The sequence below is a fragment of the Helicoverpa armigera genome, chromosome 14 (genome assembly GCF_030705265.1).
Source record: "Helicoverpa armigera isolate CAAS_96S chromosome 14, ASM3070526v1, whole genome shotgun sequence".
Lineage (NCBI taxonomy): Eukaryota > Metazoa > Arthropoda > Insecta > Lepidoptera > Noctuidae > Helicoverpa > Helicoverpa armigera.
In genome coordinates this window covers 6,645,871-6,773,993 of record NC_087133.1, presented here as the reverse complement: position 1 = coordinate 6,773,993, position 128,123 = coordinate 6,645,871, and the positions used below count along the sequence as shown (strand labels likewise).

Here is a 128,123-nt window from a genome sequence, read left to right as displayed (position 1 = left end):
GCTGCAAAGAAGTTTGGTGTCTAACGATTTTTTGACACTACTGAAATACAAATATTACGTAAAATATTTTTCTGGTTAAAACATATACTTCATTATTTTTTATTGGAATACATCTTCACGAAGAAAAGTTATTTAATAAATATTACGGTCAATTCAATCACTGCTCAATCAGATTTCGTAGCAAAGTCGTAAATCGCAAAGATTTTTCAAGGAAACCGAAACGCCGATCTGATGGATTGTTCATTTAATGCCTTACTCACTTTATTGGCTTCGGTTATTGTCAATTAAAGGAAACGATTTTTAATTGAACCTATAGTATCTCGTTGCAAAGTAAATCAATTAGTGCAAGGGGTGTAGGCGGTGGCTCGCAAATTGATTCAGTTTGCCCAACCTCTATGGGCTCGTGTCACACTCATTTAGACGTTGTGTAGCTAAACATTTTTTCCAATTACGGTGTGAAAATTTAAGCCGGGACCCTTCCCACCCACACCATTTTGTACCGGGCTTTTAATAGGACGAACGCTAATGTCAGGTACAAATAGGTATAGTTATTCAGTTGATTTTGTTAATGAACTTGGGAGCGAGCCTCGTATATTTTACTAGGAAATTAATGAAAAATAAATAGAGAACCTGAAAGTACAGTGGGTTAAAATGTTTCCCTTTTTTTGCTTTTACCTAAATCGATTTGTATTAAAATGTGTTCATGATACAATGTTTGTTTATCCGCTCCCTTGCTCCACTTCAAAATGTTAAAACACGGACCGAAACAAAATGACGAAAAGCAAAATGTTAACACAATATTGGTTGATATATTTTTCCGTAAATAACGTACACCAGTATTTATTCATATTAAAGGCCTACATTAATAAACAGAATGATTACCACAGCTTCATTTCAGTTTCAGCCGAGGTGTGCAACGGTTGTGTCACTGCCATCATTTATGTAAAACTGTGGTCCCTTTAATAAATTAATCAACGGTGCATTTATGGGCGTGTGCGACAAATTGCTCAATAATGATTTCATTGCACAGCTTGTGCAAATTTATAATTTCCTCACATACAATATAACCTAATTACGCACAGTTGAGTGTTGGACGGAAAATTATTGGTATCAGCAACTTGCGCTCGTGGATCACGCGTTTAATTTTACTTAATTGAATGACAATCCAATGTTTAATTGCGTGTAAGATCATCGTAAATTAATATGTATAACCAGTTGGCATTTTGAATGGTTATAATAAACATATTTTCCAGGACTTGTATGAACAAATGATACCACTTTCGGTTAATGTAATGAAATCCTTATTATGAGATTGTATAAACTTAGATAAGGATTTTACAATTTCTGTTCTCGCTAGAAGACAATAGTCTAAAACTTCTTTGTATCTACTTTAAAACATTTGCATGAAACAACAGTATCGGTGGCATCGGGTTGATAAAACAAACTAAGAGTGCCGATATCGCAACCGCACACTTTAAAAGGCCATGACGAAGGTAGCCAAACAGACATTAAGTATTCGAACTTGGTATATTGCTATCATTGTTTTGCGGTCTAAGGGCGCTATACCCTTGTAACGCGAAACACGTATTTGTGGTTATCAAAATGTTTGGGGTCGCTTCGTCGTCAAAGTGCTCGGGATGTGACAATACAATTCGTGGGTTAAGAACTAGAGTAGCGTAAGGCCAAAATGACAACTTCTCAGGAGAGCCCGAAAACAACTCAAATTCACCTACTGTTATCTTATAGCCCTTTTTGTGGCATATCTATAGTAGTTAGATATCTGATTTTTACTAATAATAAAACTTTATTTATCGGCTACAGAATAATGTAACTTTTTGGTCAATCAAAATACGGTTTCATTTTAATAAAATTTATTTTTCAAAAACTGGTTGACATACGTCATTTTGGCTGTTACATAAATTAGTGCCATAGTAGCGTATCCCACCCTTACGTTTTTTTGGCAGGAAGAAAAATTACGGAAGCTTACGAAACAAGGCAGTAGCGGTACTTTACTTTTATTTGGCACGAAACAAACTAAGCCTACATAATCAAACTTTCTGCGTTAATAACGTATAACAAGATACGTTATTTAAGCGATTACATTGAAGGCATATTTTGGTGTCTTATTCGCTCTGTAAATCGAGTTACGATCGTTGTGCTCGTAATTTTTTTGAGAAAATATTGTCAAGATTATTGTAAGTAGAAATACTTCATTTTAGCAATAAACAAATATATTTTTTTGTTATACGTTATTGTTGTACTAAGCAATCAACTCGCTACATCGTTCCAGTTTTTTGGCACATAAAAATATGGGGATTAAATAAACGAATGGTGTAAAAAAAATTTTTTTGTATTTTTGCCCTTACGCTACTCTAGTTCTTAACCCTCGAATTGCTTTTATAGAATAAGCCGGGGCTGGCCACAGCTTTGTCCGCGCTGACCGGAATCGGGGAGAATCGAGAAAATTAAGCCTTGAGATATGAACTCAAGGCGTCTGTGCATTGATATTTATTGTGTGATTTTATGAGTGTGCCAATATAATGTGCTGTCAATGTGTGAACCCTTTTATTTAATTGAATACTGTTGAGACTTAAATATTTCTCAAGAGATACATTGTAAAAAGTAGAGACTTATATTTTAAGAGTAAGAGAGAATTTTAAGAGGTAATCTATGGTAGTTGTCCTATTTTCTTATAAGTAAATAAAGTAGTAATAAGTAAGTAAAGTAGTAGTAGTTACAGTTATAAGTACACATGTGTACTTACATTGATTGAAAATTATAAAGTGCTTTATTAATTAAAATTAATAACAAATTGTCTGTTTGACAAACTGTAGTAACCCTCCACAGTAACAGTTTAAATTTTCCCGGAATAAGTTAGTGTACTACATTGTTCCAGGAACTTATTTCCGAATGTAGTTAATATTGTGTACATTCGAAATATTCCATTTTGTACACCTTTCAGCTGTAGTTAATATAAAGTATATAGTAAAGCATGTAGGAAACAGTGGTGTTTAAACATAGATATAAAATTGATCATTTAGACAATTGTAAATTATTACTATGTATGAGCAAAGGTCTTCGTTATTAGGAACCACTCATAGTTAATAATAAGTTAGAATAGAATATAATGTAAGGTATAAAACCGCTTTTATAAATTCCTCAATAACTAGCTAACAATATAAGCTCTACAAAACAAAGCAATTTATAGTATTGCCAAACACATATAGGTACATTCGATTTGCGGCATTTATAACTAAATAGTGTCAGATAGTGTCAGAAACGCATTTTGATATATTCTACACGAAAATAAAACAGGTATTATTATTCGGGAATCAATAGAAACAATATTGGTACAACCAGCATTATGTTGGTATTATTGAAATGATTAGTCTCTAATGTTATGTAAACTGGCCACATGCAGTATTGAACGGAACTGTAATTATTAATATTCTAATTATTCATGTAGTGAAACATCAATTAGCATTAATATTATGCCTTTGTAATACGACCAGGGTAAATATGGTTTTATTTTAATTTGAAATACTTTATGGAAACTTAAGAGTAAGGAAACAGGTACCTACCTAGCAGTCTATTAAGACGTATGTACATGGTAGGTACCTAGCAAAAAAAGAAACAAAATCGTTCTAATTAAAAAAAACGCATCAAAGATAGGAGGTAAAGTTACATGAACATTTGAAAATAGAATAGAACACAAAGCTGGAGACCATAAAATAAAAGATTACACAGATAAAACTACACCAAACTAGTTTCTTCCTCATAATATAATAAAGGTATTAAAACTCATTTCGTTCATCCACTCCATACACAATAATATCAGTGCTACCTATCTTTTGTCAATGGTCATTTTCCGTCGAATAAACGACAAAAGATTCTGAATACAATGTGACGAAAAGAATTACTGTTGAATCAAGCGTTATTATGGTAACAATAATAGTTACGTAAACTGCCTATAATATCTCGGTGTTATTGTTCCCTTTCAGTAGAGGCTTCTCTTTCAGAACTCGAATGAAATAGACTAGATACTTAAAGGTTTTCCCACGATGTCCTCTATAAGTCAGTCAGTATAATGCAACAGTGACTGTTTGGTTATCGAATGAGTTTGAGTTCCATTCTCTGCTTTAACTTTTTGTTAATAAAGGTGGTTTCAACTTATGCATCACCTATAGCGGTCAGGAAAACCACATCAAATAATATAATCAGTGAGGCTGACAGTTGCATATACATTTTGACCTATTAACGAGGAATAGAAACCGTTCCTTCAGTCCAGTATTCTCCTCAGGTTTCAGTAGAAGTCCATCCACCATAAGTCTTTTCGAAGCTGGTTAATGATATTTTCTTAGAAAGGAGATATTGCACTAAAAGTCTAGATAACTTTCCTATTTAGCAGCATTTGAATTCCATATAAATTTTGGCTGTTTAATATTATTATAGATCCTTATAAATAGGTACGCATGTAGCTATAGTAACGTTAGATTAATGACCTCGTTACTCTATTTCGTTCAGTCTCTATTCTTTGGCTAATTGGCTATTATTAGGGCATGCAATTTCGGTAAAACGAAAATTACCGGTAAAAATTCGGTAATAAAAATATTTTTACCGGTAAACCGGTAAAACGGTAATTTTTGTAATTTTTTTAAATGTAATATTATAAAATATATATTTTTCATTGAAGGGAAAGCCCTTTTTTATGGTAAATCATCAAATGACAGACTCTTTCTGTCTAAAACCCATGTTTTTAACTCTTTCGAACAATTTCGCGGCCGCGGCAGGCCTTGGCCCGTGCTGGGCCCCACTGGGTTTGCTGACATCTCCCTGAGGAGCCCGCGGAACAACGCGCGCCGCTGACACGGGTCTGTTGTCTATGCAGACGGTGGAACGATGAGCCACCCGAACTCACCGCCCACAGACCGACGCCTACGGTGGCCGGGAGTTGTCTCTCGACCCTTGGCGCCCGTGGTGTCTTCCTGGTCCACTACAGCGACTGGGATGAGAGGTGCTACTCGCAGTCGCTCCGCCGTCTCCTTCTCGAGCATGACTGCTTCGCAGAAGGAGGTGACGGCTTCCCATTCCCTCTAGCTCCGGACCATGGCTTGAACCAGGGAAGGACGCGAAAGGTCGCAGCTGCCTATTGCCTCGACGACAACACGGCGGTACCCTTCCCAGGCAGTGCACACCTGGACTGTGTGGTCCACCGTGTCCTCAGAGCTGTCCGCATGGTGGTGAAGTAAAAGCCCTTGCTCAGTAAGGTCATAGAGTAGGTAAAATAAGCATTAGCTACATTTGTACCTAGTACGAGCTGACAGCTATGAGGAAAAACAGAATAACCGAATGAATACAATTTGTTTAGATTTTATAAATTAAGATGAGAAAGAAGATTTGTATCTAACCTAGAGATAGTTAAGGACACACAAGTTTACTTTCCTAAAAAACAGCAACTTTAACACTCTTACAATACGTAATGTATGCAACATTACATTATATTCAGGCTACATAACAAAGATTTGACGTTAAATGAATAATTGCTATATATTATCAGAAAAACGTAAAAACCGGTAAATTACCGGTTTCATATTATTTTTACCGGTAATTTAAAACTCGCAAAAATGGGCGATTTACCGGTAAAAACGAAACCGGTTAACCGGTATTGCATGCCCTAGCTATTATGAACACCACTTTCTTCCTTTCGCGATAATCCTTTGTGTGAGGATGCGTAGTTGCTAATAAACGCTTGTCTTATCGATCGCTTTAGTACCAGCTTTTTCTTAGTTTCTATTATAAAAGCTACGTAACTACTGTTTAGATACAAAGAAATGCTTATTTATTTGAAAGGAATATGCTCAGCAAAGGAGAAAGTTTTCTTTGCCTTTCCAAACAAGACTAACTGATGTCTATGTGATATAATATGAGAACATAAATCCACATATTATAAGCTAACAACCTTCCAGTATGAAAAAAAGCCACCCCATTTTCACCAAAACACAAACTAAAATCCGCCCAAAAGTTTTCAAGATAACTCCAAACATAGGTACCTACACCCCGAGAAACAGACGCGAACTTTGTCCAACAAAACACAGCATCTAGTTGCTACAATCAGCTACAGAGATAGCTAATTCCTCCAATTAGTTGTAACAGTCGCACTGATTACCTTATATAATGGTGCAAGTGTACGCTGGTAATTTGCAATGCTTATTTGCAATGACACATGCGGACATTACATTGGCACTCCGCCTTCGAATCAATACCGTCTTCAATACAACTCGAACATAATCGTACCGTAAACTTCAATTAGGTATCGATAGAATTACGTAGTTGATACTTGGAAAAGCTCATCAAAAAGTTCTTGGAATAAAAATATTTGAAACTAGCTATTAAAGTAATAAAATTGTGTTTAATGGAGCAAGTTTTACTGTTATCTAGTTGGTAATTACAATTAATATGCGTCATTTTGTGGTTTAAACGTCTTCGAGTTATTTAATGTCGATGTTAGGTTAAAAATAACAATATGACTAAAGTATTTTTCGTGGATCATAGGTATCGCCTTAGGAGGCAAGAGTCTTGGACGCTTGCTAAAAATGATGTTTGACAGTTTTATTTTTCAAGTTCCGATATCCTCATAATGTTATATCCCTACATCATTATTCAGTGATGTTTAAGCTTTTAGTCTAATCCTCAACATTCATTAATTAACATTAACATAAACACAAAAATAATAACCCTCTTCGCATCAAATAATAATCGCGCTGTGTAAATACCCGGGTGCGGGCGGGCGATATCGATAGCATGTCCAAACGATGGCATTTTGCTCACGGATAATCCTTGCCAGCTATCCGATGACGCGTACCGCGGTGACCATATCATCGCGATCGTGATTGAGACTTGACAGTTTCGTGATTAGTAAATAGTGATGAGTGTTTGTGATTGGGTGTCACTCAGAAAATGTGTGTTATTTCGTTTGGTTGGTAGTGAATGTACCTATGTAAAACTGTGAATCGTTTTGCAGAACAAAAATCAGACACACAGATCAGGTCTACTCTACTAAGATTTTTTATACTTGTAACCGGACTAGCCTTTATGTCACTAATAGAAAGTGATTTGCAATAAAAATAAATATTGTTGTAGCTTACTTCAGGCTAAGTTACATAAGACCTAGATATATAAGAGAGATGCTAGACTTAATTGTATACGATTAGGTTGACGACATGACTCTTGTAAGTTAGTTAATCCCACTGTAATTCACTTACAACTTATTCTTGTCCACTTTTATTACATTAACACTTCTTTGGAACTTTGCATCTGGGACGCTAACTAAATTATAGTATTTCGCTATTACACAAATTATTTCCTAACTTGGTTGATTGCTATCACTAAGTTTATGAATATTTTAGGCAGGCTTAAAAAATGCTTTTTGATAAACTTATTTAACAAACCTTTTTTGCTAGTAATTTTTGCGTGTACTTAATATTAGTGAAATATCCATAGATAAAAATGTGAGCTTGTCATATTGTTCTGATTTGCAACAAAATGCATGCAATAAGCCAAATATGTCAACGTCATCCAAAAATGCCAATGAAGTGGCATTACTCAGGGTCCACGTTAACCTATTATTAGCCTTGGTTAACCCAATATTGACATCACTCACAGTATATCACTTTGACAACAAAATAAAGCAAAACCTCTGCACCTCGAAACATTTATTCCCGTTCCGTGCAGTCATTTGCTTGTCCTTCAATATTTTGTAGTCACATAGGAAAACCATCGCTCTTTCATCCCGCTTCGAGTATCGGCACCGTGATCTATTTGTTGGGCCCGAAACCCAGGCACTTGGAAAATGGTATGTAGTCACGACACATCTTGACGTTTGACTGATGGTGAATCGCGTCGGTTCCTTTCACGCTTCGATTGTAGCGAAACTCGTATACAATTGTAGCTATTTATTGCAGGGCTGGGAAATGATTTGCGGGAATCGACGTCCGCTTCATCTAGCAGACGAAAGAATTTAACATATGAAATATATTGTGCGAATGTATTTGCTGGACTTATGGTGGCTTTCTGTTCAATCATCAGGACTGCTGGCATGGATCAAGGTTAAGCTCTTCAGAAAATGTTCTTGGTTTTTTGCCCTTGAACTCATATTTGTTTTCTTACAGATATTGAAATAATTTTCTTGCTATAAATAAGCAAGTTTGTGTATAGTGCACCTCAAGTTGTTCTCCAATAACACACTAAGCATATTGCTTAGTGTGTTATTGGTGTGTGTGTGTGTGTTGTGTTAGTGTGTGTATATCATTAGGGAATTCTCAGAAGTTCAACCGCCCCGGTACGTGATAGGTCGGAATTGAATATCTATGATTGAATAACGCTTTACCATACAGAGAAACTATACGTTAGATCTCAATAATGGATAAATTATATCGAATCGTGAACTGTATATTTTATTACACACAATTTACACATTTACACACAATAACAATTATAAATCTGGATCATAATTTTAAAATGGCTTTATTCAAAATTTACAAAATGATTTCTTGGTACCCCTCACCCAACCAATGCAGAACAATGCCATTTAAAATTAAAATATTAATTTCAATTTGCAGAATAACAAGGGAAGTCCCTACTAATAATGTCATTTTAATCTGGCACCGTAAATACGACCACGTGAAAATTCATCCATCCATAATTTGTATTGACACAAGTTGATTGAAATTGATTGAATGCGGCTCCAGTACGGTTGCATGATATTTGTATGAGTTTGCGGTTTCCCCTTTTCGGACGACAACTGTTAGTGAAATCAGTATTGCTTTTGAGAGATATTGCAGTCGCTGATGCGTGAAGAGTACTTGTATGGAAAGCCGTTTTTATTTGTTACCGAGGAAATCAAAATTGTGTAATATTTTTCTTGTATGTGGCGACCAAACAAATGAATTCCAGTTCGTAGAAATTTTAATAATTTCATGTCTATTGTTTACTATGAAAACATATTTTCATATTTATTTTGCGATAAAAACAATCGCAAAATATTTTTGGAACAGGTACACATTACATACATATAACAAATATTTGGAAAACCAATTTTCAGCGAGTAAACTTCCTTTTTAAAATCCCACATCACTTTACAACTTACGCTAAAGATCATGTAAAATTAGTCAAATAAAAATCTTGTGAAATTCTGACAGACCCACCTCAACAGGTTAAAACCAATTTAGCGTCATAAAGATTGGACGTTCCAACAAGCGGATCATTTTCTGCTCCATCATTCTGGAGCATCAAAGGCTCTCAAATTAAGCTCGGCGGGAACATAAGTGCCTACTTTGGCACGAAGAAGTTTTAATATTTTTCAACGATCCGATAACTAGGCAATGATGAGGACCACCGATTGGATAAACATTTGTAAAATACAATTTCAAGTTGTGATTTATGTCAACAATCTCGGTAAATAACTATGAAGACATTCTCTATACCGTTAATAGCAAAGACTTAATTAAACTAATCAGGTTGCAGACAGCACACATTGTAAAAACAAAAAGATAGTGTCACTGATCCCACGAGCCAAGAATGTTAATACAATGCAAGAACAAAGTAGCAAACAGCACCAGACAGAATAGGTTTTCCGAAACACGATGCTGTGAAAAACAAAACGGCCAAACACGATTGAGAGCACAAAGCGAATCACACGTCGCTTCACAAGGACCGAACGAGAAAAGATAAACTTTATATGAGACAAGTCAATCTCAGACGCCCAAATATGTATAATAAGTTGAAGATACGCTATACTGAACACCAGCAATAAATCTACTTGTATACTCCGCATAAATAACCAGATGTTCTTAATAAATCGCGTTTGATATTTCTGTATATACGACATTCTGTAATAGGGGCTAGTAAAGGGAAAAGAAAAACAAAATTTGCTTGGCCCAAGAGTGATGGACAAATTTCCTGGTAAACGGCTTCTTCCGCGCCGGGACTATTTGTCTGAATTTGAATCGTATTTGTTTTCAGGGAAATTTGTCTCCTAAGCTTCGGGAGTATATCCTGGGACGGTTGCGGTACTTCGTCTCTTTTAATTGAATAAAGACCTCTTTATTCGTTCCTTATTGTGTAATTATCTACATACACTGTATCCGCATCTCCGCGAGACGCTCCGACTTGATTTTATTTTTCCCATAAAGCTTTACTGTAAAATCACAGTGTAGGAAGTCAGTGTTTACTTTCTAATTTTCCGGTTGTCTTCACGAGGTCTGAAGGCAGACGGGGCGATGCCTGGCATGTTATATGTGACAGGAGTATTACAAAGCCTTGCTGATAGATGGTATTTGTTTGAACGCGGGAAACATAATGCAGATTACTATACCTTTTGTTCTACACCCTGTTCTTATTAGGTAAGCAAGTACTTAAGAGAATTTCCTCAAGTTTATCTTAACGACTCGCTGATCCTATAATGGGTCATATAAATTGCTTATTATCGGTACGAGTGGTCATTAAGAGGAGATACCAAATCCTCTATTTATTGGTGGAATAGCAGTTGATATTACGGTTCATAGATTCATTGTGGATAGATTCACGCATATCCTTAATTTTTATTATATTTTAGTATACCAGTAGTCAAGTATACTCAAAATTTCTCCTACAGTATCTCTTAAAATTGTGATCCGTAAATAATGTAAATATTATATTTTTTTCATTTAATTAAACGTCAAGGCGATCTCTTCAATAAACTGTTCTTCAATTAAAATCAAGGGTTTAAAAAAAACTTGAACGGGTCCATTCGGAAATAAATTACTGCAGAGAAAAGGATTACTCGCCAATTTTAGATGTCTTTCAAAAAGCTCGGATAGCGCGAAGCGATGATTAAGTTCCAAAAGTTTGCCTAATTTCTTGAATTTATTATCATTTTATTCTTTTACAGACTCTTTACTGTGTTCAATGAGTATGAAAATGTTTGAATCGTAATAATCAGAGTACTTCCACGAATTCGAAATAAGAGGCACTAAGAGAAATATTTCAAGGGGCTCTGTGGAATTATGTTTATTAGGTGTTTCATAATATTTAAAGTAGGTACTCACCGGCCTCTGCTCGAATAGTTCTTAATCATTCTACATATTTTTTCCGCATTGTAATACCCGATCAACATGCAACATGCACACACAGCTACCCTCATACTGGCACTCATGTAACGAAGCGTAACAAGTTTAAAAATGAAAATAAAATCAAGAAAACTTGCTTTGCTCCGAGCAACTTATAAAAGCCAACGAGAACTATTACAATCTTCAAACGGAACGCACGCAAGCGTATTCTCATAAGCAGTGCAAAGTAAACAATATTATACATATTATTAAAAGTAAAATAAACATCGTTTTATAAAAAGTATTTTTGTTTAATATGTTTAATAATGAGTTATTCCCAATTTGTCATTAGTACCGATTGGTCACCAACTATTTTTTCCATACACCAAATCCCAATTGGTCATTCGAGCAAAATAAATAATTTAATATTTAAATTTTGAGTGCCGATTCGTCACCCGCATAAAATTTCACGTATCAGAGTACCGTCAGAAATAAAAGTGTTAGAAGAAATTTTAAATGAAAAACTTCGATGTAGGTAAAGGTATAGCTCTCATATAAATATAATAAAATTTACATTAAAACACAGGTGAAGACAACTTGGGTATTTTATAAACCCGAAAATGTGACTCAATACTTTTTGTGCCGGTAACAAAAGTACCAGGGGCCCATAACTAGCAAAGAGATTGTATACATAAAAATGATGAATGATGGTGTAAATTGGTATGTTTATCTACAATTAGGAAAAAAACGTAAAATCCTGACACTCTTGACTGCTATACTCCTGTAAGTTATGCGGTCCTAGTACACGGTGGGCAGTTCCATGGACACTCGTTGATTGGTATATTACTCATCTGATTTATGCGATCCTGGTATTTTAGTTTTGGCCGTGCGGTGTGTGACGCCGTTGAAATCGCGATTTTATTAATAGCGTCTTGCCATATTCGGAAAAAACATAACCAAAATAAATATAAAAAAAAACATATTACAATATTGTAAAGCTTATCTTGTTGACAGTACTTTTTACAAAATAAAGTACGGATGACCAATTGGGACTAAGCAAAATAAAATATTTTATTGAATGACCAACTGGGACACGTTTTTTATGGATGCCAAATCACTAAAATGACGAATCGGGCATAACTCTTAATAATAAACGATCTCATTTAATAGATAAAATAGTAATATTCTCTTAAATAAGGAAGTGATTTCCAGAATTATTATTCTCATTCCGCAATAGAGAACTTTTAACAAGAAAACTTTTCAATGTTCTTCGGCAACAATGTTCCCGGGAAGTTATTGTCGGTACCAGGGAATAAATTTTGATCACTCTATTAAATCGATCAGAAGACACCGTTTAAGAAGGTATTTCACCTGTTATCTACCTGCTCTTTAATTCTTTTATAATTCTTTATTTAAATATAATGTTAGTTAGATACCTATTATATTAGTTCCATGGTTTGTTCTAATGGCCTTCTGAAGCATAAATATGCGGGTCTGAAACTTTTTCAGTTTTGAACCTGACAATATCGACGTTACTTTTTAAAGTCGCGATTATGTATTTTCTTTATTTATGGTTAGTAACGCTGATAAGTATGAATGGTAGTGAGAAAACGGGACTAATAAATACAAAAAAATTGTGAACAAAAAAAATAACCCTTTTCTTCATTTATGTTTGAAAAATCACTTTGTTCAGTGCAGACTAAACAAAACCTACAAAATGTTTGCGCTAGAACTAGTTTTACATCAGCATTATCTAGTACTACGTACCTACCTACACAAAACTTCTGCAGTTATACTAAAGAAAACTCCATTCGCAAAATCGAAGCTACTTAAGTCGTTTCAACTATACGTGACCTAAAATTGTGCACAATTAGATATACAGAATTCATTGAAACTACCAGCACAGAACATCGTAAGGTGCAAAGTTGGTCAATATAAGTTAGCCTGCGCGCACACTGCAAACTATTTAGTCGGCTCTTGGTAGAAAAATATTTTTTTTATTTAGAGAATCGTGATTTCAATCAAAGATATCTTATCGTTGTTACGTGTGTTCTTCCATTCGTTCGTTATTATTATTCATTATTCTCTTCCCGGTCGTGTCAGATTGCCGTCCCACCGGGCTATGAGAGTGAAGGAATAGTGAGTGCACCTGTGTCTGCGCAAATACTTGTGCACTATAATGTCTTGCGCAGTAGGCTAATCTCCTTACATGAGAACAGCCGCCGTAGCCGATAATCGGTTAGGAGCACATCATCATCATCATCACTTCCATTCATCTTCATACCGATGTATTTATGAGCGTAAATCAACTATTGGCCGACTAAATGTTTGTAGTGTGCGCGCGCTCTTAGTTGTGACTTCCTTTGTTTCGTTTGGCTTGTTTTAGTGAGAATTTCCGAATGTAGGTAAATTGCAAAGTTGCTCTGCGGTACCGAATGATATAGGTGTACGTTTGATAGTCATAAAACAAACTACATTTGCTCAACTGTGGAGGTAAACTTGTGAGTGCTGGATGCGATGTAGGCTAGGTAAATATGTATATTTTTAATATATAGAAGCAATTTATTTTATTATTTGTTGATAGTCCATACTTACCCACCGGACCAAAGGAAGTAGGCTACTGTGTTTAAAAAATACTTTAAAACTTGGATTTGATAGTTCGAATATTTATCTCATAACCTACTAGGTAGGTATGTACTTAAAATCCTCAGATGTAAAGAGCCTTTCTGTACTAAGATAATTTAAAAACTGCTAAAGAACCGTATTGTACAAGATCTTGAATAAAATATAAATCAGTTATTCCTATCCATCTCCTAATAATATTCCACACACACATATACCCACAGTTTAAATTATAATATTACTAGAGGTAATATGCCAATACATTGGGTCACAATTACAGATAACAAATACCTGCGTGTATTGTGTCTACGGATCTTTATCTAGAGAACAGTTAATTAGGTGATCCGTAACTGCTATAAGTCGGTAAATGAACGACCTTTATTAACAATTCCCCAATGGTATAGTAACAAATATGCTGATCAAATTCCATAACTTTTGGTGTTATTTAAATAGTGTTTCAACTAGTCAAAAAACATGCATCGTACTTTTTTCTACAGCTTAAACAACATAATATAGTAATATACATTCTTGTCTTAAAACATAGTCTTTTGTTGTCTTTTATTGGTGAATTAATTAACTGTCACTTTGTGTGGTAGCTTTTTCTTATCTGTGTACTTGAGAAAGATGATAGTCATCTCACCTGCTTTGAAAGATTCTAGCGACCTTTTCTAACCAGTCCAATCCCCCTTAGTAAACCATCTCCGATCTCGATACACTTAAGTGCACACAAAGAGGTATCTGTTTACAAAAGACAGTGGACATTGACGAAACACGGTGTTCCACTATCGAAAACCCGGCCGACGCCACAAGACGTCGGCTTGCTAGCAGCCACTAGGAAATGACTAGGAAATTGCCCCATTATGCTTGCAAGTCGTGAGCTGCATTCGAATTACTTCTTCGCTTGTAATTTTGCATAGTATGAACGACGATTGTGCTTAAAAGCATCTACGCACGATGGGGAGGAGACATAATGGTATGCAATTGCGGATTATGACAGTATTTTAGTTTGTAGATATGTAAAAGGATTTTTATGTGTGATATTTGTAGTCTGGACATTTGCATTGCATTGTGTTGTCAAGCTTATATTAAATTCTTCAAACTCAAACTCAAAACTCAAACTCAAAATTTTTTATTTCAAATAGGCCTATGAAAGCTCTTTCGAAACGTCAAAGTTAGGTGCACGGTTCCAAAGAGTTGGTCTCATGGAGAAGAACCGGCAAGAAACTCCATGGACCCTCTTTTTAAAAGAAAATAAAAATAATTACAGACATACAGTTTTCTATCTAGTCCTGAGAATGTTATACAATCCAAATTGAGCTAAAAATGTATTAATAAATTATACAAAATAATTTTAATGCAATCTTTACTGGAAAAATAATTTATACAATTCGAAGAAAAAATATATTGGGTAACCAAGTTATTATACAATGCAATTTGGGGTCTTGCTGGCTTGGGCTTGGCTGGTCTGGGCGGAGGCACTCCCGTGCCCGTGGTCGCCGGGGAAGCCACATGTGCAGAGAAAAAGAAAAAACAATATTAATTTAGCGCCAGGCATCACTGTCATTAATGTAATCCTGAATTTTATAATACGCCTTTTTAATCAAAATGTTTTTAACTACATTCTTAAACTTTTTATCCGTGAGATCAAGGATACATTTAGGTAGCTTGTTATAAAAACGTACACAATTCCCTAAGAACGACTTATTTGTTTTTGTTAGCCTAAACTTGGGAACCACTAATTTATGTTTGTTACGTGTATTTATCTGGTGAATGTCACTTTTAACTGTGAATTTATGGATGTTTTTGCGAACAAACATAATATTTTCAAAAATATACAAGGAAGGTAATGTAAGTATATTAATTTCCTTAAAGAATTCTCTAAGAGATTCGCGAGAGCCCATGCCATAGATCGCTCGGATCGCCCTTTTTTGCAAAACGAAAATTGATTGGACATCAGCCGCTGCCCCCCATAGCAGAATGCCATATGACATCACGCAATGGAAATAGGCGAAGTATACAAGCCTGGCCGTAGCTACATCGGTCAGTTGTCTGATTTTTCTGACTGCAAAAGCAGCAGAACCAAGTCGCCCTGATAGGGAGGATATATGGGGACCCCATTGCAATTTACTGTCAATGGTAATGCCCAGAAATACTGTGCTGTTAATTAACTCTAATTTGCTGTTATCGAGCATTATATTTGTTTCAACCGCAGTGACGTTAGGCAAACAGAACTTAAGACATTTAGTCTTGGAAGCGTTTAATAATAAATTGTTGGCTGCGAACCATTTGGAGAGAATTTCTAGGCTTTCATTAATGTGACTAACATTGGGGTTCTTACGCTTAACTTTAAAACAAGGGAAGTGTCATCCGCAAACAAAATAACATCCGAAATATCAGACAACACAAATGGAAGGTCATTTATATAAGCTAGAAACAGAAATGGACCCAGTATAGAGCCTTGAGGCACGCCCATTTTTACAACTGTCCCCGAAGATGTTGAGCCGCAGACATCCACTTTTTGCTGTCTGTTGGATAGATAAGACCGGACAAGTTCAAGAGATTTTCCACGAATGCCGTAGTGTCTCAGCTTAGAAATGAGTGTATCGTGGTCCACACAATCAAACGCCTTGGAGAGATCACAGAATATACCGACGGCATCCTGCGAACTCTCCCAGGCTTCCAAAATCTGAGTGACTAACCGCGCACTTGCGTCCGTAGTGGACCTACCCTTTGTAAAGCCGAATTGACGGTCGTGCAGTATATCGTTTAAGTTGAAATGGTTTAACATCTGATCAAGCATGATCCTTTCGAATATTTTACTTAGAGCCGGGAGAATAGAAATGGGTCTGTAGTTTGACGGATTTTTCTTACAACCTGACTTAAATATTGGAATGACCTTACTGTGTTTCATCAAATCAGGAAAGGTGCCTTCATCTATACACGAGTTAAATATTTGACTGAGTATTGGTGCAATATTGTCAATCACGGAGCTCAGGGCTTTAACAGAGATTCCCCATAAGTCTTCCGTTTTTTTTAAATTAAGGTTTTTGAAAGCTTTTTTTACTGTATTAAAAGTTATGTAATGGAATCCGAAATCCGGTACTTCTTTAGTAAAATTTTGTTTTAGTAATGACTCTGCAAGTGTAGAGGACGAGTTAAGTGATTTAGTAACCTCTACTGGTACATTAGAGAAAAAATTATCAAACGCGTTAGCAACCTGCACATTATCCGACACAGTTGCATCATTAATCGTTAACGATAGTTCAGTATCCCGGACTTTAATTTGACCCGTTTCCGCATTTATTATTTTCCAAACGGTTTTTATTTTATTATCCGATTTAGTTATTCTGTCACTAATTGATTTAGACTTTGCAAGAATACATACACTTTTGAATACCTTAGAGTAGTTCCGTACATGATCATGAAAAGATTTATCAGATGTCATTGATTTTTCTCGATACAGGTTATACAATACATCTCTGCTTATCCTAATCCCTTTTGTACACCATTCGTTGAATTTTAATTTATTGTCGATTTTTAGTTTCTTAATAGGACATGATTTATTAAATTCTAGACAAAGTGTGTTAAATAACTTATTAAATTTAGTATTCGAGTCCTCTGATTTAAAACTACTGCATAATTTATTGACAACATTATTTTTAAAGGTTTCTAAGGTTCTGTCTGTTAATTGTCTGTATTTTATTACTATGTTTGACGGAGTGTTTCTATTAGCAGGAAAGCTAACAAGCTGCCCCAAGTGATCCGATCTCACACCAGCAATAATGGAAGAATGCTGAACCACACAATTTGTAAAAATATTGTCTAAACATGAACTTGAAGATGGTGTAATTCTAGTGGGTTCATTAAACAAATGTTTTAAATTAAAAGATTGAAATAGCGATAACAGTTGATATTTATCAGAAGATTCAGAAGATATATCTATGTTAAAGTCACCGCAAATGAAAACTAGTTTATTTGACTTAAAAATCTTCCTAAGTATTTCCTCCATATTTGTAATAAATAATGAAAAGTTACTTGCTGGTGGTCTATATACACTAGGGTGTCCCAAAAAAATCAAAGTCATTTTTTTTTAACGCATACCCTCCTATTTTTTTCCTTTTGGTCCAAAACTATTATAAATAAAATTTTATGGTGGTAGGACCACGGTAACCCGTGCCGACTTACATTTGAATGTATGTCATACTTGCTCTCTAAGACTAACGCGATCTAACTCGTCGATGTGCTTGTGATTTCTTGTTATTTAGTGATCGAATCATTGTTTTCAAACAGCCAACATGTCACTAGACTTAAGCAGTTATAAAAAGAGTATATTTTTAATTAGGGGACCTAAAGCATCAAATGACGGGCTCAAAACTTCCGTCTAATGGACAAGTTCTGGCAGTTTCATAGTACAACTAGCGACCCGCTCCGGCTTCGCACGGAATAACAGTATTTCTGCACTATTTAATGTGTGTTATTATACATGTAAACCTTCCTCTTTAATCACTCTATCTATTAGAGAAAACCGCATGAAAATCGGTTGCGTAGTTTTGAAGAATTAGGCAAGCTTACAACGGGACACGGGGACAGAAAAAGTGACTTTGTTGTATACTATGTTGTGATATTCGGGAAATTAATTTAATTGTGAATGAAAACGTAAATCTTACTAGTCGCGAATGCATTATATTATCTACTGGGAAAAGGCGCGTATTCCAACTAAATCTTTGCCTAATTGTGTGACGAAACTCGTCACCTTGTATCAAGTTTGGAGGGACAAAAGACACAAGACGTTTTTAAACAACGCTATCACGACTTTTTCAGCAACTTAGATATGTAATTTATTTGATTTTGATTAATAAGAATAAATCATCATGTCCCGAGCCTTATCCCAACTATGTTGGGGTCGGCTTTCAGTCTTGCCGGATTCAGCTGAGTACTAGAGTTGTACAAGGAGCGACTGCCTATCTGACTTCTCAACCCAGTTACCCAGCAATCCAATATCCCTTTGATAAGACTAGTGTCAGACTTATTGGCTTCTGACTACCCGAAACGACTGTCCAAGATGTCAAATGACAGCCAGGAGAGCAGCCGGCCTACAGTTAGTTACAGAAAGCGCCTGCCTCAGAGGAGCAAAGGAAAATAACTCTTGAAAAACGATTGGATGTATCGTTTTTCAGGGGTTATTTTGTCTTTGGTTAAATTTTTTTTTCAAAAGAAGATCTTTACGGTACGTTGTATGACAAAATCACCTCTAACTTCATTTCAGCAAAAAACGAGTTCTTTGATCGATCGCCTTAAAATATAATGACAGTTTTCTACATGAATGTGTCCTACCTTCTAGTCAAATAATGCTTCGTATCAAAAAGCCAAAGTTTCAGCACTGAGAGTTAATGAACGATGTGGCCGAAAGATCGGTGAAGTTCATGCAAGACTTTTATTGATTAATCACAGAAGATGAGGAACAAAAAAATATTGTTAGGTACAGTCCTAGAACATCGGAAAATTTATCCTGACTGTAAAAAAAAAACTACTTTAAAATGAAAATTTTAACAATCATATTATTTTTCAATGTATATGAGAAGATAAAACATTATTTGGATGTATTCAAGGTTTATTTTTAGTAATAATAATTAAGATCTAAATTTCTCCATAGTAAGTCAGTACAAATTTTCATGTGAAACTTTGGCATTAAGTCGGCACGGGTTACCACTGTCTGATCGAGATAATATTTATTATAGGAGATAATGAGGTCAAACCGAAAAAAATTAGAGGGTATGCGTATTTGAATTCGAGAAAAAAAAATTCCCCCTTATGTCTTGGGACACCCTAATATACACATAAGAATAAATGACTTCCTATTTCTGCACATGCTACCTCGCACAGGCGATTAACAGAGCTCGAAGTGATGTCGCTTCTATCCTTAAATTTTAAGTTATTTTTACACAATATCAATGTACCCCCACCCTCTGCAGTTACCCTATTAAATACACTAGCAACCTTGAAATTATTGATATTAAATAACATTTTCTCAGGCTTGAGCCATGTCTCACAAAGACATAATATATCTATAGAAAACTTATCAGTTAAAAGTTCAATATCTAATATTTTGCCAGAAAAACGGTTTACATTCTGATGAAATAGGATGAGGTTATCGCTACGCTTTTCTATTGTCTTAGAACCTAGTTTAAACAATCAATCACAGTATTGTTAGAATAACTAGTCAATACTGGCTCGTCGCTTATCCTACATTTTGTCATATTGTTGGCTATGACAATGTTAATATTATATGCTATCAATGTAGCTATATTATCTTTATATTTATTAGGGAAAAACATGCTTTCCCTACTCAAATGAAATTCACTAACAAACTTGTTAGTGTCAAAGAATAATAGTTTGTCCCTATGACAACATGTCAATGTGTATATGAAATTGTTCAGAGTATGAACATAACTATTTTGAGTGTCAGAAAAACAGTCAGAATATGGGAGTGCACAAATCATTATGTTTTTTAAATTTAGTTTTAATAAGGTGTTGATACCATAAGCAATGTCACTTTTAATTACATCAAGACTGTTGCCTATCAAAAGAACTAGTGTAGTGTTAGCATCAAACTGTGTATTTACTATCTTGTTTATTATGTTGTTGAAGTGTAGGTTTGGGTAGCAGTAACTAGTTACATTATGTTCTTGTGGGAGTGAGTGTTGAATATATGAGCCTAAACCTTTACCAAATTTATCTGTAAATAAGACTGACTTGTGTTGCTTATTGTTGTGAATGATTGGAACAGTATGAGGAGGGTCTAGTAATGTAGTAACAGGCCGGGGTTCAGGGATTGGGATTGGGTGAGCACGGGTACAGGAAAGATTATTAGTTAGTGACTCATATCTCTCTGCACTGTATTTCACCAGATCCACTAGCTTACCAGCCTGCAACAAGCGCATACTCAGTTCATGTTGAGATTCCTCATATTTCCTGAAAATATCAGATAGTAAATTTTCTTTCACAATTAATTGTTCATGCAACTGTTTTATGTCTAAGTCATGAGAAACTTGGCAATGTTCTAGCTCAAGAGAACAGGTTTTTAATTGTTGGACTAGCTTTACCCTATCTCTTCTAAGATTAACACAGTGTTTTACCCTACTCTGTTTTTTTAATGCTAAACGGCACTTCCTAATAATTTTGTTATACTTCAAGTTTCTATAATGATGAATTTTTACGCATACAAAATTAAGCCTGCACAGGACCACATCCATATTTTGACCAAGATAAACGAAACTCCAACTATAATTTCACAGCTGCCATTTTACCACAAAATTCTCACTCATTCAAGATCAACTGACAAAATTTAAATCATAATATCCGTCCGCAAAACCCGTTCAATAGCGATATTAATCCGCTTTCAATACCATTTTAAAGCCAAAACTTTATTGAACAATAATACGGTGATATTATTACTCATTGATTTTTAATTAAAACACCATGCAAATGTATCGGCTGTATGGTGGACGTATCGCCGCCGAAGTCGTGAACTTTAAATTTTGCGTTATATCTGCGTATAGGGTTGGCACAACCTTGATTTTTGGATTGTTTATTTGCAATTTCATACCTACGTCGTTTGCAACATAATAAATGAATATTAAATGTGTCGCTACGCTTTTACCTGTAGGTATAATAATAAAAGAGATTCGGCTAACCGCAATGAATTATAGTAATAATTACTTGTGTCTATGTTCTGTCACACTGAGTGTCTATACTCGCTCTTTCTCTTAGATCTTTCCTAATGATGCCATATTTATTTTCCGCTTTGCTCCATGTCAAAGTCATGAATAGTTTTTTTGCACATAAATGTGAGGCAACCCTATTTGACGCGAATGGTATAAAATCGTGCCGGTTCATTCGGCTCCCGCATCCATACCTACTCTTGTCGCAACTGTACAAATTACATCGTTTAATGAGAATCACATGTGACTACCAAGTTAAATAATGTTTTATCAACAGGCAGAAAATTTCCAATATACCAGTGCACGAATTTTATACAGAATAAAAATATTTTTTTATATAACTCTATATGATAAATACTGGTTCTCACTGGAAGCCGATACGCACATAATTGAGAAACGGCTAGGCAAATGAAATGATGCTCAACGCGTGTTTGTATCAAAATCTCGTTGACTACGCATTTGTAGCTACAACGTAGGCCACTTCAGTTTATTCGTAGCTTGAGCTAGTAGCATTGATAGCTTGACGTAGCTTTCGTAGCTTGCCGTAGCATTGGTGACAGCAGTTGTATAATCAAGACTGCATATTTTGTTTAAAAAATAAAAGAATTATTATTAAAAAAACAAAATACCCGACTGCACACTAAAAAAAGAGTAAAACAAGCCCCACAATAATATTGATCAATACAACTTTACTGAATATAATTTATAAATATTGATGGAAAGCATCGCAGGCGGGGACCAACAGAGGCTTATTTATAGTCATTTCGGTTGTGCACCATTTAGCAGAATTTTCGTTGGTGGCGGTCAAGGTGGTCCCCGCCTGCGATGCTTTCCATCAATATTTATAAATTATATTCAGTAAAGTTGTATTGATCAATATTATTGTGGGGCTTGTTTTCTTTTTAGTGTGCAGTCGGGTATTTTGTTTTTAATAATAATTCTTTTATTTATAACTTTTAGCTGTTTTATTTAACGAAAATGTTGTAGATGTAGAAGACTATGTATATGTAAGTACCATTTTAAATTATTTCGACGACATTTGGCTTTAGATTACGAGTGATGTTACTCCGCAACATAAATTTACCGCCAATGCGACGTTCAAGACGATCAAGACGACGTTCATGCATTTGATCAAGACGACGTGATTGTATCGCCAAAAGAATCGCTTTTTGCTTGCTAACGCATGAGTTGCTTTGCGTTGACGCAGAATTAACATGTTCCCGTGGGAATTTTGAGAAAAAACGTATCCTATATTAATTACTCCCGTGATTGAAATGAATCTAATGATACCGCATACATATTTTTTTAAAGGGAAATTTAGAAAAAATATCCCTTGGGAGTTTTAGGATAAAATGTATCCTATGACACTCCCGTAATCAAGACAAATCTAACGATACCTCATACTTCAAAATCCATCAAGCCGTTTAGGCTACAGGAGGTCACAAAGGAACAGACATACATACATACTTACATACTTACATACACTCGAAAAACATTACCCTCCTTCTTTGGCAGTCGGGTAAAAATATCTATTGAAACTAAACTCTTCCACGATTTGCTTGGGAGTTCTTGTCAATTTTTTTTAGTCAGATCTAAATGTGCAATTATGATACAAGTTTCCTTATTTGTTGTTAAGCTAGGTGGATATAAGAAACATAAAATCTTATCGCTATTTGAGAAGATCAAACGTCACTTAACTTTGCCAACAATTTAATTATCACAATTTGATTAATATTTTAGAGTACACCCAATATACAGTGAATTAGTAATTGAGAGTTGTTTCTATAAATAGGCTTCAGAACAGTCGATTAAAATATGAATAATAATTACATCGTAGGTCCTTGAGAAATTCAGACGCTCATCAAGTAAATAGGTTCTGTCAGTAAAACTAATCAAGCAGAAATCAGTTCTTCCATTAATTTTAATTAAATTCCTTTACAATTTTAATTTCAAACTATGGGCTTCAATTAATGGATCCTTTTCGATTTTTTTTCCTTCTTAGCGATATAATTGGCTCGCGGTGTTTTTCTAAAAACCTACACAGACTTTTTGTTCCTAAAAACTAATGATCTGTATACAACTATGGAAATAAACCTAACGATGTTCCAATTTCTTTTTATGAGAGCAATCATGCGTAAAAATAAACAGTACTCTCAAACAAGTATCAGAACTCCACCTACTTATAAAGTTACGCCAATAACACAATCAAAGAAGCACGAACTAAACGATCCTCTCTTTGCTTTCAAAAAGAATGTGACCTCTTTCGCTCCTTTTATTCATAATCGCGATCTAAAAGCGAATGTAATAACTGGCTGTTACTAGCCAATAATACACTGGAATCGAGGGGTACGCACGAACAAAGAGCGGGACTAACCCGACATAGCCCGCACTAGGGGGTTAAGTGTGCTACAGCACTAATCGCCTACAAGTGGCTCTTTAGAAGATTCCAAGGGTTCTTTCGACGGATCACTATTGCCGGAGAAACACGTCCCGATGTTAGATAATGAATTTTCCCTAATTGGATTAGCGTATTGAGACCAAGTGGTGCTACAACAAACGTTTGGTTCGTAATCTAGAATGCATATAATTTCGGATTTTCGGCTTGTGGGTCTAATTAGGGTTTAGCGTATATAGTAGCTACGGAACGATGTAGGGTATTGTGGCTCTTTTAATGCTGTATTTAAATTGATTACTCCATTGGGTGTTCTTAAATGAGCGTGGAAAATATTTTAAAGAAATCCATTTTAAATGTAAATATATAAAATGTGTTAGATATTTGTAAATTGAATTATCCTAGTAAGCAACTGGACATTATTGTTATTTAGAGTCAACATAGCATAGTAAGCGAGATTAATATTGCAGTTAAAAAAATAAAACAGTTTTCTCATTAAAAAGTGTCTAGGACGTAGAGGTGAAACTAAAATGGAACTTTACTGTTACGTGCATATTTTCACGAAACTAAAAACCATTTTTGGTTGGCTACATCAGTGTTTCTGTGCAAAGAACCGTGAACGGTCTATTAGCATACACATATGAATATTCACCACACCAAACACAAACGCCATTAAGTCGTTTAAAAAGTCGCCTGTCTTTTCTGCGTAGATAAAAATGAGATAAAAATAAAAAATATCAACAAAAATCGTGCCAGCAAAAAATGTCTCTTATTACATACAACTAAGGGTGGTTTTTCTTTGTACTTTTGTAACGATGTGTCCTTAAATACGTCTTTGAACTTTGAATAATAATAGGCGAAAAATTTTCATACGTTTGAAGTGTTTCTTTGAAACCGTGGCTTTCGTATGAAGAAATTAAATGAATTTTCGTATTATGTTTCGCTACAACACCGGTGTCATTTGTCACGTATATGAAAAGAAAAAGATCCTTAATTTCTTTGAAAAAACATCAAAGTTATCTTTTTATTTATATTTTAACTGTTTGAATGGAGTTGGGTATAATGAATAAGATTATGTTTTCTATATATTTATTTTATTAATTCAAAGTATCAATGGGAGTTTCGTGACGAGAATATTTTAGCGAGAACCCCCCTTTATGTGTGAATGTAATTGGACCTATACAAACAGCTTCTAATTCATAAATACCATGTTTATCTTCGAATGCACGCCCATGCATATTTGAAGTGTGGGCTAAAGATTTGCATTTTCTTTTGCATGTATTAATAAGGCCGTATTTGACTAGATACCGACGACGCTACGTATATGTCTCAGTGAATTTAAAACAATATTACTTTGTTTTATTTAAATTAACAAACTATGAGACTCTACGTGGGCAATGTACCTTCTGTTGAATAACAATATATTAAAAGACAGCCTGATCTACTTCATAATTAAAAACATTTGTTTATAAAACAATGGGCCGTCTTCATAAATTATTTTTACATCAATGGATCATAAAACACAAATCATAAACACCACCCTAGCCATGCCAGATTACCATAACAAACGACCTCAAACAACAAACACATACGACCTTTTTGCACCTCTATAATTAAACGTAACCCAAAAGAGTTGCCCTGCCTTTAATTTCAATTATAAACGTAACAAAACAATATTAAACATAATGTTGTGCACCCCATAATGCTGTCCTTAGTGATACTAATGATATCTTTGAACGGCACACGCGTGGCATACAAAATGTTCCCAGCCCCTGTAAATTTGCCAAGGCTTAATGAAACCGAGAAACGCACTGTCGAAGTCTACAGATTTGATTAGACCGGCACGCTAAGCACGTAGCTGTTATGTTCATTTGATTAAATAAATGTTTGATTCTGAATAGTTTGCTTAACACAGCGTCTGGCACTGTCAAGAAATTAGATGCGCTAAGAATTAGTAATTTGATTTTGAACAGTTTTAGGTTTAGAATTGTTTTGTGTAGACAAGGTTGAACAATCTGTCACCAGTTTGTCCTCTCGGTGTTTGTATACACAACACGTTTTGTTCCATATGTCTTCAAGAGTTGTTGTGGCGGCTCAAGTTGTCGCTGATGTTGAATGCCAATTGACTTGCAGAAGAAACTGAGACAAAAGTTTCACCAGTCGCGAGACATTTTCTTATGAGGTTAATCTCTTGACACTGAGGTGTGTTTGTAGTGCAATTAATGTAGACACAATATCATTTGATTGTCAGTTGTTTTTTATGTTCTAAGAAATATACAGTTAGATTGGTCAAATGTGAATTTGGACTGTTGGATACACTATGTATTTCATTTAAAAGTGACAGCCTGTAGTTTAAAAGAAATAAGATTTCTGTTTAACTAAAAACTAAACTCATATGCACTACTATGTTAGCAGAGATATAATACAGAATTTGATTGCTGGCAGTTATACGTTACTCGTAAGATGACGTCACATGCGAGCACTAAAATGTACCTTTAAGGAAATTTTCAAATTGAATGCAACATTTCATGGCTCCCGGAATGTCCGTGTACAAGAAATTTTATTCGCATCTTTTGAGAATTCCTCAATGGCTGGCTAGGAATCCTTACATAACCTCGTCCATTGTAGCTACTTTATTAATAGATATTTATTAACCTTACATTAAGCCAAAATTTTTGTTCGATTTGAATCTTATTGGGTAACAACAACCTAACAAAAGATTTTCTAAACCAACTGTTGGTTGCTTCAATGCCTCGTACTAGAAGTATTACCACAGTTGACATCCCCAGTTTTGTATGAACGCGTATATTTTAAGACTGAAACCATTTTGAACCTACATTGAGCTTCCCCTAGGCCAGAAATACAGGCACGTAGAACGAGATTAACCCTGCTATTGGAAAAGCATTCGCCTTTGTTCTTTTCTGTTTCGAAAAACTATGTCCAGGCTAACACCGATCGAATCTACATGAAAATATCACAAAAGTCTGTTAGAAAATTTTGTATGGACATTGTTTTCAATCTTAAAACATGAACGCAGGATTTAATCAAGACTGAATTAAGACGTGTGAATGAATGGCGTTGGTCAGTCACAGTGCTAGCGGTTTGTTTGAATGACTATTTTAACCAGTAAGCTGTGACTCGTATGCAGCAACTCTGGCTGCACAATAAATGGATACAGATGAAAACCAGGGATCCATAAAGTAACGCAAGTCCACGCAAGTATTAATTGTTGCATTATAAAATAGAGTCAAATAAATCAATCAGAAAATAACAAATAATATTCCATTTAGCCAATGACAAAAATATATTCCCAAATGCAAGTATAAAGCCACTATCTGTTATCTGTCGCAGGGCCGCGGGCGCAGTCACCAGTGTCAGTAATATAAAATACGCCGTCATCAAAAATGCAACGAAACAGACTGCATGAATTATGGTTACAACGCTTCAATGGAAAAATAAATATGGAATGTCCGCTGCCGCCATTTTGTATTTGCCACTGCGGTTGTTTTAACGGAATGATTTCAATTGACGGCGCCGAAGTTATTTTTATAATATTTTCATATTTATTGTGCTAAAAATTTATTTTAAATTAAAGTAAAATATTTCACAGAAATAATATGTTCTGATATTTTGTAGGGATTCGGTTTAATGTACTTAAAAATCGAAACTAGAATGTGTTTGAACGGTTCTAAGAATCCTTTCCTATATTCTTTTCTATCCTTTTTGAGTCTATTTATGGATTCTTACGTTTCAAGAGGAGAAAATCAAACCAAAATTGATATTTTATTAAAAAAGCTCGACAAATTATGCCAAATATAAATCAAAGCTGTCGTTAAATACAATGATTTATAATTTATGGACGTTAAATCGACAGAACGTGTTGAGCAAGCGTGTAGATTGTACCGTCCAGTCCCGCGTCATATTTATACTGACAATAACTGTCTCATTAATGCATTTATACTGCTATGAATTATTCACACTTTCACATGTTTTTCAGTAACAGCATGTTAATGAATTGTCTTGTCAGTGTTCGTGACAAAGAATCTGTGCAAGTCGTGCTTTTAATGGGTATTCTCTCTGAAATTGAAATTAATGGCACAAATTGTACGATTGGGGGTTATTTATATGAAACATAAGCTGTATGACCTTTGCCTTGTCTTGATAGTTGCGTGGAATTTAGTTAGATTTACATATTTGACAGGGTAATTCTTTTGAAGTTTTTAAGCTTCATTGAAAATATTCGGTGATATTTTACGTAGATCAGCTTAGTAGTTACACTTACAATTTGTTAGTTAAATGATAATTTCTTTTAATTTTAAGCAATTCTGTCATCTTGTTAAACCCCTCAAAACCGGTAAATAAATTCTAAACTGTTAAGGGTGTGGTCAAGCTATATTTAGCGAGGCGACTAGACTTGCAGAACTTACATGGGAACTTGTTGAGGAATGCCTCAACTTCAACTTCAAGAGTATGTCTTCTTGGGTTCGATAATGATCGAACCCAAGAAGACATACTCTTGAAGTTCAACGAGAAATTCACATGTATGTTTGAAGACAAGTTGGCCTAGATGTCGTAGCCGTTTGATTTCCTAGCATTTTCATATATATTTTCATAAATTATTATTTTTATTTTTCAACTTTCGTAAAAAATCTTCACAACAACAAAAGCTATCAAGAAAAACAACTATAACTGCAACAGTTTTATCCCTTCAATCATTTTTTAATTGCAGTAACGCAGCGCAAAGCCAAGGGCTTACGTCTATCGATAACCATGGACGCTTCTTCCACGTACATGAATCCTTTCATACGTAGAACGTTTGTGAATACGGCTCCTGTCCGGTCCGTAGTTTCTCATCAATATGGGCAGGTCAGGATTACGTTGCTAACGGTACCTCGTTCCAATAGAAAATGTGTATGCTGGAAACTAATCGTTTTGGAGTTTGTTTGGAGAATTGAGTAACTTCTAAAATGACCAGTTAATAAAGTCCACAAGTCCAAAAAATAGAACCTCTTAATTTGCTTTTCATTCACACGGGGCAAATATAAAAATAGTATACCCCATTATTGGTAAAGCAATATAAGTTGATCGTATTATGACATAGCAATTTCAGAATCTAGTTTCTAAAACAAAAGAAGGTTCCTTATTTTCTACTAGGTACGCTGTAAAGGCTTCAAACCTTGCTATAATATCAATATTAACACCGCCCTAACATGTAAACAATCCATTTTAATAGATACTAACAACATACTCTTGCTTTTTTCGAACATTCTCATCCAATTTTTGTGGGATGTTATTTATAACTGTTTCAGTCACGCAAAACCGTGGGTCTGATAGGGGTCATAAATCCTAGCATCGTCTAGTAATAAATAAAGTAAATAAGACTTTTAATAATCAAAGGTTCATGAAGGACAAAAAACTTGTCTTAGAAATAACATTACCTACTGTAAATAAAGAGAATAATACTTCTGAGATATAAGTTACAAAGAAATCTTTTTCTTAGAATGACTTCTGTTCTGAAATAGGTCGTACTTAAGTTAAGTTGTGTCAAAGTAAATAAAAATAAAATTGCAGTACATGGGTACGTACTTAACACTATCGTGCCCTTGTCTGCTCCCTTTTAACTCGGTTCTTACAGGATTGAGTGGCATCTATTACATAAAAACATGCACTTAGTTTTTAGTCTCGTCTATTTTTTACCTAGGTATTGATATTTTTCTTTCTTAGAATATCTTTTTAATTGACTTGATACGTTTAAGTTGTTAGACAGTCATTTAGTCACAACTATTACCGATTTTCAAAAATAATTCCCGCCTGTAAACTGGTATACATCTACACAGATATTTAGACTCTTAAAATCAGTACATATGCCAAAAATACCAAATATTATAAAACAACAGTCGTTTTTCCATTTTACATTTATAACAACACACGGAGTACTGTTTATACAAACGTTGTGTGTGTCTTAAAATTAATTAAATGTGTCCCCAGCAGACATTTGGGTGTGGTGGAAACATGTCTCTTGAAGGACTATCACACTTAATCTCCATACAACACATACTTACTTGGCTTTTCATACGAAATAGCGAATTACGCTTCGTATTCTATTTTTGTAGTAAGAGGAACTTAGATTTCAGAATAAAGCAAAGCGCATAAAATCCGAGAAGCAGAAGAATTATGAGAAAAAACTATTATATTTAACAAATTAATTAACTAAACGACAACTCTTCTACAAAGCGAGCTCTTAAAAGAAATATTTTTTATTGTTTCTTAAGTAAAAAGACAATCAAGCAAACTAAGAGTGTGCATCAGAAAAACATTACTTTCTTTACATTTTACTATACCTAGTGGAGTAAAAAAGTTTTTTGCTTACAATCCAACTTTTATCCTTCACTGTGCGAGTATCTTCTCAAACGCAGACCGTTTATATTTATGATTTGTTTCCATTGTACACTGTATTTTAAAGTTACAAAAAGTTAAATATTACATCTTTTAAAAATGTTGCACTTTTCTTTGTCATCCGAATAAAAAAAGATTCATAACTTCATTTATTTAAACGTTTTCTCTTACATACAAGAAATACATACAGGTAGAGGTGAACTATTGCCTATCATATGCATGTCCAACTTTGAACATATCATATCCATATTCCACCATAAGGTAAGTACTCCCAAGTTTCCCTGTGCATGCTATTAATCAACAAACCTCCAAAATCTATTAGCCATCAAGGGAATACCATGGTTCTGTAGCAATGCGGACACGTTGTCGGTCACAAGACAGTGACGTCATGAACATCAAGTTCTTACAGAAAAAATAAAGATAAGCGGAGATGCTGTAAGGCAGGTAGGTCAGGCAACTTCTTCTAGGTCAAATAATGTACGATAGACGTGTAGTTATTAGTAACTAACGGGGCGTTCCGATTCTTTGAAACATCTGTCCACGATTTTTGGTATTACGAAAAATGGACTGGTTCCAAGGAAGGCGTATAAGGACGCAGACAGTAACGTTCTCTGTTCCCCGAATTCATTTTGGGGTGCTTCTTTCTTAGGAGACTTCGTTATGACATCTCCGCTAATCATTTTGTTCTCCATGTGAAGTACTTACAATGGTACCTTCGCGTTGTCAAGCAGCAGGTGGAACGGTTCACAGTGTGTTACTAATGCATAATTAGTGGTACATTGATTTGGGAATGGATGAACTTGCAAGCTCAATTATAATGAGATGTTTAGAGTTCCCTGAGTGAGATCGATGAAAGAATACTGGAACATTCTTAAGTCCATTCATATTTTGGACTAGTCGTAATATGGCCTGGTTGCGGGTTTTTGGCAAGAGTTACAGCAGTATTTGTTCTTCCAAGCATTCAAATTTTCCCGTGACACAATGGACACAAGAAAGCAATTGTCGTACCGTACCGAGCGCCACCTAGCGGCACCTGAGTCGGCGCCATTAATCCGTGCCCCATCGCAACTGGATCCTTTCAAACTTTATTCATTGTTTCAGTTTCGCTGCACTGAAAACCTCCCGCTTTCCTCCGGTTTACTTAGATTGGATTTGTCTTTCATACTCAATACCTAATTTTGGAGTAAATTACTTGTTATTTCGATATACTCACCGAAGAATAGTTTTAAATGCTTAATCCTCGTACATTTCCAACCAAACTTTCTCATTTATATACAGTAAGTTTTGTTTATTTAACGACATAATATTTGTACAGATAAATAGACAAACATGGAAACGTACGATAAAGATCAACAGTACCTGGCAAAACTACAGAGCAGAGGGATCGATATTCTAATGAGTTACGAAATTCAAGTAAGTTTTCATTGGCAACCCAACAGTCAAACTAATAGAGTCGGTGCTCACGTCCCGACATATTAATCGCTTGGATAGGAATTGTACCCACTTGTCTATTGTGGACGTGTCCTGAGGAGTGGTGAGTTACGAACTAATTGTCTCTTGTTGCTTAGACTATTAAGATACGTCAGCTTATGATATGTGATCTAAATATAAGGGGAGAGTACATAATAAACTCTATTGTGTTATTTTTCACAATATAACTACGAATTGCTACATTACAGGCATTTTTTCATTAAGAAAGATAATGATTAAATGTAGTCAAAAATGGTACAAACATTTCCTGGACAGTTACAAACAGCTGGCAGCTTATTGAAGTTACTTCAGATGTTAAGTCCCTTTTAACTGTTCGTAATCAATGATACTAATATTCATATTTCAATAAGAGTCGATGTCAGCAGTAGGTTACAGTGGCGAACTTGCGAGCTTTACGGCGTACTACCTTATGTCTATGTTGTAAAAGTGAAAAATGTATATTGCCTGCCAGCGAATATATTTATCGTGGCAGTAAAGCTGAAAACATCAGATTTAGAAATTTAGCACAGGATTTGTTAGACACTTGAAAATTTTAATGTTTTCACAGAGTGCCTTGTTGATATTCCATTGCTGCATGCAAATTTTTGAAATAAAATAGATACATCTGATATTTATTTATTAGATTTTCGAATTCAAATGGTTTTCAGGGTTTTAAGAGATTCAATTTTAAGAATGATATAAATGTGATAGGAGTACCTATTTTTGTTTGAAAAGACTGAACATAACTAACAGAATTATCCCCATCCAGCCTCAAAGTTTTGTGAATTTATACCGAACTATTTTCGTCTTATTATAGGTACCCACCCTATTATACAGACAAGTTGAGAACTTATCAAAGTCTATTAATCAAAGCTCACACCGGGCAACTCGACAGCACTCTTTAGAGCAAATTCTGTGTAAAAAATACTATTGGAAAGCAATTAATTTGGAAATTGGCCGGCTCCGCGGCTGCGGTGCGGCAACGCGCGCGGATCGCCGACAAATGGCGCACGTCATTTAATTCTGCCGATCTCATGTTTGTGCTCCGCGCCATCATATTTAAATTGAATTCTGGAATACGTAGAAATGCAAACAAAGGCGAATTATAACGGAGCAAAGCTCAACTGATCGTTTTCGATGCTTCTTTAAAATTGGTCCCATTTGACGTACCTACATTTTAATAAGTCGATATCAATTATTGTTATTTTAATATCAGTTTTATCGCTGCGGGCTTAAACAATGATTTATCAGTGAGCTCACAACACAAACGACTATTTATAATTGTATTGAAATGTAAATAAAATGTTACTGCACGGGCTTAACCATAGTTAAAGTTAATGTTAATTAACGTTCATTTATTTATATTACCATTCCGCTGTAAATATGAAGTTAAGCTTTAGCCCGAATAGTGAAACAAAGAGTACAAAATGTAATGGCAACATATACATACATACAAACGGTAATAAAGACGAATGTTAACTTTTGTTCTTCAGACAAAAGTGCTGAGTCTTATTTTAATCATTTGTGTGACTTTAAAGTTCACTCTTTATGCTACTCCATGTTTTGCATAACTTAGGAGGTAACTTTTCACACAAGCTTAATTTAATTATAATTTTTATTTCATTTGCTATTCAGTATATGTAATTCGAAAACTGTACAACTTAGATAAGCTTTTTAAAATGGAAGAAGTTTTAAAACTGGCTATAACAAAAATACTTTCCTATAAACATACGCAACTAAAAAACATCATAAACAACTACTAATACCAAGTTCTACCTACACACAAGTTATTTCTATGCAGCTAACGCGACCTAAGCCAAAGATTTTCCAAGAAAAATAAAAATATAAACTGTATCCTCGGTAAGTTTCGTCGAGTTTCTTATAAAAATGTTGGCTGAATTTTGACGTAATAATCTGGTGAGATTCATGAGTAACCCGGCTTGTCATTACATGCAGGATGTCGTGATGCTAACGAGCTGCGAGCAAATAACTCCTCATAATACAACCAGAGGAGGTATACTATAAAAAGGATCGTTGCAAATATTATTCTACTCGAGCGAGTTACGTATTGTCATAGAAGTGTTTGTTAACGCTGTTTGTTGAGTGAAAAGGTTTAGCTTCTTTTGGTGTTCGTTGCTCTGTAATTGGATGGTGTTATGCAGAGGATGAACTGTGCAGCATTTAAATAAATGGTTCTATGTGCAATTATGTTAAGATTATTATGACTAAAGGTTAAGTAGTCGTAGTATTAGCAGTCACTGTTCTTTAGCGTATTGCTAGTATTTTAAAAGAGGTGACTTGGCTAATGATTAAAAAATATCCTTTAGATAATTAGTTAAAGCCAGAATAAACATTTAAACTAGTAGATAGCTGGGCTAGTCTCGTAGGCGATTAAGAAAGCTTTCAACATTTCAGAAAAAAAACCTAGTATTACCTAAGAAGATTTAAGTACATTTAAATAATAGTCTTCAACTATTTTAATGGGAGCAGCATTTTTCGTGTCACTTTAAAAGATAATCCAAAAATCTGAAAGAATCAAGCGAGTGACCTGGTTGACAATCATTATTATGCTATTCACTAAATTGGTACATCCTTGTTAGCTAATAAAATATTATTTGCACTATTGAATAATTGTCTCGTCCACGTGGAGCCAATCTAACTTTATTCTCTGTACGAGTATTTAACCTATTTCAGCCAACGGCAAAACCGCTTTTTAATTCTTAACAATTCAAAACAGCAGTGTTTTGAGTATTTGTATTTCTAAAACGTTATATCATAATTGTCGTCCATTAAAGTTTCAAGCGTAATTACTAAATTGACTCCACATATTTTACAAGGTTCCAGTTTATTTTTTATTTTTTTAAACCATCAATTTCTACCATTGGTTTTATATTATTTTTAATATATATCCATAATATTCCAGACTTTAAACATTCAAAACAGTTTTAAAATTTTACGTAATTACTATCTAGTAACATTTAGTACTAGCGCGTGTAAACGCGCACACACTGTCGTGAAGTGTGGTCACACATACTGGCAATAGCACGCTCGCCATTATTAATAAACCTACTTATATTAAAACTAGCGTAACAAATTAAGTTACAACATTTCAGTACATGTCAGTTAGGGTTGTAATTAATTTATGCCATATTAATATACCTACTCCTAAAAGTTATATAGGTAATCTACCAGTCTTCATCTTCTAGGAATCGCGAAGAACTTTTACTTCAGCATTTGTATTTTTTTGGAACGAAGCCTTAAAGCGATATTGCCAGAAATCATCAATGAGCAATAGGCAGCTCGCGGCGCTGTTCCGTAAAAAATCGGAACGCCTTGACTGGTCGTTGCAATCCACATGACCAGAAGAATTGATGGAATTAAGACGATAAAATACTGATACTCCTTAGCACGTGTCTGATTCATCATCCTCCGAGCCTTTTTCCCAACTATGTTGGGGTCGGCTTCCAGTGTGGGGGCATGAGTCTGATTGACCTCGATATTTTACATGTCACTATTCGTTTTCCGCTTGACAACAAGGAACTTTGGATCCATAATGAAAGATTAATTTGTATAAACTATTTTTCTGACGACGTAAAATTAAGTAAGATCATGCGCACACTTTACTAATTCAGTACACAGACCTTTGATATTAGTAATAAGGCTTGGCCACAAGGTTTAATTCTACCTAAATATATATAAATTAAATCGTAGTATGTTTCTAGTTTTTGCTTAACCCGTGATCCTTTAATCCCGTTTTTACGATGCTTATTTATGATCATAATAAATTATTATTTGCTTAATCTCACAGATAATAGACGAAGCTACTTTAAATTTCAAATATAACTTAAACGTGTTGGCAAAAAGTGATTTAACGTTCAAATTATAAGGTACTTTTAGTTATATTAAAAGTTAAAAAGCTACGCCTCTGCTTACCAGTGTAATCCATACTTTTTTATAAGCCGTCGATTATTATTTTTTAGTCGTAGGAAGAAAAATAAAAAATATTGTAAACACGTCTAGACGAGGATAAGATAAGAAAGTTATTATTAACTCAATGAAGCACTTGAGGTGTATTAAATGATCAAAGGAAAACTTAAACTACTGAAATGAGTCAAAGATAGGAATCTTTTAAACGTTAATTTGTTTTATTTGAATTTTGTTGTTGAGGTTTTGTAAAAGTTAAAAAAATAACAGTTGCTATGTAGACTTATTTGTCTAATTAAGTTTATTATTCACAAAAAATACTTAATGATCTGCGTCAATGATAAATATAAAATCTTAACACAAATAAGCATCTAAAAAAAGCAGATCCAATACAATATAAGTGAGTAGGTAGGTATGTAATTTTACTGAACTTAAGTATCTAAGCAACCGCTCACGAGAACACTTCAATATAACGTTAAAGTAACGTTTATTGCGAAAAGAAAAATAAATAAGCTTCTTACGAGATAAAAGTAAATCTTATTAAAATAATAAATAGGCGATGTGGGATTAAAAATCACAGACTACTTGACCGTGACTGATACGTTTATCTTGAAATATATAAAGGAGAAATAACTGGATATAGTGTTACGAAATATCTGTCTGTATATATATATATTAAAATAATGTGATGTAAATCTTATTTTTATTTGACTCTCCAATTGTCATTGTATGATATTTCAAACTCCTAATTCTTGACCCCTATATTCCGCAACAATTAATCTTGATTCACCACAACTGCAATAATCTGGGTAAAACCGCGGGCGGAAGCTAGTTAAAACCTAAAATTAAAAGTAATATTTACTGACTACGAAATCAATCGAGTACTATATTTAACTTGGTTCTATTTAAATATACTGGACCATCTCATAAACTGAAGTAACAGTTGAACATCCAAACTAAAACATTTATCAAGCAAATTGTATCGAACATCAAGGTTCAGTAGACGACGGAACTTGGTTCCTACAGTCCAAGACTAACCGCGAGGACTTCGTCATTATTGAAGTGCCTTTAATTGGAACTCAAGAGCAAGCAATTATTATGCATAACTTTACAAGAGCCATCCTCTCCCTCGCCTTAATAGAGGTCCCATTAATTGACAAGAATTGATTTTCCAATGCACATTATAATTGTAAATTTCAACGTCTTCCACCAATTATATTAATTAAAATACAGCTTTCACATTCACCGGATGAAGTTAATTAAAAAATTGAAATCATAAAAATAGTAAACAAAGAGCTTCAATTGTATGTGAGTTGCCAATCTTAATTAAATTTCCATGAGGTCGTAAAATGTTTTCAAAGGAATCGGCCATCAAATGTACTCGGACGTTTGAGCAACGAAGTTATTTGTTATGAAGGTATTTCTAAGAAACATTACAAAAAATGGGGAAGTCACTTTTCACGAAAGCAATGAATACCTCGTGAAGAGGGAAAAAAATTAGTTTCCGCTTTGAAAGTGAGTCCCTTAGATTTTAATATTTATAAAATCCCGTTGAGGACGGGAGTTGTGCAAACTGTCTTCACTTTTTTTGTGAAGACCCCAAAGTTGGCGTTTTCATAACTCTTTCTTTGGTGGAAGGACTTTAACAAGTTTTCCGCTGACACAATATCCCCTCCAGTCGCTTTTGGGAACGATAAATAGAATGTAAACGGTTTAGCAAACCTTTTATTTAAAAGAGATATGTTCAGAATAGAGATTTAAGATTTTCTAGCTTAGCAAGTATGCTTTGATTTACGAGCTCTGCTGAATAAAAAAAGTGTAATGGCTGAAAATAAAGTTGCAAGTTTTTTATTATTGTCTGCCCTGATATTACTTGTCTTCAACATAAAATTTATTTAAGCACTTTCTAGACTTTATAATAAGATGACGACTGTGACTTGAAAATATTAGTGTTAGGAATTTTAATGATTCTTCAAAGTTTGAAGAACATTTAATTTTAAGAATAGTTACTGTACTTAATCTGTGCATGTTTTCTTTGAGAATTGTGAAAGAGTTTGTGAAATTTATTGAAAATTATTGGCAAAAATTTCGATATCTGCACTCTCTGATTTGATAAACAAGCATTTAAAAGTTCTATATCCACTTTATCACATTGTTATTAGTAATTCTATCTTCTTAACATATTGGGAACATTTCGTGACGACAGTCGGTAAACAAAATAATATTTAGATATGAAGTCGTTATCTGGGGTTGAACTCGCGAGTGTGACAAAGTGACATCTATAAAGGCGGTTGAAGCGGCAAAACACTTGAAAGTCGACCTCACAGAGCTACGAAACTAGCAAATTGAATTCATAGATACGGCATACACCTATTCAAATGTCGATTCACATAAATCACTTCGTACATTAAGGTTGTTTTGATTTATTTATCACAAGTCTCCCATCTTCTATAAGTGTATAAATAATAAATGAGATGTACCTATGTGTCATTATCATGTCAAAAATAATGAGTAAAGTGACATTTAGTAACTCACAACAAGGTAAATTGGACCATATTTTTTTCTTCCAAACAAATTAACTAATAAATAAAACTTTTCACACAATAGATGCCAAGTTTCAAATTTTTAAACAAATACTATTTTTTTCTTCAGCGTTACGTTTACGTCTATTGCACTTCTAGATAAATTCCGAATACAATATTGAAGACCGTCGATGAAGTATCCCAGATTAAAATCTGAGGACTCAGTTGGGCATATCAGTCTATAAAGTTACACCCATCTGAACAAAGGAATCGGGAACGCCCGCCGGCTGTAGTACGATAGGTGCACGATATCTCACATTTGCATTGCTTCTATTGAATGCTTCGAATTTATGCTCTTCGGTTTTTATGTAGTTACCGATGTTTTGAATCTGTTTGAAAAATAAAAAAAGTTGTTTTTCGATTTTCTTGAAAATCTCCAAAACCCTGAGAAAGTTACAGATAGACTTATATTTTCAGGAAAGGAATTCACTTAAATCTTAAAAAACCTAACTTTTTTACCGAAACCTGACGACTTTGTTTTTTTCCTTTCTCCGAAAAGGTAATCAAGTGTAAACACTACACGTTCAAACAAAGCGAAGATCATAAAAAGCCCCGGCCACGGTCCAAGTGGTAAGTTTCATTACATTCGGTTTAATTCGTCATTCGTAGCTCGTCGTGTCGGTATTGTTCGCGAGTTTGGGCACTTCGAAACAAACTTCTACGCTCAAGTGTTTGCGTTCGTGGCTCTTTAGTAAATTGTTATTCATAGCTTTGTATAAACGCCGCCCTCTCGGAAAGAGTACTTCACTCATACTCTTACGCTCTTATCTCCCAGTTAATATCATCCCCAGTTGTAAGGAAATTATTTTTCCCTAGTCCTTTGTTTCCTTTGTGAATAGTTTGAGATTGCAAGTTGCTGAGACGTTTCAGTTTGCCTCAGATTTGGTATTAAAGTTGTATTTCTAGAAAGTTCACAAAACACTCACCATATAAAGAGACAGATAACAAAATTCTTGTGAAATATTTTCAATGCAAATTTTTTTTTGTACATTCATGACATGTAGAAACATAATCGGCAATATCCTACTCAAGTATTCATTGCAAAAGAGCTATAAAACAGACTGTGTATTTGAAATATTTACAGTGTAAAATGCTATGAAATAAACACACCTGATCTTGGAATTTAATTCATACTTTATTTATAAGTTGCTCTGTTCTTATTAAGGCGCCCGAGTTTATTGCTCGTAAAATATCCTTACCCAAAAGAAAAATAAACAAAAATATGTTAATACTAAGTAAAAATATTACTTAGTTACCAGCCAATTTCATTAATATTGTAAAATACTACAAAGAAATGCATAATTTCTAACAAAATCTGAACACGTTCAAACTGAAACTTAAAGAAAAATAAGGATAGCAATAGTTTTCGTAGTTTCACGATCATAAGATTGATAACGGACATGCGCAATTCTGCTTTAGCGCTGTCTCTGAATGAACTCAAGTTCTTTAAAACGTAGAAAATACAACCTTACACCATCTGATTATGCTACAAATTCGTACAGTGCACCTGTAATTGTGTGCACCAACGCATTGGCACGTTACCGTGAAGATGCGTCTTGAACGAGCTACACTCACATATTCACTATGAGTGCACACACTCTTACTTTATATGGAATCTCGACGACTTAAACTAAGTTGTCGTGCATGTGTGTACGTACATTTCTGTGTGTATATAAATTTTCGTTAAAGCAAGATAGGGCAACAGAGGAAAAGCGCCCGTAGTAAAAGCGAGCAAAACGTCGACCGGGTGGCCGGTGACAGTTGTCAGTATGTTGTGGAGCACGGTAAGGGATGGTGGTCTCGGGGGAGGACGGTTTTGGCGCTAAACACTTCGATTTCCCGCGCTTTATCGCCCACGTGGACTGTACTATAAATTAACTTTATAATGACTCGTTGTTATAGAACACTTTGATAAGTTGAGATATTGTGCCGTCGAAATGAACTCGTGTAGTTTTATAAATAAAACTTTGAACTCATGATTGTGTCGTGCCATATTGATAAATATCTTCGTTCGTATGAGAAAGTAAGTATTTTAAATATTATTTATGAGGATTTTGGTGTTTTATCAAGCTTCTATTTTTAATTTGATATAGCGCTAATTTTAGAGACACATTATACTAGAATTTTGTTATAGCTAAAGTTTTATTCCGATTAGGCTCAAATAGACACGATACTCCAATTTAATTTGTTATTTCAGAATTAAAAGATGATTGAAAGTGGAAATTAATTTGAGTGTTCAATGGTACGGAACAAATTGAAATACAACGTGATTTATTTGATTGGACCGATTTTAATTGTAGTTTCTGAAAACCGTAACTTTATCAAATAACCGAATTCATACTACAAAATTTTACACTATTTATTCACAATGATTTGGTAAAAAGCTTTGAGCTATTAATAAAAATAAAAACAAAACAAGTTCACTTTATAAAAGTTCAAAGTAATATTTCTGATTAACATTGATTCTCTGTAAACTTTGAAAATGGCTTGGAGAAGAAAAGAGTTTCAAAGAATTTTATTTTCTAAACAAAATGGCGTAATTTGTTTTACGGCTTCCGCGTAACTTTGCCAATAAACATAATTAAGTTAACTTTTAGAATGAACTGGAAGCGTCACGCCAACACCCTTTGGGACATCTATTATGAAATTATTTCTTATTGTCTTCATTCTTAATTCCCGAGTAAACTTTGGTGTCATGTTTATAATTTTCTATGCAAGTACCTAAATATTGAGTCTTTTGAAAACAAATTTTGATACTAGTAGTTTGAGGTTACTAATGACATTTTTCTAAAATAAGTTCTTAAAGTTTTTATCAGACGAGATAAAAGTTTTCTATTTAAAATTAGCGTAACGTTTAAAATAAATTCCCATGATTGATCCCAAAGTTTTTGTTGATAATTCTTTCAATATTTTTTCGTGTCAATAATTATCAAAAATATTACACTGTCTATTGATCTATAATAAATTATAAATTGGGTAATAAATAATGATGGCCATATTTTTATTAAAGAAGACCTATTCCAATATTCAAACGCCTCTCTGAATTAAAAAAAAAACAGCATTACCTCCAGCCAGCATAAAGTTTCAAAAAACGAACACAAACACGCCAGACGGTTGCACCCTGATGGGTTGATGTGCATTAATTATCTGTGGTCTTGCTAAATGAGGCGGACTTTGCCCTCGGGAGCCGGGACATACGACATGTTAGGATTTAAACATCTACATTGTATAACAGATGAACCTCGAAACTCTAAAGCCACGGAGTCATTCATAATAAATGTTTACTTGTTCAGCGCTGATTAGTTTGTTTTAGCAGTGGTACATTGACATTGCACGATAGGTACCATTTATGTTTTAGGTTATCATTCAAACCGATATTTTTATATTACTTGGAACAACTGATTGTTAAAACAGAATAAAATGTGATTCCATTATCAAATACCGTTACAGTGTTTCCATACATATTTTTGTATTCTTCATTGATTTTTAGAACATAAAAAAACAATTTGGCCAATTTTCCAAAATTCATCGAGTTTCAATTGTTTCCTGTCTGTGTATGTTATACAAATTCCAAAATAAGCGATAAATGTACATGCTCAAGTAATGTAGTAAGACATACTGAGAATAATACCTACTACTATCAGTGTACTTACCTAATTTTATAATTTCCTTTTTTAACACACTGGTTATAACACTAAACTACCAATACAGGTTTATCTTACCCTAATACCATAGATAACACACAATAATAAATCAAAACGTTCCTTGTTACGTAAACTTGTCTATAAGTAAGTACAGAAATGAATCGTGATTTCCAGTTAGTTATTGGCAGCAGTAACTTGCAGCGAAGTCAAATGAGGCAGACTCACCCGAGGGGTTACACGTCAATAGATATGAGGATTTACATATCTACTTCGTCCGATAGATGAAGCTTCGAACATTAGTAGTCGAATCCTATGTATTCAACGTTTCGTGTTGGAGTTTTGTTGTGTTAGGTAAATTGGTGCTACTCGTAAACACATAGATACATAAATATTATAATGTATCAGATAGGTCATGTAAAGGCAACTTCACAAAAAAATTGACGTAACATCTAACACAAGTCTTAAATATTTACATCGCTATGGTACAACAAAAAAAAACAAATGACAGTCGGCTCCCCACCAAACTTGGAGATTAGTTTGACATATGATTCATATCTGACAGCTATATCAAAGCTTAAATAAAATACATCCCTCATTAACACGTTATCGTCATTCAACATTCAAATATTTAATACTTAAAAGCTACCAGTCTTACCTAGGGGTATTGGGTTGCCAGTGCAACTGTGTTGAGGAGGTCAGATAGGCAGTCGCTGTTTGTAAGACATTGGTACTAAGCTGCATCTGGTCAGACTGGAAACAGACCCCAACATAGTTGAGACAAGGCTAGGCAAATGATGACTTTAAACCAAAGTGAAAAAAAATTTCTTCCCCATTTTTAAAGTAATTTATAATTTTAAACATATGACACGATTTTGTACTGAGTTGCCTCCATTTATCCGGGGTCTAATAAACATAAGCCAGCGTCAACCCTCCAAAGCCATGGGACACATTGATGTGTCAGGATCAAGACGTCTTGACGTTGTCATGTCTGAGGGTTATGTTTTGTTGTTTAAAGATTTTTCTCCATTTTGCAGTAAAATTAATCTATACTAATATAATAAAGAGGATTTTTTTTGTTTAATTTGTTTGTACACTAGAGGCTCCAACAGTACTTTAGCGATTGGAAAAATTATTTCATTGTTGGGAAGCTAGAAAACCTCCGAGTAACATGGGCTATATTTAGTCCGGGTATAGGAAGAGGTTCCCCGGGGATGTCCATGAAACCGTGGGGAAACAGCTTAGGAATAGAACAGGAGTATAGGTGTATGTTAAGATAAAGAGTCTGGATTTATCTCGTTATAAAATGGGTTTGATTACGAAGAAATAAAATAAACTCGATTAGTTTGAGAAATATTTGACTGACAGACTGTCAAACTGTATCAAACAAACATATTTTTTATATCGTCCAAAACATGTTTAATAATTAATTTTAACGTTATTCACAACAATATAATCTACATTTTATGCCGGAGTAATTCCAAAATAATAACATCTTCAATATAAGTTTATCTAATTCAAACATATTACATACACACGAGGTGTGTGATATTATCATTAGGGGATTAAAATAACTACCCACCGTCACCCACACACGGAAACGCTCAAAGTTTACTGTCGTACAGAATTATTAATATGAAATAGTTTTCTAACTAATTTCGAAGTAATTAATGGTAATCTCAGAAACTGTATTAACATCTGGCTTACCTTGAAACATTATTGTGTATTTTATTACTGTCTAAGGATGTGAGAAACAGATGTGTTATTTGCGACGGTAGAATGTTTGAATTTGGTGTATTTTCCTTAATATTTAGTTTGCTCGAAATACTATGCAACAAAATGGTTTTGACCAGCTCGCGGATAGGCGCTAAGAGGTCCAACCGGTATTTGTAGGAACTCACGGGGGTGTTCTATATATATCAGTGGATGACTATGAAATTACATAATCACTGATAATATTCATATGTAGAGATTATGTTTCTGTTGTTTAGCTAATGGAACTAATAAAAAACACTGTATCAGAGATTACTGACATTATGATTGCATTCAAAGATATATATTGTTATTTCTTACTAATATTTCACGAGGCTTCTGATGTTATAATTATCTTGATCTAAAATACCTATGTAGTACATTAGAACTCACAAGATGTTACAAGCTGTTATTCCATTCTAAGTGATTTTAGCGCCTAGGAAAACCGACACACCTACTGATTAAATCCATATATCACAATGTAAGAGATGGGGTGACGTAAGCCTGACACCATACGGTTAGATTTGCATACATTATTAATATATTCAATTAATTAAGTATATTACATTCCATATTCGTATACTAAATTGCGTACTCTGTTCTGTGAAAATATTATTCGAGACAAACAGATAGTTATTATATTAATATAGGTAATCCAAAGTTACACAGTAATTGAAATAAAAAGCTACGATATCCGTACAATGTCACGTAGCAACCGCTACGTCGTAGCACGTAGGTATGATTGCGTCCGCAGTACAAATAAAGATTAGATACTAAGCTCATTATAAAACGGACTACAGTGGTACTGTTATTATTATTTTGGTAGGAATAACACAAAATTGTGTCCCCACAGTTATAAGGTTTGTTCAAAATTATATATTGTCTTTTTCTTTTCTTCTCATTTCCACAATAATAAAACTCGGCAGCGTAGCTCTTTTTCAAAGAAAGATCCTTTAGAATCTGTTTCTACTTTTTGAGCAAATAAAAAATGTTAAAATTGAAGTTTCAGTTTCGATTCCAATATTTAAGTTTCTTTTACGGGAATTGGCTGCAAAGGACCGATTGCTATCAATCCAAACTTCAACTGGGACTGAAAACAGCCAATAACACTTTATTCGACTCGAGAGTCACACAGAGGCACTTATGTCCTGAAGTTGTGCTCCTGACCGATGACAACAAAGCTGACAAAAGGCAACACTGACTTTATCCAGCCATTTTACAGGCCTACCAGTTCAGTGTCTATTCTGATAGTGAAAAGTCCTTCATTATCACGCTAACTTAGTGAAATTTTGTACTTTTAAGTCTCCAGTCAACGATCACTTAACTATGGCACGCATAAAAACTAAATTATAATCTAAATTATAATCGGAACTTTAAGAACAATCGTTCCACCCGTAATTCTCATCAGCCATCGGAAGCTTCTAATGAGTAGCATTAGATAAAGTTCACAATTGATAGTGGGTATATTTCGTTGGTCACGACGAACACTTTTTATCTTCCAATCGCAAATGGTTTCACTCCTACAACTTGTAGGAAACAGTCATTTGTTTCACGGAGACAAGTGCCCGCTTATTTTTGTTTTGCGTTTAGATTAAGTATTTTTGTTTTATGAAGAAATTTGCAGCGAGTTTTATTATTTTTTGTTTGAGTAAAGAATTTGTTTTTGTAGAAGAGTTTTTGACGACTTTCATGAACAAAAATATCACAGCAATGAAATTACGTTATTTAAACTTATCATAGACATGAGCATGAGCAGTTATAAAATCACTATCATCAAACACACATTCGCACATATTTAAATTGGCTTGTACCGAGAACCAAAAAAACACGCTGCCTTTACCTTTGTAGCTGTTATTACATTGCAGTCGCTTTTCATTCGCCGATGAAAATATGACGCTCTGCAGTGGTTCAATGCGATCATATTTTTAGTTTACATGGCAGTACCAACATTTTACGTCAAGTGCAAAATTACAGGATTTACAAGCTTTCAGTTCGAAACAGCATTGTGTGAGTTATACTGATCTGACATGTTCACTGTACCTACAGTATGCATAGGTAGTATTTGCAACGTCAATATGAAAGTACGTGGAAGTATTGACCGCTCTTCAAACGTTGTGGTATCGATTGCCTCTTTTTATTACAAAAGTCTTCCTTTGTTGCGCTTCGACATAGGTACTGACTGTTCATCAATATTTACAATTGTCTGTATAAAATCTATCACACCCATATATTTATTACCTACATATGAGGATAGAGGTGCCGACCGTGGTACTGATATAATTTACCGAGAGTTATGACTGTAAATTGAAAAAGTACCTCAACATAAATACGCCATAAAGAAGAGAAATATGTGAGTATAGTTAATGACTTACCTCTGTGTAAAAACTAAAACTAAAAACTAGAAATTAAACTCTTTCACATAACAGAACAAAACATAAGAACAGAAGTGTTGCTCTCAAATTCAATTGTAGCAACAACGTCCCCAGTCAATGGGCTGGCTAATGTCGGCAGAACTGTTTACACGCGTAGATTACGTGTTAACGTTAGGTTACAGAGATCGCACAATTAGCCGCTCATTACGGTAGTAGCATGCAGGTAGCATTCAATGAGGTACAATCTGTTGTTGATTTGACTGGAGCTGAATTGCAAAAGGTAACTTTGAATTAAGAACGAGCGTGTCATTTGACAGATTCTATTTTCAAAAAGCTACTGAAAAAAGAGGATCTTATTTCGGACGTATGTAGGAACCTAAGAAACCTGTTAAATCTTACAAGCTGATAATAATAAATATTTAGTCAAAACACAATATTACAACGATTTGTTTATTCACAACGAATGTTGTTTAAATTATAATCAACGTTGATGTCACTCACTATCACAGTTAATAACAAAACAATGCGGGACGATTATACGCTACAGTTTCTGATACGGGAGCTGTAATGATTTTTAAAATAAAGCTATGTACAAGACAACAATAAAATATTTATGTGACTAGCATAGTGTTATATATGCATAATATATACATACATATGTAGATAACTAAACATATAACCCAGGTGTAGTGGCTTGCAATTCAAACATGACATGTCCCGGCAGCAATATTTTGACTGTGACATATCTTTACGACGACACAGATATATAGATATAAACCTAACATACATACACACATATATACATGCCAGCAATAATGTCATTCCGCACATTTCAGGTAATAATATACACCGCAGAATCTCATATTTCGTAGTCTACGCCACACGCTGAGGCAAATGTCAAATAAATATTGTAAAATCTTGGTACCGCGCCCTCATAAACGTTGTAATCGTTAGATATAGTACTGTATGGTCGTTCAAGTGCTTGTTTTTAGTTCAATATTCTTGAAATTGGTTTTTGAATTAAAGTGTACAGCTGAGCGCTTTGGAATTTAAAGTTTTGTCGTTTTGTGTGCGGTGGTCCACTTAGGTAATAGTATATTATTTAGACTGTACTGGAAAGAGACTATAATATTACTCTGTACTATCTTTCCAAACATTTTTTTTTTGTTTTTTTAGAAAGAGCCTTAACCTTTTCTCTGTTAGGTTACTAAGATTGTCTCTGTCAGATTACCTAAAAGACTAATTAGGACTTTTAGGGACACAACTTAGAAGTAAAAATTGTTAACATCTAAAGCTCAAATATTTATACAAAAAAGAAGGCTGTTACTATTTACCAAAACAAAATTCCAGGTTCTGGACCGTATCTAAAAATTAATAGTAGAGCTGTAGCTAGCATTAAAATAAAACCGAGAATTTCTCGTTGAATAGCCGTATTTGCGCCCACGGGAATATTCTTATCTACCTTTTATATAAAACTAATTTTGGACTTAATGAAATGTTAAATTCTAAGTGATTTGAGTTTCATTATATCTCCCATCAGTATTGTATACAAGTCATTAATATGATTTCGTCAACCTCAATCTGTCTATATAGGACAAAGGCCACCTCAATTAGCTCTTATCATTTATGCCAAATGTTCGTTGTAACTAACATCGGACAACAAATGACCGCGGTCCGTAATAACGGCCTACTTTCCTATTAAAAGACCTGGGCTAATGACTGGTAATTATAAATTGTTCTACGCTATAAATGTAAAGCGCCTGCCAGTAACTTCGTCACCTCGGCAGCCTTCCTTTGTTTGTCTACTACTAAATATAAGCGGCTTTCAAGGAACACTTCACGGGCTATCTATGCAAATCACATCGAGTACTTGAACTTAAACAAAATAAACACCAAGTATAATACGAGCTAGTAAAGTTAAACGCTCGTACAATTATTACGGAACCCGTCGTCTTTGTAAATAGAACGTCACCTCACCAGTCGTTTCGTGTATTTGAAATTTTGAGCTGCATTTGAACACGAATGCTTTTGTCCGTGAACCGGAATGGGGAACAAAGAACTACACACGGCTTCAGCGGTTCAAGTAACATTCAATAAAGTTTTATTCAGTTTTAAGCACCAATAACTTCAATGTACAAAATAATAAAAGAAAAAATATCATAACTGTGTATTATGATAGAATCGAATATAGGTAATTTGAGTTATTCTGTACAGTTCATGTTTATATAACAACAAATAATTTATTTATAGGCACATCAAAACACTACACTGATAAGAAGAAGAGACGGGGAGGAGGTATCATAAATAAAGCAAAACATAACTGCATCGATACGGGACTTAACTTATCCATCCGCGCGAAAAACAAACTTGATCAGTTATGTATAACATAGACTTAGTTGGCTGCAGTCACAATAAAAATAAAGGCGAAGTAAAGGAAAGATTCTAACGATACTTTTCTGAAGAAAAGAGTCGCAATCAGCTGTTAGATAAAGTTCGAGTTGGCAGAGCGCGCAATCTAGAATTGGCGAACAGTTTTAAAACTGTATCCACGTGTTTTACTTCGAAAAGAGAGAACTTTAAAAAAATATTCAAGTAGGTATGTATTAAGCAAATAAGTATTATAAACTTGGAGATTTAAGTCCCAGTTTCACAAAGTTCTTATACTTCTTATAGCTATTTGGCTGCGGAAATTTTACTAAGGAACTCCGAAGTCTAGTTATGAATGCGTATTCCATTTTTAAAAAGAAAACTTGAGATGCAGGCTTATTATTTTCTTCTATTAATCTTGGGCGTTGGGTTTGCAACAAAAGAGTAACAAGAAATTTAAAATGTGTAGTTTAATTTAAAAGTACCAAATAGGTAACAGAAAACAAAACACCAGACCTAAATAAAATAATGAACTGTTTTGTTCTATCATATCTTTCAACCAGCTACTGCAGACGAACTAAATTAATCGATATTGGTGTATGCATACGTTATAGAAGGCACAAATTTAATTTACATGTACCAGACATACTGTCCAATTTAATCCCAATGCGAATTTGGTTCGGGCGAGTCATAGCGGTCGAGACCGACAGTGCTTACTCTGAAGTTTGTAACTTTGTCCCCGTGCGCCCCAAGCGCCCAAACCGGCCCAGTCTCCTCTCGCCCACAGTGCCCTAAGGATACGTCCAGCTAATATGTGGCTGAATTTTGGGGGATTCCAATTTAGCCCTATTTATGCAACACCTTAGTTTCGAACGGAGATTGGGAACAAGTCAACTGTACTATTGATTGTTTGGCATTTAAGTCAGCAGTTCAGTTCTGGAGCGGAGATTAATATTACCGTCTCATATTTACTTTCAACTATTTATTGGTTTATCTCTGAGATTTAAATAGGACAAGGTCGATACAGTTTATTATAGACTTTATGGAAACTTGTTCCTAAACGTAACTTTTTTCTGTTCTTGATCTGAACGCTTGCATGTTTTGTGTTTTCAAAATTCTTCTTAGCGTGGGTAAATAATAATATGGTACATAAGAAGATGGAAAAAACCACGTCAAGACTAAAATAAAGTTATGTGTATGTAGAAAATTTTAAAATAATATGACTAAGAATAGAAAAGTCTGCTCTATAAAACAGTTAGTCTATTTTCAGAACTTCTACTTTTGTTTTACAGTAGGTGGTACTTCATGCCAAAAATTCATTGCCATTCCTAATTGACTCCAAAACTCAGATGCCAGGGTTGCCAATCAACGATTTTGTTTTGTTTTAGGCATTCAGAGTTCATTAGACCGTAACAGTCTCGATTTTTCTGTTTTGTGGCTTAATTAACAACTTCAACCTTACTGCACTCTTTGCCATTTGCTAGGGAGAAGGGAAAAATGTTTCTGTGACAAAAACGTTGACTAATTTCACTATAAATAGCATTTTTCTGAGTAGCACTGTGTCTTGTGTTCTAAATTACAAACTTTGTAAACTGGTTTCATTTCAAAGTGTAGTTTATAAAATACGAGGAATTACGTTCTGTCGAGTCTAGAATAAATACTCTTTAAGTTGTTTAATGGCAAGGATCTCTAGCAAATTAGCGTTCTCAAACACGGTTGTAATTAAACATTAAACAGCTGTACAATAGAATTCCCGCCCAAACAACTGTCAGTCAAGTGGCATCGCGACGACCGCTATGCAATCGCGCGCATGCTGCAATCACGGCGCGCATTGTTGCCGTTCCGTGCAACGCTCATTGTTGCCGCTCCGTGCAACACTTATTGTGCGATGTTGCACCTGAGCCACGGCTCCTCTTGTTTGGAAGTGGAGCACACAGCGCGAGCGTCTTTTCACTGCAATTGTATTACGAGCCATTGTCCCTTTTCATTTATTCATAGCTATTCACCGAGGACAGCTTTCCCTTTCTAGATTACAACCGAAAATGTTGTGTTCGGGATTTTTTTACGTTAGCGTGTACTTTTGCTTTCACATTTGTTAGATAAAGGCTTATTTGAACATTATTAAAAGTTGATTTCTTCTGAAACTTTGTGTGAAATTGCAATGTATAGGGTAATATGTAGCAATTATTTAGTGTAAACAATTGACTCTGAAATCACCTACCTACAGTGGGATTTATAACCAAGAAAGATAAACAAAAATAATGGTCATCATTTAGGGCGTCCTCGTTCGTAATATAAAATGTTAATTGAGGTAAAAAGAAAATTGGTCCACTTATTCAAACCCAGTAATTCGAATCAATTTTACTGTTTACCTAACCATTTATTTGTACCTACCTACCCGTAGAGCGTTTTTTATAAAAATCAGGTTGAATATTTAAAAATCAATTATTTTCTTTGTACACGAGCTGTAATCGTGTAACACGTTCAATTATATTGAAATAATACAGACAGAATTAATATCGTTACGTATTCGACCACAAAGGGCACAAGGCTTTTAAAAGCAATGAATTGTTTATGAAACTACGTAACTTTTTGAAGAACCCCAACTAACTTTAAGTGAAAGCTTTCGTAACGATGTGTCTACTATTAAGTATCCATTTCACCGTCTCAAATTCGTTTTATTAAAAGGCATTTGTTGGAACGTAAAAAGGTCGCTATGAAAATGTGTTAAAAACTGTTATTAGGAACGACACAGCTTATTAATTACTGTCTATCGTTCGCACGTTTTAAAGGTCATAGTAATATAATATTACAAGCTATACTTAGTACCACCTCGTTCTAAGCATAAAATTGATTCTGATATAATAGGTGTTTATGAAAGTAGGTGTGAAAATGAGGTATAATTCTAATTTGTAACAAGTGACGACGCAACACATTTTGAGTACCAGGCGCACAGGTAATCAAGGTAGTGTAGTAATGTGTACTTCAATATTGTACGGAGCGCCAGAAGTTATTTCCCGAGAAGTAAAGCAGAGGTTCAGTCATGTGAGCCAGAGTAATAAGCCGTTCTTCTCAATTAAGTTTAACAACTTAAGAACCAACTTTATAATATTCTTCTTTATGTGTTATGTCGCAGACCTAGGTATGTGTTTAGTAATAACTTGCACAGATTTATTTTTAACATCACTAGCTATATTTATATAAGTAAGGTTTTAACCAATAAAAATAAAACGGAATAGAAAACGCCAATTACATTCAGACGAGATATAAGGATGAAAAGTTTCAAATATTCATCCGCATAGTTTTTGACTACCAGCTATTTTTCACCTTTGTTTCACAAATATGTCGATACCCAACAAACATTTATTCCATACCAGAATATGGCACGCGCCACGCAGCGGTCAGAATGGCTTTAATAACTGCACCGACATATCTTAAAAGAAAAATGCAATACAGAATTCAATGTGGAATATCCTTTCTATGAAACGTCATTCAAAAGAGAAGTACAGACAATTGAAAATACCAGCAGAGCGTTCTTTATAATTCAAACAAGTTCCAAGTAAAATTCACAGAGCTGCCTATTTTTCGTATCCGTAAAACGTCAGATATGTGTAAATGCAAGTGTTCGTCCCGAGTGTGTGGTTGGGGCATGTGCCCATCTATCACTCAGATATTGCGTATGCCTGACAGATCGGACGTACCGTTTTGGTTTTTGGGATTCCGTCAAAACCGAAATCCTGTTAACGAAGCTCTTTTATCTGTGCGTATGTCAGTTTTGTAGAAAACCACTTACGCTATTCGAACAAATATGAAATGTTACATGGCTTTTAATAATTGACATTTTTATGATTGGTCGTTCCATATTTTATTTTAAAAATACTACATATCAAATTCTATTTCACATCGAGTTTTCATTTGCTATTTTGGTGATATTTGTATTTTATGGACGCAAACTACTTTGTTTGTATACCAGAAATTGTCAAATATGTTGTTTTAACATGAACATATGAAAATACACGTTCATTTCTGGCAGAGACAGTCCGCACAAAGTTTTATTCTAATCAACTTCACAGTCCTTTGGTACATCATACAGCAGACATCAATTTTAAGGTGCAATCAGAAAACTGATATTTTAGCACTGAGCTGTTTTAATGTGGTTTAACAGCACACTGTTACGCAGTGTTAACGAAACATCGACAATATGTGTAATCGATTGGAAGGGGAAAAAGACCAATTAAGCTTAATTTATATTTTATTTCTAAGGTCAGTTAAGTATATAAATAAATAAATAAATAATGCCGGGACATTTTTCACACACGGTCGGTTAGTCCCACGGTAAGTTATTAATTAACTTGTGTTATGGGTGCTAACACAACTGATAAACTACATATAGCTACATATATATGTTAGGCTAAATTTATAAATATTATTTTAAATTTACAAATAGTTCTTGTAAAATGATTTATTAATAACGTCACAATATGCTTTTATATTTTTGTAACTGGCAACACTTTTGTGGTAGTTACTCGTTTCCCGCTTTAAATCTTTTTTGTACAGAATACCAACTGTCATCGACAAGGTTATTTAAGGCGGGAAATGCTGAGAAAAAGTTTAGTCGTCACTTGTCAGTTGTCTCGATAACTTAGTACCCTCTGCTACACAAACGCTGTACTGTAATAAATAGTTTACATATACGACAAAGGAGTTTACTTTATCAAGAACCTCAACATATCAGAAGCCAGGATAAAAGTAGAACTAAAAGTTCTACTTACCACGTCCACAGAAGTGAAAACGTAAGTAAAACTTTTGTTTTTTTTCTAATCTGCCTACCTACTGGCAATGTGAAGAAGGATTTTGCCCATTGTACAGCTAACTAGATTATCGTTTAAACTAGTGTAGTTGTATTATAAATAATTTTATGTTCATGAAATGCAAGTGTAAACAGAGTTTCATTGGTTTGTTCGTTCCGTTTTATCACGACAGTGTTATCAAGACTTACATGTACGCACATACACATGCACATAACCTTGCCAGGGCTACTCCCTGGAGGTTATACTCACATGTACGCACATACACATGCACATAACCTTGCCAGGGCTACTCCCTGGAGGTTATACTCACATGTACGCACATACACATGCACATAACCTTGCCAGGGCTACTCCCTGGAGGTTATACTCACATGTACGCTCATACACATGCACGTAACCTTGCCAGGGCTACTCCCTGGAGGTTATACTCACATGTACGCACATACACATGCACATAACCTTGCCAGGGCTACCCTGAGGTTATACTCACATGTACGCTCATACACATGCACGTAACCTTGCCAGGGCTACTCCCTGAGGTTATACTCACATGTACGCACATACACATGCACATAACCTTGCCAGGGCTACTCCCTGAGGTTATACTCACATGTACGCACATACACATGCACATAACCTTGCCAGGGCTACTCCCTGAGGTTATACTCACATGTACGCTCATACACATGCATCGTTGCCAGGGCTACTCCTGGAGGTTATACTCACATGTACGCACATACACATGCACATTGCCAGGGCTACTCCTGAGGTTATACTCACATGTACGCACATACACATGCACATAACCTTGCCAGGGCTACTCCTGGAGGTTATACTCACATGTACGCACATACACATGCACATAACCTTGCCAGGGCTACTCCCTGGAGGTTATACTCGCACATGAACATACCAAAAGTCATGCAAAATACGCCTACAGATGTAAGTTAGTAAAGTTAATTATGAAGTATCTAATACACACAATCGTAAGTTTCAGGCAATACAATTGGGAATAATGCCGAAGCACAGGCAAAAATCCAGGCATGTGGACAGAAACAGTTCGCAGCAGGAAAGGAATGCTAGGACGCAGCCGAGGTCCAGAACTCCAGCCGTGCGTCGTAGCAGGTCACGTGAACGACGGTCGAGGAGAAGTAAGCGGGCGAGTAAGCGATCTTGTGAGCAACGACAGCTCCGGAGCCCTTCAGTGCACGAGGTAGGAGAGAATTCAAGAACTACTCATAAAGGCTTATCTAAAAGACGTAGAGTACAAAGTCAATCATCGCTGTCAAGTTCGGAGGAAAGGTCGCCTCGTAGGAAGAGAAGTGCTAATTTAAGTAATCTAGATATAGTTGAAAAACTTTTAAACGTTATAGCAAGTAAAAATACCACTGACGTAGATAAATTCCCTGTCTTAAATGTTGTACCTGATTTCGACCCAATGTGCCGTGAGCAGACTGTGGAGACCTGGATACATAAGGTTGAAGAATGCGCTCAGATTTATGGATGGTCTGATAAACAAATAGTCCATTATGCAATGCCCAAGCTCTGCGGCGTTGCTAAAACCTGGTATCAGGGTCTCCCCTCTGCTACATTCCTGGTCTGAATGGAAATTAAGGTTAACGGAGTCTTTTCCTTCACAAACTAACTATGCGGAGACACTTACTCAAATGTTGAATAAGAGAGCTAAGTTTGGCGAATCTCTTGAGGAATATTTTTATACTAAAATTAATCTGCTAAACCGTTGCAAAATCTATGGTAAGGATGCAGTCGACTGCATAATATACGGCATAGACGATAGGGGTGTTCGCCTAGGTGCTCAAGGGGCGCAATTCTCTGAACCCGAACAGTTGCTTAAGTTCTTTAAAAGTGTAAAAATTAATCAACCGATTGGTAACGATCCTAAAATAAAAATACAGATCGACAGGAAAAGAAACCTGCTCAAAAATCGGATAATGATAAAAGGCCTAAGCCACAAAGTTTAAAATGTTATAATTGTAACGAGACTGGTCATCCATTTTTCCGTTGTTCTAAACCTACAATTAGATGCAATAATTGCAATTTGAGAGGTCATTTAGCAGATAACTGCCCTAATAAAACGAACCAAGCTCATAAAGCCAATGTAGAGTCCCAGTCTGTAATGGAAGTACATTCGACTGATAATATAAATGCTAAGTACAAAATTCCAATTAGAATTAATGGCAAAACACTTTTGTCTCATATTGATCTTGGAAGCGAATGTACCCTTATTAGACTGACTGACGCGATAAGTCTAGGAATTCAATGGAAAACTGAGTCCCTGCCTATTTTGAGGGGATTAGGTAATATTCCCTACCGGCCAGTAGGACGTGCGTTCGTTGATATAGATGTACAGGACATAATTGAAGAAAATGTTGAGATTTTGATTGTGACTGACGATATGATTAATGACCCGGTATTACTAGGACACACGTACACTGAACGTCCACAGATACAAATAACAAAACTAATACAGATATAATTGTTAAGCGCTGCCAAGTTCACGATGACTCCAAGTTGATATTACTGACCTTTCAGTCTAATAATCTAAAACCACACACCACTAATGCTATAAAGGTAAAGTCAGATACAATTTTTTGCGGCAGGATTTACGTACACGGGACAATTAGAGGACGCCCAGGTTATGAATATTTTCTTCTTCCCGGTGAATATGACTTAAGTCTAGGATTAGGGACATTAATAATACAAAACATATGTGACAAAGACATAAATATGCCTATAGATACATTAGTGACACGAGCTCGGGTAGCGAGCACTCTAGACGTACCAAACACTTATAATATTTTGGACATACAATTAACTGACGAAGCTTTAAAATGCGGTAACATAACACAACAGCAGAAATTTGAACTTGTGAAATTGTTGGAGAAATATCGCAAATGTTTCTCATCTAATTTGCATGAACTGGGCTATACAACTAGTGTAGAGATGGAAATTAAGTTAAAGATTCTGAGCCCGTGGTCTACCGGCCCTATCGCCTGTCATATTCTGATAGACAACTAGTACAATCTATGATTCAAGAAATGTTAGAGAGTGGCATCATCCGGGAATCTTCTTCGCCGTATGCAAGCCCTATAGTCCTCGTGCAAAGAAATCTGGCGAAAAACGCCTATGTGTTGATTATAGGGCTTTAAACAGAAAGACCGTTAAGGAACATTTTCCACTCCCCCGCATAGAAGATCAATTGGATCTCTTGGCTGGTAATACCATGTTTATTACTCTCGATTTAGCATCAGGGTATTACCAAATTCCCATAGCTGAAGAATCCCGAGAAAGAACTGCCTTTATTACGCCCGACGGCCAATACGAATACAACCGTATGCCGTTCGGACTGGTAAACGCTCCTCCGTATTCCAAAGGGCAATAAATAAAGTGTTAGCCAAGGTTAGAAACAAACATGTGCTTATATATATGGATGATGTTTTGATCCCAGGACGCTCTTTTGAAGATTGCCTAAAATTACTTGAGGAGGTTCTATTACTTCTCAAAAGCAGTGGACTTACTCTAAAACTTGAGAAATGCAAATTCTGCTTCGATAAGATAGAATATTTGGGATTCGAAGTCAGTGCGGATGGGATTAGGCCGGGGTCCTTAAAAACTGATGCAGTTTCAAAATTTTCCGTACCCCAGAACCAACATGACGTGCGCCGTTTTATTGGTTTGGCTAGTTTCTTCAGGAGATTTGTCAAGGGATTCGCAACAATAGCGAGACCATTGACCGAACTTCTGAAGAAGGATGCCAAATGGCGCTGGACTGAGGTTGAACAGAATTCCTTTGAGACCTTGAAGCAAAATTTGGTCCAAAGGCCAATCCTTGCTTTGTACGACCCTCGAGCAGAAACCCAACTGCATACTGATGCCAGCAAAATAGGCATAGCCGGCATTCTAATGCAAAAGGGAGAAACTGGTGTATTCCATCCAGTTGCTTATTACAGCCGTCAGACAACCACGGATGAGCAAAAGCTCCATTCGTATGAACTTGAAACATTGGCTGTAATAGCATCGCTAAATAAATTCCGCGTCTATTTGCTTGGGATTAAATTCACCATTTTGACTGATTGTAACTCTTTGCGTACAACCCTAACGAAACGGGACTTAATACCCCGAATAGCGAGATGGTGGATTCAATTCCAAGAATATGACTGTTCCATTGAATACAGACCTGGTGAAAGAATGGCACACGCTGATGCCCTTAGTAGATGTCCCATTCCCGACAATGACTGTGAAACGCGTGTGTTAGACGTGCTAAACGTAGGTTCCCAAGACTGGATCGCAACGGTACAAGACAACGATGATGAGACTAAACGTATTAAAACGTGTTAACTGATCCGCAATCCCAAAACGCTGCAGACATCATTAAGAATTATAAAATCAAAAATGATAAGTTGTATCGTATCATTGAACCAGGCGTGCTTAGGTGGGTGGTGCCAAAGGGTGTGCGTTGGCAAATTCTCAGGGCGAATCACGATGAAGTCGGACACTTTGGCTTCGAAAAAACGCTAGAACGGATTAAGGCTACCTTTTGGTTCCCAAAAATACGTAAATTCACAAAAAAATATGTTAATGCATGTCTTGAATGTGCCCATCATAAAGTCCCGTCGGGAAGCAAAGCTGGCTTCCTTCATCCCATACCAAAAACTGAAATACCGTTTCACACTATCCACGCGGATCATCTAGGCCCATTCAATCGTAGCAAAAGAGGTAACTGCTATATACTTGTCATTATTGACTCTTTCACGAAATACATTAACATAACACCGGTCCGTAATACGAAGTCTACGACAAGTATACGTGTGCTTAAAGAACACATAAGCTACTTCGGTACACCAACGCGACTTATAACTGACCAGGGTACGAGTTTTACGGGAAAGAAATTTCAGGACTTTGTTAAATCGCTTGGTATAAAACATATATTTAATGCCGTAGCTACACCCGAGCTAACGGCCAGGTGGAGCGGTATAACCGTACCATCCTTGCCGCATTGGGCTCCATGTCCCACGAAAAACCTAAGGGAAACTGGGACGAATACTTACCAGACATTCAATTAGGAATAAATACCACCATACACTCCACGACAAAGAAAACTCCTACAGAACTTCTCTTTGGCTATAGAGCTACCCACCCTCTGTAGGAAACCTAAACGAGATCATAGAAGATGTAGGGGCCGACGTTAGTAATTTAGAAAGTTTACGTGAAACTGCAAAGACCTTGATAGAGGTACAACAAGACAAAGATAAGGCACGTTATGATTTACATAGGAAAAAGGGAAATAATTTTGTAGTTGGTGACCTAGTTAGGGTTCTTAGGAATGTTCCTAGTCAAGATGGCCAATCCAGAAAACTAGAAGCTAAATGTCGCGGGCCCTATAGAATTAAGAAAATCCTCCCAAACGATAGGTTTGTCATTGAAGACACCCGTTAACAAAGAAAGGGAAAACTTATGAAGCTATTGTAGCACTAGACAAGCTGTTTCCATGGTTAAGTTTCGGTAGTGCTTATGATGACATGTCCTCAACCGATGAGGATGACGAAGTCCAATGTAACGAATAATGTAAGTCTCACAAGTCTAGCCTTTTGTCAAGTTAAATGAAAAGGTTCCTATTGATAATTAAAATACTATCAAACCAAGGCATCATTTATTACACTCTAAGGCAGGGATTGGCAATGTCATGGACAGTCCCTGGGCAAAGTCATGGCCGGCCTCGCGCCCTTGGAGATTATTAAGATCTTGGTCACCGTGTGGTCATGCAGGGAGCGATAGCGTCATGGTCACCTCCTGTATGTTCTCACGAGAAGATCATGTAAAGTCATGTTCAATTATTAAAAGGCAAATTATAAGTACTATGTGGTATTAACACGCGACCATGTCAAAGGTGGCAGTGTCATGGCCCCTGTTGGTCAAAAGCTTTTAGATCAGGAACATAATGTGAATGCTTGATTGTTAAATTCCCAGAGAATTATAATATTATAAGTAAAAGTAGATTATACAACACGGTGTTATAGATGATTATATTTATTTCTAATATAAAATGTAAAATTAATTAATTATGATAGTATCTCTTTTCAAGAGGCTGAAGTACTTTATTAATTCACAATTGTAAACTTTAATAATGTTTATATCACATTTCACATCAAGTTGGAACTATATATTCATGTTTGATCAGATTTCGTGAATAATGTACTAAGTAACTATTTCATAACATATTTGATTATGTATCCACGAGCTACTTTATAATATTTGCTTGTCGATATAGACTATGTAAACCTTATTCTTATCTTTGATGTAAACTTGGCTATCGGACATATCTAGTTATGTCAAATATTACTATTTTATAATTACTTACTTTTCATTGCATATTTTTACATAACGAGAGGTCTCGTTAATGTTAGTCGGATGGCCGAGTTGTTAGGCTAAATTTATAAATATTATTTTAAATTTACAAATAGTTCTTGTAAAATGATTTATTAATAACGTCACAATATGCTTTTATATTTTTGTAACTGGCAACACTTTTGTGGTAGTTACTCGTTTCCCGCTTTAAATCTTTTTTGTACAGAATACCAACTGTCATCGACAAGGTTATTTAAGGCGGGAAATGCTGAGAAAAAGTTTAGTCGTCACTTGTCAGTTGTCTCGATAACTTAGTACCCTCTGCTACACAAACGCTGTACTGTAATAAATAGTTTACATATACGACAAAGGAGTTTACTTTATCAAGAACCTCAACATATACATATTTATAAATACATATTATAACACCCAGACCACGGCCAACAAGCATGCTCATCACACAAATGTCGACCGAACCGAGAATCGAACCCGGGACCTCAGGTTCGGCAGTCCGGCATGGTGACCATTGCGCCATCGAGGTCGTCAAAACGTCAATATAAACGTCAGAAATATCGATCCGTTCTTAAATGGCATCAAGAAACCTGACGAGCGCTGTTGTTTATTACGCTATTAATTACTCTTCAAAATCTCTACATAATTATTATTTGCTTTCCATGTACATTCTGAAATAACAACTTATAACAGATTCCAGTTTGAAAATACATAGTTGTATTTATTTCAAAAATAGAAGCAGAACAACAACTAGTAGGTAGAATCATATTCAGTAAACAACAACTGGTATTAAATCCACGTAAAAGTATTCCGCGTATGTGGGCATTATTTCTGTGTGCCTGGACACTTGACCGGATTTCACATTTCGGTTCTGAAATGTTAAGGGGACGTGGAAATGCATAATATTCAGCTGACGAAAGAGCTATGGTCTGCTTCGATTTAAAAAGAAAGTGCCACTTAGCTACTTGGAATAGTGAAAGCTACTAAAAGTATGTATGAGTATTTATAGCTGTAGCTATTTTATATACCTACTTTTAGACAGACTGCTATTTCACACAACGATTGAGTATTGCTATCCAACGTGGCAATACTGCCAGCCTTTTGGGTACATTACTGAGTGACAGCGATGATGCCCAATTTTTTGATGCTGTTTATTACTTTTAGACTTAGATGTAGAATTTTTCTGTGTCAGACAATATTCGAACTAAAGTTACAAACATTTTTCCAACGTTAAAGATTACTCTAGATTCACACAGTTAGTCTGTGTGAATATGCCTTAAAAATAGTCGAACACATTAGTCTGTCAATAAAAAACACCCACTGAACACCCAAATGACTTCACACGCACACAAAAAAAAAAACTAAATAAAGTGAAATATAGTACCCGATGTATCAACGTGATATTTAGCGTCCATTTTTTCCAGGCGACTGGCCACTCACAAACTAATTCAGGGCGTAAACAGACTGTATGATACCCGTACAAAGCTGCGGTCATCCGGGAGTCGGACGGGTGTCATCAATCATGCTGATATTGCGTGACGCATCAAGTTGCGTTCCCGGACGGCCGGCGACATTTCTCTTTACATGTTTATCGGGATTAGGACCGATTTACGTACTAGTGGAGCTAATGGTGTGGTTTTTAGTTTTATTATGTTGTATGGTTGTTTTTAGATGTGATGTGGAGATCCGTTAACGTATTTCCTGTAAGGTACTCTGTCGTGTTTAAACTTGGTGGCTATGAGTAATCTACATCAAATATAAAGAATCTACATCGAAATGTATAGGTAGCACAAGTAATGAGTGCCCAGAAAGTATAATAAAGATGTTGACGAGCGATTATAATTATTATCAAGAACCCATCTCCCCATGAATATTCTTTACTAGTAAGTCAGTAAAGGAAATGTAAACACAAATTCACATTTCGGGTATCAGCTTGCAAAGCTCGTATCGCGTCGCAAATAATAAATATTTGTACGATCCGACTGCCGGCCGACAGCTCACGATGCCGAATACGTACTGCATTCGAAACTTGAAACGCATTCTTCCTTCTCAGTATATATGAATGTGTCTATTTTTACCTATATCTTTTATTGCTCCGTATATCATGAGCATAAGCACACTCGAAGAGTAAATTCATAAGATTTTGATACCATTCGCAGAGCTTGGCAATTTTAACCTAGAATGTTTAAGCAAAGTGTCGTAAGTACCTTATATACATCAGTTGTTTTCTACCAAAGTTAAATATCGATTAAATCATCGACTCATCAAGTTTTTGAGACGAGTAACCCTTCAAATGCCTTTTGGATTCCGGTCGACTCTTTTGATCAATCCCACGGCATTAGCTCTAAGTATAGAGACAATTTACTTACAAGGAAATCAACAACAGGAAATTAATTGGCCTGTAAAATAATGTTTGTCTAAAATAGACTTGACCAATTTCTGTTTTCGTGTAGGCGTTTAGGCGCTCAATCAACTGTTAAGCGGTGCGGCTAGATGCACCCACGCAAAAATACCAGATATGGCCTGAAATAGATTCAATTTAACTTTTGACTGATCGCTTATTTTTACAGACGAATTAATAACGTAGTTTTGTGAAGAAATTTGTCTTGTCTGAAATGTTTGATTCGGGAGTTATGTAACTTTCTGTAGTCTGGTACTACTTTAGGTAATTTACATTTGACCTTTCTAGTTAATAGCTCAATGCCGTATCTAATAGCTCAAACAGCATTTAAAAATGTGTTATCGTAGGTGGTATAGGCTAAATGACATGGACAAAATTGTTAAAAGGAGCATGTTGTAATAAACACTCCTATCTATTATGTACGATTCATGATCCTTATCGGTAAAAATGCCAATGTACGCCTGAAAATAAGCGGTAACACTTATTCTGTAAATAACTGTATTCATATACAAAATACCTTTCCGCCACCCACTGAAGAAAACTCTCATAATAGATGTGTACTTAATATAAGTAGGAGAAAATCTTCTACATGGTCTATTTTCGGTAGCCTGAAACGGCTTTATTAAATACCAATATTTTTCTACCTGAAAAGAAACGTTATACCTAACAAATCATTTAGTCTCAGGTCTATTTGTTCACCTTGATTGAATTACTTTTCGCTAGACTTTATCATAATATTGATACATAAAAAACTCCGTTTACACAAGTTTTTTAAAGTTCTTTGTTCCATTGAAAGTAAAGACTAGTTATACACTGTCTGGCAACTTTAAAAAAACAAACTTTGAAGATCTACAAAAGTAAATGATAGTCCAATTAATATTCATTGAAAACTAATAACATAATAATTTCACCCACGAGATTTCGCTCTCGACATAAATTACTAGACTACATGTATTGTTCGAAGTAGCGTTAATGAAACTAACTATAGGTACATTACACGAGACGCTTCCTCACTAGGCTTTCAAACCTAAGTGGTTAGATAAGCAATTCCAATAATTTATTTATTTTCCCCTATACTTCCATACGTGTAGCGGAAAATATAAAAGCGTTTAGCACGAACCTACCCCACGTATTCAACGGAACACAGTTTATCGTAGCAATCTGTGTGACACAAGGAAAATGGTCAATTTTATTTATACAAAGCTCAAATAAAGGCTACAGAAAAGGTCTGGAAGTGAACAGGCAAGGTCAATATTTGCTTCTCGTCAGGCAAAATTGTGGGTGAGCGCGCTTGACACCGGACTAGTGGAATTCAAATAGATTCGTGGAAATTTTCGTTAGCGTTACATTTTTGTTGGCTGTGTTTGTTATTCATTGCGCCTTATGCTTTGTGCAACTAATCCCATTAATTTAAAACCTCTAATATTCTTTATTTATTTTATTTATTTTAAACTCTTTCGTAAATAAAATTATTGGCGGTGTACATTATAATACGTGTGAACATAATGATCTATAGAGCAGCAAATTGTAGTTCAGTGATATGGCAGTTTATAAGAAAAACAAACTCCATTACTTTTAGTTCTTTAAAGTCGACGAAATTTAAGTTCAGACGGTGTTCAGTATTATCTTCGCCAACATTAGCATGTTTTCTTAAGCTGCTATGAATAATAGTAAGTTCTAACACTAGCAAGTGTCGTAAGAGCATAATGTTCAAGCTCTGTTTTATATTCCATTGTAGTCTTTGTAGCTTTCATATAATATGCTTTATTTGCATTAAAATTAAGTGTTATGTTCTTTAAGTGTATTCAAAGGTTGCAAGCATATAAAATGTTATCTCACATTAATTCTCATAGTTTTTGTGTTTTATTATGTAATCAGTTATATCGAGAGAGGTGAACTGTAAGTGTGAAATGTGAACTGTGAGTTTAACTTGAATAAGAATGTTAAATATAGATAAGCAGCAAGATTATTAAATCATAAAGTTATCTAAGTAGATTTTAATGATTAGGTACTTGTCAAACAATAAAGAGTATTGATATGTTTTGGACACCAATACAAACTCAAAACTCCTTCTACGAAAAAATACATGAAGCACAATAGAATTAACTCAACTAATTACATCAAGCCTAAGCAGGAAAAGTAAACAAGGTGCACTTAATGCGAACTGAAAGTACTGGAAGCTTCTAGAATTTTATTTGTAGGGTGTTCGATCTTTGCTCTCGTCGCGTTCGAGCTAAGCGAAACACATTGCAACATAAGTGTCTCACACTTGCACACTTGTAGCCATTCCTTGCTGTTGTTTGAAAATAAATAAGAAAACTTTAATGGAATTACTATTGAATAGCACGAAGTATTTGATTTTTTCATTTTTTGCCATTTCAACGTAGCAATGCAGCCAGCCTTTTTGGGTACACTGCCGGGTGACAGCGATGAGGATCAATTTTTCGACGCCCTTTATTAGTTTTAAGTTTTCTTTTTTTATGTAAATATGATTTAGTTTATTTAAAAATATAATGTACAGATATTAATAAAGTTACCCCTTTTTCATTCATGGTCTTTTTAGACCCAACTCTGATTTTTTTTAATATTAGGCCTGTGTCTGTGTCATCCCGTCTTGGCAATTAATGTAGCGAGGTAGGTATAATTATCGATTTGTTGTTTAATTATTAATTGTTGCAACGGTTGTTAGTGCATTGGCTTTGTGTCCATTTGTTTAATTAATACTAATACGGAAATAAGAAGAATTTTACTTATCATCTCATTGGTTGCGTCAAAACCGATGATGACTGATGTATTATAAAGAGCAGTGGGATGCGGGAAGCATGATGCTGTGGAATAGACAATTAACATCATTTACCGTCAAGAAGCTCCAAAAACTTGGATCATGCCCTTAGCCAATTTGGTAAAAACTTACTTCAAAGGAGACTCTCATTCGGCCAACATCTAAGAGGAGCTAATTCATAAATGCACATCGCCGTAAGGATAGACATGAACCGTTGACAGTTGCAAAAACCACACAAACAACCTGACCATCATCCAGAATGTCGGACTACGGGCATGTTTTGAGTCAGTGACGAAAAATTGTCTGGTTTCAAGGAAAAGCTGCTGCCAAAATTAAACTATGGTCGTTGACCATAAAACCTTTTTTGTTCACCTTTTTGATTCAATCTATCAATTTCCTATTTTAAGCGGATTATGTTATACATAAAATAAATGACCATATTATTCTTTACAAAGTATGTGAGATTTCCAAGCATTACACGTAAACAGATTTGATTGTGGTCAGATTTCGCACAGATTTGTCAATAGTTTGCCCAGCAGTAATTTATGCGACATCCTAAATTGATTGGCGATTACGGGATTTCAATAAATTATATACTAATGCATGGTTAGTTTAATGCCTGAATTAGCTAATTACGTCATCATGATATTTATTACATTGGACATAACTTAATTTATACACAAGTATACTCATGTATATGATTTTTTTTTATGTAGAATAGTTAATTTTAGAAATGGTTTGCTTTTTCCCTAATTAGTACCTGATCTAGAATATTATGAATCTGACATACATATAAGCGGAAGGATTTTCGGTCTAGTGGGTGAGAAAAACGACCCAGTAGAATATGATTATTAGGGCATGTAAAAGATTTATTATTACCCATTACTTGTGTCTAGTTTCCTGAACACCTGAACCTAGAATAGCTAGTAGGTATATAATTATCGTACACCTACAAATTCAATTATTATATTAACCTAACAAATTGAAACACAATCCTAAGAGTTTGAAGTATTATTATTTCTCTATTCGCCAGCATATTTAATATAGCTACTCACAGGCTCTTTTCAGTACAAACGTCACATAATTGCTAGTTAATTTTAAATTGACACATCCTGTCTAGCTGAAGTTTCCACAATCCAGTTAATTCCCCTCCAACCGCACTGAGAGACTGCAATTACGAATCTTCATTTTCATTAAGCGCTCAAATGTTCAAGATTCGGTTTAGATATCACCACTATGGTACTGTAAGACGATTATGTAAACTATAATGCTATTACCTACGCTAGGTATGGTGGCTTTGCGTAAAACGATAAGCCTGAGGTGACGCTGCGAGCTCAGATACAACCCAGAAAGTAAATTCCAAAGGAAAATTCAAATAAACGGTTCAAGAGAAAACGTATTCGGATGTGTTTAATGAGAGCAAACAGAAGTTTTCATACACCGTGCGGGGAATATAATTGAGTATCAGAATTATTAATTCTTGACAAGTTGAGAGACGTGCCCTCGTTTTAGATTTATCACAATCCCGCGCTGTTGGTAGGTGAAAAATCGTTTTATTTTGGGTGTATGAAACTTTAATTAAAAATAAATAATAGCTATACAAAAATACTTCAGTGGCATATTAAAATAACCACTACAAACTTCGTGAGCAAAACTAAACGTACCATTAAGGCACTTAAGATGGCCCGCAAACTTTTTAAAATATACAGTGGGATCTCCAGTCACCGAAAGGGTAGGGTCACCAATGACAGTATTAATGTCCACCGTGATAAAGGGTGAGCCGATCGCCATTTACCGGACACCGGTCGAAGCCCAGGTCAATTGAGAATTTTCCAACAGGAAAATCACATTATCACTTTGTCCGAATGAGGGATCGAACCCAGAACTTTACAAGCTTTCGTATTTTGTTACCACTTGAGTCGGGTTTCTTGTAAAAGGTATGTTAATATTATTGAATTCGATATGATAACAAGCGTAGTCTACGGGTTTTATCAATTTGCTACGGTATTTGATTTCGTATCTCGTTGTTTGTGATTTTAATGCATTTTGTCTCTTATATTCGTATTTTTGGGAAATATATTTGATTGAAAATATTATCCAATAGCATTTTTGATTACAGATAAAAAAATAATTGTTAAAAACAACTTATTGAATAAATCTTTAATAAGGACGCTTATTTATTTAAAATACTTTATTATTACAGCACAATAATCCATAATATATTTATTATAACATTTTCGTCGTTCACCGCAAACGTTACTCGAGTGGTTCATACCGACATCGCTAAGTGCCGTGCCCAAAAAGCCGATTTGCGTTTGAAGGTAACTCTATAAATGCAAACAGGTAAATGTTTGCTCAATGCTACTGATCCTGTTTTATGTGCCCACAGTCTACCAACACGGTAAACTAATTACTCTTCCAATATACCTGCCGTGTATTTGTAAAATGGGTAACTCTCAAACGTCTGTTAGTTTTTCAAGGTTGTTGAAACTGATATTAATTAATTCAGTTGAACGGAGGTACGATATGTTTCCAATCCTCGTCAATTCTGGTAATTTAACTTTTCTAATTATTTCATTAGAGTTTACTTGTATTAAGTTTGCGTATATACACAGGGGAAACTATTAGTACAAACATTTTAACACTAATATTAAAACAATTCAGGACCTTTATGTATAAAATATATACTTAAAAGAAGGAAAATATATACCATACTTATAAATAAAGAACATATATTTTACCCTCAATTTAGGGTAATCCTCTTGTTAAATAGCAACACCAAACGCGCTGTCAAATAGCAAACAAAACACTATCGTCAACACGTAGAACAACCGAATTATCCCACGCACGACCAATGGAACAGCCATAGGGACCAAGGAATTGACAGTTTGAGGGTAAAATCGAACAAAAAGGACGTGTGAATGTGACAGTGGGCAAGAGGGGTAGAACGACAAGCTATTCCCGTCACCTGTCGCCCATTGAATTGCAACGTCCGCGAAGTTTTGCACGCAAACAAAATGCGTTGCTGCGTTCACGCGGTAATAGAAATAGGCCGGTAGAAATATCAGGACCATCAACGGAGTTTTTTATTTCTTTTGAATTTTTTTCATATGTGATTCAGTTCGTTTATGATTAAGACATAATACAAACTTCGTGTTAATCACTTAATTATGTATTTAGTGGTAATTATCGCTCTGAAAATGTGTTGGCTTATTTGATAGCCGCATATAGAATTAAAAGACAAAAACTCGTTCTTTTACTAAGTTAATGTACACACGAAAATAGCGTCCTCATCGATCGATCAGAAAAGGTTTACAAAGGAATTCAGGTTCTGTAACGTAATTGTGTGGACCTTCATTAATATAAAATTGTTTCAAACGAAGTTATAGGTACACATAGAACCTAACAGGGTTCATTAAACCTAACCAAATATTATAAACTCAACAATTTATTTGATATAAAAATAAATTCTTAAACATAGGTTGAAAACATATAAAAAATATTTGAACACTATTAAAATAACCTGTTACTTTGTGACTTTACTTTATTTACTCTCGGTTTTATTAATAAATAAGACTCATTAAAACATCTCTCATTTTATGACGTAATGAATGATGAAACTGTATAACCTCATTTTCAATCTCGCCGTGTAAGTAAATAGGTAGTAGATGTAGAAATACGAGGAAACTAAATCTTAAAGCACTTATATGATGGATATAAGAATCAAAAATCGAAATCAGGTTTAGAAAAAGAACTCAGCAGAAGTGTATTAGATACTCTTTCGTTTAAAAATAATAATAAAGAGTTACTTCAACTGATTACACCATTCAGCTATCAGGCAATAACTAGAACAGAATAGATAGTTGAATTACGTGTTATATTTTTGTTGTTGGGTTACTTACTTAAAAACTTCAAGTCAATTTAAAATGAAGCCTTAAGAGTAACCTACGTTTAATATCAATCTTCCTACCGGATAAAGCAGGGATACTACGATACTTAATAAAGTATTTAGACGTTCAATTTATCACGTCACATCACTTTATTAAATATATTTTTAATCTTCAAAGTTCCTTTAGTTTTCTACCAACTAAACAAGGTAGGTAGGTACGTAGGTAGCAATTAATAACCTATAGTAAACCTCGACACGAAAAATTTTGCGGCATGAAACGAACGTTTCTATCGACATGTGCCTTCAGTGTGAAAAATTGATGATGTTAACCCAAAGCGAAACACGCTGCAATAACGTTTCTGACCAATGAGATAGCTTAGCATTCGTCATCATCACATGACGTGGCCTATACAAGTCACATACGTGCTTCTGAAATAACCAACTTTAATTTATTTGTAGGTATAATACCACTATAACTTTTAGTGTTAATTATAACCCACCCAAAACATAAATGTGAAAGACTGCCAAGTTCGATAATATGGGAACGCTTCGCCTATAAAAGAAGTGAGATCTGAATAAGTACCAAGTTCCATACACATACCTCAGTTAAAAATAGTTACTTTTTAATGATGCTACTTGGTAAGTTTTCACACACCTTGTTATAAACCTACTAAATGCAATGAATCAAGTATTTAATTTTCTATTAAAACTTGCCAAGTAACATCATTAAAAAGTAACTATTTTTAACTGAGGTATGTGTATGGAACTTGGTACTTATTCAGATCTCACTTCTTTTATAGGCGAAGCGTTCCCATATTATCGAACTTGGCAGTCTTTCACATTTATGTTTTGGGTGGGATTTCATTTATTTTTGTAAGGTTGTTTATTTTATTTTTTGACGTGACAACGTCTTATAAATCGATGGAGCCGGCTGCACGCACGAAAAAACATGACTCATGCGGCGTTACCTCGCTCTGAGGCGTTCCGTTTAAGGCTTGAAGTGCAAGCGAGAGCACGCAGCGAGCGACAAAGAGGCACAATCGGCAGCTACTCACGTTGTCACGTTCAACTATCGTCAGTAAAACGACTTTACAGACAATGGTTTTTTTCATATGACTAAGTTAGTTAAGGAAATGACTCATTTATTCTATCTTTCAGATTTTTTAATATGCACGCTTCTTACAAAGAAATGAACTAGATTTATCAACTGACTGACATGACATGTTATCATATATTATGTTTGTGGATCAAAGTTACACATTCGTTATTTTCGAAAGTGACTCACACTTGGCCGTTTTCAGATTTTTACTTTACTTTGACTAAATACAAACCTTTGTAACGAATTTCAGATCGGTACGACCATTCGAAGATACATTATATAAATATAGATAAATTTAGTTCGTTTTAGTTCCTTAGGGGTATAAAACACCTTCATTATTTTAAAACCGACTCACACTTGACCATTTTCAGATTTTTCCCTTTACCTTGACATAAAGACCTACCTCCATGCCAAATTTCAAGTCAATACGACCATTGGAAGTGGTCTAGGTTTTTGATGAGTGAGTGAGTCAGTCAGTCAGTCAGTCAGTCAGTCAGTCAGTGAGTGTATAGTAAAAATAGCGATTTTCTGACGTCAATATCTCAAGACCTACAATAGGTATATTAATGAAATTTTGTATTTTAGATAAGTGAGGGGGTCTCAACAGATACTTGAAATTTGATATGCGTGAACAAAATAGATTTTGAGTTATAGGGTGTTCGAATTTGGCCCGAAATGGTTCGTGTAATATAACCCACGGCCGGTGTGTCGCTTTTTTTGCTCGAACTTGGCGGACACACTGCCGTGTGTCTAGATATAGTTTGGGCAATATAATATAAACTACCTTAAATATATAATTAAATTACTCATTAATTAATTATATCTATTCATATTGTATACAAAACAGTAGCTTGATCATTTTCCAATCTTATGATACCTTAAAAGTGATAATGTTTTGAAAAGCCAGTCGATACCACTAAGGGAGTGTTTTCGCTCACCATGAATAGGCAATGTCTTTAAACTCCATATCGGTCGAAATTATCTTATCACTTTATAGTTCAATAGGCAGCTTTAATAATTCCACCAGTCTTGTCCATCGATCCAAACTTTCGACACCCGCAAACGGTTCTTTTAATAGCTTCTACATTTGAAATTGACGAACTAGCTGAATATTGGTACCAAAGACAAAGGTGATACAAAAAGAAGTAAAAAACCAAAATCCCCGAATGTCTAAAGTGAACATCAAACATGTTTTACACCTTTCATTGAATGGAATAGCCCTGAGCATGTCCCCTAAATTGCAAATAAAAAACTTTTGTCATATACCTAGACCTTTTTTCGACGTTTTTATTGCACGCTATGAGCTATGCTGCGAATTTGATTCGTTTGCACTTTGCAATCGACAGGTAGAGGAAAAAATAGGAATCGTATTTCGGAAAGGTTTCCATCAAAAATATGTATATTCATCGAATGTTGATTTTGAAATTTAGCGCGAACGATTTAATACGCACGTATCGGCAGATTTTTAGGAAATGATTTTAAAGCAATTAGCTAGGTGTTTCTACAACATTTACATACTCGTATGTTTGGTGAATGATGTTTTTTTTCATGTTGCGATTTATTTGTTACGTTATTACGCCTTATGTCCTAATTTGTTTAGGGCCTTAACCACAACAATTTAGATTATGATTACACTGTTTATCTAAACGACAAGTGGCTCTAGTAGAATTTGCAAATATTGCACAGGAGCATATGTTTCACAGTATATAGTTTGAATCAAATACCTAAGGGATGAAAACTTTTTTTGTGACACGAGCATCGATAAACATACCTAAACAAAACAGTCCCCCTATACACGACATGATCGTATTCCAGTATGTCCGTGTGTCCGGTTATCCAGTGGGCGCATTAGCGACTCTGACAGTTCATTTATCTTATTTGCAGCTCGGTTAATTAAGTCTCCCCACAGAGGTGTCGTAATTTCGTTGCTGATTTGTTAATTTTCCAAAACATGTCAAGAATAACACATTTGGTAAAGGATTGGGAATGTAATGAGTGGTTATTGTGAAAATAATTACAATTTTAACTAAAATATTAAAAAATCACTCCCAGTCCAATATAAATGAATGCTTTTGTAATATAGGTACCTATTTGTAAAATAAAAAAATATGACTTTCTAGGTATACCATGAATATAGCTTAGTCTAATTCCTGTTTTGAAGTAACATTTTTGCATTTCTTATCTCTTGCACGTTGTTTCAATATGCAAATAAAATGTATAATTTACTAAAGAAATATATGCAGGTACATAAGATTTTTGTACGACCTACTTACCGCATGTCGATATTTTTAAGCTTGTTTATTTTTGTGTCATTTAGTGTGCTCCAGCCGTTTTTACGACATTCATTTTATTTTACAAATTAGGCTCTTCAATCCTAAAAGGTGCCATATATTATATAAACGAACATTAAATAAAACAGTTAATACAAAGTATAGTTTCATAACTAAAACAATAGAACAGAAATATCATTGTATGATATAACAACAGTGCATTTACAAATATCAATTCACCGTGAAAACAAACCACATTATCCCGAAAGCTCGATTAATCTAATATTATAATAGCACAGTATTAGCTAATCCAAATAGTTCGTTTTAATATTAATAGCACTAACAATCCCGCTGCTTTCATCCAGGTAGGATAATCGAATACTTAGCGTTCAGCAATTACATGCAAATCCGAATTTAGGTCATAGACTATGTAATGTGTTAGACTTTCCAGCCGAGATGAACTATCAAAAGGTAACTTCTCTATGAATTATTTACTTTATTTTAGTCCATATTTTAGCTTTACAGTGCAGTTTAAAAACGTACCATATTTATTTACATAACACTATGTAGAGTTTATAGTCATAGAGTGAAATAACATATTTTATGTATATTTATTTTGTTTTACCATTGCACTGAATGAATATTTGGAAAGAGTTAAAATTAAAAACTGTCAACAATTTGTTAAGGGAATTTGAAAGCTATCCCAATGTGTCAAAATTGCTTTTCCATAATATCACTTATTTTGTTTACTCTTAAGTAGGTAACTCGACAATAACGGTATATAGAGGTACGTACAGTAATGTTCAACAGTTCTTTGTAGCAACCACAACCGAAACCCCAGATTAAATGCCTAGTAATTAGATTCTGTAATTACATTGGTATTTGTTAATTAGCTTAGGAATTATAAACAGCGGTTTTCATACGGTTTACGGAACACACCTAATGAAGTTTAGAAAACGTTGATAATGGTTAAACGTGTTAATAAAATTTCATAAACACAAACTGACAAACTGTTGCTGAAAAAAAAAATGGGTGTAATCAGACTTGTTTTGCTTTTCAATTCAATTCAATGCTGCTCAATAACCTTAATATTCAATTTAAATTCCTTTGTAAATAAACAATTGATTGGCATCACATTAAAACCAAAGAAGAATTCTTAAGCATAAAGAATAAACTTTTAAATTCATTTCAGGTCTTTCGGAAGTATCAAAAGTTCTTAAGTAATCGCGATCCATGTCGAAACTTGGTAATAAAGTAACAACGCTTACGGGGGGAAGACTTTTTTGTGCGAAAAGCGATATATTTTTAGTAACTTGTCCTCGCTAATTTTGTACATAATTTTTATTCTACGTATATTTAAAAGTTAATTCGAAAACATGGAATAAACAGCTTTCGTCTGAATACGAATACTAGCTGCAAGATTTTTTTTTCGTTATATTGGATAAACAATAGACAGGTGTGCAAACAATAGGACTGAATATTGTTTTTCAGTGAATAACTCAAACTGTCGTATCGAGAAAAGCTGTAGCCGTACAAAAATACCAATAAAACCTTCATTTCTGCGGCATTGATTCAGTATGGATTTTCTGACTGACACAATAGACGAAGCCGAACGGTGCGGTGTGTAATAATGGGGAGTGTCCATGCAGAATTGTGGCTTATTCAATAAAGGGCCAGTCGGATTTATGTTCCATTCCACCGGACGCCATTATGTACGCACTTTATTCGTTTGTCAATTTGTTTTGGGCAACCCTGAGATATTTGCCTTAAGTACGTAAGATCATTCCCTATATACTCGAAGCCATCTCTTCGTGCACGCAGTCTGTGTATTTTAGCAACAATTTCCAATTTCGCTTCAGCAGCTGAAGTTTGTTTTTCATCTATCGCGGTATAGACTTGTTGGGGGAGCTTCATATCTAGGGCTTTCACAAATAAATATTTTGTTGCAAAACAAGAAATTGAATGTTCATGACAGGATCGATACTATGTTGAAACCATTGTATTCATGTTAAGCTACTCGTTAATAACTAGAGCTCTTGTTCTGCGTTGATTTTATAGGTCATTTGCGCTAAGAAAATATTATGTTTGAATATCCTGAATCCTCAGGTCGGATATTGCAAATAAGAAGACGGTGAGCGAGTAATAATGCGATATTATAGCTGCCATTCATACTGATAACTGGAAGGGAACTGGCGGAGGTCTACCGGGGAAGCGCTCGACATGGAAATTCAATTTTCCATTTCTATTAAAAAAATCTTTGATAATATAAATTAACGATATTAAAATTTCTTATTGTGTTTGAAATGCACTGAAACTTATCCTGTTCATTATCGCGGAGTTTCTTGTTGTTGTTAATGTTAGAGGTACGTTGAAGATGCGCGAACAAATCTTAAGTGCTTCGTCACCAAACGTACTTGAATGACACGTCACTACTTAGTTGATCAAAGCGCTTCCTGTATAACTGTCTGCGTTAAATTACAGTTTGTAACTGTTACTGCGAGTTGATGAATTGAAATTGCGCTGTGCAGATCTCACCTAAGAAGCAAACCTACCAGCTTATTTATTTTTGCTGAAAAGGTAACAAATTAGACTTAAAAATGGTTGATAATAATCGTAGTAAAATTTATATACAGAAGTATGACAGTTAAATAAACTAGGCTAAAACTTTGCTAGAAATAAACATTCCAAAACAAATACCAGATACCTCCACAATAATATTTTTGTCAAAAATACAAGACCATTAATATAAGTGACTGTATGTCTAAAAGCGTGTGCTAAAACAAAAAATATTTATCATTTATGGTAGGCTGCTGTTGACACGTGGAAAATTGTCGTCATGAATAATGGTTAGCCGACAAGTTGTCACCGGACGGTCGGGATAAGCTTCAGTGACCCGACACTACGTTTAAATATGTGCTTTCTGCCTCTTAATGTGTGTGCCACATAAACTTGGTATAACAGCGAGTTACGGACGAGGAGGCTACGGGGTGATACTTGGTTATGAGTGTGTTTGTGCACACTACGTTTCTATTAATAATTTTCGTTGTAAGCGTCATCATTGTGTTTCTTGATATGGGAAAGTAAAAGTAAGTTTATTTAAAACAATAATTGATAAGGCCAAAGATTGCAAAAATCAAGGAGTTTATTAATAATCCATTCGATCCCAACGACTATAAACGATTTAAACTAAACATGACTCTAATGACAACTTCGCAGATATTCTTAAAAGTAAAGTTTAGAAAGAAAATGATATGATATAAAAGATTGAAAGCTAAACTCCGTATCTGTCTTTGAGTCAATTACGGCACGGAAAACGATAACCTACTGCGGCACGAAAACCCCACAGGACATATAGCATTCATGCGTTGTTATTATTAATTCTTTCGATCTTCACCGCTGATCTTAGAAGAAAACTCGGAAACTGAAAAGCTAGTACGGAAAACTTAAAAGTGTGAGTGAATTTCTCGTATAAAACTAATCATAAAAGGATTACGGACAAATCTCTTCAGGTAGACGAAATTGCTTTGAAACATCTCTGGTAACATTCTTTCTTTATCATCGTTCGTATTTTTAGCAGGGATTTTATATTCAAGCCTCATTTAACCTTATTTAAAAGTACTCTGATGTTAAAATTGGTCCCCAAATTACAACTTGATATCGTCCACAGGCGATCCGTTCCGTGTTGTTCGAGCGATTTATTTAACAATTTATGGCGGCTAGAGAATCTGAGTCGAACTGGATTTATTAAGGTAAGCCTCGCAAGAATTTATTACGCCGTTATGCTCTTAAACATCGAATGAAAGAAACCTTGTTTGAACAACAAATTTAATAGACTCGTTAAAACGGCTCGTTGCTTTTTCAGAAACGTTTATAATATACGAAGTCTTATCGAAACTTTATCAAACTTTTTTCTTGGAAAAGTATTCTGTGATATTTATTGATGCATATGATTAATGGTGGGTATTTGTTTTGTGTTTTCTTTTTGTCTTCTATTTTAGACGTCGCTCTAAAATAACTTTACTTTTTGTTTACTAAAACTAATATACAGCTACGACCACGAACGGTAACAGCTCTGATCATAAAAGCTTCAACCAATATAAAACACTGACTGCAGTATTACCTACGAGCTTTATTATCATTACAAAAAAGTAGAAAAAGCAAAGGAAAAAGATATCAGGGCAAAGTTATCGTCACCTGTCCCCCATTAATAAAACATTACACTCCAACAATATAAAACGATGAAGTTGGAAGTCATAAGTTTCAAGAAAAAAAAATGGATCGTACACGAACCCTTGGAGTTTTTAATCATAGTTTATGGAACAAAGTTTTAATTACAGTTCTGTTCCCGCGTGGCGATCGCTTTCAAGGTTTAAATCCTTTAATTGGAGACCTTCGTTAGCAATAATAATTCTCTTCAGTTTTTTTCTTTACAATAAATTATTGTAAGATCCTTTTCGTATTCTGTTTTGTAATCCTTTGTAAGATTTTCGTCCGTAACAATTTTGTAATGATTAAAGAGGGCAATTATTTTTTGTTCCTCCCTGTTAGTCACGAATGTTTCAGGGATATTTATTATCTACTATTTATTGTTGGTTATTATTTTTATTCTTGTTATTTTTGTGTGATTTAATCACTGAGTGTTTTTTTTATTCCACTGATAGGTACACCTGTAGACTCAGTAACACTCATTACGTTACGTTCACTTAGAAACTGTATTCACACGAATCGTCATTAATCTCACAGTCTGACACTAAAAGCTATTCAGAGTTTTCTTTGTTTCAGTAACTATATTGCTAATGTAAATGTGTTACTTAATAACACCCTTTCCAATATGACTATAGCCGAAATATAACGAAATAAAACCAGAATGATGAACGATAATCGCATTTTGTAGATCCGGGATAGATAATTTACATTGATCCCGGAACGTAGGTAGTGAGCCATCAATACAGCTAGGGCTGCAATTAGTTCCCCCGGGATTCTCCCACACGGGATATTTATTTCTTGGCCCATGTTTACTGATTGCCATTCAGATCAAATGAAACTACATTCCTGTATCGATTTGCGGTTTAAAGAATTAATCGAGTTGAAGTTTTTTTGAAGTGTGTATTTCAACAAGAAAATTGAGTTGCAGTGTTCGAATACTTTTCTAAACTGCTTTCAATTTAAAAATGGATTCTTTCATGAAAAGTTGGATATTATAGTTGAATGTTTAAGGAAGATACTTTGTGTGAACCGATTCAATCTATGCGATAGTATTTAATAATGAGAAGATAATAGGTATAATTCATTAGAAAGTCTACAACGTATTTATCGACTTTTAGGACTTGTTACATTTTAGTTGCTAACTATAACCAATTTGGTCAAACTTGTTACATGTACGTTTTATATTGTTTGTAATAGGTGTTACTTGTCCATATGGTTTAACAATAAGTACCTTAGCGCCTCGCTGAGCGGTTAGTGAATTCGATTATTTTCATGTTACCAGAAAATACCAATACAAATTGTCCTACTTCTTAAAATAATTATATGATTACTTCATGTTTGAAAGTTATTTATTTATTTCTCATTGCTTTTTTTATTTTATATTGTAGTTTCCTTATACTTACACCGCAGTACATAGGTATGTTATGTATGTATGTATACGTTCACGAATATACGCCAGTGGGAAGCAACTCGAGGCGAGCAATACGAGATGCGGTATTCCTGAAACGGCTTCAAGTTGCATATAGACAGTAATTGCAAAACTTTCCGCGTCCCCTTTAGGTATAGGTAGTCTACATTAAGTAGGAAACCTATGTCAATGAGACATGTTCTAATGTGAATTAGAACAGCACCTATGTAGTAACAATTTTAATTTTACATAATTAAAATACTAACTAAATATTTCGTTTATTGTCAAACTCCATTCAACAACAACAGTCAACATCAAAAACAAAATATCAAAACAATATTCAATCTTCACCTTTCAACTTTGACTGCATCGATTGGCACCCCAAAAAGTTAGCAGAACACAATTGGCAAATCAAATTACCCATCTCGCAAGTTTCCACCTGGCCCATATTACAATAACTCAAAGAGTTCGCGTCCTTATTCTGGAGGTCCTCGATCGTAATTCCCTTCGATCGCAGGCGTCGACGGCCGCTGGTTAAACTTCTGACACTCTTCTCGCTACGTCAGCGCCCGCGTAATTGAATCTTGCGGGTCCGACGAACGGCCCAACGCGCCGATTGCTTATGAAAACTGCTCGCTCCGACTTTATCGTGGAAATGAATAGGATTATTGATGGGCGCATGTTTTTGGTGACGACCCGACTTTGATGGGGAGTTTCGTGTGTGTCAACATGTGTGTCTTATGAGTATGAGGTGAGAAAGTTGAAAGTTATGGATGCCTGTGTAACTTCTGGGCTTGAGGATGATCTTTACTCTGGGATATCAACGTAAATATTTTAAAAACATTGGTAATTAAAATATCCAAAGACGACGTCTAATGATAGAAAAAATCAATCAATATTGACTAATTTTTCTTTAACCTTGTCGGGTTATTAAAAACTCATTCAGATTTTATATGTCTCCACAAACAACGCAATAGATATCAAAATAAACAACTACTACAACACTGCCGTAATTGAAACGAAAGTTCTTTACGAATTGACACACATACGTGACCATTAAAATGAAATATAAATATCATAAGACAGAAGTATTGATTGATACGAAGTTAATTCACGGATCGATTCTTGATTACCTTTACAAGAATACTTAAAAATTACCATCAATCATGTTTTTGTGTAATCACTAATCAGTTCTTGAAACAACTGAAGATAACGTCATTAGGAGCTACGGTGTATACTAACAAGAAAGTCTAGGTATCTAAACAATAAATGGACAAGTTAAACTAAGGAAAATACGAGTTAGACGGGCTGGAGTCACGTTCACCTCTAACGATAGTAGGTTTAAAGTGAGCAGTAAACCACTAGTCTAGAAGAATGATTACTTGGCCTAGAATGCGCTTTAGTATTTACATTTAAGACATTGCTTGTTATTCCGTTTTACATTTGAATAGTTAAGCGTATACCGAGAATTACTTGTGTGACAAAAAGCGAAAAATATTACATGCGCCTGGAAAATCACAAGAAACTGTATAAATATTAATGTGATGTTTTGTTGCGTTTTCCCATTTCATTGAAATTAGTTTTTTTTATATAAATTAACTTGCACTTCTTCTATAGATATAATAAATAGATACAAATCTAGCAATACGCCAGCTTTATACCGTTTTATCTAAATATCAAGGCATAATAATAATATTAACACCACAATAGCGAGTAAACGCCCATTCCTGTATATGGACCACGCAATAACCACTACTGTGAACGCTTGCCATTCTGTTTGGTAATCGCAATTTATTCATGTGAATTATTTCTATGATACTGCAAATTCTCAGCCATGGATATTCCGGTGTATATGAGTACTCTGTATGGCTTGAAGGTTTTTGATATGCGCTTTTTGTGACCGTACAATTCAGGGAGATTAACTTTAATTTCGAAATGTTATATGAATGCAAATATGATTGTTTTTTTTTTGCTACTATCACAAAATTATATTAAACCATTTTTCATGAACTTAAATCAAAATATACAGTTTATTGATAATTTTAAGTTTTGGCACTATTTAATAAAATAAGGTTACAACAAGAAACTATGCCCATGCATCATGTCGAATAAGTTGAGTGTCATTAGGAAATAACTAAACTAACGAATAATGTTAAACTATTCTTTAGAGAATTCTACCCATGCAAAACTATTTTGATTCATTCACAGAGGTATAAAAAACTGAAAAGTAGTACAACCTCGCCTTAAAGTAAGCCACATCTGTCGATCGAGTCACACATACTCGGCTATGCACCTGCTACAATTTATATTCTCTTTCATTCCTATGTACAATATTGAAACAGCGAGATTAAACTTTCTATGTGTTCACCGAGTGATTTTTGAATTGACTATAGTTTGTCATATTCCCGTTCGAGTTTTATGGTTTATTTTATTTTACGCTATGTGAATTTGTTCCGAGAAATTAATTTCAATAGATTGAAATAGACACGTCAACAAAAATTCATTGAACTGGCAAAAGTGTCATTCATAGAGCTGGCTATATAGGCACCATACATAAAATTTACATAGCTATTGAATATTCAAAAAAAAATGTTGTAAAATCATTCGTTCTTTTAATAACAAATTAAGCAATTTCCATTTTGTTGACCACTTGTGCAGTCATCCATATAAAACACAAAGCACTGCAATCACGGTTTGACCAACTGAATCGAAAAGATACGGCGGCCATTAAGCTGCAAACCCTTAGTTCTGTACACCATTACCGTGTCCACAACGAATTGATAGCGAGAAGCGACGACATTTGATATTAGCACGGAAGAAGGAAACATGACTGGAGTTGCTATAACGCTGGTAGGTTAGGCGCTTTCTTGTAGGTCAATTAACGCACGGGAAGAGTACTTAATCAAAAGAATCAGTAAAGAACTAACGAGACGTTCGGGTTCCTTGATAGAGGTGAGAGATTGGTGTTGTTTGATTGGCGATTTAGCTTTCAAAATGGGCGGGATCTTAAAAAGGCGTGTAAGAGAGCAGGGCCAGTAAGTTCCTCGTCAGCCGAAGATCCGCATTTCGGCGATGGTAGTTTCTTAGGAGATTTTGCGTTATGACACCTCTGCTAGTAATTTCGTTCTCCGTGTATATAGCAGTACGGCAATGCAGCAGTGTGACTGCAAGACGTAAACAAACGCGTTTCAGAGCAATGGCCGCTGTGAAAATGCAGCTAAGGGAATTCTTTTGATTCCGTCTATCGTCGCTGTTTTATTAGAGGTGCGGTTGCAGTTATAGCGGGGTCTAGCAGTTATGTGGGGTTATTGATCTATAGATTTGTTCTAGCTTTTCAATGGACAGTAAAAATATTAGATGGAGAGCTTCTAGGAATGTATATGAGTAAAACAATAAACAAATTCTATAAGTTCGTAAACATACGAACAATCGTACAAGGATGAGGTCTGTTGTGGAGTGTCTATTACTTTGTAACCCTTTATAGTAAAACTTACGTGACCATTTCGTGCAAAAGCGGTCTAAGATAAATTACCCACAAGCTTCCTTCTTTAAAAACTAACCTATATAGTAAACAAAAAACGGAGAAAAACTCACAAAGTGTTTCCAGGTTCACACGTTAAAGGAAAACAGAATATATTATATGTATGTGCTTATCTTTGGCCAGTTGTTACCGTCGACCAAGGAGGATGGATTACCTTGGCACTCGTGGGAGAGTCTATTGACTATGTAGAAAGGTGTGAAGTAAATTCGTGTACAAAGACAACTATAAATATTTATCGTAAGCTTTGAAACTGAGTACAACCCACGAACTTCCCACGGTAACAAGATTAATGGTATAAAAATAGTGTGTCACTTCAAATCTGTACTATGACCCGTATAAGATAATATGTGGGAAGATATTGTAATTCGGTCAAGTGAAATGGTTCATCTAAAATATTTTTATTTAAATGTCAAGAGGTGTGTGTTTCACATACAATTCACAACATTATCAGGCATTTTTTTTTTCAAATATAAATATAGAATATACAATTTAAGTGCCTAATAAGCGCCAATTATCTATCCAACTAAAACTGTAGGTAAGTAAAAATAATGACTCGAACGAAAGAATTCAATTTCACTCCCAAATTGCTTAGGTAGACATTTCCACTAAATGTACACTATTAAATTTAACTACTGTTTCAAACAATAAAGGAAAGCGTCGAACTTTAAAAGTTTTTAATTCCATTAGTACAGGACTCGGTCTTAAAAGCTAGAACTGGGATGTTTAAAAACTTTGTATACTTGAAGACATAGTGTTGTAAGGTTCTGTTACAATCTATTAATGGCACCAATGAACACTGAAAAAAACTAAAAAAACTCCGAAATAGAACACCTTCGATATTATTTATCTACAGGTAAAAACTCTCTGTTTAGGTACAGCAACTAGCTTCCACCCGCGGTTTAGCCCACGTCTCGTGTGAACTACTTCGTGTACTCTCCGATATGTAGCGACCTTCCTGCCACCCTTCCTCGATCCTCGTCCAACACAAAAATATGGATTCAAATCGGACTAGTTGCTGAGATAAATGCATTCAACCTAACAAAAAAACTCTTTAGCTTTATACTATTAGAAGTTACAGATGCAATTTACTTTAAAGAACAATTTTTCAAACAGTCTCGTCTGTTCCAATGAAACACAATTATGATCACCATCGGGATCAACCCACCTTCTTTGAGGTAGCGACGTTGATCCGTTTCCTATTATTTCGCGGAATATTATACTAAGTGAAAAGATTTGCTGGAATTTATAATAAGAAGAAATAACAGTTAAGTTCAGAGAAATGAGTTTGATAGAGGCTATCCGGTAATTATGTATTGTCATAAAAGTGATTATGTGAGATGTTAATAAAAACAACCAAGAACAAGAGAAAATACGAAGGTGCCGCTTGTGCTTGCGGTTCAGAAAGATATAAATAACAAGAAACAGACAGATAGGTAATGTTTATGCCTAAAAGCAAAAATCAAAAGTTATCAGTATATTTACAGCCCTAAAACAAAAAACGCGTATCTCGTCGAAGAACACAAATAACCTAATCCTATCCAAGCCTGCTCAAGTTGTCTTCGAGAGAGGATATTCCAGCGGGTTGAGCACAAAATTCATCGGAACCGAGTAAAGTCACGCGCCGCAATAACTTGTTCTAGAAGTCTAGACCGCTTGTTCTAGCACCTTCGTATAATTCTGAAACAAGCACCGTCCAACTAGTAAGGCATTTTCACGTGGATCTAGAGATTTGAGGTTTATGTTTTAGGTAGCTTGTTGTAAGTGCTAAGTTGAATCATCATTAAAATGTTGGTTTCTAGTTCAGTTTTATGTTTGTTTTAAAAAAAGACTGCGTCAAAAATCATTCAAGAAGTTTCAAAAAACATAATGATAAGTACGTAGATTAAGTTTAAATTAGAGGAAAACTTACATAGAACATCATGAACCACGGCGTCACATTTTGAAAGATGGTGAAAGGTGGATGCCTACAAGTGGAAAGACAATAGCAGTATTAGACACCCGTTATCATGCGTATTTATATCCACATATTATAATTTGTCAATCCAACCAAAAAAACAATCGGAAACATTCTGCCGATCGATATACATTGAAATGATAAATTCGTAACCCATGTTTTTCGAAAATCAACATGCCATACACAAAGTAAACATAGATACAAAAATAAATCAACATCCGTAGGTATGTAAAGCGTTAAGTAAATAGGCACGTGGTTAGAATTCTTTGTATCTCCGCTTGCGTGGAAAACACACGAACATTATATTTTGTATGCTTTCCAGCTTTAATTTTGTGCCAAAATAAATTTGCCGAATATCTGATGCCATGATGACAAAATGCATCGGTATTTATTTAATCTGTTGAATATACCTAGTGATGTAATACTTTAACCACAATAATGCTCGATAAAAACTATTTTTAAGTAAATTCGATTATGACTTATAAAAAGAAGAATTCAATAATAGGAGATTCAATTTATTGGTCTTATAAAAAATATTAGATAAACCACTTAACTTATTTTTCGATAAGATCAAGTACCTAAATGTTATTATGCTATCTACTAATATTTTTGTGCAGGGCCTAGGATTTATAACCCTTTTATGTGGGAAAGATAAATATTTTATGAAATTATTTAGTTGTTATAATTTATTTATATTACCTTCATACATATACATAAATAATCATGTTATTCATTTGTTTCAGACAAATCATCAACGGACACATGTTTTCGCCGTCGTCGACGAAAGCGGCCTGGTGGCTGGCCACGTTTTTTAGTGTTTTTGTAACAGGTATGTATTAAATTAATAACGTAATAAAATACTTGAATATTAAGCTACTTTTAAGTCGAGTACGTGAAGCATTCGTGAAACTAGCAAAATCTCGGGCAAAGGAGTACTTTATTTTTATGGTTTATGATTACTTATTTTCCACCTCTTTTCAAGTAATGTAAACAAAATCATACCTCTTTTATACTATTTATGTAATTCACCTGTATCTGTGACTGTACCTAACCACTGTGCGCTTGTAACTCGCACAGCCCATAGCCCGAGAGTACTATTCAAATAAATTCCACTCAGCTGACCTTTACTGCATGTATGGGACCTAAGCTTAGTAATGTTTAGGGTATTTTTCCTTCTTGTATATGGTGGAAGGCCTTTTTATAATCTCGGTTTGTTTGGATAGCCTTTCGCAAACAAATTGAAAGTTAGGTACTATTCGGTAAGATATTTGGCAGGGGACTACGTTTAGATTTATGGAACTTTTGTTGTCATCAATTTTGATCTAGGAATTAGTATTTTTTAAAAATGAACCGATTTCAATGTAAACAAACTGTGAATTTATTTCTTCCTCTTCTGTGTAACCACTTTCCATGTCCTTAAAAGAACATTCTCAGAAATCTGAATAAAACTCTAATCTCTCAAGGTTCTTTCTTCAAAAATCACGGCTTGCCCGTAAAATCAGGGAGTATGCTAATGCTATACGGTAAGAAAGCTCTCCGACCCGCACCTGTTTCGCACAACACTTAGGTATTAACCCCTATTAGTACAGTTTACTTGTTCCGCTCGGTGCGTTACATTTTATCCGCCGCTACGGTTCGGTTTAAGCCCACCCTTATTTAGAGTGCACGGCTAATACGCGCCGACTGTATGTACCTTAATAATTGTGTGCTAGGATAGGAGTAAAAATATGTTTTAAATGTTAGTAGGAAAAGTTTTAATAACTACATGTATTAAATTAATATCAGCCGTATGACGTCTATTAACAAATAAAACACAAGATTTACTTGCCTACTCTTATAAAAACTGACTTTGCCTACCTAATAAATGGTATGAATTTATTTATTATAATACTAAATGCATCCTCCTTCTATAATCCGCTTAATAAAATAGCGGATAAATAACGGCTCTACTCAGGAAAGCAGCCCTAATAGCTAACTTGTCAAAAGTGAAAAATCAAAAACAAGTTTGTATAACAAGTTTAAGGAGTGAGGAAGATAGTAAAAGACTTGTTAACAAGTTGCTAATTAAAGTATACTAGATACTTAAAAACTTGTCAACACTTAGACGTAGTTACAACATAAAAACTTGGTAAGTTATTACTCCATGGAAAATGCTAGTTTCGGTCCAAAAACCTTGTGATGTATGGCATTTTAAGTGGGGTTATTTCATGAATAAGTTCTGAGTTTGTTACTTTGTAAATCAAACATATGTATTGACCAGACCCGATATGATAGTGTCATGTTATACAAAGAATATGTAGGTACTCTTTTGTGGAATGGAAAAGTAAATTCATGGGCCTAAGTAAATTCAACAGTATATACTGCTAAGGTATGGAGGTTGAGTAGTTTCCATCGACCACATGATACAATTTAGACTGAAAAAAATGAGTCCGTGACTATTCATTCTTCTGTATGTAGATATTTATATTAACATCCAAAGTTACCAACGAATCAAAGTTCATAGACTAGGTCTATTTTATGTTTGTTTTATTTTTATTTTTTTTAAAGACCTAATCACCGATGTTACTTAAAATACTAATGCTGTCACACAAAAAATAATGATCAGTCTTTACTTTGCTTTACTCCCACTGAAGTATTAAATCAAAGTCATTAGACGTTAATCTAGACACACGGCAGTGTGTCCGCCAAGTTCGAGCAAAAAAGGCGACACACCGGCCGTGGGTTATATTACACGAACCATTTCGGGCCAAATTCGACCCCCCTGTAACTCAAAATCTATTTTATTTACGCATATCAAATTTCTAGTATCTGTTGAGACCCCCTCACTTATCTAAAATACAAAATTTCATTAATATACCTATTGTAGGTCTTGAGATATTGACGTCAGAAAATCGCTATTTTTACTATACACTGATTCACTTATTCACTTATTCACTGACTCACTCATCAAAAACCTAGACCACTTCCAATGGTCGTATTGACTTGAAATTTGGCATGGAGGTAGGTCTTTATGTCAAGGTAAAGGGAAAAATCTGAAAATGGCCAAGTGTGAGTCGGTTTCAAAATAATGAAGGTGTTTTATACCCGGTGTAAATTTATACCCCTAAGGAACTAAAACGAACTAAATTTATCTATATTTATATAATATATCTTCGAATGGTACAAAGGTTTGTATTTAGTCAAAGTAAAGTAAAAATCTGAAAACGGCCAAGTGTGAATCACTTTCGAAAATAACGAATGTGTAACTTTGATCCACGAACATAATATATGATAACATGTCATGTCAGTCAGTAAATCTAGTCATAGTTAATCTAGTTCATTTCTTTGTAAGAAACATAGTGCATATTAAAAAATCTAAAAGATAGTATAAATGAGACATTTCTTTAACTAACTTCATCATAAGAAAAAAATAAAATAAACAACCTTACAAAAATAAATGAAATCCCACCCAAAACAAAAATGTGAAAGACTGCCAAGTTCGATAATATGGGAATGCTTCGCCTATAAAAGAAGTGAGATCTGAATAAGTACCAAGTTCCATACACATACCTCAGTTAAAAATAGTTACTTTTTAATGATGATTACTTGGCAAGTTTTAATAGAAAATTAAATACTTGATTCATTGCGTTTAGTAGGTTTATAACAAGGTGTATGAAAACTTGCCAAGTAACATCATTAAAAAGTAACTATTTTTAACTGAGGTATGTGTATGGAACTTGGTACTTATTCAGATCTCACTTCTTTTATAGGCGAAGCATTCCCATATTATCGAACTTGGCAGTCTTTCACATTTTTGTTTTGGGTGGGATCATTATTCACATTAGGTACTTACCTATATATTTTTTTGTTTGTTCCACGTCAGAGGCATTCAGGTGTATGTCGCTAATTATAAAACAATAGAAAATAAATTGTGTCTCGGGTATATCTGTGCTTCGAAATACAACTGGTTAAGACTAGTTAGGTGATTATAACCTGCAGCTCATCGGTGAATTCTGAAGATGGTGATGATTCTTTTGTTTCCAGGTGAGATGCCAATCCAGGCGGAGTTGGAACCTGAGTTCCTTCAGGCTCTGGAGAACCACACAGTCACACAAGGACGCGACGTGCACTTCACGTGCGTCGTCAACCATCTTTCTAATTATAGGGTAAGGATTTCCAACATATTTTCTATATTTTTAGTAAAAGATTTGGGTACCAAAATGGTCATGATACAATGGCTCATCAATATAACTCAACACTCACTCAGAATTCACAAAAAAAAAAAATGAAAACTTCTGCAAAACCATTTATGTTTTTATTTATGACATATTTACTTTGCTATTGCAGATATAACAACCTCATTCGACATAGATTTGTCTGCCAAAATATAGTACAAATCTTTAAACATTTTAATAGCCAATTTCTCACCAAGAAAGCAAGTCTTTCAGTGACATATTTACTATGCAAAGTTTAAGATACATTTTGATACAAACACGGTGTAAGTTATCTCAGGACGAGTTATATCAAAATTTGCAATAGCAGCATTTACTTTGAACATGTTTAACCAATTCTAGCGCTTCAGACTCTAACACAAATACGAATGTACAATATTAACAGCAAGTACTTTGCGGTGCAGACTTGTACTGTATAGCTTTATTTATTAAGCTAGATTAGGTATATAGGTAGGTAACTAAATTAACATGTTTGTGCAGGTCTAAATTATTATTTAAACTATTTACAGTATTTTTGTTGCAAAGGCGAAATATATAATTTCATGTAAGTAAATTGTTTGACACTGAATCGAAGTTCAGAATATAAAATTGCTCTAGCACGCCGGGATAAGGAGATACCTATACCAATCTTATGGTGCAAAGTATATGCTTCATTTTTCTTGGCAAGAAATAATATTTTTTTTTTAACTAGTGTTATTTCTTCGTAATAATAAGTGAATTCAATTTGATTTTGATTCGATTGCAAGACAATACCACCATCATTTTTTTAGTGCAATTAAGTTACTGGAAGCGACAAAAACTAACCATGTTTTAGTTTTCGCATTTTATCCTAAAACACTTTCTACTGAATCGGTGAATGCTTCAAACCTTACTTGTTCGCTACAAAAGGACGTTACGATGAGTGCATTGTGGTATATCGCGGGTTGAAAGGATTTGATTTGACACGGATTCTGAGGAAACTCGAATATCTTATCGGATCGGATTATCTTAAAAGGAAAGCAAGCTTCAAAATTATATTGTTTGCTGAAACTTTTATTAATTTATTTTAAGACGAGATTACAAAAAAAATAGTAATGTTTTGTGATTGTATTCATTAACACAATCGTAACACAGGTGAATTCTCCGCTCGGGTTTTTCCGAGCGATAGCAATCAGTTCGGATCGGTGTCGAGCGGATCGGCGGTCCCCCCGTGCAAAATGGCTTCAATAGCTCATTTTTTGACAGCAACTATTATATATTAGCGTATTATTAATTATTCTCAAAACGAATTAATTTAGGTAATCAGTCATATCTGATTTTACTATTATTACATTTAACGTATTACGAACATAGGGGAGATAAAAATACGCATTGACACCTGCAAATTCATTTAAAAAGAGAACATTGATAAATTTAAAAAAAAATGTAAGTACCTATTTTACAACTGCAAAGTAAATAAGAAAAATAGGTCCACAATAGGTACTTATGTTCCATATTTAAAAACAAAACCCACGTGCGCCAGATAACAAGCCGAGCATGAAATAAGTGGTCCACACTCCGTTGCATCCAGCAACTGAAATGTAAACTTCATCCATCATAAAGTTCGTAATCTATGAAGGATTTTACTCGGAAAAATCATGTTCTTGTTTTAGACAAACGAAAGACGGGGATAAATAATACCGTTTTAATGATGGAAAATAAACTAGAAATGTTTCGAGTGAAGTTTTATAAAACTAAAATGCTACACTTGAAATGAATTGACACAATATCAAAATAAACTAACTGATATAACTCAAATGTAGGTGGTAGGAAAAAGCTTGAACGCTGAATATTATTTTTTATTCTTGTTTACTTTAGGATTTTTTCGAAGTCAAAGTCAAAGTTATTTCATATACTTATAGCTGTCAGAGGTGCTTAAGAAACGCACGGTTCCAAGGGTGGGTCTTATGGAGAACAACCTGCAAAAAACTGATTCAAACATGTTAACTAAAGAAATCTTTAAGCAATTATTGCTTATACAGCCCATATGGGGGCATCAGACCACACCCGGCAATTATGACGTCATTAAACTATGTAACAGTAATACAGTGTCATGTAACGTTATCTGTCACACAACATAAACTATAGACGCAACTTGAGCACACCAAATGCCAACATTCATCTTAATAGACGAATGATTAAGTACTCCTTTAACTGCTTCAAGCGTTTAGTTACCTGTAAAATTGGTTGCATAAATGTTATAAATGGAGACTCTTTGGTGGTCTGTAATGGTATGTTTCCTTTTTATTCATATCTATGCACAATGAAGATCAAATCATGATGACTATAGATATAATATTCAATGATCATAAGCGCGAGTCACATTCGTTAAAGATGGATGTCCACTGCGCTCAAGAACCAATCTGCTAGAATTTCATTTTTGCAAATAGAGTTGGACAAATAAAAACATATAACTAATTGCTATACCCATTTAAAACTCATTCAATTTTTATACAGTTAATTTTATTTAATACTTGATAATATTTCTACGCCAGAAGTGAGGTCATTGACAAGACTTTCTTTCTTTCTAGTCGATAATTTCTGGTATTATTGATTTAACAAAAAAAATACTCTGTTTTTATAAAAACTCGGAATAACAAAACATTAAAATAACGATCAAACTAAAAAATGCTATTTATAAAATAGCTTCTCGTGCGTTAGTGAAGTGGAGTAAAATATACCTACTATTAATAAAAGAGCTCCCAACTAAAATATATAAATAATTGTAACGCTAGATGTCGCTAGCCGCCATTAAGTCAGCTGTCAAGCCCGCCACGCCAAGCCGCTACGTCACCTCCTACCGCGCAAGCCTTGCCGCCAAATTTCAAGAGGCGGGAGGTGAAGTAGCCGCCAGCCAGCCATATAAAAGCCAGAAGAGTTGATTGTGTGATTGCATTTTGATTTGAATAATTGTAAGGGGAAACTCTGCCCAAATAAAACCACATTAATCAAGTCATTTGTATTTATTTTATATCCGTGTCTTTATATAATACATGTCAGATTTACACAGACCTGAATATGGGTTTGTTTATCGGATTAATGTAATCCTGGTCGCCAATAAACTAACAACCTGTCACGCTGCCTCTATTATAATAGTTTTACAATGTTATTATATTCATTTGCGATAAGATAGCGCATATTTTATTACCTACTTGAAAATGTTTTTTGAAAGTTTTTGTAACGTGTCTCTTCTTCTTTCTTGTAATCTTCTATTAGGCCGACTTCCCAAAAAGAAGGAGATTCTCAATTCATCGGATGTTACGTTTTTTTTTTTGTGTGTAGGTACTCACCGATTACTCAAAAATGCCTGGACCGATTTGCAAAATGTTCTTATATAACCATCTATACCCTTAACTATCCAGAATGCTTTTGTGACGTAACTGACCAGTAGTGTCCAACAGACACTTTATAAATGTAGGTAAGGTAAAACAAAGCAAAAGAAAGTTTTTTGAATTAAAAAGGTAGTATAATGTATTTCAGTAATGCTTTTTACAATTATTAATTAACAGATATTACAATTATTTTTTGTTCAGAATGTTCAGAGCAAACATTGCGATTGCATTTATCACAGCACTGTTAAGAAGCCCTTGATAATTTCGAAGGGCAAATATAACAACGCTTCTTCCTATTCGCAGCAGGTTCGGATGATTGAGTAGCTTCCCAATTTGACCCTGCCACATCTTGCATGGCACCCGACACCATAAGATTATAACTAAATGTAAATAAATAAAAATCTACCTTCACACTCGAATGAAACAAAATGTGTCTGTTGGACACTTGTGGGTCGATGAAGTACTTTTTTCGTTTATTAGCCAAATATAATAAACTATTCATGTTACAAATATTTTCATTGCACATTTAGATTCTTAAAACATTGGTGATAAATTAGATAAAAGGTCGATTCATAAAAATAAATACTTTCGTTTTTATGAAAACATAAACGCAAAAATGTGTCCGCGAGACACTTGTGGGTTGTTAAGGGTTAAATAACCAGGATTGTAACATATTTATGTACCTACATGCGTACAAACATTAAATCACGAGCCAACTTAACGAACTAACAAGAATCGCAAAACATGAATCATGTTAATAACTCAGATGAGGCAGTATGTAAACATAACATAACTATGAAAGCTTGAACTTGTAACAAAAACTGGTAGTCGCGACAAGTGCTCGCATTCAGCCGGCAGCACTAGCCGCGCTTACGTTGAAACTCCGCGGAAATAATTCTCACAAACAATGAAATTGTTACTAATTTATTTTCCAACCGCAACAAAGCGAGATGTCACATGAAAAATGCTCGGGAGCGGCACGGATGAGACACCGTGCATTCCTCCCGCGAAACTCTCTACAATTTCACGTGTCGTACCCTCAGTTTTACATTTGCTACAGCGTTTAAGTCACATTAAGTTTCGTCTTCACTGTGAACAATACAAACGATTTAAAACTCGCGCGAGCTCCCGGGAAATGCGAGCGATTTATGACATTAATCCTAGATATAAAATGAAATTTCACGCTCGTATGCAACGGTACAGAACCGTTTTGTTTTGTAGACATCCGCTCTAATTGCATTGTTAAATTTAGCTTCCGGCTGTTTCAGATATTCTTGACTTTGATTAAACTTCACATGGCGCTTCTCTTATAAAAATGTGTACCGTGTCTGTGTCAACACCAAGCCAATTCTGTCTGTATTGTCTCCTAGTCAATATTTATACAGTCGCTATAGATTATAAGGAATCCAATAAGGCTTTGATTGTACTGTGAAGTAATGGCAATATTATTTTTAGGTGGCGTGGATTAAGTCAGACTCGAAGGCGATTCTGGCAATACACACGAACATGGTGGCGCTCAACCCTCGTCTGAGCGTCACATACAATAATCACAACACGTGGAAGTTGCACGTCAGCAACGTGCAGGCGAACGACTCGGGCACCTACATGTGCCAAGTCAACACAGACCCTATGAAAAGTCAGGTGAGCTACACTTTGTCACACACGAAGCTGAGATACTAAGTTTACAAAGTAGTTATTTTGCAGACAACGCTCTAAAACTTAAATGTAACGTTCGTCAACAAGATAGCGTTTTGTTTCCTTTTTAAGAAAATCTTGTGAGCAATACTTGTGAAGTTGTGAGACAAGAAAAAGTGTTCAATCAAGCAGCGAGTGCTACAAGCACTTGTTTCAGTTTCCAATAAATTATTATGAAACGCTCAGCTAGCGAGTGAACGCCTGATTAAGTGCAGAAAACAAATCAATAACAAACGTTATACTAGTTTATTTTAAAAAGCATCATTCCCTCAAGCTATAAATACTGCAAGTTATAAATAGATAATCTAATTTCACAGAACGATTGATGTTGTTTTCCATTCATAAATAATGAAGTTTCGATGATACCAATTCTATTTTTATATCCATTCTGTTCATTCAGTTAGAATAATCGAACAAGTTTATTTTTTAGGCTTTTATAGATAAGATACATTTGCTTTAGAACTTTAGATTTTTTGCTTTAGATTTTGCTTGGGAACTAATTATTATGAAACACCAAAAACTAAGCACTAAGTAGGTAGTTAACCAGGGATTATAGTCAGACACGTTCGGGGTGTTATGTCTAGCTAGTTACAGCCTCGGCGTTAAGGATTATAATACCGCTTTATTTTACTTTTCAAAGCCCACGAGCGAACCTCATTCATTTTACATTAAATACCTGATGTAATCCTAACCAAATATTTAAGTAGGTAATTACCTTAAAATGTAGGCGATTAATTTAGATGTTTATCAAATTAGGATGAAATTAATTTTGCACCGCAAACTCAGTATCAATCGGATTTGGGAAATTAATCGTTATTTAGATAATATCGTTGTGTAATAACCTATGTATACATGCTATTCAATCAGCTTTATATTATGTTGTAAAATACATGTTTTAGTTTAAATTAATGCTGTTGAAATGCTTAATTCCTATTAACGTAAAAACGTAACAGCGTCATGTGTGTTCCTTAGACAATTAATGTTAAAGAAACGAATTCTTTCTCATGTCTTATTTATACGTACATTACGTTTGAATCTCACGAAAAATAAGCAACAAAACAAAACATAATCAAGACAGTCCCAATTACGTTCCAAACAAAAGACTGCACTAATAAGGCTAACTAGAGTAATTATTTTTGTCAGATGGGTCATTTATCCGTGGTGATCCCTCCGGACATAGTGGACACTGTGACGGAGGGTAGTTCTGCGCAAGAGGGCGGGAGTATAAGATTGACGTGCACCGCAACTGGCGTGCCGCCACCGACCGTTTTGTGGAGACGGGAGCACAACCGACCCATAGTGTTTAGACACGACGGTGGCAGGGAACGGAAAGGTGAGTCTTTGTTGTGAAAACTACTGAAAAATGTTTGTTTATGCGCTTTAAATGCTGTTTACTTTGTAATGTTTTCATCGGGTATTTAAACGTGCACCTTCCTATTGTGCAAAACATTATTACCGTATTAACTCGGCCATGGAATCAATTGATGTAAATATTATCATTTACTATTTTGATCCGTTTAACCTGTTTTGTTTATTAACTGCGGGATAATGATGAGTAAGTTATCAAAATTGATTTTCGATAGACAAAGTTTTTTGATTAATAGGACAGAGGAATAAATTATATTTATGTAGGTACTGTATCTACATACATTGTATGAGTAGGTTCCATGCGACTGGTAACACTATATATAGCGCATTAATTATGTGCGTAATTATTAATTTGTAATACGGTATTAATATACATATGTAACTGTCAGCTTTTGTACAATATGTGTGTACCTACCCACATCCATTAGATCCATATATTACATCAATTACAAAGATTGCTAATAGTTTGTAAGTGTGCAAGTATGGATTTAATAGTTGATAGGGTCTCAATTTTTGGAATATTTCCACCACTAGATAAGAATTCATCGAAATAAGAAGTAGATACATATAAAAAAACTTAATATTTTCGAAAATATTATAAGTTTTTTTTATTATATTATGTAGTTACGTAATAAATAGGTAATGGTAAAAACAGACTAGCAAATAAATTCACATTAATTAACCATACAAAATTAGCTATAGCACAAGGAAATACACGAGACAGGTTAATCACATTTCAAAAATCACAAAACACATTCAATCAAAGGGAACACAAGTTTCGTCTTATTAAAGATGGCGCGGACCGTCTGCGGTCGGAAGTAATCAACAGACTGTATTGTGGTGCATAATGAAGTGTGCCGCTTGATAGTTACTCTGGATGCTCTCAATATCATATCTACAATAATCTACATATCTTAGGGTTAATAACTTCAGGATATAGGAGTTTCATTTGGCTTGATACTGGCTACATACACCATTGAAGGTCTTAAGCCTCTTAGACTTAAAAAAAGAATAGGTATACGTACCTGGAGTCCTACATTAAATGACAGCGGAGTTCGGGATCTATTCTTTGGAATTCGAAAACCAACAAATGTCACGGTAATTCAATTAACAGGCAGACTGAAACTGTGTATTGTTTTGCCTAGATTCTATTAATATAACGACTGTTTCAGTCAGAATTTCTTTACCGTCCCGATAATAATATCATAGTAAAATGTCAGACTACACAAAACTCTCCAACTAGAAGTTTGAAACTGACATTCGTTTTAGCTCTTTTACTTGCTTACATTTATAATTTCAGAGCTTTGAAAACTCTTGCTTATTTTTTTTATTCATTCATCATGAAAAAGTTCTGTTTGACTGTACCTACAAAAACTAGTAACATTTTTACGTTCCTTCAAGTTTGAGTTGCGACAACTTTTCGTAACTTGAGAATCAAATCTGACATTGCGGGCTGTAGGTACTAAAGTATGTTAGCTACTGTTTGTAAATAAAGCAGCTTTATTTAAAAGTATTCAATAAAGAGGGAGGGAGATTGAATCCTTAACTATTAGGTTCATTGTGCAGCGGTGAGCGCAGACGAGCGCTTCAAGCGGCTGTAATCGCTCGGAAAATATCGTGATTCGTACGCTTCCTATTTCCTTACTTAATACTGGCAATTTAAAATCTGATTTACTCTTTAATAGTCGTAGATTGAAATTGAAGTAAATGGCATAGTAAAAAAAATCTAGGCGACATCATTAAAACAAGAAGACACTTCCCCAAAGATTTATCTAAAATCTATGCTGGTTTCAAATATTTATTTTTTGGTAGTTTTTACCTATACCTATGCTAATATTGAAGTACCTAAAGTACTGAACAACACTAAGTAAGTGTGAGTGTTAAGTTTCGCTGCCAAGCATTTTATCGTTGCGTACTTGTATGATCTGTTAAGCAGCTTATTTCACTTTTTGCCTTAGACCACCGATGTGGAAAATGTACACTAACCGACATGACGATTACTGCCTTATAAGGATTCTTAGAATCATAAGCTTATTTAAATTAATTTATGTTTTTCTTCACTAAGTTGCAAAAATAAAAGTGTGTTCATAGGTTCTTTATTTGCAAGAAAAGAACCTTAAATATATTTCCGCTAATTAAACAGATGTGTTCAGAAAAAAGTTAATTGCAAAACATTTATTGGAATTCGTGGAGAGTATTCTAAATAAAACTGTGCAAAGCAAAACCCCGCAACTGTAACTAGTAAATACTTGAAGCACCTCTCATAGGTTGTTCTGGATTGCTGCTAGTTATTCAAACGAGAGAATTTCTCATTTCGTTCCATTCCGACATTATTTTTTAAATAGCTAAAGTGTAAATTAACCTTTCGGTTCATAATAAGAGCAAATAAAAGTTGAGGTAGAAATGTTCATGGTACTTTTGAACTTAGGGCGGGCTACACAATTTCGGGGCTGAATCCGGTTGGGTCGGGAGTGTATCAGTGCGTTGCACACAATAAGCTGATTTGCACCGATCAACGGTCGCGATGGGAACCCAATGTTTGGGTGTCGCGATCTCCAAGCCAAGCTGATCTAAGTAGCTTCCTTCTTGATTTTGAAAGAATACCTACCTTTTAAATGTATTCCAGTTACTGAAGATTTCCTAGAACAATTTGTCCGTTAGGGTTTAAAGAATCAATATATTAAACGTTTTAAATATTTAGTAGATACCAAATCTGTATTTATTGGAATTATATATTATTAAAATAAAATAAAAACTATAAAGTAGAACAAAGAAGAAAATTGTGAAACATTTTAATATTGTTTGTGACTAAAACCTGTAGGTACCCAGCACAAATTGATTAGTTAAATCAAATTATGATAATGCAATGTAAAACGGCTGTTGTCCGATTAACGGATGGATGCCAATATGAAAACGAAGAGCTTGTTCACTAAAATAAATCAGTTTAAATTCAAAACTCGCTTCAACAGTTTTTGAGTAAACTAAAATGGATTCGAAAATGAAAGGATTGATAAAAGTTAGAGACAAAAATGTTAAGCAAATTTTTCCTCAATACTCTTTTACTTTCGTAATAGGAAAATGAATCCGAAAGCCCGAAAGCTGTACTTCACAACACTGCAAAGCGGCAACATCTATGGACACCGCTCTCATTGTTAACCCTTCAGAGCGAGTTTTCCTTTTCCCCCGGGTGCCGAAAGCCGCCATTCTGTTCAAGTCTTTTTTCCAATTCAATCTACTTTGCATTGTCCCCGACACTCGCATGAGGCATTACACCTAGACCCCCTACCCTTGCACTTGCTCCCAAGCACTTCTCTTTCCAATGGATTTTATTTACGCAAGAGAAAGCAAGCTTTAATACATATACCGCTGAAGACAATAAGGCGCCTCCAAACGAGATATAAAAGCTTTGAGTTAGTCTCGCGTTCCTTTTAGTAGGATTCCTTTGAAATGAATCGAATAATTCGCGGAGTTTATGCTTATGGACGCTTTTTTATGTGAGGAGTACTTTGTTAAGTGTGAAAATAATGATTGTCGCTTGCGGACTGAGATCGTTGTTATGACAATAATAGGGTCTCAAATTTCAATGGGATGGATATAATTTGAAATCCGTCCCAGCCTACGCGTGTATCCAACATCTCTTATTTACTAATCACTGGAGCGAAAGTTGATAAGACGTCTGAAGTTCCGTTTGTCTTCGCCTGAAGGCTCGAACTTAGTTAAATCTATTTTGTAGTTTCTTAACCTGACCAAATACGTGACTCCAACTTTCATGCTTGCCTTATTGATTCCATCAATCTATTTTTGTGCCAATACAATCCAGTAACTTCAACAACAAAGGCCCAAACGTAAATAATTTAATGTACCATATTTTTATTGTTTTATGAAAATTTGTGATAAAATGTAATTTAGGTACTCTCCTTTCGTAACTTAAATCGACTTCTTCAAAGAAGTTTCTGTCGGACTCTTTTACATCGTCCCGTTGGCGGAGCGGCGACCAAAAAAGGACAACCGCCGCTCTCGACTGAATTTTTATGAACTTTTTTGTTTGCCTTTTAAAGACGAAATGTAAAGTAACATCACCGCGGGCCGGTTTCTGAAAGGGCACTGCATCTTAAAGGAAACTGTAAATTAAGTTTCTTTTTGAATCTTCGCTTTTTCCGTTTCATTTGAGTTATGATTATGAATCATACGATATTTATATAAACTTCGCACAGAGAATATCTCGGTAGGTTAAGTATATTAGTGGACTATATTATTGAATTCTCACAATAAATGTAAGACAATTTTATCTCTCGTGTATCAAAGGCATTTACACACAATTACAGTTTAGGCCGTAAGTACCCATACCCTAAACGTAGGATACAAAAGTCGTAACCAGACAATGAACACAAACGTTACGTCTATGCTGTAACAATAGCGTGGTATCCAAACAATTGACTAATAATTCCGCTCGGCAAACTGCTACATACCAAATGGAAATTTCGCGTAACGTTCACTGCAGCTATTGACTCTCTTAATGTAAATGTGTTGTTTCGCGATCGGCGCTGCGCGAATCGTAACAATCATTTATGTTATTATGATGAACAATGCCCACGGTATACGGCTACACGCAAAACTATGCCACGTAATTCGAATATTTCACCGAATTTCGGTTTTATACAGATCGTTGAGGAATCATTCGTATATCATATAACATTATTATCGAACGTAATGATATCGCAGTTGGGACCTTCTCTTTCCAACTCCATTTCCCTACAATTGGTACTTAGGAACGCAATATCAATATCTCTTCTAAGTACTTAAGCATTGTACTTCACAAGATAACGAGAAAACTTTATTATCAAGTTTTTACTTTGCGCGTAGTGCGTGCTATATATTGTCATGTTACATCAGTTTCGGGCGGGCCCACTAATACTAGACAACGATAAAAGTCCACGTACAAATACCTAAACAGGGAGAAATAAAAGAAATAAAAAGCAAAAAACGAGTCGGTATAACGTTAAACAATATCGGCGTAGACCGAAATAATCCTTAATACATTGTAGGTAATACTTTATCGGGATCCCAAGAAGGGTGGCTATTGCGTAGGGGATTACCAATTTTATAAGTTAGGTATTCGTGCGAATGTCACCGCAGTAACCATAACGTTTTAGTGGCAGTTTGCCCCTCGTTGGAACACTTCGTATTTTTAATAAAAAAAGCAATATAGTTTTTCACAGCCAAGACCAAGGAGAATGGGAAGGCGCGGAATTTTCAATTTTAAAAATTAAATTGCTTTAAACAATTGTTGTGTTGATGGTTCCTTTTAAGTTATTGCGCTGTCTTATCGTGCAACTAGCGCTTACGCTCTATTTTATTCTCATTATACAAATAGCGACCATTTGGCAAGGAAATGTATGAAAATAAACAAAGCGTATCTACTAGGAAGTAAACGTTTATGAATCTTAATAGTTTGTCAAAAGCTGCACGCTACAAAATAATACTTGTATTCAGATGGTACTCGAGTCTTCATTTCCAAAATAAATACAGACACATTATGGTGTACTTATCATCATTCCTGAACACTTCATGTTATATACAATTTGTTTTGTGTTATTCAGAAGAGATACTTCAACCATCCGTGCTAACTAAGATGAACTTTGTACGAGAATAATAATAAAACATTGTAATACAAGTCTGAAAAATGCTCGAATAGTGACGGATCACTAGTGAGAGCGTCGTTAATTCTCCAATTCCCTCGACACGGTAACACAATCACAAGCGAGAATCACAATGAAATAAAATATTTAGCTCTTTGTCTGTTTTTTCGTGAAAAATGCAAGGAAATTGTTCCGCACGTTACAGAGTGCAATTGCACTGCATTATGTTTATGTCTGTTTTATTTAAACTGTAAGCAATTTGAGTTTGTGAAGCTTTATTTTATGAGTTTTTCCTGACAGTTCGCTTTGCACTTGTTTTCGTAAATGGGAAACACAGAAGTATTAAATACTTACATTTTCCACTACGACACTTATAAAGAGAAGCAAACATATTCTGGTTGTAAAATACTAAAGAACTTCATGAAACTTTTTAATAATCAGACAATGCAAAGCTCAAAATACATTCTCAATTTAAATGTAAGTCACAATACATCATCACAGAACTTCCAAAGAGGATTGCATAATAAATACTCCTTTCTATTCGCGAACGAATACAGCGACAAAGTCTAGTATAAATCTATAAACGTCACATAATATATTATTGGACACAGTTATCCAGTACATTTCTGACGTAGCTACAGTACAGTTGGACGATAAAATTCAATACTATCAAACGTATCTAAATCCGAGCACCTTGTTTTATTGTCAGATGCTAAGCTTTCACTTTAGTTTTATCCACCTTCGTTGAATAAACTACGCACACACTGACATATGTACGTACAACTTATAAATTATATGTATGTATAGTTGTGTTCGTAAATCAATATGTTGGATTATCGTCGCTTTTGTAGCTTACCCTAATTTTATGTAATCTCTTTTCGTTTATATAAAGGACTTTATTATGAAGGTAGTGTGGAAAATCACAGGTCGTAAAAAATCCGTTATTTTTAAAACATTAATTTAATATGACTTTAATTATCCGGGCATCTCTTGAAACTCTCCAATACATAATATGTAGTAGGTGTCACTGTTCGCGCTGTGAGGCTTTGGAACGCTCTGCCTCACAGTATACGTGACAGCACATCGTTAGATGTCTTCAAGAGACGAATTAAAGAACATTTCCTGTCAACATGACCTTATTTGTATGTATGTATTTATTTATTTATTATATTTTATGTTTTATTTATAGGTATATATTTTATGTTATGTAGTTTTATCTGTCTTTTGTTTAATGTTGTGCACTTTTTAATTTTCTCTTCCCTATCGCATCTCTCTATCGCTCTAAGGTTTGCTGTTAGAGAACCCAGTTCTGGGTTAAGCTCGCCTTTGTACATGTCTTCTCTGTGTTGTGTGTATTTTTATATGTTTTTGTGTACAATAAAGAATAATAATAGGTATGAATTTAAATACTTCGCTATTATTTAATTTTGCTACTTAACATTTAATTAACAACATATGAAGCAATTTCACCTCGAATTTAATAATTACCGACAGCAATACATAATTTGTTATATTACCAATTCCTGCAATTATGCGTAATAAGGTACTTTAATAATAAACTGTTCTCGTAACATTTCCAAAACTTTTATACATACCATACTCACAATAATTGTCTCAAACAGTTAAGAGGTTCTCCTAACTTCAAAAATAAGGTCGTAAAGAAAATTAAGAAAGAAAACTCATACAAACAGATGTAAAGTGACGTATTAACAAAACATATCACGCAGTACTCTTGATTGTAACTACAGCAAAGGATATAAAATGGGGCATAAACTGGCTCATATAACAATAAAAATAAATTAGATAAAAGCTCGCAATGAAACTTTACCCATTACACAGCTCGCGTAAAACACAGTTTCATGGGTTTGTAAGATTTAATTATTACAAAATACTTCCAAGAAAACGCGTAATGTAAAACCTTTCGGTAAACAAATGAATGGAGAAAGTTAACATGTAATTTTCAGAAATTTTGCAGAAGCCGTCTTTTGACACAATACATTTTTCAATGCGGTTACGTGGAAAACTGAAATTAATTTTGGTACATTTCCTATATTATTGTGCAAGAATTGTAAAATAATGTTCAGGCGCTGTGATTGGACTTCCAGATTCCCTTGTATTGGTTCTTTAGTTTATTAAATAAAGGATGAAAATGCTAGGTTGCCAATACTTTACGAGCAGTGCAACAGTCTATCGGTCTATAAATTATCCAAAGCCTTAACATTGAAATGCAGTCTATAATGTGCATTTACCTATGCATAGCGTGCTCATGCGCAAGAATATCTTCCCTAACTTTATTTTAAAATGAAAGCACAGTTTTACACCTAAACTTTATATAATAGTGTTATTTAAAAACCTATTGCATTAATAAAGGTGTTGCACTAAAGTGAACAGCCATGTTCTAATATAAATTGTAAGCGGTAACCGTTCCGAGATGTTGGTAGTTTTGCCGCGCCGGCCCGGTCTCGGCCTCCAAATTACCGCAATAACGGTAATTGCAATTTGCTGGTGAAACTACCCACTGTCTTCATTCTCTTCCGCTCTAATGTTGATATAGTAGCATTGCTTTGTACACGAGGACGCTTGAGTAAAGGGTGCAATAGTTTTAGCACCTGCAAGTTGGCTTTGTATGACACTGTTTTTCATCTATCTTTGGACTTCTAAACGAATTGTTTTTCAGTAGAAACCACGTTACTTATGATAATCATGGGCATCAGCAAAGCTGCGAGAAACATCTAGTGTAGGTAATATATTAAATTTTAATTATTTTTCTACTTGTATTCTCTTCCTGTATGAACAGGTCATATTCTCAATTTTTTGTACCTTAATATAAGTGTTGATAAAAAATGTAAACAATGGGCCTCTTGTTTTACGAGCATGTTTTTTATGTTCCTCAACGAAGATCCTTGCAGATAAAGTGCCAAAATAATTCATTTTCGAACACAGCGTATTTTCAGAATACGTAATATTATTTTTCACTTCCCGTTTCACTTCCTCGTTACAAGGATAAGATCACTTGATCGAATCTTATTTTATTTGCTTGTTCAATGCTTTAAGCTATTAATACAAGAATAAAAACATTCAGAACTTTTAAAAGTAAGTACCACTACATATTATCCTTGAGTACGGAACCAATGGAAAACGTTCAAAGCATGTCTTGTCTACGCTTGTTAACCAATCATTCGAAACAAAATTACTTCTGATGTGAACAACGCAAATCGTTTGAGTGCATCGACGAACGTATCTCCAAGTAAAATAGATACGCCGAAGAAAATATGAGCTGATTCTTACATTAAATTCAAATTGGAGATAAAAAGTTGGAGTTTGTGAAGTAAAATGTCTCGAGATAACAAGCTCCAAGTCTGTCTTGAAGTTGCTTATCGATGTTAAAGCATTATGTCTTCGGAGTACTGTCATGTGCAAAATGAGGGGATCTGAAAAAATGTGTATCACTCTACTTGTACCTCATTTTCAATGATCACGTGAATTTCATGAAAATAATGAAAAAATAAAATTCAACATTAAATATTGTAAGATACATTTATTGCTCATATTGCAAGCGTGCACCGAGGCATAATTTTTATATTAAATATTTTAACTGATGACCAAATATCTCAAAAGGCTACCTTATTTAAACTCTTTCCAGTACATTAAGGAATTAATTACTCCTTTTGAGTTCAACTGTACATGAAGATGGAATCATAATAGATACCTACGTGTAAATAATGAAATGATACGTTTCTTTTCTCGCTGATTGGGCATAAAAATATGATACATCTATACGTTGTTTATTATTCCGAACGAGTCTCGAAACTAATAAGCAAGTGGTGCGTTTGTTTTATTAAATCAGGCTATCTTACACGTCACGAACAAATTCTATAACTTACTGTTAATTTCGTAGTTATTAAGCAGGATTGAGGAGAGATTAAACTGTCATAAACATGTTCCGTTTTCATAACATTTCAATAGTCGGCAGTGCTTCTGGTTGTACAATCGCGACATGACTGAAAGTGCAAACGCTTGTATAGTTGTGCACTACAAGAGCTTCTCATGCAAGATTCACAAACACATTCAAGGTTTCACGTAACCAAAATTAGATAATTACGTATTTCCATATATTGGATAAAGAGCTATCGTTTACCTTAAAGGATATGAACACAGGAAAAAATACTGTGCCTGAGAATGAGAAGTACATATATTCTTTTGAAGAATATGAATTGTCTGTCCATCCGTAAGTGTACCCATAATTTTCAAGGTAAGGTAGTAATACATTTTATTTAAGGGTGGATAAATTATACAATTTCATTATATTTCCAGTTTATTAGTGGCACGGTACGATAGTAAAACTTTATCATCTAAAAGGTGAACCAGACATACTAAGGCAGCATAAACGAAGTGTAGCATTAAGTACTAGCTACCATAAGGGTAATGGAAGCGAATACAAGTCTCATCCAACGTCCGTAGGCGACGGTTAGCCAACTATTATTACTAAAGTAGTGGCGCATTTGTCAGCCCCACCACTTTGTCCCCGTAAGAGTCACCAACACCCACTATATTTCATTTTGTTCCTTTACTTCGAGTTTACGTACAACATCCTGTAACACTTTCACGTTATGACTGCACAGAATCCATTTTCAATTTTGTTTACAAATAAAGTTTAATACATTATTGACATTTCTGTAAGTACTACAAACATCGATTAATAACATACATATTCCTGCAATTTCACAAGCAATTATTGGTAACGTGTTTATAATTTCTTCTCAATAATAATTACATGCATTTAATATTGAGGAGATTTTCCACGAATAAAATTAAGAGGTCCCTGATGACTTTATTCTGAGAAACACTCTTCATCAAAATTAAGCGAAAATTAACATGTTCCAAATATACCTCACTTGAACGTGGAGTGAGTTTATTTTATCTTTCCTTTACCTAGTTTATTAACGTAGGCTAGGATAATATTAAGTACATCCGCCGAGTCGTAATATGATGAACGTGAAAATGTTTCCTTTCTGGTTTCGCTTTCACTAAAATGGCTGAACCAGCTAAGTTGAAATATGACATGGACATAATGTACCCTAAGTTTTCCCTAGAAAAATGCCACAGGGTAGATTGTTATCGAAATAGCTGCATACATTGACTTGTGCTTTATAACCCAGGTAAAACCGCGAGAAAATTCTATACAAATAAAATAATTGCGTGGTTGTTGAGTGGGAAGCAACTCCCGTGTTTTAATGATGGTTTTATTTGCACTCTTTAGCTAAAAGTCTTTCATTTTGATATTTCTTAATACAAAGTTTCGTGACATTTAAACCCTTGAAAGTAATTAACATATTTTTTTATTATACTTAGGAAAGTACGCCTCTTAATAATAAAAATTGTAGTCGCTGTTTTTTAAACAAATAGCTTAGACAAACATCCTTAGTAGGAATGACTTAATTAAAAGATACAAGTATTTATATACAATAATATCATTTTCGGATAAGTGGGCCAACATCACTACAAAATGGATCCCTGATGATGGTAGGCGACCAAGACCAAGACCAAGAAAACGCTGGAGAGAGGACCTAGACAACTTCCACAAGGACTGGCCACAAATAGCGACCGATAGGGAAAGATGGAAGGCTATGGGGGTGCCCTTTGCCCAGCAGTGGGACAACACAAGCTAAATAAAAAAAAAAAAACATTTTTTTAACTTAAAAATATATTTCCTTAAATACAAGTACTAACATACTTCCAGGTTAAACTAATAAAAAATAATTGTTTCATAGTCGCGACCAACAAAATTACCTTAACCGTCTTGATAACCAACAGTTCAAGGTATAACTGTTATTCCTTCTGTTCAGTTAACATTGTAACGATCTTTCTGTTAAGTGAATGTTGAGTCTTAAAATGCTTGAATGTTTATTACTTTCGTACATAATCTCGTCTGGATGTTCTGTACTCGGTTAATGTGGAATACGGTTACGTTTTATTGTTCGTTGAGTTGTTTAGCGAAGGTGTATAAAATAAATATATTTTTTGGTTATATAATAGGTAAGTTAAATTGGTGATAAACACTCTCTTAAGGAATGGTATTAATAAAATTATGAAGACGTCTGAAGCTTATACGTACATAAAATGTCACTATTTTTTAGAGCATCTAACACACATCATAACTAGACTACTATACAATATTAAATGTTCGCTATTCTTGAGTTCAGAATAATTTTTACAATGATACAACTATTTGACATCGTATCGGACATCAGAAAAACAAAAACAGCTTTCTTACACAAACATTGATACGAAAATACAAGGAAACTAATAATGGCGACCTTCTATAATACTTGTAAACGTTACAAGAGCCACTTGTTTGTCTTCAAAGCAAATAATAAAAGGGTAGACAAAGTCAGGGCAATAATTGCGAGAATAATGTGGAAGTTAGCTGACATAGCCTTCTATTACTGGAGACAGAAAAATATCGCCATTTATTAAAGACAGCTGAACCGTTTAGATCTAGCTGGAAAATTAAATGTCGATGTTTTACTTTATTTTTATCGATAAATAGATAGATAGATTTTATCGCAACTGATGTATGAATGTATTTAGAATGTTATTTACAGAGCTTTTTCGCAGACTGTAAGTTGAAACCTGTCTGATACTCGTAGCTACTTATGCAGTGCTCTTGCTTTAAAAGATATTTGACTAATAGCGCACTTAACTTTGGATAAGAATAATTTGCTCTCGAGACCTTGGCAATCTAGTGCTTATTACTTTTAGGTATGTTTTACAACATAAGGCTATTTCAGTTATTGAGACCCTTATCTTAAAAAAAACGATGTGAAGGTAAATACTACTTTCCCCAGCATTTCGAGTGACCATTTAATCGAAATCGCAACCTCTTTCTGCCGATCTCGAACTAATTTGCTGCTTCATTTAAAAACCGCTGATCGGGTCATCCAAGACCAAAGGCAACGGATTAGCTTCACTTAAGGCACTTATGGATTAAATCCTTGTAAGCACTAAGTAATGCTACATGTTTTGGAGAAAGGCATTAGAATTGAAGACCTTTTGACCGCAAGTCACCTAGACCTTAAGGATTTCTTGAAGAAATACAAAGGTGATATGAGTTAAGAGGATTTCTGATGTCTGATCATTGGATCATTGACCACAAATATTACACGTGGCAAAATACTCTATTAGTTCTCACTCTTGTAAAGACAGGTATATGATAAAGTCAAAACGTCACCACTGCTTAAACAAAGCAAAGCTCGTGTACGTCAATTTTGGTACTCATATACTGATTTATCTTACACAAGCAGTGATTCCAGTGATTTTCTAATCAATGCAAATTCATTATCAAGGCTTAAGCCTCTTGAAGCTATAGACACGGTTTTTTCCAGACAGATGACCTTTCCATTTAATTAGGTTTTCGAAGTTTCATCGTAATACTTGGTCCCATTAATTAATTAATTTTGTTAAATGAAGCGTTATTGTGAGCCGATTTCGTTTACATTATACTGATAGTATTAAGATCATTCTATTTTCAGGTGTTTTGTACGAACCCAATTTCTATTAGATTATTTTTCCAATCTATAAAAGTACTTTTGAAATTGATAGTCTTTTTCTTTTACGTTTTATTGCGCACATTTGCAAACAAATGGAATTGTCACTTTTAAATGAGATAATTCGACAACAGTTTAGAAGATAATCCCCAAAGGAGACAGACCCGTACATACACGGTTGCCAATACAGTATTAGGTCAGTCCCAATCTGATATTGGGCGAGCTTATCGCTATTTAGCGGGCACGGTTCCAATCCCGAGCCATAATGGAGAAATTTCCCACAGAAAACCGCAACGTTTAATTTTAATTTCAATTTTAAATATCGATACAACGTCTGGATGTCACATCCCTCGGCTTGACCGGCGCTGTAAGCTTCACCAAGTACAAATAGAGAATAGTGGTTGCAGTAATAATGGGTTGGCGTATAACTAGTGCTGGCGGAGCGTTAAATTTATATTAAAAACGTACTGACGCAGTGTTACATAACACGTGCGCTTTGTGTCAATGATATTTACTCACACAACGTTATAAATGTGTATGCTCATATGCATGTGTGAGTAAAATTGATCACAAAGGGTGCAAACTGATAGTTTCCAGTTCCATAGCGGAATGTAGTTGTTAGACTAAAATTATAGCTGCTGGTTTTTTTTTGTGACGGCAGAGCAAATAATTGTTGGGAACAACACTTGAAATTAGAAGCTTTTAGGCTAGCTCGACTTACAGGTATTTTATTCTACCCGGCCCAAAAAGTTTTATTCCATGACGTAAAATTATAAACTTTATTTAGGTTACATAGGAGCTAGAATTCCTGTGCAAATAATTGTATTTTTTAGACAATTGTTTAAAAAAACACCGTAAAGACAAACAAACTTTGCTATTCAAATAATAAAGTCTTACTATTCAAATAAACTATTACTATAAAACCTATTCATTCTCAAACTGATATTTTGTCATGCGGCGTTTTATTCTTCATCTCGTTCAAGATTGATATTAATTTGGTCTAAACCATCTTCGTACATTACTAAACGATACAATATAGTAAGGAAGAAAAACAAGATTAATCGTATTAATTAGGCGCCACTGTTTCATCCTGTAGGTATTCGTGGCCATAATTCGAGTCGGGGCAAAATTCGACTAAATTGCTCCCACCCAAAATCAAGTGCCATTGACCTCATATTCTTCGAACAAATAAATAAAAGAAAGCTAAGTAAATAAATTGGGAGTTTTATGTAGTTATGTTTTTATCTTAACCTTTTTCCTAGTTGTTAGGATAGAAAGAAAGTAACGCTCATTAGTAAGCGGATGGGATGAATGGTGTTTCCTTGTCCAACTGACTTAATCCTTAACATGTCAGCTACTATTTCCTTCTAAAGAACCATATGGACATTTTGTTGGACGTCGAAACCAAAAGGAAGATAATTATAACGAAGCGTACATCTACATAAATACATAAAACCTACATTTGTCTTCGTCAAAGTTAATGGAGTATCATATTTGTATCAACAATATTCCTAATACAATTTCAATCAACTAAACAAAAATATTTAAAACAATATCCAAGCAATAAACAGCATCTGTTTCCAAACAAACGGATGGAAATATATATTTATTGTGATAGGGTTGTTTTGATCTTTGATTGAACCATTAACTTGATTGCCGTACTTTAGAAATTCAGTACTAAAAGTTGGGTAAAGTGTTTTAATTATCGTCTTAACTCGGTGCCAGCGAGCAAAGTAGTATGAAGTTTACGAATTAACTGAAATATCCGCTTCAACCCTACACAGTTGACTTTTAAAATATTTTATACAATTTTTAATTTTGCATAGTAATTTGACGCTGGAGTTTGAAACTATTAAGTGGCCACTTGTCCGCCGGGCGACTGTTTGTATGATTTCGTTTGTTTGCTTTACTCGTTTATATTGGAAATATGAACAGTCAATTACGATAAATATTTGGTAATATTACCTGAAATTATTACCGATAAATTACTTAATTAATTTGGCAATACATAAGCTGAATATAACGTATACTTGTCATTCTAGAGTGGGCACGATACATCTCCCTTGCTGGATAGAGGGAGACCAGACAGACTTACACTACCTAAAAAGTTGCCTTTGCAAACATACGCGAACATTTGAACAACGAACAATAGTAGTGTTTAGCTAAACAAAGCCATAAAACCATATAATCTAAAACCGACCCCACAATTACGTGAGCATTACGTGTTAAATCTGATACTGGCTCATTTAGACAAATAACGCACTGGCAATGGAAGCAACACAGCTGCGTTTGCCAACGTGACCGCAGTCAGCCTGTTATTAGTTAATCCGACAAGCCTACGGCACTTAACCGTGCTTAGTATTAGCTTCAATCGACCTTGCGGCTGCACCTTATCAGTTGCAACGTGATAAGCAGAATCAATTTGCCGTAAATGCATTGTAGATAATAGATCTCCAAATTGAGAAGATTATTGAAAGATTGATATTTAATTCTGTATAAAAGTTATTTAATTTAATCAACAAATATGAACTGTAGGTGCACTAGAACCAAGTCAAATGGGCTTCAGTAGTCTGTATGAGTAGACACTGGTTACATGCAAACTTTTCAGTAACCTAATTACAGCTGCTTTTGTTGCACATTAAATTATAACAGAAAATATATTTCTAAAGAGAAACTGTCTAACCCTGCAACCACTCTAAATCACTGTGGTCTTCGGCACCACGAGCCCTGTGTTTAACGTATAAACTCAATTTGTTACCACTATAAAAGCGTAACCACTACAAATGTACATCAGATCGATGTTAATCAGACCTCTATCCGCCTCATTGGCTACAAAGGGACGCCATGCCGAAAACCACCAATAAAGCTACACATAACAAATAACATTATCTTTCTGTTACAACTTATATCAAAACATATTTTCGCAAATCCTATCGAATTCCTACCTACATAAAGGTCGGAAGGGTTGAAAGATTCACGCTGAATTTGCGACTAAAATAGCTGAGTCAAACCAAAGCCCTGTCAAGCCCAAATTGGATGAATCACGTGACATTACGAATGTATCGTACACATTTATTTGATAAAAGCGTACGGCGAACGTGTCAGGAATGTAATAATGTGGGTATAATAGCTGCGCCAATCATGGCGATGTGTTTAATATATGCTAGTACTAGGGATGTCATCGTATTAACATGATGTTACAACGTTTAATCATGTCGCCTTAGGACTTCGTAAATTAGTTCCTTATTCTATGTATATCGGATTTGGAGCGAGGTTTACTGAATGTAATCTCAGGGGCCCGATTCTCCTAATTTTACTTAAGCGACCTTCGATTGACGTTCGACTCGATTCGACTGAGATCCAATCCCGACTCGATTACTATTGAAGCGTATGTGGCATTCCGCTATTTTTTCTTTGAAATAAACGTTTTTATCCTTTTCTGTCATTCAATAATGAATCATTTTGTCTGCAAATGATTTACGATTGCAAAATGATTGTACAGCAAACTACCGTATAGACCAAAATCATCAAAATAGCAGACCAATCGCACACCAATCAAATGTCAATCGAATACGATTGGTCTTTTATTAGTAGCAGAATGCCCGATATGGTTAAAACTGCTATTACGATCATATTGCGATTCGATTTCTATTCGATTTTGACATTATTAACTTAGGAGAATCGGGGCCCAGAAGTTTGGTGCTCGCGTCTGCGAATCGTTAAATTGAGCGGATTCCTTCGAGCAACTGTATCGTATATTGTTTTGCTATTGATATGTACGCGTTAGTTGGTTACGCTTGGCTGATTCAACTAAATTAGTTATATTTGGATCTTAATATATTTCAAGTACCTAATAAATCAATTTTAAGATTATTACAGTTACTAGCTCAGAAATGAGTTATCTCACCACCCATTTGATCTTATTGCCGACAAATACCTAGCAAAATAAATTCACAAGCAATTCATCAAACTAGGTACTGGATGCTCGATATTCCTCCTTTTCTAGGGATAAAATAATCTACATGCTTCTTAATTCTGCAATATTCGAATACTGTTTGACGTATACGACTATACATCAAACTTTAATACCAAAGATCATCCTTTTAAATATTCACAAGAGAACTGCAATATAAATAAAACTTAGTTTTAATGGACGTTTATCTCGGCAACATTATTTATACATTTTGGAAAGTTTTAAACTTTCAGAATCACAGACAAGGGTGAGTGGATTTAATTATAAATATCTCGTTACTATAATTAACTTTGAACACTGATCTGATGTAATTAAAGAAAAACATTTTGGTTATTTGATTTCCTATTTAAAGTACCTGTAACATGGTCATATTTGTCATAATGGTCATCCTTATCTAGCTTTGTTAGGTCTTTGTCGTGGAGAAAGAACTGCATTATTACAAAATTTTTGATGGATATTTAATATGGTATTATGAAGTCAAATTAAAATAGAATCATACACAACTGGTTCATTAAGATTTTAGCAAACTTATTAAGATTATTAATCAGTTTGCGCCTAGTGTAGAACAACGAATCAAATTCTCTTTATAATCAGAAGTCGGATTTCCAAGTCGTAAAAATTGTAAGCTATACTCCAAAATTATTGCGACTGTCTAATAAGAGTACTAAACATTTCTAGATAACGCAATAATAATAGAATTACGCTTATATAGAACCGCAATAAAACTTCAAAAAGACGTTAAGTGGAAAGTATTCACTTTATTCTACAGAAACGAGCTCATATCCGTAGTTAAATTTATAAGGCACGTATAACGTAATAGGATGCGTCGTGAGCGTTATGAAAACGCTTATAAATCGGTTATGGGGTTCCATATACAGTTTCATTTCATAGAACGCGTTAACTTAGTAAATAAACTGTTATTTTTTCCGCAGTGTACGCGCCGACTACAATGCGAACATAAGCCTAATGGATTTAGCGTGTAAGTTGCATTTAGGGGACTTAGTTCATGCAAAATAATCGCACTAGCGCCCCGCAAACACGTTATCGTGCAACGGACTTAAATAAACTTCTATTTTTTTCTTCATTTTATTTCCTTTATGAAAGCAAATGAACTGTTGGATGTCTTAATTAACTCCGTAGTATACACGAAACTCGCCTTAACTTGATTCAACAAGTAGCTGTGGGCATAACGAACTAAATTAATTTGATTACGCGGTAGATCAACGCAAACCAACACAATCATTGTATACATGATGATCATGAGTTAAAGTTTTAATGATAATGTTTTGCAGCTAAGTTTTGTCAGTTGAGACGTCTCCTTTCTGTTTTATGAAGGCAGACATTAACCCCATTACAAGACAGTTTTTAGTTTTAGTTTGAGCAAGTTGCCGAGTAATGCAAGTAACTATCGGTTACGGTTGCATGCGACCGCAGCGCCTTGCCTCCCCGGTTATTATGTAAATGAAAGAAAAAGCCCCTGCCCAATCGGCCGAATCAACGAATGCGCTTCCAAAGTGTTCATTAACATAATTTATTCGCGCCTGTCAGTGCCGGTCTTAAATTTGTGGAAGGTTATTTTTCAACGTGGAAAAATTGTGTAAAGCGGTCACGTATTTTTTAGCGTCAAGGGATCCGTACGGTGTAGTTTAATAATGTCATAACCAGGGCCGAGTGAGAGCCGCGCGATAACATCGAAGATACATCGCGGCCCGCTCGGATTTCCAACAATCATTTATTTTATGCGTAAGGTCTGGTTACCGGGGCGGATGTTTTATACATGCACGTCAAAAGAATACTCAAGTTCTTTATAAAAATTTCATAAAATAAAAGACTTTAAAAGTTTCAAGTCAAAGCTCCGTGAAGAGACTAATGCAATAATTCACAGGATTACAGGATTCTTAAGTATTAATAGTCTGTCCCTGGTTCAGCCAACGGTTATTCGGGAAACGCTTTAAGTTGTCACTTTAATCTCTTTTGGCTTCGAGCACTACTATTGCATCTGGCGGGGATACGTTTAGATTTCTATCCGCCTTTTACTGTACTTAGATGGATAGAAAAGGTTACTTCAAAATCCTTTTTGTACATAAAGGTACTTTTGGGAAAAGTGCTTTTAATATGTATTGAAGAGAAAGTAATAGGATAATAACACGCAACCAGTTTTATTGAAAAATGGGTATCCATATTGAAAGTAACTTAATGTATCAGATTTCTGTTCAAATCAAAACGACTTCAGATGTTGAGAAGGAAGAAGATTTCCGAGCACCTGTTAAATATGTGTCAACAACCTTTAGACATAAAAATAATAGTATTTAGGTAATAATAGTAATTAAAAAGTGTTTCTCAACTTGCAGTCATGCGATGGTTTATCTTACAATTAATGCTCATTCCAAAGTTGTCATTTATTTAACTTATCTAACAAAACATAGCTGCTGTAAACACTTTTAAGACCAAAAATCGGCGCTCTGCCAAAAAACGGTTTACTGTCACGAAAACTTATTTTTTTAAAGTATTATCTATTCAGTACAATCATTATTTTAGTTGATTTTATCAACCGTAAAATTTATTTTTTCAGTCGGTGTCATTATTTAAAGAAAAGAACTGATACACAAAAATCCGACGGACTGGCTAAAAATTCCAGACAGGAATTATATTTATTTAACTTTCTGAATACCTACTTGACCAACTGTACTCAGCTAAATAAGAATATATTTCTGAAAACTGTACCTACCCATATTTGCGCAAAACCACACCGAAAACATTTTGCGACGGCACAAACTATGTAGGTACATACCTTGTTTCCATAATGAGTTAAACAATGTAGCAAGAATTATCTCCCTTTGTGTCAAAGGTATTCTTGATCCCCTATTCTATGAACCGGCCCGATTATCATGCGTACGGCCTGTCATCCACTTATTAGAGAACCTCGACATATTTCTACGAAAAAAAACATTAAAACAAAAAAAAAATAAGTAAAATTGAATAACATACATACCTATGTACATAATTTGGATGTTTCCTTTTTTACTTATAAATGCCATAAAAAATAGTAATTTAATGAATAAACCATATTTGCTTGCAAATTCAATTCTGTTTGTTTGTGCTAGTTACTATCTCGCTACACGCTCTTGAAGCTAATTAGAATTTAACATGTTCTAAAGTTTTCGCCGTTACGTATACTAACCTAACGTAGAATAAGCTAATTATTTGACTAGGTACGATATTATTTTAGTTTGTTATTAAATTAATCAAGTTTTACCGAGTACCGAGATCCGCTGTCGGTATGGAGAGTATACTCCAACGAAATGGACCGGCGACCTAGTTCAGTTTGCTGGAATCTACTAAATATGAGCAGTCCGGGATTGTTTGTCCTTTGTGGTTTAAATTGGATAGCTAGATACCAAGCAATAACTACCTATGTCTCATTTAAAATAAACAGACACCTAATAATCAGCACAATCAGGATATCAGTAATAGCTAGTTATCACTTTATAAGTGCATAAAGTGGGCCGCTAGAGTATACAATCATAGCTTCGAATATTTCTTTGACTTGAACTGTTCTGTAGAGGTAATTAAAGTATTTGTAACAAAATTCAGTCACGTAATGCTTACAGGTAAAAGCCACTACATACGGAAACCGAGTTATCTTGTAAAACAATTTATTAATCCAAGAATCTACATACACACGATCTCATCCGTAATAAGTACGCGCCCATTCAATTTTCATTTCTGGTCAAGGGTAAAATGTTCATAGACATTTCATGCTAATATCATAGGAGGGTAAACGCTATCGGATATCTTCGGCCGTAATACTTAAGTGTTTTTATGAAACCTGACGATATTTGATATGGGGGGACGAAAAATAAAAATTAGCAATAAAACGGGATGAGAATAAAAATTACCTTCTTATATTTTACTTTGGTTTGTTACAAGTGTGAGTACTTTTATAGCTTGAAACTTCATGGTAAAGAAACCATGGTAAACTTATGTTACATAAAATCAACCAATGCTTTATCGATAAGCGATTTATGCCATAAAATCATTTATTTCACATTAACTAAGATTGGATCCTTAATACGAATATCGATTGATGAATAAGTGTTTACCAATTATAAAATGTAGTTATAATTAATTCATTAAAATAATCCGTCGCGTTTTCTACATATGTACTTATTTTGTGCCTTATTATATTCAGTAAAACTTTACATTTCTGATCTATCTGCCATAACATATAAAATAACTACCAACATTAACAGAAAATGTTGAATAAAAAGGTATGACTTCCAAATATCAGACAGCCAAAAGATAACATTCAAATATACCTATCTAGACACACGGCAGTGTGTCCGCCAAGTTCGAGCAAAAAAGGCGACACACCGGCCGTGGGTTATATTACACGAACCATTTCGGGCCAAATTCGACCCCCCTGTAACTCAAAATCTATTTTATTTACGCATATCAAATTTCTAGTATCTGTTGAGACCCCCTCACTTATCTAAAATACAAAATTTCATTAATATACCTATTGTAGGTCTTGAGATATTGACGTCAGAAAATCGCTATTTTTACTATACACTGATTCACTTATTCACTTATTCACTGACTCACTCATCAAAAACCTAGACCACTTCCAATGGTCGTATTGACTTGAAATTTGGCATGGAGGTAGGTCTTTATGTCAAGGTAAAGGGAAAAATCTGAAAATGGCCAAGTGTGAGTCGGTTTCAAAATAATGAAGGTGTTTTATACCCGGTGTAAATGTATACCCCTAAGGAACTAAAACGAACTAAATTTATCTATATTTATATAATATATCTTCGAATGGTACAAAGGTTTGTATTTAGTCAAAGTAAAGTAAAAATCTGAAAACGGCCAAGTGTGAATCACTTTCGAAAATAACGAATGTGTAACTTTGATCCACGAACATAATATATGATAACATGTCATGTCAGTCAGTTGGTAAATCTAGTCATAGTTAATCTAGTTCATTTCTTTGTAAGAAACATAGTGCATATTAAAAAATCTAAAAGATAGTATAAATGAGACATTTCTTTAACTAACTTCATCATAAGAAAAAATAAAATAAACAACCTTACAAAAATAAATGAAATCCCACCCAAAACAAAATGTGAAAGACTGCCAAGTTCGATAATATGGGAATGCTTCGCCTATAAAAGAAGTGAGATCTGAATAAGTACCAAGTTCCATACACATACCTCAGTTAAAAATAGTTACTTTTTAATGATGATTACTTGGCAAGTTTTAATAGAAAATTAAATACTTGATTCATTGCGTTTAGTAGGTTTAAAACAAGGTGTATGAAAACTTGCCAAGTAACATCATTAAAAAGTAACTATTTTAACTGAGGTATGTGTATGGAACTTGGTACTTATTCAGATCTCACTTCTTTTATAGGCGAAGCATTCCCATATTATCGAACTTGGCAGTCTTTCACATTTTTGTTTTGGGTGGGATTATTAAGTTCTAAATTATTTCAATATTACCACCACATTAATTTCAGCCTTCGTGAATAAAATCTTGCAGACATCTTAATTACTCGTAACGAAAATTACTCGCGTTAACGTCTTACAAATAAGTCTATCCAATCTACGATTAACTATCATAGCGGCTCTCTTAATAATAATTATAATCGGGGTACGAAGTATAAGATGAAATATAGAAATATAAGCTTTTATCTTTGCACCAGCAATAATGTTATATGTATTCGATTTTTTATATCTCAGTAATGACCAGGAATTCATTTAATAAAGGCTGTCTTATCCCATCATGTTTGTTGCCTTGTTTTATTTAAGGCGACCAATTGGTAAACAATAATTCCATAACCGGCACGCGCACCTAAGGATCCAAGAGGGGACGAAGCGTCTGAGCGGGGCGAGAATTACTGGTAACCAAGTTGTATTTTGATCCGTTTTGTATTTACTGAGAAAAATTGAGATTATTGGCGCCAACATTTCCAATGCGTCCTCTTATGGCTTTCAGTATAACAAGTGACTTTCCATCTAATCAACACAACTTAGTTGCTAGGCAACGCTGCCATACACTCAGGTAAGACTGGTTTAAGAAGACTTTGCCAAGCTCGCTTTAAGAGTAACAAAATGCATACGTCAACTTTTTTGACTCGTTTCGTTACTTAGTTTGTTCAAAAATTTAGTTTCAATAAAAATTCTACCAACATTCAATCGGACATGGCCTAAAATAATGACGATTTATTTGATGAAATAGGTTTGTATGCTAGCATTTAAATCGTAATAAATGTTAAAGTTTTTACAAAACAATAAATAGCATTAATGAATATTCGAAAGCAAGCTACAGTGACATTATTGTGATTTATTTGATGTCCAACAAAACGTTATAATTACTTTTTTGTTGGGACTTTTCTAATGAAGTGGCAGTTATAATGGAAGATTCTGTCACTTTATTGGACTCATGATTATTGGAGTATCTGGGATTTCTTACCTTATACTTAAGAGCAGTCAAATTGAGTATCGTCAAAATGCACTGTTGTGTTTTCAAAAGATTTCAGGGTATTTATTTAGTAGGTAAAGTTTATATTAAAAATGTTTGTTTGTTTCACTGTAAACACAAAAGGACCGACTGCATCAAATATTCAAAAGTCTAAAAGGATTTTTAACAGTGCCTAGAATAGAAACGCCCTTTTTGAAATAAAAATAGACGTTTTGCATTATCTTGCTGTCTGATTTTTATGAAAATTACAGGATTGAGTTAATATAACATTTTTATTTCGGTCACGTTCGGAATTTTATAGTCGACAGAGGCGGCCTCCTTTTTCGGATTAAAATGTCACTTGCAGATGAATTTCAACGAGACGGACATAATGCTACAAAGTTCTTGAAAATCTAGATTAAAAGTTGTAGCTAGGAAATAGAAAAATATGCCATTGAATATTTACCGTAATTGAAATTACATTGAGTGAGTACAATTACAGTATACATTTTCTTCAATACTAATGAAAATATTAATTATTTAGAATGCATTGCATGAATTGTACAATTAGTCCTTAGGTTATCAAATAACTGTTTGCTTGCTACGCCGTAGCAGAAACGCAATCTCGTAGCATACGTAGCCGGCTTGCTACGAACACAACAACAATATTCGTAGCAAACAATTTGGATTTTAGCTGGTTAATATAGAATTTAGTATAATATTATAGGATTATAGCTGGTTTTCATAACTTAAGAAGAAAAAAACTATAATTTTATACCTACATACTAATACTTTAACGTTATCAGCAATCTCTATCAAAACGTTTATGTAAATAAATTAATCTAATCGTTTTACTTATAAATTTGGAACAGTTATGAACAAAGGACGATTAAAATGGATTGCAATAAAACTAGTACTTGAATTCAATGAAAACAACTTCAATTGCAACAGCACTTAAGATATCAATGCCATCGGAAATATTACGATATAAAACCATTTCGTATTTTAAAATAATAATGGTAACAGCTTTCAATAAATATTTCAGTTTAAACTTCAGGGATTTATTCAAACATTCTGTCTGGTTATAACTGATTCGATTTACGATATGAATCAGAACCGATTTTATGCGTTACTGTGCTATACATACCTACTTTATTTTAAACGCATCGTGTGAACACAGCTTACCTATATTTATCAACAACTACCAACTGGCTTCCGCCAACAGTCTCGCACGCATTCCGTGGCAACTCTTCCGCGCACCTGGATAAAAATTTGCTTCTAAACTTTGGCGATAAATAGGCTAAGTATGTACCACTGCATAAATTTTTCACATCAATAAATCAGCAGTACTCAAGATAAGCGCATATGAGTAAATAAACTGGATGACATTTTAATATTTTTTTATTTATTTATGTCTTGACACTTGCAGTAACATATAACATGAAACCTAACAAGATGACGATGGACGAAATATTCTGCTCCTACAGTAATAGTCCTTTAAAACATACAAGCGAAAACTGTAAACAAACAAAGACAAACAAAACAAAGCACCGTGAGGCAGGAATCTAAGCAAAACATGTGACTGCGACAAGCCGAGTTATACGAATATTAGTGCCCAATTCTATACAACAGAATTTCATAGATGACACTGGTGCTATAAAATAGAACCCGAATACTGGCGAAAATTACCGAATATCATCGCATATTCGAACCGAACGTACTATAATTATGTTGGTACATATTTTTCAAGCTCCTAATGATGATGTGTGCCTAATGAATGGCCGGTCGTCATTAATACCGTGGTGCGCGCTAATGTCCGGTTTCACGCATCGACTGCGACTAATTCAACCCCTCCCCCCCCCTTGTGTCACGTCCGACATAACGCACAGTTCGTTACTGTCCGCTTTTACTGTACAATATCTTAATTACACTGACTTGTCGGTCTACCGCGAATAGCAAAATTGTTTCTGAAACAGTTTAGCTAGCGTTCTCAATGAAAACAAAATGTTGTGCAGTTGAATTTCAACTAACGCTCGTGTGTAAGAGCCGTTATATTAAGCCATTCGAAGTTAATCGGTCTGTTCATTAAAACTGCACTGTTTATTTATTATTCGTTTTGTGAAATTTTGCTTTAAAACGAATAGCTTTTCTGTGAAATGCTCTTCGCTGTTCAAATATTAATTATTATTTAGTTTGTTTTATAGTATTGAAATGCAGCTTGTTGGGATATTAATACTTCCAATTAACTGTATGTTTTATAGATCCGTGGCATGGAGTTGGTATTAAAAGGCGATGTTTGCTTGTAGATAAGGTCAGGTGGGCTCGCACATTGTAGTTCCCGCAGTAAACAGAGGTTTAATAAATCATCGGCAAACATCGCTAAAAGGAACTGAAGCACAATACCTCGGCTCCGACTTGTAATTCCCCTCTCCCCTCCCCCCCCCCTACGTCCATATTTTACAGCTCTTTTACCCGTTCATTTTTAAAATACGATGTTCGACAAATTCACTTAATGCCGCGTTAAATGAACCGTGTTCGCATAATAAAAGATTTTATACTCAAAAGCGATTTCAGAATGGACGATATTTCCGTGAAACGAGAAAATGCCGCACTCCACGTCGACGCTTCATCTCGTCTCTAGTAACGTCGGAATATTTTTTTCGCGCTCGAACGACTCTGAATTTCGAGATAATAAAGTTAAGAAAACACCACATACAAATAACACTCAGATTACTTTAAATACTCCGGTAAAGTGAGCTTCGCTTCTTTTCCGGGTAATTTATTCGTTTATTAAAAAGTCCTGTGGAAATTTATTTTGCTGTCACAATATTAAGTTAGCCTAAGTCTGCGCGGAACATTTCATAATCCGTGATGTTCGTCCAAAGTTAATAAAGAAAACACGAAATAAACATTTCCTTTTCGAGCGTATCCCAGGCTAGCTAAAAGTGGCTAATTACTGTCCAAAAGCGATGTGAAAAAAAATCTCCTTCATTTTTTCACGAGCATGTCATGGTAGGCTCATCATCAAAGGTTTGCATAGTTCGCCTTTCATCACGCTATCGTGGGTTAAAGAGAATTTTGTTTTTATTCAAAAATTGTTTTACCCCATACTCGCTTTGATTCGTAGAAATTCTAGCATCTAAATGAAATTCTACCATTTCGGCTCTAAAAATATAAATTAACTGGATTTAACATTTTCGTATTTCTTCTGTTCCTTATCTACGCTAACAATGATTTATTTAATACTGAAAAGATTATTATAATGCTCTAATTATGATATAAACTTTCAAAACAATGCAACTTAGGTTAGCTTCGTTATAGTTAATTAAAGAAATAATGTATACCGTGTACTAGTGAACCCAACAGATTCCTCTGCAGCGTGTTAATTTGCAGCCCCCTTTAGATACCAACTATGAAAGCTAGCTAAATACAACTAGAAAATAATATTCTTTCATAATAAACAGTTTTATTGTAACAGTTAGAATATTTGAAAAAATTTAAAAAATTAAAAAAAATAATAAAAAAATTAAAAAGGCAAAACTGGAAAAAAAGAAAAACAACAAATGTCAAGTTATGTGTATACAATAGTTTCCTACCTACATAATATGTAAATACAACAACACTCCGTTTTGAAAATACATGCAATGATCCCCTTCAATGTCTTAAAATAAATCCGTGTAAGTGAGTTCCTCTGTTGATCCCAATCACAATCCTAAAAGCCTTTTAGCACATAAAATATTCCCACGTGTGGTTTATTTTTGTATGTATGTTTTCACCTTTTGCATTGATTACGATTCTATAATTCACTGCAAGAAACTGAATTTGTTGGCTGAAGCTGAAATAAAAAGGATTTTAAAGCGTCCTACTTAGCTACGCTTTTCTCGTTTTTACGTGGAAATGAGATAAATGTATAAAATGCATTAGCCGGTTATTTTTCTGGCTCGGCTTGGCGCGAGAACGCTTTAAGCGATGAGCTAACCCATAACATTATAACCCCTTTACACATAAATGTACTAAAAAGGATAATTTAACTAAAAGGTTCTATGGTTGAGTTGGCGTCCCGTTTCATATAGTTGAAAGTTAAAGAGATTTATTACAATTCAATATTGTGGTGTAAGTAGGTGCTGATAATGGTTCTGTTTCAGTGGTGGACAGTCACAGAGGCGAGACCCTGGAGTTAGCGCACGTCCAGCGAACAGACATGGGAGCCTACTACTGCATCGCCAGCAATGGCATCCCGCCCACCATCAGCCGACGATATCACGTCGAAGTACATTGTAAGTTATCACCTTCATTAGAACTTGTAGTAGACATACTTGAATAGAATTTGGTCTAAGTATCTCCAGAACATTCTATGTAGCCAATCTTATTAAAGTTTTGCTAACTTTCCTACACATACTTACCGTAGCACCTTTTCTTATCTCACTCTAGAAAAGGTCCCAAATATTTGTAAGTTGCTTAAAATACACGAGGAAAAGTAATTGTGCTGGAGCAAAAGCCTTACAATGGTGTTTTACAAAAGAGCAATTGAATGCGTGTGCCGAGCTCTCGACATTTTGATCGCCTTTCGATAATGTCCGATTGGCTCTTGTTTTCGTTCGAAATTCGAAAGCTGCCCAACAACAGTCAACAATTTTTAGAACGTATTGTTTGTTGTTCAGTGTGTTCAGAAGTTTTCTTTTCTTCTAAATGGGTACATGAAGTACTCTTTATGAATGTCAAAAGATCCGCCCGTTCGATTACGTGACGTTGAGAGGAGGGGCAACAAACTTAGGCGCAAAGTTTCAACGAAGTTGTTATTCCATCCGAATGTTTCACTTTACACTTAAAGTCTTTACTTACCACAGTGTGAATTCTAAAAATAAATACATAATATTGTCTCCATCACAGATGTATGTGACATGTATTACCTATGCCTTTCATGAGACTATTGAACTTTTAACAAAATCTATTTTAGTACATAAAAATATTCGTCTAGGTGTTTTATCGCATCAAACAATAAAGATATCTGACAGAAAATAAATTAACTATTAAATAGATAGACATATATCATTTACGTTACAAAAAACCTAAGTGAAAGATACATACCTTTTATTTTGCATTTCGTTATAAGAATACATTTCAATAAACATTTCTAATGGAACTGTTTAACCTTTTCAACGTTTCTTTGGCTCAGTATTCACGACTACTAAATTGAACTAAAAGCTTATTTATCTGGCACACGGTGAACGAATGAAATTTATTTTTTTCTATTGACGAGTAAGTACTCTATGTGTGTTTAAAACAAAAGTATTCGAAAAACCAATTTTCTCTGGAAACGTACGTAATAAAAACTTAATCGCTCTCACTGAACTTTATTCTATGGTCTTTTTGTACGGTTTAAGTATAACGAGTATAAAACTGAGTTTTTCATCTAATTAAATTTTGAATGGAGTTTTTGTTTATACATCGTTATGTTGATACCTTTTTTGCACTCATTATGTTTGTGATGAAAAGTGTATTCAACGTTTTTCGGTTGAGCACGTCAACGTATGGGCGTATTTGTCTTTTGTAAACATATTAGTTTTTATCGATAACCAGCACTATTTCATATTCAGCTTAACACATAAATAAACAATATTTATTACATAAAATTACTTGTAAAATTAACTTCATAATATCACTAAAATAACATTTTTATCCAACAGTCATACCACAAGTGAAAGTGACCAATCAACTAGTAGGAGCGCCGCTCGGCAGTGATGTGGAACTCCAATGCTTCATCGAGGCCTCCCCCAAAGCTATGAACTCCTGGTACCGGGAAGACGGTAACTGTAATTATTCCATTTTTATATCACCTTTTAAATATTTGACTTAACTTTTATTTAGAATACAAAAAAAATAGCATTTATTTTGGTGTAGCTTTTAAAAGAATATCGCTAAGTAAATAATAATAATCCGTAGAAAGTGCCGCGTCAAAACGCACTTTCTGCGATCAAGGTATTATCCCGTCTTTTTTCTGAGTCCGTAATACAGAAAACGGTTTGTACTAAAAGGAACAAAGACTTAAAGACAAAGATGAAGAGATCAGGATCACTTTATACACCCACCTGTAAAATTAGAAGGACACGTGGAAAATGTTTTCCTTTTCCTAGCTTTGAAGGAAACACTTTTGTTACATGTTTTTTACGTAACATTTAACTTTCCAACAATATACTTACTCACATGAACATTTTGTGTATCCTTGTTTTCCAATATATCAAGAAACATATTTTTTAATTTATTTATTCCTTTAATTCAGGCAACTAGGGCCCATAGAACATACAATACACAAATAACAAATAACATTAAAATTATTATAAACTAATACATACAAAAATAAAAACAAAAAAACAACAAAAATAAACATTTAAACAAATTGTGAGCTATCTATCTATATCTTACAGTCAACATTTATTTATAACAAAGGGATAACCAGTTTAAGATTAGTAGATTTTTTGACTTCACATTACTACACTTACTGCATCTTAAGTTAAAAAAATATTTTTGAATTACACTGCAAGTTCATTCGCTAACAGACCCTTCGTTCCGCAGCGCTATTAAGCGACAAATTGACCGAGAACCCGAAGCTCCGTGTATCAGAAACTATAATGAACGAGTACTCGCTGTGGATAAACTTGACGATAAAGTCTCTGGCGCCAGCCGACTACGGAACTTATGTGTGCGCCTCTGTCAATGCGCTCGGAAAGATGGAGAGCCAAGTCAGTTTGCATAGTAAGTGGCCAATATCATTATACGTCTTAGTTCGTGTAGCTTCTGCTCACACACAGCGCTAGTTAGTTCGGTAATGTAGCCAACGAATTCAATATACTGAACTAACTCGTATATTTGCAAATGAACTCGCGTCTGAGATTTAACGCGACACGATAGCCTTTGAAATGTAGTCGTGATATCAGAAAATTCCAATCTTAAAGTGAATTCAACTTGTGCTGGAATCAAATACTCAGTATTGGAATCACAAAAGTCTCAAATATAAATTGTGTAACTTGAGATTTTGAACTTCTACTGAGACCATACCTGACCTTGTAATAAAATTACAATCAATCAATGCTATTTCAAAAACCTCTCTATCTCTCTTCATGATCTCAATCTCATACCTCAACCATCTAAGCCATTTAATTTCCACAGGACTAGAACTAAGCATGAACGGCTTCGGAGCCGAAGAGCCGATGGTGTCGGGCGCAGCGTGGCAGCGCGCGCGCAACGCCCCCTCCCACCGCGCGCGGCCCGCAGCGTCGCACGCGCACCAATACTTCCTCACACAACACCTACCACCACAGTTGTATGCGCTACTACTTACCGTACTGCGATATATACATTCTTTCTAGATTGTACTCATTTATAAGCGTGGTTTATTTAAAATTGATGATAGAAGACGAAAATCTTGAATTTGTTTCATCATAGTTCTAAATAAATTATGCCTAATAATTGAGCATTAGGTGCGTGCCATTGATTGTACAGATTAATAGAAATGGCCCTCTTAACATTTCGAAAAAACTATTAGGCCTCTTCCAGCTGAACTATATCTAGGTATCATAGACCAAGCATACTATTCTGAAAATCAGACCAAAAGTATCTATTTACCACATTTGTACTGCAATCAAGTAATGTTTAATTTAAATTCCGTAACTATTAATAATAAATTGCTTCGTGAAATAACTTTCAGTACGGAATTAAATAGGATCCCTGATAACTACATGTACATTGCAGAGATTTATATTACTGTTTATTTACAACCTGAACATTTTCATGTAAATACGTTACCGAATAGTTTTTGCTTAATTTTCAGAATTTTCGTTTTATTTTTTATGTAGCAAACTATGATTGATGAATATAAAGGGTTCTTTAGACAGAATGGTTCTACTACCTGTGAAAAATGTTGTATTCTCGGATATTACTAAACAAAACCAAATAAAGACGTATTGATTCAATAGGAACTATGATTAAATATCAGTAATAATAGCCAGATTTTATGTAAAATCTAATAATAATAATCGATTAAAATATTAACTGACTAGAATAAGTTACATTGTAAGCAACTAATTAAATCGTTAGGAACATTTCAATTGATCGATATTCATATTGTTTTAAACCTATCTTGGAATCTTGTGCTAACGTTACGTTGACTTTGACAATAAATGTGTAATTTATGAAATATAATATTGAAATAAATGTCCTTATGAAACCCTATATGTATGTGTTGATTTTAAACTTCAACTATTTGCATGAAAATACTCACTTCAAAGGTCTGCACTGAGCTAATGATGCAAGTAAAATAGTAGACAGATAAAAATTAAAACTTTTTGTTAATTTTGACTCTGTTTGAATATGTTAACTAAAATAATTTGGTATTGATATGTACTTTTCCCAATTATACCTATTGTTTCCACAATGTTAGATGCATTACATGGAGAAACTGCTTATCTGAGCTCCTCAACCTTGTTACCCGTTACCCCTTGGTCAAACTATTACTATAATTTGTTGTTGATCCATCATTGAATACAATTCAGACTGCAGGTATAGTTCATAGTTCAATAACCGCTTCAATCCACCACAACAAAAAAAAAACAAATAAAGTACTTTTAAACAGCCGGCTATAAAAGAATCAATCTACAATCTATTCAATCTACATACGAGAACAGTTTGAGGGTATTTTAGAGCTCACTCAATACCCAGAGATTCCATTGACCTATCCCAACGAGATAGATATTGCAGGACAATGACGAATGGTCGATCCGGGCCGCTAATGCATTTTTCGTGTTGCACTTGATTTAATGTGTCTCCAGTTTCATTTTATGGGGAGCGCCGGCAATGGGCGCTTAATAACCGTGAAAAGGTCGTATAAAGTTAATCATTTTATTCGACGTGAAGTTTACTGGCCGTTCGGTTATCTCGTCCGATACGTTGATTCGAACTGCCACTGAAATGCTACACTTTACGATAATGTCACTGTCCAGTGTGTGGATTTTAAGATTTGATTTTTAACTAAATGGATGCTTTTTGCTAAGTAACGTCATTCAATTTGTTGTATCTGTAATAACAAAACCACTATTATAATAATGTTTATTCCCGTGATTACATGAAGTAAACTTCGTCTAAATGAATATTATTTCACTTCAATAAATCTACTCAATAACTTGAAAACCGCAGAATCTTAAATGACAAGCTTTGACCCAAAATTCGTTTGAAATTGCCTCCAAATTACGTGAAAATATTGTTCAAGTCTCTCTTAAACGCCTAATAGACCCCAAATCCATGTTCCCGCTTGTACAAGTTGGAAACTTATTAAAATTCTTCCAGTATCCTTCGACCTTTCCTTTACAAGGAAACCTTTTAGACTAGTTTTAAAATGGGAACGTTTATAGATAATGCTGTGTTCAATAATGCATTACTACAACATTCAACACAAACAGTTCGTTTGAACAAAAAGCTCAAACAAAATAGTTAACACAAACTACAATGGCGTACAAATTTCATAAACGCGGAGATAGGAAACATGACAGAACAGCAATAAGGCTTATTAACGCTAGTTAACGTGTCAACAACCACGAAAGTTGTGGATTCATATCTAATGATTATTAAAACGAATGGCGGGGCGGGGTATAACACTCAAACTAAAAGTTTCATCAACATAATTTATTCGGGACACTCGGCCGAGTGGCCCTCGCGGGCTCTGCAGCTATTTTTTTCTTTATTCGTTCAGGATACGCTCTGAATTTTGGGCAGACGATTTTTCAGAGGAAACTTCAATTGTGCAACGCGGTCACGTAGTTTTTTAGCGTCACTCGAGCAGACATGCGCCTGAGTTTAATAATGTCATAGGCAGCCCCCGGCGTGCTTATGTGCGCTGTGGCCGGAGGATGATAGCCACCAACAACGTGACTTAATATTATACTACTCTAGAATGTCTCGTTGAATGATCTTTGATATCAATTGGATTTGTCTTACTGCTAAATTAAATTTGACTGTTGGTTAAAATAAAATTGCTGTAAGTAAATATTTTTTCTACAACTGCAAATTTACATTTTGAAGAACAAAGCTAACGCACAGTATTCCTAAACAAGACTAAGTATATTATCAAGATTTTAGGTACAGCTCAGTTCTGACTTGGTAAGGTTTTGAATATGTTTGCATAGAAACGAAACAGCTTTATTCTAAAGGAGATAGTGTCCTACCGTCCATCCTACCTGCCTTTCTATTTATCTGAATAGAAATAGTGCACTACATTTACATTCGGGGATACGCTGCCCTCGCCCACGGGCTGCATTCCTCATAACGCATTTGCAAGGAGTCGATAAATATTGGCAAAAGTGCACAGAGTCACGAGTGTTTGTAGTGTAACCAATAAATCCCATGCAGCGCTGATAAACAAACGCGGCCATTGTGATTTGCGGCATTTTGTTACATTCGCCCGCGCGGCCGATGCTGTCATGCGACAATAATTCTTTGAAAACGCTCCTGACAGTTTTGCCGCAAGCGACGCCTCTGCACTAGAATGGGATTTACTATGTCATACGAAACGTTAGCGGTCGACGAGAAATTTTTCACAAAAGCCATTCAAACAAAACCAATGTTAGGTAGCTAAACGGACATTTATAGCTCAATGTTGTATACCGGCTTGTCTCCGTTGTTTGTAGGCAAAACGAGATCGTGGCTTTTTGTCACTCGCAATTTACAAACCAAACAATAAACATCAGAAATAATCTTAAAATCCAGATGAATAGCGAAGGCGGGCGTCACGTCGGAATAAAAACAAAAACAAACTGAAGGTAAGTCG

The 128,123-nt window shown here is 34.7% G+C and overlaps 1 protein-coding gene across 3 annotated transcripts; it reads left to right on the top strand.

The window, feature by feature from the left end:
• Window positions 1-39,932: 39,932 nt before the first annotated feature.
• On the top strand, window positions 39,933-125,536 carry LOC110378837 (lachesin). Of its 3 annotated transcripts, XM_049837081.2 has the most exons (10): window positions 39,933-40,214; window positions 75,621-75,702; window positions 83,806-83,891; window positions 87,086-87,207; window positions 92,079-92,264; window positions 93,462-93,651; window positions 121,453-121,584; window positions 122,995-123,120; window positions 123,881-124,060; window positions 124,475-125,536. In XM_049837081.2, the coding sequence occupies exons 3-10, from the start codon at window positions 83,825-83,827 to the stop codon at window positions 124,672-124,674; spliced, it is 1,203 nt and encodes a 400-aa protein (XP_049693038.2). In that variant the 5' UTR covers window positions 39,933-40,214; window positions 75,621-75,702; window positions 83,806-83,824; the 3' UTR covers window positions 124,675-125,536. The 3 variants fall into 3 exon arrangements, with proteins under 3 accessions (XP_049693038.2, XP_049693037.2, XP_049693036.2); XM_049837080.2 differs by lacking the exon at window positions 75,621-75,702 and having other exon boundaries at window positions 39,934-40,214; window positions 122,995-123,114; XM_049837079.2 differs by lacking the exon at window positions 75,621-75,702 and having other exon boundaries at window positions 39,935-40,214.
• Window positions 125,537-128,123: the final 2,587 nt, after the last annotated feature.

What these genes read in the sequence shown, in the direction of transcription:
- LOC110378837 (XM_049837079.2), top strand. An exon ending in ACCATCTTTCTAATTATAGG is followed by an intron (nt 87,208 to 92,078) that starts GTAAGGATTTCC and finishes TATTATTTTTAG; the next exon opens with GTGGCGTGGATTAAGTCAGA. An exon ending in GAGCCAAGTCAGTTTGCATA is followed by an intron (nt 124,061 to 124,474) that starts GTAAGTGGCCAA and finishes TAATTTCCACAG; the next exon opens with GACTAGAACTAAGCATGAAC.